This window comes from Melospiza georgiana, chromosome 27, assembly GCF_028018845.1.
Source record: "Melospiza georgiana isolate bMelGeo1 chromosome 27, bMelGeo1.pri, whole genome shotgun sequence".
NCBI classification, from domain to species: Eukaryota; Metazoa; Chordata; class Aves; order Passeriformes; family Passerellidae; genus Melospiza; species Melospiza georgiana.
In genome coordinates, this window is record NC_080456.1 from 5,621,913 (window position 1) to 5,752,099 (window position 130,187).

The 130,187-nt window shown below is 49.6% G+C and overlaps 2 protein-coding genes and 1 long non-coding RNA gene across 22 annotated transcripts; all 3 read left to right on the plus strand.

Moving 5' to 3' along the window:
- The first annotated feature begins 9,455 nt into the window (after positions 1-9,455).
- On the plus strand, positions 9,456-96,984 carry NCAM1 (neural cell adhesion molecule 1). 10 transcript variants are annotated; one of them, XM_058041285.1, is made up of 21 exons: positions 9,456-9,561; positions 50,140-50,214; positions 50,749-50,967; positions 51,747-51,890; positions 52,721-52,858; positions 53,811-53,928; positions 54,474-54,646; positions 55,351-55,493; positions 59,160-59,189; positions 63,333-63,483; positions 64,231-64,415; positions 64,748-64,844; positions 65,967-66,137; positions 66,761-66,892; positions 68,063-68,077; positions 78,974-79,098; positions 81,015-81,195; positions 90,393-90,600; positions 91,318-91,434; positions 92,319-93,062; positions 94,412-96,984. In XM_058041285.1, exons 1-21 carry the CDS (start codon positions 9,507-9,509, stop codon positions 94,524-94,526), a joined length of 3,336 nt encoding a protein of 1,111 aa, XP_057897268.1. In that variant the 5' UTR covers positions 9,456-9,506; the 3' UTR covers positions 94,527-96,984. The 10 variants fall into 10 exon arrangements, with proteins under 10 accessions (XP_057897268.1, XP_057897272.1, XP_057897269.1 ...); XM_058041289.1 differs by lacking the exon at positions 92,319-93,062; XM_058041286.1 differs by lacking the exon at positions 68,063-68,077.
- A 431-nt stretch (positions 96,985-97,415) lies between these two features.
- On the plus strand, positions 97,416-99,079 carry LOC131093900 (uncharacterized). Its single transcript, XR_009115628.1, has 2 exons — positions 97,416-97,601; positions 97,692-99,079. It is a non-coding gene; the product is annotated as an uncharacterized LOC131093900 (long non-coding RNA).
- Positions 99,080-101,518: 2,439 nt separating this feature from the next.
- On the plus strand, positions 101,519-117,310 carry TTC12 (tetratricopeptide repeat domain 12). Of its 11 annotated transcripts, none has more exons than XM_058041239.1 (21): positions 101,519-101,786; positions 102,310-102,470; positions 102,799-102,829; positions 103,307-103,384; positions 103,915-104,036; positions 104,939-104,998; positions 105,349-105,420; positions 106,120-106,180; positions 107,248-107,436; positions 108,140-108,206; positions 108,707-108,795; positions 109,722-109,887; positions 111,006-111,098; positions 111,267-111,330; positions 112,111-112,260; positions 112,636-112,734; positions 113,110-113,178; positions 113,832-113,933; positions 114,296-114,395; positions 115,337-115,562; positions 116,685-117,310. In XM_058041239.1, exons 1-21 carry the CDS (start codon positions 101,723-101,725, stop codon positions 116,701-116,703), a joined length of 2,082 nt encoding a protein of 693 aa, XP_057897222.1. In that variant the 5' UTR covers positions 101,519-101,722; the 3' UTR covers positions 116,704-117,310. The 11 variants fall into 11 exon arrangements, with proteins under 11 accessions (XP_057897222.1, XP_057897221.1, XP_057897224.1 ...); XM_058041238.1 differs by lacking the exons at positions 112,111-112,260; positions 116,685-117,310 and adding exons at positions 111,966-112,058; positions 116,361-116,475; XM_058041241.1 differs by lacking the exons at positions 112,111-112,260; positions 116,685-117,310 and adding exons at positions 111,981-112,058; positions 116,361-116,475.
- Positions 117,311-130,187: the final 12,877 nt, after the last annotated feature.

Sequence of the window (130,187 nt, forward strand, 5' to 3'; positions counted from 1 at the left end):
TGAGAGAACTCCCAGCCCAGGTGGTGCTGTGGGTTTTCCTCAAGTGAGGATTATTTTTTTCTAACCTGCAGGTGCTTCCAGATGATGCACAGGATGGGAAACCTGGCCCAGTCCACCTTAAATCTGAGGCTTTAATGGAATTTCAGTGTTTTGTCAGGCTCAAAGGCTGTAATTACTGACCAGGACATAATCACCACTCCCACTCCAACACTCCAACTTTCACCTGTGCCTTTGGAACATTTCAGACCTACTCTGAGCCAAATATTTTGCCTCCTAATCACAGTTTACACCCTTTATTCCCAAACATCAGGTAGCAGCAGGAAGGGAGAGCCTGTGTGCTGTCAGTGAAAGGTTTCTTTATTTCAGCCTTGTTTTTTAACACTATCAGCTAATCCCCAGCACCAAAACAACGTTGGAACTTTGTCAGGAGTTTGCTGCTGATATCCAGGAGTATAATTGCATTTATTTATCTCCCACCTCCAAATTTTAATGGATTTTTTTTTCCCCTCACAGATAGCAACAAGGACACAATGGGCCATAGATAGGCTGTAAATGTAAAATCTCAGTTTTCTTCTTTCTTTTGAGCTCCTCTTGGGACAGATGCAAGCAGCAAGCAGGACCAGGAGTTTTACTGCCGGGATGCAGCATGCTTGGAACAAATCCTGGACTTTTCCTCTGTCACTTTCTGCTGGGAGAGAGAAACTTGCCATTTTTAATTCCATTCTGGGCTTTTTTTTTGTTGTTTTTTTTTTTTTAATTGGCTTTTCTGGAAAGTAAGACAACTCAGTGAGGGAATGCTCAAATGGAAATTATTCTTGCAGAAAGTCTTGCACATTTGCAGGAGGTTAAACCAAGGAAAATTGGGAGCCATTATCTTCCCAAAGGCAGAAAATGTGTTGCCTGAATTAATGGCTGATTTCAGGAACACACTCAGAACGCCATCCATCAGAAATGAGGTGCGGAATTACCAGCAATAGCCCCGTTCCTTATTAAACACTTTGGTTAATTAGTCTGGGAACGTTTCACAGGCTGGGGCTCTGTGAAGAGCTGCAGAAGGTCAGAGCAGAAGGCAGCAGGCGATGGATTAGTGAGCACCAGGACTCAGCAGCTCTGAAATCCCCCTGCCTGAGCTCCCAGCCCCGCTTCATCCACCTGTAACCACACAAATAAAAGTGAATAATGATTATTGTGGCCAGGAGACCACGACAATTGTTCTTTCTGAAGAGTTGAAAGCTGCCAGTCTGAGCTGAGAGCCACCTGCCCTGAATTTGTGTGAATTCACAGCAGAGCCACGTTCTGTGCAGGTAAATCTGTGCAGGATTTACCCTGCAGTGAGACAGGGAGCCCACACTGCAAACCACAAACCAGGGGGAAGAATAAATGCAGGATAAAGGGAATTCTAAATTTCTAAATGCAGAATGAAGGCAATTCTAAATTTCTAAATGCAGAATAAAGGCAGTTCTACTTCCACACCTGCGGGCTCTCCCAGGTGAAGCTCCCAGCAGAAGGACAGAACGTTTCCCAGCCTGCAGAGCTTTTGGTGGTGCTGGCAGTGTCACCTTTTGCTTCCATCTGTGGCCCTGATGGAGCACAGCCCCCTGCTCCTCCCTCCCTGAGCCTCTGCCATAAATGAATGGCATTAGAGCTCCCCTGATGTCCTGCATGAGCAGGGTGGTGCTGATCCCTTCCCCTGGCAGGTAATTACCCTGTGAGCCCTGAGCACTGTGGGGCTGCTGGCAGCTCTCAGTGCCAAACACAAACCTCACACCCTGAAGGGTTTTCCCCTTTCCTGCTATAAAAACATCCTTGATTTCTTTGGTTTTCTTGCCATCTTTGCTGAAGTATTCCAGTATTCAGTATTCTGGGCAGGGATGTGCTGGAGCCCCCATCTGGGGTTTGTTTACGTCCAGCTCTGCCCTGACAAGGGCACTTTGTGCTGCTGGGGATGCAGGGGGACAGCAGGGAAAATGATGCCTCTATTCATGGGCAAGCACCAATTTCCAACTGGCATTTTGTCCCAAAAAGGCCAGAAATACAAAATTGCTCCTCAGCTAAGAAAGTAGAAACCAGGTCTTGATGTACAAAGGATTGTTATGCAAAAGACCCCAACCCTGGGGCTGCATAATGGAAAAAATAGGGTGAGTTGTACTTTTAGCTTAAATGGAGCAGATAGCAAACTAAAAATCCAGGGACAAATTCCACAATAATTTATTGCTGAAAATGAATTTTTTTTTGCCTTGTGAAGTCAGGAAAGAGTGAGGAAAAAACCCCAAGAGTTCTAGATAACAAAGTTGTCACCTGGCTGATCAGAAATGTGATCCTCCCCCAGTTCTAGAGGGGTGCCCCATGTCAGCCCAGCTCACCTCACCCTGTGTACGCCTTAAATGAGCTGGAAACACAGCACAGAAACATGAAACAGGATCTTCTGCTATTGGATTTTCCTTTGCTTTGCTCCATTTGTGCTGTGATTTATATGGAGAGCACAGTTTGGAGGATTGCATTGTGCCAGCAGTGAGACCACACTCCCTTTATGCCAAGATGAATTATTCTGCAGCTTTCCCATGCTGCTCAATCATAAACAGGGGCAATGGGCAGAAGATGAACCCGTGATTAAGCAGGATTTTCTTTTTCAGGTAGATTTCCCAATTCTGAAATATTTTTTGATTATAACATAGAAAATATTTCTGGGAAAAAACCATTTCTCACATTTCCATCTTCCATGGTGTGAACAACTTCCCAGACATTGCACAGAGCTTTAAGGAGAGTGGGAGGAGGAAGAGCCCCAGAAGAAAAGGAGTTCGTGGAGTTTAAAAATGCAATTTACGTGTTCAACAAGAGTCCTGCAGCAAGATGCACGTTCCACATGCATCTCAAAGCTCCTACAAATAAACAGCTCCGCTCCCTCTGCTGCAGATTTTGATCTTGGGACCAAAAATAGGAAATACCAGCCTGACACTAGGACAGTATCCTTTCCCTGCAGGGCCAGAAGGGTCTTTTGTGGTGGGATTATTTCAGAAGTGAGGCTTGGTCAGACACCCAAGATGGAAATTTGAAATATTGCAAGTGATTTGAAATACTGAAAGTGATTTGAAATATTGCAAGTGATTTGAAATACTGAAAGTGATTTGAAATATTGCAAGTGATTTGAAATACTGAAAGTGATTTGAAATACTGAAAGTGACTTGAAATATTGCAAGTGATTTGAAATACTGAAAGTGATTTGAAATATTGCAAGTGATTTGAAATACTGAAAAAATGTCCTCCAGTGCAGCAGCTCTGTTAAGTGTTTGACTGTTTCCACGATAAAAGCTGCTCCCAGAGTTAAGCCCAGCTCAGAGGGCTGTGTTTAATGGCCTGGTGCTGTGGTGGCTCTGAGTCCCAGCCACGCTGGGAATGGAGTGCAGTTTGGATATTGATTAGCCCTGGAGTTGTGACTCATTTCCCCCGATCCACTGCTGAGTGCTGGCGTGCCCAAGGGGCTGGTTTAGGCTTCAAAAACACAAAGGGAGTGTGGGCTGTGGAATGGCAGCGACTTTCATTCAGGAAAACATCTTTGCAGAACGGCTTGGCTTTGAGAAGGAAAATATTTACATCCCTAATAATCTGGAACTGGAATAACAAGAAACAAAACTTGAAATTGAAAAAAAAAAAGAAAAGGGGGGGGGCGGCAAGATCCCACAGTTCCTGAGGCTTTGTGACATTAAATACACTTGAAAGGACAAATCACAGCTTAGGTGTTAATTACTCATATTGCTGCAATGGAGCTTTGGAGAAGGGCTGGAGGGACAGGGGAAGGGATGTTTTGTTTTTCTTGCATTTATTTCCATCCTGCTGGTTCAGGACTGGCCCTGTGCTTCACGGTTTGAGCTGAGGAGCAGGAGCTCTGATTTCAGCTCCCTTTGGCCACAGGTTTCCTGCAGACACATCACTAAATCAAAGTGTGCTCAGCTAAGGTGACTTTGTTCTGCTTTTTTGGGCTGTGTCCTCTGCAGGGGCTGTGCTGGGAAAATAACATAGAAAATATTGTACACCAAGTTTGGGGTTACAGACCAATGAGGACTTGGGGAAACCAAGATTTGTAAAGAGGGAAATGTGAAATCATGGGGGAATGTGCTGAATTCCAGCATCTTTTCAGGGCTGCTGCTGGGTTGCAGGGGAGCTGCACAGGCTGAGCTGTGTTTGGGGGTGATGATGGTTTTGCCTCCAGATTTATCACAAGTTCCAGCCCTGGGGACCCCTCCAAAGGCACTCTCTGTCCTTGTTGTCCCACCTGACTGGGATCAAAATGGCTCCAAAGAGGCTCCTGAGCCTTAGCAAAGGTTTTTGTGCTGTTTTTTCGCCCTTCCACAACAAGCACAGCCCTTCTCCACGAGAGGCTGGAGCAGCTGTGCAGATGGCAGACAGCTGCCAGAGAAATGCATCATCCTCCATCATCTGGCACCGCTCCTGCCAGCACGGAGCCGCTGCTTTGTCACCCAACAATTCCTCATCAGGGAGGGAACCTGGGTGAGGAGAGCTAAAGCCACACCAAAGATGCTCTCCTGATCCCATCTGGGGGGTTTCAGTGGCGTTCATGCCAACCTGGGCCCTCCTCACCCAGATGTGGAGATGAAAAGCACCACATCTTTTATTGCAGAGTGCTTTGCATGAAGAACCTGCCTGTGGAGCAGCATCTTGTGTTTAAATCATTAAACATCACTTTAATTCAGACTGGAGCACAAGAGCAGCAGCAATAAAAACTGACTCTAAAAACCAAGGATAGATCCATGAGACAGAGCTGTGAAAATCATGGTCAGGACTGGGGACTGGGGTTGATGCTCACCAGTGAATTCAGGCCCCCAAACTGGTGATGGCGAAGATTAAATTCCAAAAGTGGTGCCCAAAGGTTTCATGGCTGAATTTCAGCATCCACATGTGCCTGGGAAGCTGCCTCAAAACAACCTGGATGTTGTAAATCCCATCCAGGCTTTGGTAACAAAGCAAAGGATGTATTCAGCTCCAGAAAAAAATTATTTTTGCCTCAACAGCAAGAATTTTCCAGGATCTTTTTCTTTCTCACTGCATTTCAGCACCATCTTAAGACCATTATGCAAAAATAGAAACACTCCTTTACTCATATTTTTATCCTCTCCACAATATTTTTGGAGAAATGTGAAGCTGAGATAACACAGAGTCAGAGAGTGAGATTCTGTTACAAGTTTTATTCTTCTGTGCCCGAAACCCAGTCACAACCAAAGAATGTTGGGGAAACATTCAGCTCTGCTCCGGGCTGATTTAAAAATGGAATTATTCCTTTTTTTTCTCTTGGAATGACTACCTACCTGCCTGCCTGGTGGGCAATCAGCATAATCCTGTTCAGTTGCCTCTCAGCAAGAGGAAAATTAAAGCACAGTTCTGCTCCAGTGGATTCGTCTTGTGCAGCTCTGACTGGCAAGGAGCTCCCTGTGGTAAGGAAAGAGAGGAGCAAGAAGTTGTAAATTACTCTTTTTTTTGTTGGTTTTTTTGGACAGCTCTTTACTTTTGGGGGATGGGGAGCCTTCATTAAGTTTCCAAGTGAGCGCAGTGGTCATTGATGCTTTGGAGGCAGCTCTGGGGATGGATTGCTGAGCGTGGCTCTGGCAGCGCACCCCATGTGCAGGGAATGCGGCTCCTCAGAGCTTGCACATGTGCCTGAACATTCCTGCCAGGCTTATTTATACTTCTTTTAAATCAAAGCAGGCTGGGGGATGGATTTTTTCAATTAAAACAATCCTTTATTGCTTGCTACCATGAGACACCCTCTTGTTTTAGGCTCTTCTGTGCTAATTTTGCACACGCTGGTTTTACACTTGCACTCATGCACATGATGTGATGGCGAGGCTTGGAATAAATATTATTATAAATAAAAGCAGCAACCAGAACAGCTGTTCTTTTAAAATAGCCAGGTATTAGTGATGCTGGTGTCTGTTATTTAGAGGCACTGGGTGATGGAGGTGCTTTAAATACCTTTAATATTTTAAATTAAAACAGAAACCAGTGACACCATGGGGAGAGTGGAAGAGAGCAGTCAATTAATCCTCATGTACTCTGTACACCCCTTTAATTCCTGTGATTCTGCTCAGCTGGGAATCCTTTTCTCCTCTGAATTGAAGCACCAGAGTTGACCGGGTAGGTTAAAAATATTAAAATGAGACATTAGTGCACACTGGCAATGTGGAATGGTTTTATTCATGAAAGCTTGCATGTTAAATGTAACATTTTATCCTCAAAGATGGAAGATTTCCTGAATTCCCACAAGTGCCAGGTGACTGCCAGGAATGCCATCAGCTGGGTGACATGTGAGCTGTGAGTCAGAGTGACAGAGCATGGCCAGGAAATGGAATATCCTTTCCCTGGGTATTTCCATGACTAACAGCTCACATCCAAATGCTGCCAGCTCTGGGCAGGAACCATCCCTGGCCGTGGGCAGCAGAACTCCAGGAGAAATCCAGGATAAAGCCTGGAGCTCCAGGTATGGACATAAAGTCCATGAATTCCAAGTTTGGAGTGCTCAGATTCTGAATTTCTGGGCTGCAATTTCACCTCTCCAGTTCTCATGACTTCACCCTCATTCCTTGGTTTGTGACATCACCAGAGCACATGAATATCTTTGTGAGCCACCTTGTCTAAAAAGGAAAGGGAGATACTCTTACTTTTCTTCTATATTAAGACTTTTAAAAATAATCCGTGGCAAAGACAGGGATGTTTCAAGGGACTGTCTCAGCTTTTATTGCCTGGCTGTGAAGAATATTGATTTGAGGTCATTTTGCATAGCGTTGTTATCCATCACCATAAACATCTGCAGAGCACAGAACAATCCTCCTCTGGCCAGGAGGAATTCTGAGGTGCATTCCCTCATTCTGCCCCTTTTCCAGAGCCTCCAAATAAGGGAGAGCTCTGCTTTGTGGTTTAAAAATCTGGGTCTAATACTTGTGAAATGCCTGTATAGTTAAAATTCACTTTTATTATATTTGCATAGCAGAAGTGGAATTAATTTGACAGGTTCCACTGCTGCTGCTTTTAAATGTGGCAGAAAACTTCAAATTTCCTGCTCACTTTTATGCCAAGTACCCAGTGAAGTCAGGAACTGAGACTTGCACTTCAGTTATTGATTGATGGGATTTTTCTCCCCTTTTTATTTTATATATTAAATGCACAGGCATGGCCCATAAAGCTGTGTTAATGGCCAAAAAAAGGGGAAATGTGTCAGGTAATGTACTTGAAGCACCTCATTCCATTTGGATATGCCTGGGACTCGTCTCCATTGGATTTTCATCATGAAAGCCGTGATTTTGTTTTTAAATTACTTGGAGGCCTAAATCCAGGCTAGATACTTGATGTCTTTGCTCTGTGAAGGATTTTGAAGAGAAAAGCTCATACTTCAGGAATTCTGCTCCAGGTGAAATGGTGTCCCCAGATTCTCCCTTATTCTGCCCCATCCCTGAGCTGGAGGGGCTTTGGGGTGATTTTTCCTCTGCTGATTTCCATGTGAGTTCTTCCCCTGAAAAAACTCCCACAGCAGGGACTAAAATATTGTTAAATAGGAATAAAGATCTGCCGCTATCTCCAACACAAACAAGCGCTCCCCCACAGCACACAACAATTCATGGTGTTTGTTGTGCGCAATATTCTCTCCTCACAGATCCTTCTGTTCCAATTTTTGGGGATGTCAGCTTGCAGGCAAGAAGAGCTGCCTTAATTGATGTGATGTTCTCTCCAAGCTATTGTTTACCACAGAGGAATATTCCTGCTTTGCAAGGGTTTAACTCTTTTGTTGATTTTTATGGAGAAGAGGACTGGGATTTCATGGAAACCCCTCAGTTTATAAAATTGTGTCAATACCAGCCTGTGAACTTATTCTGGATGCTCTAAAGGTCATTTTCACAAGGTGGCAGGGACACCTCCCACTGTCCCAGGGTGCTCCAGCCTGGCCTTGACATTCCCAGGGATGGGGCAGGAATTCCTCCCCAAAATTCCATTGACACATCCCCTCTGCAGGCCTGAAACCATCGCCCTTGTCCTGTCATCATCTGCCCATGCAAAGAAAAATAAAGATGTTGTGAAACTCTGCTGTGTTCTCTTCTGGGGTTGCTCTTCTCAGGCCAAGCTCACAGAGATTTAATCGCAAAAAAAAAGGGTAATAATTGCTGCAAACTCAGTACCTTTCGTAATAAAAAATAAACCTAATGTGTAGAAATCACTAATTGTTTTCAGGATAGAGGGGTATTTCTTCCTGAGGTTTTGATCCCAAATACTCTCAGGGCAAGGTTGGCTTCCTGCTACAAAAAAGAAAATATAGCACATATAAACATATACATAAACATATATGACATATATAAACATATATAGCATATATATTTATATATAGCATAGATAAATATATATAACACATATAAACATATACACCATGTATAAATATATATACATATATAAACATATATATAACATATAAATATATCTATAACATATATAAATAGATATAGCATATAAAAATATACAATGTGTACAAACCTATATAGCCTATACACAATATGCACTGTTTTTCTAATATATGATAATATAATAATAATTTTTTTGCATAAATATTAACTACCTACTTTCTATAGCACATAATACATATCATATGCACATATTTGCATATCTATTACGTACACATTAGAATAATTTATGTTCTAATGCTATAATATTATTTGATAAGACTAATAATGATGCTATGATAATATAGTATAATATAGTATAATATAGTATAATATAGTATAATATAGTATAATATATAATATAATATAATATAATATAATATAATATAATATAATATAATATAATATAATATAATATAATATAATATAATGTAATGTAATATAACAATATAACTCAATGCAATGCAATATAATATAATGTAATATAACACAATGCAATGCAATGTAATATAATGTAATATAATGCAATGCAATGTTATATTATATTATATTATATTATATTATATTATATTATATTATATTATATTATATTAATATTATATATTATAATAATTATATATATTATATATAATTATATATTATATTATATTATATTATATTATATTATATTATATTATATTATATTATATTATATTATATTATATTATATTATATTATATTAATTTGAAATAAATATATAATATAATAACAATTAGTAACGATGCTACGATAATAAACAACAACACGATAGCAATGAACAATAACCATTTCCCTATTCCTCTGCTTCCTCACTCCCCAGACAAAGCCCTTTCACCCCCCCGGCGCGCAGCAGCGCGGCACTATTTCCCCCGGCGGACGGATCTGCGTGCGGCGGCGCGCAGGGATCGGGGCGCTGCGGTCCGTCAGTCAGCGCCGTCAGGCGGCGCCGGGACGCGGCGGGCGCAGCGCTGAGCGGAGCGGCCACGCCGGGCTCGGCTCCCGCGCCCTCCCCGCGCCCGCAGCCCCGGCCCGCCGCTCCCTCCCGCCGGTGCGATGCTGCTGCCGCTCGCCGTGCTGCCCTGCGCCTTCGTCCTGCTGCGGGCCGCAGGTACGGCGGGCCGGGGGCGCGCCGCGAACAATGGGCTCGGGCGGACCCCGCGCCGCGGGGGCTCGGCGGGGCCGCGGGGTGGCGGAGACGGCAGCAGGAGCAGGAGGAGGAGGAGGAGGAGGAGGAGGGTGCCGAGCCGGGCTGGGCTGCGCTGGGCTGGGCTCCCCCGGGGCCGGGCTCGCTGCGCGGGGGGCGCAGACAATGGGCGCGGAGGGGATGCTGCGTGCGGGGTCGCGGCGGGCTCGGGGATGCTCCCGCGGCCGCCGCCCTCCGCCGCCCGCCGGGGCACGGACGCGGTCAGGGGCGCAGCCAGGGATGCGATCGCCGTGGAGCGGCTGCAATAATAACAGGAGAAGGAGGAGAGGGAGAGGAAAGGAAAAAAAAAAAAAAAAAAGAAAAAGAGAAAAAGGAGGGGCGCGGGCGCTGCCGTTGTGGAGCGGCCCCGGGCGCGAGCCGTGGTGCGGTGGCCCCGCCGTAGCCGCTCGGCAGCCGCCGGTCACCGCCCGGGTCGCCCCCGCCCAGCTCAGGGAGCGGCAGGTGGGCTGGGAGCGGCGGGATGGAGCGGCCACACCTGCGCCGGCCCCGCCCCAGCCAGCATCCCTGCTCCGAGCTGCATCCTTGTGCCATCCATCCATCCATCCATCCCTGCTTGGAGCTGCATCCCTGTGTGCTCCATCCCTGCTCCGAGCTGCAGCCCTGTGTGCTCCATCCCTGCTCCGAGCTGCATCTCTGCTCCGAGCTGCATCCCCGTGCTATCCATCCATCCCTGTTCCGAACTGCATTCCCGTGCTATCCATCCATCGCCGCTCCGAGCCGCATCCCCGTGTGCTCCATCCCCGCTCCGAGCCGCATCTCTATGCTAGCCATCCATCCATCCGTCCGTCCGTCCGTCCGTCCCTCCTCCCCGGCGCTGTCCGTGCCGGCGCTCCCCGGGGAGCGCTCCCGAGCCGCGCTGCGCTCCGGCGGTGTTTGTTCCGTGTCCCTGCTGTCCCGTGCTCCCCAGCCCTTGTCCCCCGTCCCCGGGGAGCATCCCGGGCTGGCGGTGCCATCGCCCCCTCGCAGCTGTCCCCGCGCCTGGCTGCGCTCCGGGATTTCCCCGGTGCCGTGTCCGTGTCCCCGCGCTCCCCGGAGCTGTCGGTGTGTCTGTCCTTGCCGCGTTCCGTCCCTGCCTCCTCCCCGCGCTGGGGATTTTTATCTCCTTAAGCAATTAGCGCCGCTGGGGCTCTGTCTGAGCTGGCGGTGACAGCGGCGGTCGCGGTGGCACTGGTGACAGTGTCTGTCGCGGTGACAGTGCCACCAGCGTCCCCAGGGCTGCTGCCAGACCCGAGCCACCTGTTTAACATCAACAGAGCCCTGCCCGGCTCTCCGTTTGGGCTCTGTTGAATTAAAACAAAACCCGAGAGCGTTTGTGAGGGGTTTGTGAGGGGTCTGTGCGTGGCGCGGGGGTCGCGCTCCCGTTGCAGCCGCTCCTGCCCTGCCCAGCTCCGCATCCTGCCCGGCCACACCCTCGCGTCCCCGGGGCTGCACATCCCCGACACAGCCCCGCCGCCTTCCTCAGCTGGGGGAGCCCACAATAAAGCGCCTCGCTTCGGGGTGGTTTTTTTTTTAGTTCTTTTTTATTTTTTTTTTTCCCCTCAGGGGAAATAAATGGGAGTAAGCAAAAGAAAAATTATCTGCATATCAGCTGTTGCCCCACTCGAATACATGTTTATCCAATAATAATAATTATGAATATGGAGGCTGCCTAGGGAGCTGCACAGCTGGATCTGTTAAATCAGCACAAAATGGAGAACACAAAAACCAAATAAAATATTAAAAAGCTAGAACAAAGCAGCAGCAGTGTTTATGGTGAAAGCAGCACCAAGCACATCCAGCTCTGCTTTCCACCCTAAAGGATGCTCTGCTTGTGTTCCTGCTTTTTTCCCCCACTCTGTCATGGGGGAGAAGGGATTTTGCTTTGAAAGCTGTGGAGATGTCAGTGCAAGAGGGTGTTTTATTTATTTCTATTTATTTTCTGATTGTGCTGGTAAAGAAACCTTAAGCTTAAATGTAAGAGGAGGCAAGAGGGAGATATTCATTAGTGAGGAATCCCTGAGGAAACTGTTGTGTGAGCACAGTTGTGGGGTGGGCTCACAACCAAACCATGTTTTTATGGCTTTTAGGATAATTCCACATTTCATGTGTACCCCCGTGGCCTCTGGTAGTGATGATTTATTTTATTTAGTCTGCTGTAAAATTAAAACATTCCCTGATAATGCAGAAGCTGATTTATAGACAGAGCAGATGGCTCCTCTCCTTTCATGTGCATCCTGAGAACTGTTATTTCCTAAAGAATAGAGAGGATTTGGTACCAACTTTATCCCCTTGACACATGAACTTGAAAATTCCCCGATTGGCTCTTGGGCTGGGTTTGGTATTTTTTTGGGGAGGGAGTTTTTAGTGTGTGTGTTTTGTCAGAGGTTTTTTTAAGGACATTTCAAATGAGTAACTCCACAACCACCCGGTTCTGAAGTGTTAAACATTGTGGCTGCTCTCCAGGCTGAAAGTGCCTTCACTTCTCCTGGCTGGCCTCCAGAAATGTATTTTAAGGATAACTGCTGTGCCTGGGTGCAGGCACTGGGTACACAATGCCGGGGGGGGTTTTGATGGTTTTCCCGTTTGTTTGGGGTGGGAGGGCGATGCCATGGCTTTCCTGCACGGGCTGCCAGGGAAGCAGAACCAATTGCTGGGGGAGGAGGAGGAGGAGGAGGAGGAGGAAGGGATCCTGCATCTGCTGCCATCAGTCTGCGAGGAGCAGAGGGACAGCTCGGGGAGGAGACAAAGCCCAGTTTATTTCCTCATTTCAAAGGCCACCCTGCGGTTTTCCTCGTTGTTTTACACACCTGGTGACAGAAAAAAAGGCACATTTCTGGCGGTCTGGGGTGGGTGTCTGGCGTGGTTTTGGAAGCATCGTCTTTGCAGTGTGTTCAGCGTGAGATGGGCATTACGAACCTGCCCAAATGCCTCTGCAGGCAGCCTGGGAGGAGCTGTTTCCCCTGGAATTGTGTGGTGGCTTTTATGCAGGGGATTCTGAGAAAGCGTCGAGGATCTGATGCTCCCAGGGCAGTGTTTTCCAGGTGCTCTGTGTATATATACACACATATATATATAGAGAGAGGGTGTTGATTTCTTTGTTTATTTCCCAATTCTCTCCTTTCCCACGGATGTGAAACGAGCAAAGCCACTCGCTTGTAAACCCTCACTTTGAAAACGACAAGGAAACAGAATTGTGTTTTCCTTGCTGCTTATAAACGGGGAGAATGGGAATAACTGGGCTGAGGGTGTGTCTGGCAGGGAACTACGGCTCCCAGCAGCTCCTGGATGGTTCCTTCGCGCATGTTTTTTTGAGGAATTAATGTGATTTTTAAAAAAAAAAAAAAAAAAAAAAAAAAAAAAAAGAGCCACCAGGCAAATAGACTTTGAGGCATCCAAATCACAGGAGCAAATGTGAAGGTCAGCTCTGGGCTGGCTGTGGCTCCTTTTGTTTAGGAAAACACATTAGCATGGAGCAAAGGGCTGGCTGTGCACGGGGATGGAAATGAGCAGGGCTTGGCAGCAGGGCCCTTCTGGGTTCCTGGTGGGGAAATGCAGCTGCTCATTAGCAACGATGCCTTTTGAAGTGACCCGGAGCCAAATGGCAGCTCCTGCTCCTGCCTGCCCCTGGGACTGGCTCGGGCAGCCTCTGCAGGGAGCTTTGCGTGGGGGTTTGGGTGTGCAGTGCACGTGGAATGGAGGGAAACGGATCAAAATCAAGGATAAAATTGAGATTAAATAAATGTATGGCTTTAAATCCAGTGCTTTTCACTGCATTGATGGTAAAGCAGATAATCCCTCTCCGTAGGGTTGGTGATGCAGATTCCAGACCTTCCCAGGGTAAATGACACTCACAGGATGGAGTCCCCATCCCTGGAAGTGCCCAGAAATGGCACTTGGGGCAGGGTTTGGTGCTGAACACAGTGCTGCTGCAGGGTTGACAGTGACACTTGATGATCCTAAAGGTCTATCCCAACCTTAACGATTCTCTGGTTGCACAAAAAGCAATTTCAGGAGGAATTTCCTCATGGGAAGGGTTAAACCTGGGCAGGGCTGCCCTGGGAGCTTTGGATTCCCCATCCCTGAGGTGTCCAAGGAATTCATTACTGGGCAGGGTGGGGACTGCTCACAGCTTGCACTCATGGCTTTGGGGGGCTTTTCCAGACCTTGTGCCACAACACCTTGGGCTGTTCCAGGATCTGATGCTACCAGGGCAGAGTTTTCCAGGCGCTCTGTAAGGAGGGCATTGATTTCTTTGTTTATTTCCCAGTTCTGTCATTTCCCACGGAAATGTGAAATGTGATGTGAAACAAGCGATGCCACTCACTTGTAAATACGAGACTTTGAAAGTGACAAGGAAACAGAATTGTGTTTTCCTTGTTGTTTATGAACTGGGAGAATGGGAATTACTGGGCCCCCAAGGGAGGAATGGGAATAACTGAGCCCCCCCAAGGACTCCCCCACCAAGGGAGTTGCTGACATCTTTTAAAATACCCAAAACCACCTGAAAACTTCCCCAGAGCATTTTTTGGACCCTGTTACAGCTTTGCCTTCTGACCCAAGAATTTGTGTACTGGAGGTGCTTCAGCTCAGTTCTGCCTGGGACAAATGTGGGGCATCAGCAGCCTCAGCCCAGCTGCCGGAAAAGCTGATTTTGGGGGAACAGCACACAATGGGAGGTTTATCCTGCACAGCAAGTGCAAATTGCTTTAAGATTCCTCTGAAGAAGCAGCAGCAGCAGCTGTGGGGTAGAGTCACAGAGAGCTGTGCTTAAGAGCAGGGGGAGTTATCTCAATTCTCCAACGTGAATAATAATTGGGATGGAGAGCTGGTGCTTGCAGCAGAAATCACAGAGCGAGAACAGGATGAAAATTGTGCTTGTGCCTGGAGATGAATGTCTGCGCTTGGCTCTGCAGAAGCAGAGCTGGGGGTGGGAAATGGGGGGGATTTTCAGGAATCTCTGTTTGCTCTGGAATGGCTCAGGGTGGGTTCAGTGCTCCTGCCCTGCCCAGGGATGGGGGCACCAAAGGTCCCAGGGGAATTCAGGATTAAATCCAGGTCAGAGAGGGGACAGAGCCCCTGATCCCACAGCCTTTCCTGTTGTTCTGGCCCAGGCAGGGCCGTGTCCCACCTCTGATGCACGAAATCCATTTGGGGCTGCAGGCAGTAATGGGATCTGTGTCAGGGCTGATCCATCCTCTGTTTCATTCCAGATCTTGTGACAGGACAGATGCAGGGGGAGTTGGGAAAATGGGAGTTGGCTGGTTCAGTACAACCTGGGAAGATTAATGTGGAAAAATATTTGGGAAATCCATTGAAATGGTCGATTTCTTAAAATGAGAAGCAGAAATGATTTATTTTGAGTTAAAACAAATGTCCATCACTTCACCAGGGCATCACTGGACAGGACAAAACCCATTTAAAGAAACTCTTGACTGCTTGAATTGTTGCAGAATTGTCAGTCTCATCATGCCTTGAGCAGAAATATTTATGTTTCCTTTCTAGCTGAGTTTTTCAGACTGGTACAGCCATTGGGTAAATCAGGGTAGGTGCTTTCCACAATTTGTTGTTAAAATCAGGCAAGTTGGGTTAATTCTCTGAAAATCCACCTGCTCCTGACTGCTGAGGCCACGTTTGGAGTGTGGGGTCCAACTGTGGAGCACAACCAGTGGATTTACTGCAGAGGGACTGGAGGAGCATCTTGGTGTGAGAAGAGGCTGAGAGAAGGCTCCGGGGGATGTGGATGTGCATAAATCCCTGCAGGGAAGGAGTGAAGACAGCCAGGATCTCCCAGCAACAGAGCAAACTGGAATACAGCACAGCAAATCCTCTCTGCATATATGAAAACACACCAAAATCCCTTTTTTTAAATTATTTTTTTATTTTTCAATTTTTTAATTTTTTTTGTTGGATGAATCCTGGACCAGTTTGAGTGGAGAGACTGTGGCTTCTCCATCCATGGACCTTGAGAACAGACCTGGCCAAACCCCTGGTGACCTCCTGCCTTCCCCTCCTGCACTGGATAACCTCAAGATGTCCCTCCCAATTATTCTGTGATTTTCCTACCTCTACTCTTCTAAAAACAGTTCTAATAGAAGCTTAGTTGAATATTTAATTCACTTTTCCTTCTTTGTTTATGTTCATGACATTTCTCACCCTTGAAACTTTAGGAGGAACAAGAATGTTAATTGTTTGTTGCTGGTTTATGGTTAATTGTAATTTACCACATTGATTAACTTGAAATGTGACTGCAAAGACATGAGTGGGAAAATCTGTGTACAGAAATGGGGATTTGTATGAAATGAAGGGTTAGAGGAAGAAATGAGCCAGGTAACGTCCAGGCCATGTTTTGGGCAGAGTTTGGCCAGAATCAGTGAAATTCAAGGTCCTTTCCAGAGGAGAGCCCTGGCTGAGCCGTGGAATTGAGCAGGTGATAATGATGAAGTAGAGTGATGAAGATTTTAGACAATGGAAATAGAAAATCATCGCCTCCATATTTGAATGGGCTTTCCCAGATGTTTAATATCTCTTGTCCCAAAAGCAACTGTATAAAAAATACTTTAAATGTTACTATAACTGCAATATATTCCTGCAGAATTTAGTTAATTGTCCCTGAAATCAAACTGTAGGATTGTAATTGTCCTTGTTTTATGGAGAAAAACCCCTAAAAATTTATTTACAAAGTGCAGTTCTTTTTACAGTGAAGACTGATGTGCAATAAACATTCAAAAACTGAAATCCCATTTTTTTTTTTCCAGCACCTTCTTATGTGGGATATTCAGGGCTGGGTTGGAATAAAAACAAAGAAGGAGCTGCCAGGTTGGTGGTGTTGGCACAGAATTGGCAAACTGGGCTCTGATTGTGGCATTACTGCATATTTTAAAATAGGAACAACCAGATTGGTGGTGTTGTCACAATGTTGGCAAACTGAGCTCTAATAATGGCATTATTACATATTTTCAAATAGGAGCAGCCAGATTGGAGGTGGTGGCACAATATTGGTAAACTGGGCTCTAATGCATGGAATTATTGCACAATTTAAAATAGGAACAACCAGATTGGTGGTGTTGGCACAAAATTGGCAAACTGGGCTCTGATCTTTGGCATTATTTCATAATCTAAAATAGGAGCAGCCAGATTGGAGGTGTTGGCACAATATTGGCAGAGTGGGCTCTAATCTGTGGCGTTAATTTGAAATGAACACAGCAGGGATTGAGGGCAGCTCGGGCTGGGGATGCTCGTGGTGGTTCCTCAGAGCCCAGGCTGTCCTTGCATGTTAATCAGCCTCTCAAAGGAGCTCCGATGTGCATTGTGCAGGCTCTGGGATTGTGGTGCTCAAAAGGGTTTTTATTCCATTCAAGTGGAGGGGCTGAGAGCAGCAGAGCCGGGCAGTGGCTGGGGAAGGACAGCCCCGAGTGCCCCGGAGCTGTGCCCTGCCAAATGGGCACAAAACACTCAAATACTCACCCCCAGCTCTGCCTGGCTCCTCGGGCAGCTGGGGGGTAAAATTAAATACTGGACAAAAATTAAATACTGGTAAAATTAAATCCTGTGGGTTTTGCCTTTTGGGAGCTCAGCAGGCCAAGCTTGAGGTCATGATCCCCTTGGGAAACTTGGAGGGGGTAAAAGTTGGGGAAATGTCAGATTTTTGAGTTTGGGAATAACAGGATTTCTCCCAGGTAAAGGTGGGGAAATTTCAGTTGTGTGAGTTTGGGATAACAGGATTTCTCCCAGGAAAAGGCTGAGGCAAATGAGTTTGGGAATAACAGGATTTCTCCCAGGTAAATGTTATGGAAATCTCAGATTGTGTGGGTTTGGGAATAGCAGGATTTCTTCCAGGTAAAGGTTGGGAAAATGGCAGATTTGTGAGCTTTGGAATAACAGGATTTCTCCCAGGTAAAGGTTATGGAAATCCCAGATTGTGTGAGTTTGGGAATAACAGGATTTCCCACATTAAGAGTGGGGAAATTCAGATTGTGTGAGTTTGGGAATAACAGGATTTCTCCCAGGTAAAGGGTGGGGAAATGACAGGTTTGTGAGTTTGGGAATAACAGGATTTCTCCCAGGTGAATGTTATGGAAGTCCAGATTGTGTGAGTTTGGGAATAACAGGATTTCTCCCAGGTAAAGGTTATGGAAATCCCAGATTGTGTGGGTTTGGGAATAACAGGGACTAACACAGCATTCCTCTGGTGATGTGGTTTTTTTGTAACTTCAGCCGCTCTGGGGCAGTGTGAGGTGAGGTGTTAATGAGCTTTGTCTGTGAAAAAATCCAGAAAAGGGGAGATTTGGGCTCCTTTTCTTTGTACAAATCTCAAAAAAACCATGGTAGATAATGAAGTCCTTGTTTCATAGATACTGAAACATGGACTTCAGTGAGCAGTAGAGATGTTTCAGTGGGTGATGTTGGTACTCTGAAGGAGAAAATGGGCAGATAAAATATGTATCTATGTCTGGATGGATACAGATGTACATACAGATGTTCTAGTACAGGAATTTTGTACAGTGACTCGAGAATTGGGCTGCAGACTGTGCTTGTGAATTGCCACCACCTCATGTTGTGAAGAGAGGTGAGAACTGATCCTGGTTGTGCTGAAGAAAACCTTTTGTTGGGAGGAAAAATCTGCATTTCAGACAAGCAGTGAGCCTGTCACTGTGCTCCCCAAATCCAACGCTGTCATCCTGGCTTTGTGGTTAATCAATATTATTGAGCTGTTTGCCTAGTCCTTGGTGTCCCTTTGCTGCTGCTTTTCCTCCTTTTATCAACTCTTGGGCACATTTCTTACACCTGGTTATTTTGTTCTGTGAGAACACTGGCAGGGTTCCCTGTTGGTGTGGATTTCTGCAGTGAACTCATGGAAAGCAGCAATTCCAAACAGGGAGCTGAGAAAGCCTTGGGGATGATGCACAGCCTGGGCTCAGGTTGGATTTCAGGTCTTTGTGGAAATGAATCGCTGGAGTGGAGCTTTTGGTGTGGTTGTTGTTGTTTTCCGTGTACAAAATTGTATTTTCTGGGTATTTTTTGTAGGGAACACGAGGGATTTTTGGGTAATTTGGTAACATGGGGAGCATTTTTCTGCTCAATGTTCATTTTTGCTGTATTTGAGTGGGAATTGTTGGGTTTATTTGTGGATGTTTTGGGGTAGGATTGGGTGGATTTTCTGCCTGTGTCACTGCAGTCAGAAGGAACCTCCCAGACCATCCCTGCCAGCCAATTCCCATTTATTTCCCTGATAATCCCTTTTAAAGCCTGTTTCACTTGCAGTGTTTGGAGGTGCAGTGCAGCAGGAAATACTGAGTACAACCAGGGCTGGCATTTCCCTGCACTGAGAGCTGCATAAATGTGGTTTTTATATCATTCAGGTTAATGGTGTGCAGGCTGTGGCTCTGCTCTGATGAAGCGCTCAGAGCCCACCTGGGTGTGCTCTGAAATCCCCAAAATAACCAAAATAAAACTTCTTTCAAATTTGTTAACGTGCATCACAGATCCCATGCAGTCCAGGGATCAAAATGCTCCATCATTATTGGCTAATTATAACATTGGAGGATTTGATTTTGCATTTTTCACTGTGTTAGCAGTGATAGGAGGACACTTTTGGCATTTTAGCCAAAAACAGCCAACAGCTGCTTGGCCGAGGAACTTGAATAATTCTTGAGAGCTGCAGGAGTGAAAAGAGCAGAGCTGGGGAGTGCTGCAGTTGTGTTTGCAGCAGATAATCCCCCAGTGCAGCGTGGAGCAGACACAGGAATTACTGCACACAACCAAATCCTGCTGCACTTTAATCTCCCCGTGATCTCTGCCAAGGCTCGCAGCATTTGTTCCATTTATTCCTTTTATTCCTTTTATTCCCTGCTCCCTCCTGGCTGGGGTTTGTTGGGAATGAAGAGGGGAAGCTGGAACACATGAAGGGAATAAAATTTAATTTTTTTAAAATATTTTTTTCTGTAAGAAGAGCTGCAGATCAGAGATTTAATTTATATTGATTCACGTCTGGCTTTGCCATTGGGTTTTATTTGGGCTTTGGCTATTTTGCTCTCTGATTTTTCTTCATTTCTCTGTAAAATGAATATTTCATGAAATACAAGCAAACTTGGAGTAGTTTGTGCTTCATGGACAAAAATAACTTAGTGCTGCAGTGATTGTTTGTAATTTTAATTTCCCACTGCAGGCTGGCATGGCTGTTAGCTCCAGAGCAGGAAATACTGTGAAATATTTCTGTTTAGAGTAAAAGTTATTCAGTATAAACACTAGGAAATAAAAATTTATTTAGTTATAAATACTTTATATAGAGTAAAAGTTATTTTTGTCTAGCATTGGGTGTTTCTGTTGTAGAATGCTTTAATTCCTGACAAAAAGGTGAAGTTTTTGTGGTGTGCAGTTTGGTTTTGCACAGTATCAGGCACCAGGAGGTAAATCCTGCTTTTATCCAGTCCCAGGGAGGAATTGAGGAATTTTTCTCACCTGCTCACAGGTTCTGATGGATCCCTATGAAAATTCCAAGTGCCTAATTGAGTAAAAATCAATGTAAATCTCCTTAACAACCATTTCTTTTTAAATAAACAACGTATGCTGCTCTTTCTTATACCTGGTGAAAAAACAGGCTTTTCATTGAAAGAGAAAATGTGATTTTTTTATTCCACCCAGGCCCTGCCTTGCTGCTGACACTGCAATTAATGCGACCTGCTCTCATTAATGCCGTGTTAGTGGGGAGGGAAAATACAAAAATTGACGTAAACTCTGCTTTTTTCCTTGCTGGGTGCTCGCAGCTCTGGGAGGGTTTGAACCAATCTGTCAGCATTTTGTGTGTCCCACACTTGGCTTCTGTTGCAAGAACAAAAACCTCAACACCATCAGCAAAGCACTGAGCAAACCCAGCCCTGAGGTATTTTTCACTCAGTCTCTTTTCCAGGAGAAAGCTGCACTTCAAACCCTTTGATTTTTTTAAAAATCTCTTTTTTTTTTTTTTTTTTCTTTAACACTCTTTTTTAAACCCACACAGTTTCTGGAGCAGCTTTCCCCATTATTTTCTTGAATATTCAAAGTGAAAAGGTGCCCTTGGAGCAGTCCCTGGAGTGTGTTTGCTGTGGGTTTTTTGTGTTCTGGGCAAACACACTTCAGGAATTTCTGCTTTTATCAATGGCAGTGCTTGGTGTTTGCTGATAAAACAATTGTAGAAATAAATGGTTTATGCCCAAGCTTGTGGGATTGCATTATTTAAAGTGAAAATAATACCTTAAAGCTTTTTTTGCTTTTTACTGGATGTGCTGCAGTTTCTGATAACCTGTCTCTGTTTTAGTTACATTTTACCTGTTAATCCCCCAAAAATGGCAGAACGTTCCAGAACGTGCAGATGAAATCCCAAGTTTTGAAATCCTGATTATTTTGGTGAAAAGAAGCCATTTTTATATGAAGAATTCTTGCTACATGAGACTGGATCTGGATTTAAATGAAAGCACAAAGCCATTGTGGACCATTTTTGTTGTGTTCATCCCTGAATTCCAGGACCATTTTTCTTGTGTTCATCCCTGGATTTCAGGACCATTTTTGTTGTGTTCATCCCTGAATTTCAGGACCATTTTTGTTGATTTTAGCCCTGAATTCCAGGACCATTTTTCTTGTGTTCATCACTGAATTCCAGGACCATTTTTGTTGTGTTCATCCCTGAATTTCAGGACCATTTTTGTTGATTTTAGCCCTGAATTCCAGGACCATTTTTCTTGTGTTCATCCCTGAATTTCAGGACCATTTTTCTTGTGTTCATCCCTGAATTTCAGGACCATTTTTTCTTGTGTTCATCCCTGAATTTCAGGACCATTTTTGCTGTGTTCATCCCTGGATTTCAGGCTCTGGTTTGTAGCTGCAGGCACTCTGGCAGGTCTGGAGGGTGATCAGTGCCCTGTCCCAAAGCTTCTGTGCATTCCCAGGAGCTGCTTTTTATCAGCCTAAATTGGTCCATCCAAAGCAGCCAGGAAATAAAAATAGAAATCCCCCACTCCTGCTTTGGGCCCTGCATTATTGATGGTTCCTGCAGTGTCCTCTCTGTCCAGGAGATTTATGGAGTGTGATTTATTATTTAGTGGCACATGCAGAAGCACCTCCAAGCATTAAAGAAACAAAAGATAAAGGTATTTTCTTATCAGGTGAAGGGTTCTCTTATCTCGTTTTCCTTGGAGATTGCAGCAGCGGTGGGAGCAGAGGAATTCAGCTGGAGTGGTGAGTGAAAGCAATGCTGCTGATTCCCTTGGAATTTAGCACTTTAAATGGATTAGAACTAAAAATATCCCTGCCTGGCATTGCGTCAGAGCCTTCCAGAGTATCTGCATTTCCATGTTTGATGGCAATTTCAGAAGATTCCCACGTGGGAGCTAAGTGGGAGCCAGGGTTGGGGATTATTGTGAAATTCCTGGGGGTTGCTAAAGTGGGAGCAGCGTTTGGGAAGGAAAAGGTGATTTTTGTCATGGACAAAAAGGTGATTTTTGTTGCAGACAGGTGTGAGATTCTCTCCTTGGACATTGGGACAGGAATGGGTTTGTAACTTTGGGGTGGGATCTTGCAGCTTCTGGTTCACCACGTCTTGTTGGTGAATTCTGTTGCCAGTGAATTCACTCATTGCTCATGGTTTGGGGTTTTTGTTAATGATGGTGTGTGAACCCTGCATTGGGGCTTGAAATCCCACACCCCAGCAATGGTTTTGTACCAGTGGAAAGGGAAATAATCACATTTGTGCTTACCTAAAACCTGGAGTTTTAGGGAAGGGATTTTGATGGAGCTTCTGCTCCTGTTCTGTTTGGACAAATGTGACTTTCCTAAAGCAGTGAAATGATCTTGTGGAGGGGCTGAACCAGAGAAACACAGAATCCCACAGTGCTAATTGGGGTGCTCTTAATGAAATGTGGTGGTAGCACCGTGTTAAACACCCTCATGCATTATTAATTCTGAACTGCTGGAAAATCCCTATAAATCAGTGCAGGATTTCTTCCCCTACACTGAACATTTCTGTTGATTTTTGGCCCATGTTTTGTGTGACTGCAGAGCTGTTGGCTGCACATTCAGGGGCTCCAAAGGTGAGTTTCTGCTGATGCTGGAGGTGTTTTGGGCCCCAGGTGTTGGTCCTGCAGCTTTGTGGAAGGTGAGGGGAGCTGAGCAGGGTTAAACTCCTCTGTTGGGTGGATCAGCTGCCTGCGCTGCAGGGAAGGCTCTCTGAGGGGCTGTGAATTCCACACAGGTGAGATTTGGAAGCTGTGGTCCAGGTTAACATTTTGGACTCCACTAGATGGCACTGATTTGTTGTGCTGTTGATAAAAAAACCATCAAATGCAGTGGGAGACTTTTATGTTTTGAAGAGGAGCCATAAAGGAGGTGATGAGGATGCTCAGTATTTATCTGTTTGTCTGCTGGGTGCGTTGATGGTTCCCTTCATGACCTCCTGCTTCTGATGAGGAGTTTTGGATGGAGTGAGTGTATCTTGTAATATTTAACACTGGGAAGACATCTCTAAATAAACACCTGGTTTTTCTTATCCTATTTGTGTGGAAGGAAGAAGCTGGGTCAGTGTTGGTGCAGGCAGCTGGGTTTGCCATAATTTTGTCTCAAACTATGACAGAATCCAGGATAAATAGAAATTCTTCCCTTTCTGATAAGGAAATAATGTTCCTGGTGGGTTAAAGTCACACAGTGGCAGTTCTGGGCGACACCAAAGTGATTTCAGTGTGTTAGCGCTGAGGGCACTGAGTGGGAGGAAATAAATAATTATTCCAGGGGCAGAAATGGCTATGAGAGTTCTTCTGGTAAATCTGGTGGCCAGATTCTCCCCAGGACCTTCTGTGTGTGCTGCCTAGGGTGGAAGGGCAGAGAATCTGTAATTCCATCTCTCGTGTCCTCTCCCTGCATCCCCTGTGCTGCCCACCCACATCCCACATGGAGCAGGAGCTGTTCTGCTCAGCATTTAGGACACTCCATGAGGATAAACCTGGGGTTGGGCTTGGTTCCACCTGGTTTTCCTGCTGTAATCTCCTTTCCCTGGCAGCTGAGCAGTGCTGCAGGTTGGCCCTGTTTGACTCCATCACTCGTGGGTGTTTGGCTGTGGTGCCTCAGGAGAGTTGTTGTGCAGGGAGTGTGGAGCTCTCCCTCCTTCTCCAAACTAAATCCTGCCTGTTCCTTGCCTTCCTTCCAAAGGATTTGGAATTGAATGGTTGTGTGTGCTGCTGCCCAGGTAGGAAGAGCAGAGTCACCCCAGCAATCTGTAATAACATCATCTATCTTCTCCCTTCATCCCCTACGCTGCCCTTGGGGCATCCCACATGGAGCAGGAGCTGTTCTGCTCAGCATTTAGGACACTCCATGAGGATAAACCTGGGGTTGGGCTTGGTTCCACCTGGTTTTCCTGCTGTAATCTCCTTTCCCTGGCAGCTGAGCAGTGCTGCACGTTGGCCCTGTTTGACTCCATCACTCGTGGGTGTTTGGCTGTGGTGCCTCACCAGAGTTGTTGTGCAGGGAGTGTGCAGCTCTCCCTCCCTCTCCAAACTAAACCCTGCCCGTTCCTTGCCTTCCTTCCAAAGGATTTGGAATTGAATGGTTGTGTGTGCTGCTGCCCAGGTAGGAAGAGCAGAGTTACCCCAGCAATCTGTAATAACATCTTCTATCTTCTCCCTTCATCCCCTACGCTGCCCTTGGGGCATCCCACATGGAGCAGGAGCTGTTCTGCTCAGCATTTAGGACACTCCATGAGGATAAGCCTGGGCTAAGGCTTGGTTCCACCTGGTTTTCCTGCTGTAATCTCCTTTCCCTGGCAGCTGAGCAGTGCTGCAGGTTGGCCCTGTTTGACTCCATCACTCGTGGGTGTTTGGATGTGGTGCCTCACCAGAGTTGTTGTGCAGGGAGTGTGCAGCTCTCCCTCCCTCTCCAAACTAAACCCTGCCCGTTCCCTGCCTTCCTTCCAGGAGATTTGCAATTAAATGGTTTTCAAAGAGATCAGCATCCCATTTCCATTGCAAAGATCTGTTCTGTGCCTGGCCTGTGCTGGGAGGGACGAAGCCTTTCAGGATAAATCCAGCAGTGACTCCCCAGAATTCAGCGTTTTGTGGGTGCTGCTGCCTGCTCCAGCTGCAGGTTTTGGGGCTGTGTGTGGGGTTTTTGTGTGTTTCCCTGGGGAATTTTGTGTTTCCCCTCCCCAAAAGCTGCAGGGCTGAGCAGCCAGGACACTGCAGCACTGCAGGGAGGCACTGAAATCCAGTTTTGTGCAGTTTTATGGTTGCAGTGCCACGGAGCTGGGCTGATGTGCTGATATTCCCTGTCTGCTTTGGGGTTTCCTGGTGCTTTTCCCTCCTCTCCTCTCAGGTTCAGTTGTTACTTGGCCCCAGTTCAGAATTAGTGATGGTTCTCAGCTCACTGCAGTCCCTGTGACATTGGCAGGGTTGGCTTTTTCTAAATATTTCTTTTTTTTTTCCTTTTGCCACTATGAATTTTTACATAAATTTATGAATTTTACCCTTGGTGGGGAAGCATTGGGTGATGTGTCCTGGTTTTGAATTAATTCCTAATGCCATTGTTTCCTAACTCTGTGATTTATATCTATTCCATTTCATTCTGGGCTTTATACATTATTAATTCCTAATTCCATTATTCCCTGACTTTTTCCCACTGCCTTTTTCCTTTTTCTTCTTTTTCACAACGTTTGTCTCTTGTTTGCTGCATACTGAAGCTTTGATGTTCCTGGATAAATGATTATTAATAAATTGATCATGTGCAGTGCCTGGGAAAAGCCTGGCTGTCCCAGGGGTGGGTGGGGACCAGGTGTCTTCTGTACCTTGGATTTCACAGGTCTGGTTTATCCTCAAATAAGTTTATCCTAGTATATAATTATATTATAAATAATTATAACATAAATAAATTTATCCTAATATATTCAATATAAATAAATGAGGGTGAAGGTGAAAATTGTCCTCATTGAAGAGGGGAAAATCCAGCTTAATTCAGAGCAAAGTGTAGTTAAGGGGAAGAGTAAATTGGCCCAGAGAGGGGGGATTGAGTGGAGCAGGGCAGGACTGTGGGGTTTGTGCTGCTGGGAGAATCAGGCAGCGCTGGCTGGGGACTCCAGGCTCCCTTTGCTGCTCTGTTTTCCAGCACAGAAGGTGGAATAGTAATTTATTATCTGACATTCTTGGCAAACAGATGGAAACCACCCTGCCTGTGAATTTGCAAGGGAAAGGATTCTGGGAGCAGGCTTTGCATATGTCCTTCCCCCCTTGGTTTTTGTGCATGCTTAGGAAAACAACAGTGAAGTCATTCCTTGTTGGTGGAAGGGAACTTGTGTGGTGTTCCCACTCCTGCTGTCAGCACGGATAAGAGAGACATCCACTCTGAACGTGGCAGAGGGATGGAAGAAATGGGAATAAAATAAAGCTGAGAAGTGCAGGGAGCTCTGCGAGTTCTGCTCGGTTCTCATCCCACATTTGCATTTTGTAGTGTAGAACAAACCCCTCTGTTTGATGGTGAAGGAAGAGATGCTAAGGCTGAAAACATCTAATTAAGAAGCGAGCAGAAGCGTAGAATAAACCTCTCAGTGTGGTGGTGAAGAAAGAGGAGATGTTAAGGCTAAAAGATCTAATTAAGAAGCGGGCAGGTGAATAGAGGGCTCAGATCAGCGAGCAGCGAACGTGCCCTTTGCAGCACTGACATGTTTGTGTTGTACTCCGCCTTTGTTTGTGCTTTCCTTCGAGAGGGCAATTAATTAACTTGTTTCTTTGTTTTGCTGGGGGGCTTTGCCTTTGGTGAGTTTCACACCAGGGAGTTCTCACCCTGCACGGATGAGAAAGGGGCTCTGGCTTTGGGAGGGCAGATAAGAGCGCTTGGGAACGGGGATTTTGCAGTTTTGGTAATTAACTGCCCTCTGGGTGTGTGCCCTGTGTGTGACCAGGCACTGCAGAGGTTCCTGAAGCACTCGGATTGTTCAGGAGCAGCAGCCAGGGTTTGTGGCTGGGGCTGGAGCTTTGCCCTGCAGAACACAAAGCCTGCAGGAGGCGGTGGAAGGAATCAGCCAGATGGGTGCTTAACCTAAATCCCCTGAACGCCCTGGGGACACCTGGCCCAGGCTGCTCCGCTGGCTCAGGGCTGCTGTGCGAGCTGTGGGAGTGCTTTATTCAATGTCCAGGTACAAGAAATGGCCCTGAGAGCTCCTGGAGGGGGAATCCTGCTCACAGTGTCAGGGAGCCATAGAGGAGATGGCGCCAGGATCTCCTGGGCAATCCCAGCAGGAGCCTGGGAATTCCCACTCACAGCTTTGGGAATGTTTGGCTTTCCCTTCTAACTGAAAAACAGCCATGGCATGAACGTTGACTGTAGATCAGTGGGAATCTCCCATCCATGCATCACCAGTGCATTCCCATTTTGTACATCAACCACTTGGATCTGTCCATCCCATTTACAGTGACTTGGATCTGTCCATCCCATTTATAGTGACTTGGATCTGTCCATCCCATTTATAGTGACTTGGATCTACCCATCCCATTTATAGTGACTTGGATCTGTTATCTCATTTATAGTGACTTGGATCTACCCATCCCATTTATAGTGACTTGGATCTACCCATCCCATTTATAGTGACTAGGATCTACCCATCCCATTTCTAGTGAGATACAGAGACTGAAATGGACACTCAGATGTTTTCACCCTCTCAGAGCTCATTTCAGTCTCTGCAGCTCTGCCTTTATGTTCCCCACCACAGCAGCACCCCTTATCTCTGAATTCCACCCCAAATTTCTCCCTGTGCTGCCTGGAAGAGGCAGAAAATGAGATGCCAGCACACTGATGCCCCATGAAACCAGCAGCTCCTGCCTGACCCAGGGCAGGTTCCTGCTGCAGGAGCAGAAAATCCCCTCCAAACCCTGGTGCCAATTCAGCAGAGCCAGGCAGGACCCCGTTCTTGTTCTGGTGCCCATCAGGGGCAGCTGCAGGCTGGACTTTGATGTCCTGGAGGACAATGGGGTCCCTGTTCCAGCTCCAAATGCCTCTCCTTGCTGTGCTCTTTGTCTGGGGGCTGTGGGACTGGGGAGAACGTGAGGGGCAGCACGAGATGGAAATGCCAGGCAGGAAATGGCTCCCAAATGCCATCGCTGGGATGGCAGGGTTTAGCAGGGATGCGCTGGGAGGCAGCAGAATTTTAATGCTGGCAGATAAATGAGGATGAAGGGGAAAATTGTCCTCGTTGAAGAGGGGAAAATCCAGCTTAATTCAGAGCAAAGTGTAATTAAGGGTGGGGGGGAACTTCTGGCGTAGATGGAGAGAGCTGAGAGATGGCAGGAGGAGTTTCTGTGCACAGATGAGATTTATCTGTTTCTGCCTGGTTTTCCTGGGGAATGTGCCCACCTTTTCCTGGGGTGTTTTGTGCAGTGGGCACCAGAAACTCTGGGTGATCCCCTCCTGATTTGTGCAGCGAAGGAGGTGAATCAATGCAGGAAATCTGAATTTCTGCAAAATGAGGTGCTTTAAAAAGATAAGGAGAAGCAGAGGTGGTGGTGGATCCTTGTGTTTGTGAGGAGCAGGAACTGGGAGGGATGGGGAAGGAATAATGGGGTGACAGAACCCCCATCCAGTGCTTTGGGTTAGGGCTTGCTCTGAAATAACACCAAAAAGATGTTTCTGTCCCTTCTCTCCCTAAAATCTCTCATTATTTGCCTCGAGCCCTGGCTCATTAATCTCAGACCCTTTCTCATTTCTGTTTTCCCAGAGCTGTGGCAGGATCCCAGTGAGTCACCTTCTCCCAGGGTTTTGTTGCTGTTCCCTCAGTGACAGGAGTGACTGAATTCCTGCTTGCAGGCATGTGGGAGATCCCACATCCCTGCTGCCATCTGTTACCAAACTTTGAGGGTGCTGTTTTTCCCAGTTTGCAGCAATTTGAGGGAGAGTAGGGGAAATAGAGCAGGTGATTAAAAGGAGGATTCGAGTGATGCAGAACATTGGTGGAATGACCAGGAAGAGAGGAGTGCCTGTGGTGGGGCTTTGGGAAATTCAGCAGCCTCTGACAGAAGATGGTTTTACTCAGATATTCTGGCTGTATTCCCCCTGTCATGAACCAAATCTCAATTTATTTCTTTATTTTCGGTGGCGTGTGGCTGTAATTGCAGCTCATTATCTCTGCTGTGGTGAGGGCAGGGCTGAGGGTGTCCCCGGAGGTGCAGGCTGATAACAGAAATCACCTTGCACGTGAGCCCTGGGTGCCAGCCCTGCCTCCTGAGCGCAGTTTTTAATGAGCTCACCCCGTGGAGAGATCCATTGTTCCCTGCACAGACAATTGCTGGCTTGTGCTGTTTGCAGTTCTCTGCTTGGCCACAGTTCCTGGCTGCTGTGGGAATTATCCTGTGGGTTTGGCTTTTTCCTCAGCAGATACAAAGAAAAGGAATAAAACCCCCATGCAAAAACATCTTCAATTATTTGTGTTTTAGTGATACAAAGCTCCCTCTTCATTATGTCACTTTTGAGCGTGGATGAGCAAACAGCACTTTGTGTTTTTCCCACAGGGGAAGAAAATGTTTCTTAAAACTGAAATAATCCCCCGTCATTCATGAGTCAGGGCTGATTTTAGGAAGGAGTTGATTGGACATGAATTACGTAGATGCTACTCCAGAGTTGAAATTATCTTGGGTTACTGTGGGTATTTTTATCTGTGCAGCTGCAGGATTGAAGGCAGAACTGTGCCTACAGCTCTGCTTTCTGTAAAGAGGAATTTATAACAGAACATTTTAATCTTTCCCTTCAAATATTCAATTAGCAAGCTTTGATTTTTTATCTTTTTCTGTCGCACAGACAGATCCCACCTGCGCTTTGGGTTCCCTGACCACGCTGACTTAGGCACCAAATCCCTTTTCCCCCTCATTGCCTGAAGTGTGAAATCACTGGGCACATCTGTCCCCAGATGTGGGGTCAGCTTTGGTTCAAGATCCTGCTTTTGGCTGTTGAGTTTGGGGTTATTTTGGGTGTCTCAAAGTGGAATTGTGCTTAACCCTGAGACAGGAGCAGGTTATTTTATGGTATCTCAAAGTGGAATTGTGCTTAACCCTGAGACAGGAGCAGGTTATTTTATGGTATCTCAAAGTGGAATTGTGCTTAAACCTGAGATAGGAGCAGCTGGATCTCAGCTGCTTCCATGTGGGGGCTCCTGGGGCTCCTCAAATTCTGGTTTTCTATACCCTAAACCCTTTTACCCTCTTACAGCATTGATTTTTTTTTATTTATTAATTTATTTTTTTCCCCTAGAAGGCACGATACATTTATTAATTTATTTTTATAAAGAGCATTTATTAAGAGCTGTGAATGATCTCGTTCATGTATTTCTGAACCCTTTGGGGGAAGGCAGCCTGAAGTTGTTCCTGTTTGTTCTGATGTGTCAGTGAGTGCCCAGAACCGTGGGCATGGCAATCACAGATCAGCTTTGGCTGCTCTGCCCCGTGTCAGGTATTATTAGCTGTGCTGAGCATCCAATCCATCCAAATCCAGCAGCTAATCCCCTTGTTTGAAGGAAATTTTAATGCTGCCCAGTGTCAGAAATGTTTGCTGGTGCTTCTGTGCACGTTGTGGGGTTCCTGAGGGTTTGGGATTGACTAGAGTCAAAAGCACCCAACCTGCAGGATGATTTTGTGTGCTGGAATGTCACTGGGGCTGGGCTGGGTGAAGGAATGAAATCAGTGAGACAGGGACAGCTCTGGGGAGAGCAGACCTGGCTGCTGCTGCTGGGCTGGAACTCAGCAAGCTGAGCTTTGGTGAGGGGCAGAGGGTGAGCAGAAAAGCATCAGCCAGGAGGAAATGGTGAACAGGGGGAAATGGTGAACAGGGGGAAATGGTGAACAGGGGAAAACGATGAAATGAGCACCTGTTCTTTACAAAAGCCCTTGTGAAGCTCCCTGGGTGCTCTCAGTGTGGCAGGCACAGTCTGGAGCAGGCAGCGTTGTGTTCTGCAGGAGATGTGTCTGTGCACCTGCCTGATGTGCCTTCACATCCTTCACTTGGCAACGAAAAGATGAGAAAATCCAAATGTCTGTGTGGGTTCAGCCCAGAATGAGCTTTGCTGAGCATCCCCAGGGAGGTTCCAGGATGCTGGGAGTGCTCCTGGCCCTGCTGCATTTCTGCTGAGGGTCCTGCACTGCTGCTGAGCATCCTGCACTGCTGCTGAGCATCCTGCACTGCTGCTGAGGGTCCTGCACTGCTGCTCCTGATGGAACAGTTCCTGATGGAACAGCTCCTGAAGGTGCTTTGTGCTGCATCCAGGGGTCTGTCCTGCATCCAGGGGTCTGTCCTGCATCCCAGGGTCTGTCCTGCATCCCAGGGGTTTTTCCTGCATCCCAGGGGTTTTTCCTGCATCCCAGGGTCTGTCCTGCATCCCAGGGGTTTTTCCTGCATCCCAGGGTCTGTCCTGCATCCCAGGGGTTTGTCCTTCATCCCAGGGTCTGTCCTGCATCCCAGGGGTCTGTCCTGCATCCCAGAGGTTTTTCCTGCATCCAGGGGTCTGTCCTGCATCCAGGGGTCTGTCCTGCATCCCAGGGGTTTTTCCTGCATCCAGGGTCTGTCCTGCATCCCAGGGTCTGTCCTGCATCCCAGGGTCTGTCCTGCATCCCAGGGTCTGTCCTTCATCCCAGGGTCTGTCCTGCATCCCAGGGTCTGTCCTGCATCCCAGGGGTTTTTCCTGCATCCAGGGTCTGTCCTGCATCCCAGGGTCTGTCCTGCATCCCAGGGTCTGTCCTGCATCCCAGGGTCTGTCCTGCATCCCAGAGGTTTTTCCTGCATCCCAGGGTCTGTCCTGCATCCCAGGGGTTTGTCCTTCATCCCAGGGGTCTGTCCTGCATCCCAGAGGTTTTTCCTGCATCCCAGGGTCTGTCCTGCATCCCAGGGTCTGTCCTGCATCCAGGGGTCTGTCCTGCATCCCAGGGGTTTTTCCTGCATCCCAGGGTCTGTCCTGCACCCAGAGCTGCTCCTGGCTCCAGGTGTGTTGTCTTGCCTGATAAGATGGGATATTCCAGGAGGAATTTCCTGCTCTTAAAAACCAAATTTTTCGGAGCATCTTGCAGAGCAGGCCCTGAGTTTCTGGCTGTAAAATCAGTCAGGCTGGGTGTTGTTAGAGCATCCTCCCACAGAGCCTGATGTTAACTAAATGTGCATTAAATCCCTTGTGTTTCCTGGGTATCCTGTTATTCACAGAAACCAGCACCTTTCATAGCCCCATTAGCCCTTTTGGTGACATTTTCTCTCTGGTCTGTGCTGTTCTCTGCTGCTCACGGAAGTTTTTGCCATTGAATTCTTCACCTTCAGGTGCTTCTGGAAAACCCTGAGGAGATGAAACTGAACTTTGATTTAGAATGTTTGTTTTATGGGATCTGGATTTCAAATTGAATTTTTTTCAATACAAATTTCTGATTTTTATTTTTCCCAATAAAAACCCTTCTCCCTGGGGAACCTTAACCGCACAGCTGAGTTCCTGCCTCCCCTTCCACCCACAGGCTTGGCCAAAAATGCCATTTTTAAAAACTGTGCTCAGATGATGTGGGGTGAGCATGAAAGCCCTGCTCAGCACAGATGCCCTTTTCCAGCTCTGGGGTTCCTTGTGCAAGGAGAACCATCCCGTGCAGCCAGAGGAGGAAATGATGGGATGCCAGCAGTGCTGTATAGGAGCCTTTCAGTGCCTGCCCACAGAGCACTTCCAGAAGAACTCAGAGCCAACACTTCCCTTGGCAGCAGCTGCTTCATTTTCATTTTTTTAAAGTTAATTTAAATTATCATCTCCTGCAGACAGTCCTGCCTCAATGTCCTTGGTTTGAGGTTCCTCCAGCCCAGGCACACGAGGCTGTTCCTGTAGGATGTGAGCAGCTCCAATCCCTGTCAGTCCCTGATTGTGGGGAGCATTTTGGCACTGCTGGGAGTTGAGTTATTATTATTTTCCCCTCCCCAATAACGTGATGTTGCTGGAATTTTCCATGAGTGGGGAAAGCTTGTCCTTGTCTAATTTTTTTTTTGGGAGTTTTGTGGTCGAGGGGGTTGGGAGCACAGCCTGGAATAACTGAGAACAGCTGGAATATCTGAGTGGAAGGGGGAGGCTGCTGATCCCTGGGGATGGGGAGATCCCTCCCTTTATCCCTGGGCTTGGCAAGTCCCCCTGCACGTTTTGGGGTCACAGTTGGCTTCCAGGGTTGTTATAACTGGAGATGCAGCTGATTTCACCCATTTTCCCTGCTAAAAAGCCATTTCTGAGCCTTCAGCCAGGCTGGTGTCCCCGGGCAGAGATTTCCCAGTTCTGTGTGCAGGGAGGGAGCTGGGACAGCTGAATCCTGGAGGGAATTTCTTCATTCTCCCAAGGTGTGGGGAGCCCTCAGAGCATCCCTGCATGTCCAAAGTCTGCCAGGGACAGACGTGCAGATTGTGGTTAAAAATTTATAATTGTGCCAACAAAACAGGCACTGAGCTGTGAAGGGAGGCAGGGCTGTGTGCAGGGAACAGAGTGTGCCTGTTCTCAGGGCAAGAATTGCAGTGTTTGGGTTTCTGATGGGCTTTTAATTGCTAAAAGCAGTGCCCTGGGTGTGTGTGTGTGTGTGTGTGCAGGACTCACAGGGGGTTGTGCTGTGTTTGAAATATCTTCCTTATCACGAATTACCATGAATTTCCAGTTGGTTTCTTTTCTCTTGCTGTGCCAAAGGTGTTCTCTTCCTTCTGAAGGAGATTTTGTTGTTAATTCAGGCAGAGGCTGAAGGGGTGCTGCCTTTGGGGTCGCTTCCCTGCCTTTGGGGTCCCTTCCCTGCCTTTTTTAACTTTGGGAAGCGCAGCTTGGATCATTCCTGCAGAGCTGGAATTCTCCACTCGCTCTCAGCCAGCCTCACCATCATCATCCTCACTGGCCAGCAGTGGGATTCTCTGCACATCTGCCCTGGGGGTGCTCGTGGTGGCTGTAATTAGTGCCCGTGACCCTAATGAAGGTGGCAGTGTCCCACAAGGACAGACCCCATTGCCATTTCCCTGTTGTTGCTGTCCAGTGGAGGCTCCCAGAGCTGGGGACAGGATTTGGCTGCACTTTGTGCCTTGTGATGCCCCAGAATGAACAAGAGACCCATTCATGGCTGGAGTTTCCCTACAGGGACAATAGGGAAAATGAGGAAATTGTGTCACTTCTCATCCCAAAACATATTTCAATTTGAATTTTCCTTGTTCTCCCTCTTCCTGGGTTATAAATCAGATTGCCTCTCCCTTTTTTTTGGGCTGCTCCCAAGGGCTGCATAACATTTTTAAAGAACAGAATGGATATTCAGTGCTTTTAAATGATAGAATGCATATTCTGTGCTTTCAAATAATAGAATGTTTATTCAATGCTTTTAAATAATAGAATGTATATTCAGTGTTGCAAAAAGCCCTTGGGATTGTGTCTTTGGAGTCAGTGGCTGTGTGGGATCCTGGGCTGTGACATTTCTCGGTGAGAAATCTGCTTGCTGAAATGGATTATTGAATGGGACCCATTGGAAAACAAGCACAGCTATGTATTATTTACTTTTGAAGGGAAAGAATGGTAAAAAATGGCCTAAAAGCAACCCAAAACTGCTCTAGGCTTTAACAGCTCCACACCCAGATAGGAAATGTTGGTGGGCTCGGGGAAGGTGCATTGATTTTTAATTAATAATCAGGAATTCCAGTTCCATCAGCTGTGCCCCTGCAGGATCCCTTCTGCACAGCCCTTCCCTTCCCTCTTCATTTTCATTGCAGCTCATTTTTTCCTGGTGTTTCATTCTTTATCATCTGTTCCCTTTTCAGAATAATTAAGGAATGAAACATATGATTTATGGCAATTATCTTGCACATTAGAGGGGGGAAATACACAGTTTGTCTGGTTGCTTTGGTGTTGCAGTTTGCAGAGTTGATAAGCAGCCCCAATTTCCTGACACATTCATTTTTCAAGTTGTTTCAAGAGAATCTGATGTGACACAGTGAACAAAAGACTAATCTAATTTATCTTTTGGATCCTTTTTTTCTCATCTCTCTCTCGTCCCTGTAGTGTTTCTGCTTGGCTGGCTGCATATGTGGATGGGTTTGTGGTGGCATTTCAGTTTTGGGGTGGATGCTGAGGCAGGGAACGTGTCCTCCCCTAACTTGTGGTTCCAGAGTGACACCAAAGCATCTCTGGCTGTGAATTCCAGAGTCAGGGATCAGTGTGGGAGCAAAAACTCTTCTTCCTGCAGGGAAACACTCGTGGGGTTTCCTGTGATCATTTCCAGTGAACAGCAGCTGCATTGATCAGGCTCTGATCAGTGAATTATCAGTGAATCGGTGAATTATCAGGTGCTGATCAGTGAATTCTTGAGGTGCTGATCAGTGCATTGACCAGGTTCTGGTCAGTGGATTACCAGATTCTGGTCAGTGCATTGATCAGGTTCTGGTCAGTGCATTGATCAGGTTCTGGTCAGTGAATTACCAGATTCTGGTCAGTGCATTGATCAGGTTCTGGCCAGCAAATTGATGAGGTTCTGGTCGGTGGATTGATCAGGTTCTGGTCAGTGAATTACCAGATTCTGGTCAGTGCATTGATCAGGTTTCAGTCAATGCATTGATCAGGTTATGATCAGTGAATTGATCAGGCTATGATCAATGCATTGACCTGGTTCTGGTCAGTGAATTACCAGGTTCTGATCAGTGAATTACCAGGTACTGATCAGCACATTGATCAGGTTCCCACTGTCAGAGGTCCCTGATAATCCGTTTTACACCACTCCCATCTCCTTCTCCACTGCCTGCTCCTCATGTCCCTTATCCCCCCAACCAAAGCTCAGCTGCCTGAAGAATCAGCTTGGTTGGGTTTTAATTCCTTTCCAAGGGCTGAGGAATGAAATGTGTGTGTGGAAGGAAGCTCTGCAGACAACAAATGCTGTTTATGTGCACCGAGGCTGGGTCCAGCCTTAGGAAGTAGCTGAGCCCTGACAGGAAAGACTGAGGGGTTTTCTCCTAACCCTGTTTTACCTTGGCAGCAGGAATAGATTTTGCAACTTCAATAGTAACAATAGTAACAATAGTAATAGTAATAATAATAGTAGTAATAGTAGTAGTAGTAGTAGTAGTAATAATAATAACAATAACTATTGTTAGTAGTAGTACTAGTAATAATAATATTATTATTATTATTATTACTACTAGTACTACTGCTACTATTACTATAATAGTAATAATAGATTAGTAATCCTGTTTTATCCTGTTGCAAAGTCTGTTCTTAGCAGCAATAGATTTTGTAACTTTAATAATAATAGATTTTGCAACTTTAATAATGACAGTAGTAATAGTAATAATAAGAATGGTAATAACAATAAGAATAGTAATAATAGTGATGATGATGATAATAATAATAGTAAGCAACTTTAATAGTGCTGGCCCCCAGGCCTTAAAGCCAGGGGTTTAGCAATGCCTAGTGACTGTGATGCAGGGAAATCCCATTTTCCTTGCTGAGCTGTCAGGAGTGCAGAGGGGTTTGGTCTGTGTGTGTTCATCTCCACGATCACAGCATGGCAATGGGGATGTGCCGAGGGACAGCATTGCTGGTGGCACTGAGCTCCTGTTCCTGGCCATGATTGCAGTGATTTGGGTGACAGGAGCCTCTAGTGCCCTGGCAGGACTGGTGCCCTATTGGACTTGTCACCAGCATAAAGGAAATATTAAAATAACGAGTCAGGCTGAAGCACCACAGCAGGAACACAAGGCAGGGTTTTGCTCAAGGTAAAGCAGGATGTCAGAGTCCAGAGCAGCTTCATAATTCCAATAATTGAGGCTGGAACAGCTCCTGTTCCACTCTGCTGTCCCCTAAACCCGATCTTCACGCTGCTCTCAGATACTGGGTATTAGATAAGGTTATTTCACCACTCCTCTTGCCTGGCAGAACTTGCCACTTATGAAATGATTCCATTTAGCAGATTAGTTTCTGTAACTGCATATTGCTTTTCATTAAAATTTCATGGGGCTTTTATTTAACATGCACTGGAGCCTTGTTTATGTGGGACCTGTTGAAGGCAAAGTGGATTAGGCCGTTTAAGCCATGTATAATCCATTCCCCATGGGCTGGTGTGTGCTGCTGCCTGCCTGCTCCTCATCCCTGTCCGTCCATCCATCCATCCATCCATCCATCCATCCATCCATCCATCCATCCATCCATCCATCCATCCATCCATCCAGGAGCAGCAGCTCTGCATTTGCTGCACAAGGGATTGGCAGTGCTTTAATTGCGTGATAACCAACTTGTTCCAGGCCTCTCCTCAGCTGACTTCCAAATTTTGCCCGGTTTTGGCCCTGGAATGGTGCCAGTTCTTGTTTGCAGGAGCTGGCTGCTGTTTACATGGAGATTCCTGCCCCGTTTTCATGGATTGAGGGCAGGTGTTTTTGTCTTTATTGTTTAATGCTTTGTCCAATGTGGAATTTTTCTTCACTCGGGGTCACCAGTTGTGGTGGTGTTTGAGGGCTCCCAGGATGAGGGAAAAGATGAGGATCTGACTCCATGGTTCAGAAGGCTGATTTATTCTTTTATGATATATATTATGCTAAAAGAAAATTATCTACTAGAAGAAGAAAGGATTTCATCCGAAGGCCAGCAAGGAATAGAAAGGAATGATAATAAAATCTTGTGACTAACCAGAGTCAGAGACATCCAGACTGTGACTGGCCATTAATTAAAAACAACCACATGAGACCAATCAAAGATGCACCTGTTGCATTGCACAGCAGCAGATAATTATTGTTTTTCTTTTCCCTGCTTTTTCCTGGTTTTTTTTCCTGTTTTTTTCCTGGTTTTTCCCTGCTTTTTTCCAGCTCCTGAGTGCTTGTGGAGCAGCAGAGCCCGTGGAGGGGCCCTGTGCTGCTGAAATAGCGCAGCCCTGGTGCTCCTGGGGGGTGCTAATAGCTTAATTGTCACTTGCAGCTCCTCTTGATTTTCAGCTTCTTTATCCTCTGAAAGGTGATAAAATAAGGCCAAAAAATCCAGAGGCATTTTCCTTTCTAAGCCTCCTTTTTGCAGGCTTCTGAAATGTATTTATGCACTGGGCTGCTCCTAACAAAGGCCTCTTTGAGGGTCCTGTGGTCGTGTAACATTCCCTCCTTTCACATGAAATTAAGGGCTGTGATTTACTGCAGTGACCTGAGTGCCTGAGTGCTCGCATTTACAGCCAGCGCGGCTTTTTCTTTCCCCCTCTTTCTTTTTTCCCCTTTTCCCCCTTTTTTTCTTTCTTTTTTATTTTCTTGTTTTTCCTATTTTTTTTCTATTTTTTCCTATTTTTCCTATTTTTTTCTTCTTTTTTTTCCCCTCTTTTTTCCCCCTCCTTTTTGTCCTTTTTTTCTCCTTTTTCTCTCTTTTTTTTCCCTCTCTTTTTTTCTTCCCTTATATGGGATCTGTAGGATTTTCCCAGGTTTTTTCCTTTTTTCCTCTCCTTCTGTGGGCTCTGTAGTATTTTTCCTGGGTTTTTTTTTTTCCTTTCCTTCTGTAGGATATTTCCCGGGGGTTTTGTTTTTTGTTTTGTTTGTTTATTTTTGGGTTTTCTGTTTGTTTGTGGGGTTTTATAAATTTTTTTAAATTATTATTCTGTAGGATTTTTCCTGTTTTTTCCCCTCCTCCTGCGGGCTCTGCCTTTTCCCTGGCAGGTGCTGGAGGAGGGCTGGGCTGCTCCGGTCCCCTGAGAAGCTGCTGGAGATCCCATTAAAAGCTGGGTTAATTGGGAGCTGTCTGCCCTGCTCAGCTCCACAGCTGCCTCTCCTGGGAGCTGCTTTAGTGCAGGAAATACAAATTCAGGACAAGGACTTGCACAAGGGAAAAAAAGCCAAAGCTGGAATGGGGAAAAGGAATAGATTCCTTTAGTGATAACTGAGTTTAGGTTGGGTGCAGCTCAGACCAGAGTGTGACGTTGCTTTGCTGATATTTTATGCTGCCTTTAGCCTGATTAGCTGTAAAATAAAAGGTGAAAATGCAGGTTTTTTACAGAGCACAGGGGCTGCTGATTGTGTCCCTCTGCCTTGCTGAGTTTATTATTCCTGGCATGCAGCACAAACCCACTGAGGAGTGCTGCAGTCACCCTGGGCAGTGAAATTCCTCTCTTGCCTTTGCTGTAAGAAGTTTTTTTCCACTCCCATTTTCAGCCTGCTGCTCCCTCAGATGTGGCAGTGCAGTTGTGCTGCTCTGTCATCCTCCGTCTCCTTTCCTTCCTCTTGTTTTATCTGTCCTTGTCTGTCTTGTCCTTCACTCCGGCAGGAACAAACCTCCCTTTGTGGCTGCAGAGCCGGTGCCAAATGCTTGGAATAACTGTAGCGGTGCACGAGTGAATGTAAACCATAAAAGGGCCAGTAAATTCCTTTTAATGCCACCCTATAACAACCAGAATTCCCATTTTAATAACTGGGGCAGGGCAAGGCTTGACCTGGTTGTTTGGTGCGAGCATTCACTTGCTTGGCTGGGTTCAGAGATTGTGTGCTCAGCTCTGCAGCCGTTTGCTGTTAATGATGCTGCATTCATTAACATCCTAATGAGAGCCTGGGCTCCCTTCCTGGGCCAGATCCTTCCCTTACCTGAGTCCTTGCTTTGGAGTGCAGCTGATTTATTGTGCCTGGGGAGGGGCACTGGGGACACAGAGATCAGCCATTGCTGATAATTGATTATTTTACTTATTATTAATAATAAATAACGGACAAGAATGTGTTGTTATTATTATTATTATTATTATTATTATTATTGTTACTATTACTATTATTACTATTATTACTATTATTACTATTATTATAATTATTATACTATATGTACATATAATAAAATACATTGTAATAATATATTATAATACATATATACATATTATTTATACATTATATGTACATATATTATAGTACATTATAATAATATGTTATAATACATATATACATATTATTATTTTTACATTATATGTACATATAATAGAATACATTGTAATATCATATTATGATACATATATATAATACATGTATGTATACATATATACATATATAATATATTATAATACATATAATACATTATAATATGTTATATATGTATACATGTATACATACATGTATTATATATGTATATATGTATTATATAGTAATATATTGTAATACATATATACATATATAATACATGTATGTATACATATATAATATGTTATAATACATATCATATAATACATTATAAGAATATAATACATATATATGTACATATATAATACATGTATGTATGCATGTATACATATATAATATGTTATAATACATATCATATAATACATTAGAAGAATATAATACATATATACATATATAATGCATGTATGTATACATATATAATGTATATTTTAAGGTTGCTGTTTGCAGCATTGCACAGGAATCTGCTGTGCCATTTCTGAGGTCCCCATGCCCAAACTGAGGCCATTCATCATTCAGAGAGGATTTGCTCTTAGTGCCAGCTCTGCCTCGTGCTGTGGAACTCCTGGGTTGGGTTTGCATTTTGGGCTGACCCAGGCAGGGCAGAAGGAATTTGGGATGAGTGGACAAGTTTTCCTTTCCCATCAGTGGCTCTGGGGTAAGGAATGTTGGTTGTTTTACCTCTCTTGGTCTGCATTGTGCTCGTGCTTCTTGCAGCCTGTGCCAGCTGCTTTTCTCTCCTGGGGAGGGGCCACGTTCATGGGATTTCATTGTGGGACCCTGGAATACAAAAATAAACCCTCCCAGCCCCACTGTGGCCTTCATTCCAGCAGCAAGCAGTTGTTAGTGGCAGCAGAAATCCATCCTGGAGATGCAGAAATAGCAGTGGCAGAGCTGGAGCAGGCTCTGGGCAGGGGCCCCATCTGCTCCTGGTGAAAATGTGGGGAGAGAAAATGCAGAAAATGCAGAAAATACAGAAAATACAGAAAAGTGGTGGCTGCTCCCACTCCTCCCTTTCTGCATCAGAGTCTCAGGATATCCTGAAGCCACAAGGATCAGCCAAGTCCGGCTCCTGCCCTGCACAGACTCCCCAAAATCCCAGCAGAGAGAGGAGTTTGTGCAGCAGAAAGTGAATTAATGTTGCTTTTCCATTTGCTGAACCAGCTTTGATGCCAGCTCTTTCTCCCTCATAAGGCACCCTGGAAAATGGGAACACCAAGTCCTTTTTGCCCTTCCATGGCCATTCACCTTGTGTTGTCTGTCTGAGTCCAAGTTTTTTCTGAATTAGAGTGGAAAATGCTGCTGTCCTTGGGTGCAGTGCTGGTTCCTGGCTCGGTAATGCAGGGCACAGGTTTGTGCTGGGATTTTGGAGAATTTCATTTGGGTGAAAGAGGGCAGGGTTGGAATGCTGTGCTGTGAGTGCCTGACTTGTAGGCGCAAAGAAATTTGGTTTAATTTCACTGAAATTTGGTATAATTTCACTGAAATTGAGTTTCATTTCACTGAAATAAAGGCAGTTTGGCTGTCCTGAGCTGTCAGAATCCAGATTATCCGCAGTGAATCTTGGGGCTGAACGGAGCCATTCCTGCAGGTTTTGCCTTTATTCCTTTCTGGATCCTCTGAAGGAGCAGATCAGCAGAGTGCTGCTTTCTGACCTTAAAATACATGGTTTAGGAGGGCAGAACCCCATCCATGTGTAATTCAGGAAACTGGCAGCAATCCCAGTTTTCATGGACGCTTACAAAGGATTATTTCATGTGCTTGTTGGGCCGGGGATGAAGGGAGCAGGGCTGAAGATGTTTTCCTTTTATTTTTCTATAAGGAATCCTCAGTTCTCCACTTTTATTGCCACTGAAGAATGTCGGGGACATTGCTCATCCTGTCAGGATTTTCTGCTGCAGCCTAGACCTGTTCTTTATCCTTTCTGGCCTTATTTGCCCCACTTTCCACCAGTATTGTTTTTATTATAAACCAGAAAACCTGCACTTACTTTTTATTGTCAGATAAATTCAGTAGGTTTTGTCTGGGGTTCTTTCCTGATCTGTGTTGATAGGACGGGGTTTTTATATCCAGGTTTTCTCAGGGAAAAGGTGACATCCTGAACTCTGGTTTTTGGGAGATGGTGAGAAAAGGATCTTGCAAATAACCAAGGGAATATGGATAACAAAGAACACAATTTATTATTTAATAGGAATTGTTGGGAAGAAGGTGTTCCAGTTTCATCCCTTCCAGAACCTTCTGCCATGGCTGGTTTTGTGCTGCCTGTCTACAGATTTGATGGGCAATGTTGTGTTGTCCCAAATGAAGTTTTGCACTGATCAGATCCCTTTTTTCAGCCTCAAACAATGGGATGGCAGCATGATATTGGATCTGGGATGGTTGGACAATGTTGTGTTGTCCCAACTGAATTTTTGCACTGATAAAATTCATTTTTTCAGCCTGAAATTATGGGGGGACTTTGCAGTGTGTGATTTCCCCTCGTGTTCCTGGCTCTGGAATCAGGGCTGGGATTTGGGCTGGAAAAGCAGAGATGGGCTCTGGTGGTGGGGATGGCAGCAGGATGTTGGATCTGGGATGGTTGGGCAATGTTGTGTTGTCCCAAATGAATTTTTACACTGATCAAATTCCTTTTTTTCAGCCTGAAACAATGGGCAGAGTTTGCAGTGTTGATTTCCCCTCGTGTTCCTGGTTCTGGAAAAGCAGAGATGGGTTCTGGTGGTGGGGATGGCAGCAGGATTTGGATCTGGGATGGTTGGGCAATGTTGTGTTGTCCCAGATGAATTCATGCACTGATCAGATTCCTTTTTCCAGCCTGAAACAGTGGGGTGGCAGCAGGATGTTGGATCTGGGATGTTCAGCTGTGCCTCTCAGTGCTCCCTGGGGATGCTTTAAAGCAAAGAGCAATTAATGGTGGTGATTGCGGGAGGGTTTTAGTGGGGCAGGAGTGCTGGCCAGGCTCTGGCACTCAGCACATCGATCCCTGCTGCGTCTGGCTCTGCCTTGGTCACTCTGGGGACATTTCCATTCTGCTGCTGCTCTCTGAGGACGTTTCTCTGACTCCTGCTGCCTTCTCTGGCTGTTTTCTGTATTCCAGAGCAGTGCCGCTGTTCTTGCGCTGTCATTTCACACCCGGGGAGTGAGGGAGGGGAGGAATCCAGCAGGAATCCTCAGGTGCTTTAAAGGTCTTTGCCCTCACAGATCACTGAGCATCTCCTTCCATTCTGTTCCCTTGCAGTGAGCAGTTTTACCCTGGAATTCCAATTAAAACATTGCAGGTACCAGGAAAACGTGGCAAAGCTGATGGCACGAGAGCCCTGTTGTTAACATCAGTCAAAGACATCGGGGTTCAAAGTCATCTTGAGATTTTGGGAGTTATCAAAAGTCACCCCTGAACATCCTGAGATGGAAGGGACTCAGAAAGATCACCCAGTCCAACTTCTGGCCCTGCAGGGCTGCCCAGCAATCCCACCCTGTGCCTGGGAGTGGTGTTGCCAGAATTTGGGAAATTCAAGTGCCGAATGAAGGAAATCCATGTGAAGAATTTGGGAAATTCAAGTGCGGAATTTGGGAAATTCAGATGTAGAATTTGGGAAATTCAAGTGTGGAATTCAGGCAATTCAAGTGTAGAATGAAGGAAATTCAAGTGTAGAATGAGGGAAATTCTTACAAGTAGGAATAAGTTATCCAGTTGTGTTTGGAGATCACTGGAGATTTTCCTTTGGTGCTTTCTTGGAGCAAGTTCTTGCAAGTCTTGGAGTAAGTTATTGGAGTTATTTACTTGGAGTAAATTCTTTCAAGCAGGAGTAAGTTATTTCAAGGAGTGCGTTGCTTGTAGAGACCAAGGGAGGTTCAGAGCTGAGCTCCCAACACTTCTCTTAAATTTTGGGGCACAAAAGCTCAGCTGAAGCCTTCTTTGTGAGCCTTGCATAGCTGATGGGTTGCAGTGATTACATTTCTCGTGTTTGTGGATTCTCCCCGGGTTTCCAGGAGCCTCCCCAGAGGCCGGGGATGAGGGATTGAGTTTTTCCTTGGCAATCTGGGCACTGTTTATCCTGTCACTCACAGCTGATGCTCAAGGCCTTTGCACCCCCTGGCTGGGCTCACATTCTTTTTGTTCCTCCCTTGGCATCACCTATTTCTGAGCTTCTGTAAATGATGTCTAAATGTGAACTGTTCCTGTTATTGAGGGCTCTGATTTATTGCCTTCACCTTGGCTGTGTTGTGCCAGCCACAGAGCAGTGAACAAACTCAGTTCTCTCTGCCTGAAGGGATTTTTGGTTCCTATGCTTGCTGAGCAAATAGGGCAGTGGATTATTCTCCCCAGCCTTCTGGTTTGGTTGTAACAATATTCCAGTTTTTATTAATGGTTCTGATAGTCTTGATGATGTTCTGGAGGTTCTTTCTCTTGCAGTTAACACACACTGGAAATGTTCCCACAAATTCCAGTGGCACTGGAGACGAGATCAGAGAAAAGAATGAGAAATAATTCTTATCTTCACTTGTTGTACTTGTTCTGAACTTGTGGGATGTGTTATGGAGATTTGGTTACCAAAGAGTGGTTTCTTAATTTATCAGTGGTGATATTCTACAGATTCTACACATGAGTTTCCTGAATTCTGCACTTGAGTTTCCCAAATTCTACACATGAATTTTCCTACATTCTACACATGAATTTTCCTGCATTCTACACATGAATTTCCCTCATCTCATATTGTCCTAATCCAAATCGTCCAAATTATTATTACTCTAATTATATTGCTATTTTTATAACCATTTTATTACAATTAAACTTTTAGAGTTTTAAAAAGAAGTGATTGGCATTTTTCACTCTGCAGGATGCGGTTTGTGCTGCTCAGCACCCTGCCAGGACAACCTGGAGCAGCCTTGAGTCCTGAGCTTTTACAAATCCTGCTTTCCTCATCTGCTCCAGGTTCTTCCCTGTCACCCACCCAGAATTCTCTTCCAGCACAGGATTGTAACTTGCTTGGGTTTTAATTAAAGTTGTCCATTCTCTGATTTAATGGCTCCATAAAGCATCCTGGCTTACCCTGCCTCAGGTAAATGAAAATATTTGCTGTGGTAAATAGGACTATTAGTTTTATGATCCATAGCAATAAAAAGCTTTTATCAAGAATGTCATCAAAAGAGGCATAAAATTGTGTTCCATGTAAAAAACACTGAGATGTCTGGGAAGTTTTACTGCAATTCATAAATTTCTGTAGGAAGAGGTGTTAATAGGATCATTTTTTGCTGTGCCTTGTGGTAATTTAAAAATTAAAAGCTCTTGTGAGCAGATCCTGTACAAGGAAATGACAGGGTCGCAAGGTGGACATAATTGGGATTATTCCCTTTTTCCTGCACAGATTCCCCACATCAGCCTGGCCGCGTCGGTCTGTGCAGGAGCAGAATAATTCTGACTGAGATGGAGCAGAGGAGAAACCTCCCCGAGTTCCCTGCCTGTGTTTTTGTGCTGCCTGGGCCCCGATTTCAGCTGGGTTTCCAAGCACACCCTGCCCTGGCACTGAAATAATCCCCAGGGATGGGTGGGCTTGGCTAGGAGAGCCCCCCTGTCCCTTGGGGGGTGTGCTGGGTGAGCCCCCAGGGCAGGGGCGTTCCTCAGTGCCCGGGCTGGGCTCTGTGATAGAATAAATTGAATTATGCTGGCTCTGGAAGTGACCAGCAGCTGGTTCCTCAGTGCCTGGGCTGGGCTCTGTGATAGAATAAATTGAATTATGCTGGCTCTGGAAGTGACCAGCAGCTGGTTTTGCTGCAGCAGGGGGTGAATTGCCCTTCTGCCACCCCCAGCATCCGCCAGGTCCTGCTGGAATGGGGAATTGCAGTGGAAATGGGGAATTCCATGGGAAATGGGGAATCCCAGTGGAAACGGACCCCTTTATTTGGCTGTCCCTCCCCTTTGGGCTCACCTTTATTTGGGGGTGTCCCTCGCCTTTGGGCACACCTTTATTTTGGTGTGTCTGTCTCTTGCAGGTGGCTTTAGTGTCTTTATTTTGGGGTATCCCTCCTCTTTGGGCACACCTTTATTTTGGGGCATCCCTCCCCTTTGGGCACACCTTTATTTTGGCTGTCCCTGCCCTTTGGGCTTGCCTTTATTTGGGGTGTCCCTCCCCTTCGGACCCGTTTATTTGGCTGTCCCTCCCCTTTGGGCACATCTTTATTTTGTGGCATCCCTCCCCTTTGGGCACACCTTTATTTTGGGGTATCCCTCCCCTTTGGGCACGCCTTTATTTATTTTGTGATGTGTCTACCCTGGAGGTGGTTTTGGTGGCTTTATTTCGGGCTGTCCCTCCCCTGAAGGTGAATTTTGTTTCTTTATTTTGGGGCGTCCCTCCCCTTTGGGCACACCTTTATTTTGGCTGTCCCTGCCCTTTGGGCTTGCCTTTATTTGGGGTGTCCCTCCCCTTCGGACCCGTTTATTTGGCTGTCCCTCCCCTTTGGGCACATCTTTATTTTGGGGCGTCCCTCCCCTTTGGGCATGCCTTTATTTATTTTGTGATGTCTCTCCCCTGAAGGTGGTTTTGGTGACTTTATTTTGGGGTGTCCCTCCCCTGGAGGTGAATTTGGTTTCTTTATTTTGGGGGTCCCTCCTCTTTGGGCACACCTTTATTTATTTTGTGATGTCTCTCCCCTGAAGGTGGTTTTGGTGGCTTTATTCGGGCTGTCCCTCCCCTCCGTACCCCTTTATCGGGGCTGTTCCGTGCTGCTCCTGCCCTCTCCGGCTCCCCATCCCCTCCTCCCGTCGCTGGCAGATTTAGGGAGCGGTTTCCATGGCGACGGGGCGGGAATGGGATGCTCAGCCCAGCTGGGATCAATCCCAGCTGCCGCCGCCTCCTCCTCCTCCTCCTCCTCCTCCTCCTCCTCCTCCTGCTGCTCCTCCCCAGCGCCCGGCGCATTTTTAATAAAGTGACCGTGCACAGGAGCCTTGTCTTTGTCTTGTTAAGCCTTTGTTGTGCGTTAAACCCCCGGGGCCTGCACCGTAATCTGCTGCAAATCCCGCCCGGGCTGTGCCCGCTGCATCCTGGGGGTGTTTCTGTCCTGATGGATTTTATTGCTGGGATTGGGTTTAATTGGGGAATTGTGGCTAGAAATGAGGGAAATTAAAGGTGCAGCGTGTGAGAATGGAGCCAGGGGTTCGGTGACACCTGAATTCGTCCCCGCTGGGCTTTGTTTGCCCAGATATTCTGGATGTTTTGATTCTGGTTTTGGTTGTTTTTGGTTTTGTTTTTCTTTTTTTTTCATTCGGGGTTTCTTTGGGTTTTTTTTGTGTTTTTTTTTTTTTTTTTTTATTCTGGGATTTTTGTTTCCGTTATTTTTATTATTCTGGGTTTTTTTATTTTTTTTTTTTTTTTTTTTGATTCTATGTCTTTTTGATTCTGTTTTTTTAATTCTGGGTTTTTTTTTACTCTGGGTTTTTTTTTTAAATCTGGATCTTTTTGATTCTGTTGTTTTTTCTTTTTTTTTTTCTTTTTTTTTTGATTCTGAATTTTTTTTGATTTTAAGTTTTCTCTGGGCTTTGTTGCAGTAATGCATCATTACCTGGGTTACCTGTGACAGGAGCACAGGATTCCTGCTCCTGGGGACACCCTCCAAGGCAAACCCCATCCAAATTCCTTCCTGGGCTGAGAGTGAGAGAGAGAGCCCTTGGAACTGAGTTTAGCCCTTGGAACTGAGTTTAGCCCTTGGAACTGAGTGTAGCCCTTGGAACTGAGTGTAGCCCTTGGAACTGAGTGTAGCCCTTGGAACTGAGTTTAGCCCTTGGAACTGAGTGTAGCCCTTGGAACTGAGTGTAGCCCTTGGAACTGAGTTTAGCTCTTAGAACTGAGTTTAGCCCTTGGTGGGAGCTGCAGTGTGGGCACATCCCTGGGGATGTGAGTGTGGGGTGACCCCAGTGCTGGAGTGGGATGAGGATTTCAAGGGTTGAGGGTTTCAGGAGGCGAAGATTCCAGAAGGATTCCAGGTGAGGATTTCAGTCCTTGCTGAGCTCTCGGAGTCAGTGCTGAGCTGATGGAGGCTGGAAAGGAGCAGTGCTTTTGTGGGAGGGGAGGGATGTGAACTCCCATTTATCTGAGGGAATAGAACCCCACAGTAAATCCCTAATTTGGTGTATTTAGTGTTCCAGGATACTCCTTTTGTGGAGCCAGAGCAGTGTGAGCACACACATTCCTGTTCCAGGTGTGTCACCTTTGGAATTTGGGCAGCCACAGACTCAGTTCCCAATAATTCACTTTATTTCCTTTATTTCCAGGTACAGCCTCCTGCCTTAAGCTCAGCCTGAGCCCAGCAGGGACACAGCCTCCCTGCCTATTAAACCACGGCTTAATTTGAGCTCATTTCTTTTGTTGAGATGCAAAACTAATTATATTGAACTACAGATGAACAGGAAGTTGCATTAGCAAATTTGTTGTCCTTTTTTTTTTTTTTTTTTTTTTTTTTTTTAATCAATGGGGAATTATTCAGCATTTTTTGGGGGCTGGGGAACTTTATAACCAGATAAAAGATATGGGGGAGGGCAGAGCTATAAAAAGTGTTATTGTGTGATTATGAAGAGGCCTTTTAATGCAGTTATTATGTGATGCTAAAAAGGCCTTTATTGCTTGAAGTTGGAAGCAGAATACAAATGGGCTCGCAGTGTCTATTAAACGAAGAGTGGAAAAAATAGTCCCCATTTCCCTGGGCTGCAAAGCAAAACTAACGATTAAACAGCGATTAAAATCAGCAGAGCTGGCTTTGTGTGTGAGCTCCCAGCCCGAGCTGAGCGTGGGGATGATGGTGAGATTGCAGGTGTGAGAAACGCCAATCACTTGGAGTTTAAAATTCCAAAAGTGTAATAGTAATAAAGTGGTCATAAAAATAGCAATGTAATTAGAGTAACAAAAATTTGGAGAATCCGAATTAGGACAATACGAGACAATAGAAACAAAGAGTTTGGGACAGTCCAGGTACCTTTTCTGGGCAAAATAAGCCCAAAAAAGGCCCCACGGTAACAGAGGATTAACCCTTAAAAGCAACAGCCTGTTGCATATTCATACAGCTCATCCATGATGCATAAATTCCATCCAAACACAGGATTCTGGCTGGGCAGTGTCAGCTTCTGCCTCTGAATCCTGTTGGCATCTTCAGGGCCGAGCAAGGCAGGAAGAAGTTCATTTCTTCTGATAAGGGAGCAATAAATTCTCTTTCTCTGGAAGATTCAGGTGTCCTGTGGCTGCTATCTCAGTGAGCATACCTCATTCCTGTCTTTAAAAAAGTATCTTACGTAGAATAGTTTCTATTTCAACATTATGTTATAACCTAAAACTATATTTAACACACTACTTAAGAAAATTAACACAGCATAACTTTAACATAACACATCCAATATTCATGTGAATATTTGCCAAAAGCCAATCATAAAGAATGAATTTTTCACAGCAGGCAGAGCCCCTTGTTGTGGGGACCTGTTTGTGCAGATGACAGTGGCTGGGGCTATCCCAGCTCCCATTGTTGCTTCTCCTGGAGAGAAGGGCTGTGCCAGGGGGTTGTTGGCTGAGAGAACGTGCTGAGAAAATGCTGATATTGCTGTGCTTTCCCCCTGAGGGCAGCCAGAGCTCCCCCAGCTCCAGGCTCAGTGCCTGACCCCCAGCCCAAGTGTTTCCCCAGCACTTTAAGCAGTGTTGCCATTGGCACGCACAGCCAGGTTTTAATTTCTGAACCAGTGCTTGTTTCTCACAACCCCAGGTGTGCTTGGCAGCTGGAATAATGCCTCTGTGGTCTGGAGGTAAAATTAGCTGCTCTGGGAGAGGGATTTTCAGCTTTTCGCGCACTACATGAAAGGCACAGAGGGTGTTTTCCAAAGAAAACCGATGTTGGCGTCCTCAAATTCAACTTGACCCGGGCTTGTTAGGCCACAGATCTGCTGTGGAATTAAGCTATAGCTGGAGGAGAGCCAGAATCCAATTACATTTTCTGCCTAATGGGTCATAATTTATGCAATGAGGGAAGGAGGCAGGGATGATGCTGGGGGAAAAGGGCACTGGGCCTGCGTGGGTGTGCCCTGGGAGGGGCTGGTAAATGGGAATGGGCAGAGGTGCTGTCCTTTGGTGTTTAAACCTTTCTGTGGTGTTTCAAACATTCTTCTGGTTTTAAAAAACTTGTTCTGGTGTTTAAAACCTTGTTAGGGTGTTTAAAACCTTGTTGTCGTGTTTAAAACCCTGTTCTGGTGTTTAAAACCCTTCTCTCTTGTTTAAAACCTTCCTCTGGTGTTTCAGACCTTGTTGTGGTGTTGAAAACCTTGTTATGGTGTTTAAAACCTTGCTGTCATGTTTAAAACACCTCTCTCTTGTTTAAAACCGTCTTCTCATGTTTAAAACCTTCCTCTGGTGTTTAAAACCTCGTTCTCCTGTTGAAAACCTTGTTCTGGTGTTTAAAACCCTTCTCTCTTGTTTAAAACCTTCCTCTGGTGTTTAAAACCAGCAGTTCAGATCAGAATACAGGTGTCATCCAGGACTGTAAATGGAATGAGGGATCCCTGGGGACTGTAAGGCTGGCAAAGGTGTTTTGCTGGAGCCCACAGCCCGTGTCTGACCGTGCTCATTCCCTTCCCAGCCTCTCTCCAAGTGGACATTGTTCCAAGCCAGGGGGAGATCAGCGTTGGAGAGTCCAAGTTCTTCTTATGTCAAGGTGGGTGCTGGCCAAAGGCCCCTGGGTTCCTTGATTCAGTTCAGAATGAGACAGACCCTGCTGGGATGGTACTGCTGCTGTGGGGTCACTCAGACCCTGGGGTTTGGGGCATGCTGGGCTGTCCCACTGTTCTGTGGGGTCACTCAGAGCCTCAGCTGTGGGCTTTGGGGCAGACCCTGGGGTTTGGGGGTGTGCAGAGCTGGGCTGTCTCTCTGTACTTACTGTTTGCTGCTGTGGGGTGAGTCAGACTATCGGCAGTGGGGTTTGGGACATTCAGAGCCCTCAGCTATGGGCTTTGGGTCAGACCCTGGGCTTTGGGGGTGTGCAGAGCTGGGCTGTCTCTCACTGGGCTGTTTTCTGCTGTGGGGTCAGTCACACCCTGGGATTTGGGGTGATGAAGGGCTGGGCTGTCCCACTGTCCTGTGGGGTCAGTCAGAGCCTCAGCAGTGGGGTTTGGGGCAGCCCCTCAGCAGAGGGGTTTGGGGGTGATGCAGTCCTGGGCTGTCTCACCCTGCTCTCTCCCCCAACCCTCAGTGGCCGGGGAGGCCAGGTCCAAGGACATCTCGTGGTTCTCCCCGAACGGGGAGCGGCTGAGCCCGGGCCAGCAGCGCATCTCGGTGGTGCGCAACGATGACTCCTCGTCCACGCTCACCATCTACAACGCCAACATCGACGACGCCGGCATCTACAAGTGTGTGGTCAGCAGCCCCGAGGAGGGCGACTCCGAGGCCACCGTCAACGTCAAGATATTCCGTAAGGAGCCCTCACCTGGCTCTTGTCTTGCCCCCTGTTGTGCTCTTGTTGTGCTCTCCCTGACTCTCTCCTTTCCCCCCTGGCTCTTTCCTTTCCCTGCTGGATCTTTCCTTGCCCTCCAGCTCTTTCCTTTCCCCCCTTACTCTTTCCTTATCCCCCTGGCTCTTTCCTTATCCCCCTGGCTCTCTCCTTCCCCCTCTGGATCTTTCCTTGCCCCTTTGCTCTCTCCTTTCCCCCCTGGATCTTTCCTTGACCCCCTGGCTCTCTCCTTGCCCCCCCCTTGTGTTGAATTTGCAGCAACCCCAACGAGGTGAGAGATGAGTGAATCTGACTCCACGTTCTTAGAAGGCTGATTTGTTATTTTATGATGTTCTATTAAATTAAAAGAAATTGTATGCTAAAACTGTACTAAACTGTAGAGAAAGGATGTATCAGGAGGTTAGAAAAGAATGATAGTGAAAACTCGTGACAGATTCAGAGAGTCTGACACAGCCTGGCTGTGATTGGCCATTAAATTAAAACAATTCACGTGCTGGGTAAACAGTTCTCCAAATCACATCCCAAAGTAGCAAAACAGGGAGAAGCTGAAGCTTCCCAGCTTCTTAGGAGAAGAAATCCTGGCAAAGGGATTTTTATAAAATATCAGGGTAACAGGCATGCAGTGATTCACTCAGACCTCAGTCCTCCCCTGGGAACAAGGAGATCTCTGGGGTTTGGGGGTTTCTCTGCTCCAGCTGTGCTGAGGAAGCTGCAGTGACCTCTCCTCTCCCATTTTCCAGAAAAGCTGATGTTCAAGAACGCTCCCACCCCCCAGGAGTTCAAGGAAGGGGACGATGCTGTGATCGTGTGCGACGTGGTCAGCTCGCTGCCCCCCACCATCATCTGGAAGCACAAAGGCAGGGATGTCATCCTGAAAAAGGATGGTAAGGCCTTGTTCCTGTCCACCTCCCTCCCACACACAGTGCTGGTGCTCACAAGGGACAGGAGGAGCAGCTGTGCCTGACCCGAGGTCGTGGGATGTGCATTTAGTCACCCCAGGTGCTGTGGTTTGCCTGTGGCAGGACAATCACATCCCCACTGAAGTGGCCACCAGGCTTTGGCACCAAAATCAGCCAAGGAATGCTGGATAAAAAATACAGATGAAAGAAATGCCATCAGACAGAAGAGCTGGGTGTTGTGACACCCTCCACCTTCCTGAGGAACGGAGCTGGAAGCTTCTTGCAGGAACCTTTCCCTTTATTCCCAACTGCTCCAGAGGGGCTGGCAGGGACCCTGAGCCCAGCTGAGCAGGTGTCCCACACCTGGCACACAGGTGGTGAGGCTGGAGCCCCTGGGCAGGGGGATGAGGCCCAGACTGCTCCCTGGCTGATGTGATGCAGTGCAAACGTGTCTGTGGGACCTCATGGTGGAGCTGAGGTCACCTTCTGCTGTGCTGGGAGCACGGAGCCCACCCAGAGAGGAGAATCTGAGGCTGAAAATCCTGTTGGATAAAAGCAGTTTAATAAAGCAAAGGAAACCAAGGAGCTCCTTCAGTGCTCCCCTTCATTCAGCCAGGTCTGCTGTGTCCCCCTGGATCTGCTCACCTCCCAGAGCACAGCCCCAGAGCAGGGGCAGATCCAGCTCCAGCTCCAGCAGCATCTCCATTTTGGGGTGGGGAGGGAGATTTTAGGGGAAGGGAAGGGAAAGGAAAAAGGAAAAAGGATAGGAAGGAGAGGTTGAGTGATCTTCCCTTGCCTTTCCTTGTGCTTTGCAGTGCGCTTCATCGTCCTGTCCAACAACTACCTGCAGATCCGTGGCATCAAGAAGACGGATGAGGGCACCTACAGGTGTGAGGGGAGGATCCTGGCCCGGGGGGAGATCAACTTCAAGGACATCCAGGTCATCGTCAACGGTGAGGGGCTGGGAGCAGCACCTCAGCCCAGGCACTGCAGGAGCTGCTGCCTCACACTCACACCCTCCTCTTCCTCTGCTGTGTCCAGTAAAATGTCCATGGGACGCAGGGAGTGTTTGCCAGGTGTTTACAGGAGAATAACAGCTCGAGGAGCCTGAGGGTCAGAGTGAGGAGCTGAGCTTGGTGGCACTCACCATTGTGGTTCTGGCCACCACACTGATTCCTTTTGTGTCTCCCACCCACTGCCCTTTTGTGTCTCCCACCCACTGCCCTTTCTGTCCTGTGCTGATGACTTTGGCCATGCCTCAGACTCACTGATCAAACCCTGCAGGTGGTGATGCTGACAGGGTTGTTGGGTGGGCAGAGGTGCACAGGAGCTCCCTGTGGCTCACACCTTTGGCCATGCCTCAGGCTCACTGACCAAACCCTGCAGGTGGTGGTGCTGACAGGGTTGTTGGGTGGGCAGAGGTGCACAGGAGCTCTCTGTGCTGATGACTTTGGCCATGCCTCAGACTCACTGATCAAACCCTGCAGGTGGTGATGCTGACAGGGTTGTTGGGTGGGCAGAGGTGCACAGGAGCTCCCTGTGGCTCACACCTTTGGCCATGCCTCAGGCTCACTGATCAAACCCTGCAGGTGGTGGTGCTGACAGGGTTGTTGGGTGGGCAGAGGTGCACAGGAGCTCTCTGTGCTGATGACTTTGGCCATGCCTCAGACTCACTGATCAAACCCTGCAGGTGGTGGTGCTGACAGGGTTGTTGGGTGGGCAGAGGTGCACAGGAGCTCCCTGTGGCTCACACCTTTGGCCATGCCTCAGACTCACTGATCAAACCCTGCAGGTGGTGATGCTGACAGGGTTATTGGGTGAGTGGTGCCCCCAGAGGTGCCCAGGGGGCTCCCTGTGGCTCACACCTTTGTGCTCCCCACTCACCCTGGCCCTGCTCTCTTGCAGTGCCGCCCTCTGTGCGTGCCAGGCAGAGCACCATGAACGCCACTGCCAACCTGAGCCAGTCTGTCACCCTGGCCTGTGATGCTGATGGCTTCCCCGAGCCCACCGTGTCCTGGACCAAGTAAGGATCGGATCCTGTTGGCTGAGATCAAAACAGTTTAACAAAGCAAAGCAAACCAAGGGGTTCCTTCAGTGCTCCCATTGCTCAGCTGTGTCCCCTCCCAGCTCCCTGCACTGCCCTGCCAGGTGTGATCCCCACTCCAGGGACTCTGTTCTTGGAGTTCTGCAGCCTTTGGTGAAGGTTAGCAGCACAGATTGACCTGGAAGGGCTGATGGCAGCTTGGAGTGGTGCCTTGGTAGGAGAGAAACCACCTCTGGGGGGGTTACAGCTCTGTGGTGTGCCAGGAGGTGGGAGCTGGGGCAGGAAGGGGTGGGAATGGGTACCAGGCTGAGCTCTGCAGCCCATGGGCAGAGGAGAAGGGGTGGGAATGGGTACCAGGCTGAGCTCTGCAGCCCAGGGGCACAGGAGAAGGGGTGGGAATGGGTACCAGGCTGAGCTCTGCAGCCCAGGGGCACAGCAGAAGGGGCTGGTCCCTCTGATGGGCAGGCCTGCAGCAGGCTGGGCTGGCTGCTGCCCCCACAGCCCCGTGTGCTCTGTGCCCCCAGGGATGGAGAGCCCGTGGAGGAGGTGGAGGAGGAGGAGGACAAGTACAGCTTCAACTCGGACGGCTCCGAGCTGGTGATCCACAGGGTGGACAAGAGCGACGAGGCCGAGTACATCTGCATTGCTGAGAACAAGGCTGGGGAAGCCGACGCCACCATCCACCTCAAAGTCTTTGGTAACAGCCCTGGGGGGAGCTGGGGGAGCATTTTGTCCCGGTTAATTCGTGCCAGCTGTGCCCCTCTGCCATCCTGGGGGTGTCGGAGCTCCTGTCTGGAGCCATCCATCCCGTCCTTCCCAGCTCCTTTGTGCTCCAGCACGGGCAGGGCTGCTGGCTCAGACCCACAGCTGCTGGAAATGCCCTCCAGGATATTTCCTGGAGTCCTGATCCACCAGAGCTGCTGTTGGAAGGGTTTTAGTGGGGCTTGCTGCAGCCTGGATGGGGAGGTGAGCTCGCCCCAGCACTGTGGGAGTGATCTCAGGCTTGCAGGGGTGAATCAGGAGCTTCCCTGCCTCCCAGGGCTCTGGAGGTGTTGGGGAATATGGAATTCTCCCTGCCTCCCAGGGCTCTGGAGGTGTTGGGGAAGATGGAATTCTCCCTGCCCTGTGTGCAGCCCAAGCCCTTGGCAGAGGGCTGGTTTGGGCAGGGCGGTGGAAGGGGGAGCTGGTAATCCAGGGGTGAACATTTGTACCCTCCTAACTGGCTCCTCCTTGGGGCCTCAGCTGTGGGAATGAGCACAGGAGGTTTTCCAGGTCCAGCACAGGAGGTTTTCCAGGTCCTTCCCTCCTGCAAGAAGGTGCAAGCCCCCATGCTGGCTGGAGATGGTCCCAGCTCTCCCCACCGAGCCCCCCTGAGCCAAGGCTCCTCTTCCCCCTCCCCAGCCAAACCCAAGATCACCTACGTGGAGAACAAGACAGCCATGGAGCTGGAGGATCAGATCACGCTGACCTGCGAGGCCTCGGGGGACCCCATCCCCTCCATCACCTGGAGGAGCTCCAGCAGGAACATCAGCAGCGAGGAGAAGGTAAAGGTGGCAAGGGGCAGCCCTGCCCGGCCCGGGGGGCTCAGCACGGCCCCTGGCACTGCCTGGCACTGCATGGGGGCACGGGGGGCTCTGCTGCTGCTGGGGCAGCGACACGCCTGGGGCAGCGACACACCTGGGACAGTGACACACCTGGGGCAGTGACAGTGACAGCGACACACCTGGGACAGCGACACACCTGGGGCAGCGACACACCTGGGGCAGTGACAGTGACAGTGACACGCCTGGGACAGTGACACACCTGGGGCAGCGACACACCTGGGGCAGTGACAGTGACACACCTGGGGCAGTGACAGTGACACACCTGGGACAGCGACACGCCTGGGGCAGTGACACACCTGGGGCAGTGAAACACCTGGGACAGTGACACACCTGGGGCGGTGACACACCTGGGACAGTGACACACCTGGGGCAGTGACAGTGACAGTGACACGCCTGGGACAGTGACACGCCTGGGACGGTGACACACCTGGGGCAGTGACACACCTGGGGCAGTGACACACCTGGGACAGTGACACACCTGGGGCAGTGACAGTGACAGTGACACACCTGGGGCAGTGCCACCTGTGCCCTCCTGTGAGAGCCACCTGAGCAGCTGGGGAGTCCTCCTGCAATCCCTGCTGTGTTCACCGGGGGGATTCAATCGGGGGCCCCCAAAGCCTGTTCAGAGCAGCTCCTCCAGCTGCAGGAACATCTGGCAGGGGGGATGAGCCCCCTGGCCCAGTGCAGGTGCAGGTGAGGGCTGCTCCTCCCCAGGAGCACAGTGAGCCTGTCCATCCCTGCTGCCCTGTCACACTGCACATCCCCAGAGCACAAAAGCCTGCCTGCCTTTTGTGCTCACCTGTTCTGTTGATCCCATCAACACCATTTTGTTCTAAAAAGGCAAAAATAATTAGCAGTTTTTTTCCTTCTTGAAAGAGAGTGCTGGTGTTGTTGTTGCTCCTTTAATGAGAGCAGGCTGGGTGTGCTGCTGCTGCTGCTGCACTGGAGATGTTTCACGAGCGATCAGGAGGCAGAATTTGGGGCCAGAGCAGGCCTAGACAGAGGCAGGAGTGAGGAGTTGTTGCTAATTAATAATCTGCTATTAACAGGATGGTGCTTCAGGGCTCAGCTGCCTTGGCCATGCCAGGGGCTCTGGCTCAGTGTGGCACTGCGGTCTGGGAGCAACAGAGCTGTCCACTGTCCCTGCTCCCCACAGCTGCCCTGCAGCTCCTAAATGAGCTTTGTTAATTGCCCCCATGACGTCAGCCCCTCCCTCGTTGTCCATGTGTAAGTTTATTAATCAGGGTGCCAGAGCTGTCCAGCCTCAATTCCTCCCCAGCATCTCTTGGGTCCCAGGGCTGCTGTGAATCCCTGCAGTGTGCAGGGAATGGTTCCAGTCCTGCAGAAGCTGCAGCCTGAGCAGGGCACCTGTTTGGGCAGGATTTGGGTTATTTGTTCATGGGTTTGTCTCTGTTAGCCCTGGGACGTGCCCAGGGCTGCAGAGCTGCTGGCTCTGAGGTTTGGGTCCCAGCCATGACAGACTGGGGCAGGGAGGGGATGGAAAAGCTGAATAAGGGTAGAGAAGCCCCCCTCTGAGCCCAGTTAATCCATCACAGCCCAGTGCAAAACTGCTAACTCATTTTTGCTGGTTTTTGAGACTCTGCTTGCTGCTCTCAGGTGGGTGATCAATAGCAAGGGGAATGTTCATGCTCTGACACCTGGAGATGGGGGAAGAGCCAAGGTTTGAGGTGCTGCCATGTGCTCATGGGCTGGTTCAAACCTTCAGGGCAAACATTATTTTATCATGTCCCCTGCACTTGCTAGGCTGGATTATTGAGTGTGTGTGTGCATTTTGTTTTGGTTTGTCTTGTACTTTCTCATTCTCTCTCTTGTGCTCTGAGTTGAGGGAAACCTTTCAGATGTCCAGAAAACCCTGAGGTCAGAGCAGCTCTATAAATACTCCACTACAAATTCTATTAGAATATTTAATTCTATTAAATATTCTGTTCCAAATGCATCTGTTCAGTTTATTCTCCACTTCCTTTCTCTGGGACAGCACAGGGAAGTGGATGGTCTTTGGTGCAGGACAGACAATGCTATTTTAGGAATTTTCACGCTTACTTTTGAAGGTTTCTGTTATCCAGAATGCTTCTCTCTTGCTTTATGTTGTTTGATCTTGTAGTCATCCCTCAGTGAAGGTTTTTAGAGGTGTAGAGATGCCTCAACTCCCAAAACATTCTGGAAAACCCACCCAAAGCCCCAAAGGAAAAGGAGGATTTAGTTCAGCTGTGTCTCCTGGCAGATTTTGGGCTGTCCCAGCCACCATTCCCTGCAGGGCAGAAAGCAGAGGGAGCATCCTCTCAATAAAGGAGTGAAGAGCAATGGGATCAGCTCTGAATTCTCCTTCTGCATCCCAGACACACAGCCCTGATCCTTCATCCAGGGCTGGATCTCCTGGAGCTGCTGTCCCAGCCACCGTTCCCTGCAGGGCAGAAAACAAGGGAGCATCTTCTCACTAAATGAGTGAGGAGCAGAGGGATCAGCTCTGATTTCTTCCCCCTGCATCCCAAACACACATCCCTGATCCTTTATCCAGGGCTGGATCCCCTGAGAGAGCTGCTCTCCCTGTTCACCGTTCCCTGCAGGGCAGAAAACAAGGGAGCATCCTCTCACTAGAGGCATCAAAGAGCAGAGAGATCAGCTCTGATTTCTCCCTCCTGCATCCCAGACTGAGTTTAACCCCAGGGCTGCCCCTCAGGGCTCCCTGTGCCTCCTGCAGGTTCGGGGTGAGCTCCTGTCCCATCCCCATCCCCACCCAGCCCATGCTGTCCCTGAGCCCTGTCAGAGCTGTGTGTCCCGTCTGTGCCATCTCAGTGTCCCCTGGCAGCAGGGCTCTGTCGCTGCCCCTCATTCCCCGAGCCTCCATCTCCATCCCTGCCACCCGTGTGTGCTGTGACACCCCCACAATGTCACTGTGCCCCTCAGCCAGTGCCGCCACCCTGGCGATTCTTGACTCCTGAGCAAATCACAGAGAGCTGAAATATAAATTACAGAGGGGGGAATGGAACACAGCAGCCTGTGAGCCACGGGGAGCTGGTCCTTGCTGCTGCTGGCTTTCTCTCAGTGGGAAATATTTGCTTTGCAGCGAGCTTTGGGCATGTTTCACTGCTCTGGGGCTGGGTGCTGCCGTCCCTGAGCACAGGGAGCTGGGGCTGGGGCTGCTCCTCCTTCCTGCATGGATCCAGGCCTCCAAATGCATGATGATCACGTTAATCAGCGTTAATTAATCAGTGTGGGGTGGTAAACAGACCAGGGGCACAGCACTGGGGCTGCCCAGAGCAACTCAGTGGGCAGAGGTGTGTAGGAAAGGTGAGATGTTCAAAGGAAACAGTCCCTGATGGGATCAATCAGCCTCGAGGTGCCAGCAGCCGTTTTTAGCCATTTAAAAACCAAAGCAGAGGCTGTGAAATGGTGAATTCCAGTCTGAAGCTGATGGGAGAGGGAAGCTGTGATCCCCCACCCCACACACAGGAGATGCTCGGCTTGGAGCCTGCATGTGCACCCAGCTCAATGTGCTGCAGACACTGGTACCTAAAGCAACCTTTGACAAACTTTTATTGCTTTTTTTCTGTCGTTGTCGTTGTGTTCTATATCTGTTCTCTCCAGGCTTCGTGGACCCGGCCCGAGAAACAAGAGGTATCAGATTGTCAGAGCTTTAGCAAAACTTCTTTAGGTTCTTGGTTGTTGGTTTCTCTTCTAAGCATCACAGATTAACAAATCTCTAGTGCAGTAACCAACTAAACAAAGCATTAATCTGACCCACTTCAATTACCAGTACATACAAGGAGCAGCTTCTAGAGGTAGAAATTGCTTGGCATGTAGTGATGCAATTTTTGGATGAGCAAAGTGGCTGTGTTGGGAGTGAGCAACTCTGCTCGTCACCTAAAAATGAAAGGAAAGGCAATTCAAATGAAAAATGTAAAATGTTCTTTTCACCATTTTTTTTTTCTGTGCTGCCAGTGTGAATCATCCTCTCTTACAGAGAGGGAAGAATTAGCACCAACCTGTATTTTGGGAAAGTCATTTTTGCCCAGGAAAGCCTCCTCTGCTCCAGCCAACTCACCTATTTGCTCATGGCAGTCCTTCAGTTTGACCTTCTGTGTGAAGGAAGCTGCATCATGCTCCATTTCCAAAGCAATGCAGAGAAACCTTGCACCAGGGGCATTTCTGCACAAAATGCTCCAAATTGCTCAATTATTTCCATTTGTCTTTGGTTTTTAAGGGTCAGCGAGGGGGAGGTGGGATAATGCAGGGACTGGGGTTGGTGCAAATGGGGTTTGATTTTATTTCACGTTCAGTGCCGTGCTATAATAATAATAATAATAATAATAATAATAATAATAATAATACAGCTGATTTGTAGCCCTTTTGCTTCAAAATGGACCCAGAAGGAAAGTTCCCAAGCAAATAACAGGGGTCAGGTGGAGAACAGAATGAGCTGTCAGAACTGGGTGACTTGGATTTGTATTTTTAGGATCAACTTTGTGGAGGCTCTGATGTTTTAAATCATTTTGAAGCCATCCTAAATCCCCGAGGCTGAGCAAAGGGGAGCTGTAACTTGAGCACCCCCCAGCTGTGTTTCACGGGGAGATCCTGCCCATTCTCCCTTCACAATAATCTGTGGGGCTGTGGCAGGTGGAGCCATCGGATTCTCAGAGCAGTTTGCGCTGGGGAATTTGGAATTTGAGTCGCTGCATCTCCCCAGGACACACAGGAATTCCTGTCCCAGCTGTCCCCTCCCTGCCCCAGTGTTTTCTCTGGGCTCTCTCTCTCCAGCTTTTGATTAATATGAGCACTAATACCATTAAGTTTGCTGTCTCTAAATTTCTTACTGCCTCTTGTCTCAAAATACCCCAGTGGGGTGCAGGATATCTCTCTAAAATTGCTTTTAAATTGCTTTAAAGTTGCCTGGGGGCTTTCAGCAGTGGATTCCAGCAGCAGGATGGAGGTCAGGGCATGTTTGGCATTAAATATTTCACTTTTTCTGGAGGAATTTCGGGTGAGGAGGTGAAGTCAGTCCTCGCAGCATCTCTGGGTACCCCCAGTCACACGCAGACTGGTAACTGGGAATGGGTGCAGCGTTAGGAGTGTTCAGGGCTGCAGTTAAATACAAATATCAAACACTGCTCTCCAAGAAAAGGACAAGGAGAGATTCCCTCCTCTTCCTCAGTGCAGTTCCTGCCTGGGCTGGGCTTTTCAGGGATTTGTGGGGGCACAAAGGCACAGAACGAGGAGAGATCCCTCCTCTTCCTCAGTGCAGCTCCTGCCTGGGCTGGGGTTTTCAGGGATTTGTGTGGGTTTGGGAAGTGAGGGGCAGGCAGGATTGTGCAGAATTACCCCTGGATGATTTATCCCTGGTTTGGGAAAGCTGAAAGCCCCAGAAGATGAAGGGAAGGAGATAAATGCAGTTTATTTGTCTCTGCTGTCCCCTCTGGCCCTGGGCTGTGCTGTGCCCCAGGGCACGGCCAGAATTGGGGGAAATGCCTGCAACAGGATAAATTGCAATAATTGGCAATAGAGAGAACATCCTGCTCTGTTCTGAGGAGTGATTCACCCAGCTGCTCTCCCCAGCACTAGGACTTTGTTATTTTGATCCTTGCAACTGGGGAATTTGAGTAAAAGGGTTACAGATGTCAACATCTGGCTGCCAAATCCCTGCCTGTCCTGTCTCCAGCACCAGAGCCCTTGGTGGGCTGCAGCAGGGACAGAGAAAACCTCAGTGAGCTTTCTTGGCTGGGCTTGTTCTCTTCCTCAGAGTGTTCTTCCTGATCTCTCTTTTTCTTCCTTTTGCCTTTTTGCATTACAAACCAGAGCTTCATTTCCAGAATGAGTTGCATTGCTCATGGAATCCTCCCTGACCACGATTTCCTGGCTCTCCTTTGGGGTGGATCTTGGAGAAAGGCAGGAGGCATTTGGGTGTAAAAATGCCTTTTCTAGAATCACTTCTTGCGATCCCACACTTGTTTTGTCCTTTCCACTCTTCTGGTGAGGTCCCAGAGACAAATATTGGAAATATTCCCAGGTCTGGAGTGCTGGTGCTGCTGGAATGAGCTGGGGTTGGGAGGGAAATCCAGAGTCAGACAGAGGGGAGCAGGGCAGTGAGGTAAAAGCAGATTTTGCTGGTGTGGCACCACTGTGGTTTCATGTCAGGCTCTGAAATGATGCCCACAGCACCACATGTCCATGGATAACTGCTCCAGGGCAGGGATGGAGTCTGTGGCTCGTGGCACTGGCCAGGGAATTGCAGGAGAGAGGAGAGAAATACACCCAGTTGTTTATGTGCCATCACAAGATGCTATTTTTGTGCATTTGAGATTGGCCTGGTGCCCACGAGCTGGTGCTGGAGCTAACTGAGGTGACAAAAGAGATTTATTTGTAGAGACTTTGTCAGTCTCAGCACAGAGAGAGGCTCAGGCCCAGAGGTCTGAGACACCAGAGATGCTTTTTGTGCACTTGGCTGTTGGAAACCCTCAGGTTTTCCTCATTTATCAGCACTGGTCCTGCACCTTGCAAGGAAACAGATGCTGCTGGAGGTGGCAGGATGCAGCAGCAGGCACAGCCCTGAGAGTGCCAGATTTACTCCCTGGTGTAAAATCAGAAATTACAGGAGGGAGTTGGAGCTCCCAGGCTGAGGCAGGAGCAGCAGGAGGGAGAGAGGAGTCCCTGCTTTGTGTTCTCGTGGATTTGGTGACAGACTGGAGAGGGAAGCCAGCCTGGGGTGCCTGGGTGGGTGCAGCCCTTGGAGTCCCCTGGGATTTTGCACTCCCTGTTCCTCTCTGTCAGTGGCATCCCCGCACTCTCTCGGTGTGGGAAACGGTTCTGGAATTTCCTTGGGGCAGGGCTGTCTCTGGAGGCTTTCTTGCCCTTTCCACTGCCCTTCCCTCTCTTGCTGTGCCACGTTCAGGTGCAAGTTCTGAGCTTCCTTTTGCCTGATTCAGCTCTGGGCTCTGGATCTGTTCTTCCTTCTCCGTTCCAGGGGCACTGAGATAAAACCAGTATTGCTGAGGGGACAGGAAGGGCTGGAAGCTTTTGGGGAGGTTTCCTTTTTGTTTTTTTAATCTCTTTGCATGTTGGATCTCTGCAGTTCCCACCCTGGGGAGAAGCTTTGTGCTCAGTTTGTGTGGTGTTCTCAGCCATGTGGGAGCTGAGGCTTTGCTCCTGCTCCTGATGTTCCCCCTTGGCCCGAGTGCTCTGAGCCCCTGCACACACAGTGACAGAGCTGCCCCTGCTGCTCTCGCCCGGCCTCAGCTGGGGGATCTGCAGTGCTGGGGTTGGCTCAGCCAGGGGGTGTGCCATCCTGGGACAGGGTTTGTGCCATCCTGGGGCAGGCTGTGCACCATTGTGCCATCCTGGGGCTGCCAGGGGCAGGCTGTGTGCCCTGCTGGGGCTTTCGGGGGCAGGCTCTGTGCCATCCTGGGACTGGGTTTGTGCCATGCTGGGGCTGCCATCCTGGGGCAGGCTGTGTGCCATCCTGGGGTGTCCCTGGGTGCCCGGGGCCGCCCCTGACGGGCTGTGCTGTGTGCCCTGCTGGGATGCCCAGGGCTGTGGCAGGCTGTGTGCCCCGTGGGGCGGGCAGTGTGCCCCAGGGCCGCCCCTGACGGGCTGTGTGCCATCCTGGGGCTGCCCCGGGGCTGGCAGGGCAGGCAGTGTGCCCCAGGGCCGCCCCTGACGGGCTGTGCTGTGTGCCCTGCTGGGATGCCCAGGGCTGTGGCAGGCTGTGTGCCCCGTGGGGCGGGCAGTGTGCCCCGGGGCCGCCCCTGACGGGCTGTGCTGTCGCAGACGCTGGACGGGCGGATCGTGGTGCGCAGCCACGCTCGCGTCTCCTCGCTGACGCTCAAGGACATCCAGTACACGGACGCGGGCGAGTACATCTGCACTGCCAGCAACACCATCGGCCAGGACTCGCAGGCCATGTACCTGGAGGTGCAGTGTAAGTGCCTGGGGGGCTGGTTCCTCCCTGTTCCTCCCTGTTCCTGCCCTGTTCCTGCCCTGTTCCTGCCCTGTTCCCTCCCTGTGCTCCCCGTCCCTCCCCTGGGTGCTGCTGAGGGTGAGGGTGTAGACCGTGAGAAGCATTTTTATTTAAACCAAAACCCAATTTATATTACATAAAGGAAAAAAAAGTGAAGTAGATACTCCGTTTATCACTATTACAATCACTGGTACAAAGGGCTGTAACACAGTGATGAAAAGAAAGAGAAATGAATTACAAGTCAGAGGCTGCAGTAACTCTCTCTGTAGTTGGGAAGCAGCTCAGGCTGGGTCTCTGTGCCTGGGTCTTCTTTGCTCCTCACCACAGATCTGCAGCAGTCCCATTTCTTAGGAGCAGAATGAGGAGGGCGAGGCTGTGCAAGTCTCCCTGTGAGACGTTGCAGGGTGTTCTCTGTGCCTGGGTCTTCTCTGCTCCTCACCACAGATCTGCTGCAGTCCCATTTTTTAGGAGTCAGGTTCTGCCCTAGAGCACCTTCCCAGCCCCATCGTGCTGTGTGCTCCTGCCACGCTGCTCCTTTGTGCCTTCAGCAGCAGATGTTCCCCACGCCCTGGAGGAGAGGGCAGTTCCCATTTCCCATATTAGATTCCCCTTCCCGCATTGAGGTGGACTCCAGCCAAGGGTTCCTTACGGAGAGGCTTTTCTGGGAGCTCATCTGGCTCCAATTTTCCTCCCAAATGTCTCTTCCAGATGCCCCCAAGCTGCAGGGCCCTGTGGCCGTGTACACCTGGGAAGGGAACCAGGTGAACATCACCTGTGAGGTGTTTGCCTACCCCAGTGCTGTCATCTCCTGGTTCCGGGATGGGCAGCTGCTCCCCAGCTCCAACTACAGCAACATCAAGATCTACAACACGCCTTCAGCAAGTTACCTGGAGGTGAGGAAAAGCCAGGAGTAACGTCAGATAAATGGTGATGGAGGAATTCAGTCTGGTCCTCTTGGTAGAAGTGAAGTTGGGGTGGAGTTTCTGGCATATAAATCCTGAGAAAATCAGGTTGTGGAAGATAAAGAGGAGCAGGAATTGGAAGATAATCAGGTAGCAGAAGAGACAGCCCCTGCTTGCCTCTGTGCCCACTGCAGCTCTCCTGGACAGCTCTGAGAGCACAAACACCTGGGCTTTATTGTAGCTTCTCCCCAGCTGAACTCGGGGTGCCTTGGCAGAGTGGAAAGGGTTTTGTGATCCCAGCCGAGCCTTCCTTGCCCCCACAGGTGACCCCAGACTCAGAGAATGACTTTGGGAACTACAACTGCACGGCTGTGAACCGCATCGGGCAGGAGTCCTCCGAGTTCATCCTGGTGCAGGCAGGTGAGCAGGGAGGGGGACACAGGGTGGGTGACACAGGATGGGTGACAGGATGGGTGACACAGGGAGGGTGGCATGGGGAGGGGGACACAGGGAGGGTGACACAGGATGGGTGACAACAGGGTGGGTGGCACAGAGACCCTGCTCTGCTGGCCCCTGACAGCAGCTCCAGCCTTCAGAGAGGCTGTTCACACATTCCTGCTGCCTTGGAGCTGCTCAGCATCTCTGGTCCCTCGTTTGCCCAGGGGTTTGTTGTTCCCTGTGCTCCCAGAGCTGTGATTTGGATTTGGGCACCCCTGAGAGCAGCTGGGCTGCACATCTCAGAGCTGGGCCAGCCTGGGAGGGCTCCAGGGTGCCACAGGGGCATGTTTGGGCATTATTAAGCTCCATTATTAAGCTCAGAACTTCCTAATATCTCCCTAGATAAACTTTTCTGCAGCTAGGGAGTCATTCTAGCCAAGCATTAGTACACAAACTATTGTTCTATTTGTTTTTACTTTTCTACTTCTTACATAACTTTTCTGCTGACCAATCTCATGGCTGCTGCTCAGCTCCAGTCACAGTTCTGCTGTCTCTGAGGCCTGTCTTGTGCAGCTTTCCCAAAACCCTCTGGTTTTATGGATTCCCACAATAGAGCTCTGTGGAGGGGACACTGGGGACAGACTGACATCCAGAACTCAGAGCCCTGTGGAAGGGACACTGGGGACAGAGTAGCAGCCAGGACTGCAGTGTCCTGTCAAGGGACAGGGGACAGAATGGCATCAAAGCTCTGTGAAAGGGACACTGGAGACACACTGACATCCAGGACTGCAGAGTCCTGTCAAGGGACAGAGGGGACAGAGTAACATCCAGAACTCAGAGCCCCGTGGAAGGGACACTGGGGACAGAGTGGCATCCAGGATAATTTTGCTGCACTGCTCTGGTTGTTCCCTTTTGGAGAAGGGACTGGCTCCTAGAGAGGAGCCCAAATTAACATCCCTGCACTAACTAACATCTCTAAACCTGCCTAAGCCCTCTGTGAGGCTCAGCCCCTCCCTGTCCCGTGCTGTGTGAGCCCAGGGCTGCGGGCTGGTGCCAGCCCCTTGCCCAGCTCCGTGTCTCACCGCTGCTGTCCCTTGTCCCCAGACACGCCCTCCTCGCCCTCCATCGGCAGGGTGGAGCCCTACTCCAGCAGCGCCCAGGTGGAGTTTGAGGAGCCCGAGGCCACGGGCGGGGTGCCCATCCTCAGGTACAAGGCGGAGTGGAGGGCCCTGGGCGAGGGCGACTGGCACTCGCGGCTCTACGATGCCAAGGAAGGTAGGAGTGACAAGAAACACCTGGTTCCTTCCCCACCAGCGCTGAAAAACATGGACTTTCCTGTCCAGGGAGGGTGGAGGGTTCAGGCTGGAGGCTCCAGACAAGTTTTTACGTTTTTAAATGTTTACGCATTTTAGATATTTGCTGTGAGTGTCTCGTGGAATTTTCAGCTGGAAATGAGGGTTGGGCTTTGCTGAGAGCTCAAGAACCCTGTGCTTGGAATTGCAGTTTTCACTTGCTGCTTCCCACAGGAGGCTTTTGAGCCCTCATCTGTAACCCCTTGGTCCCCCTTGGACAATAAACTCTGCTATTCCAGCAGCAAGCCCATCCTGTTGAAATGATCTATAGCAGTGCTTGTGGCACAAAATCCATCCTGGAGTCAAATAAAGCAAAAGAATTCTGATTTGGGGAGGGTTATAAAAGGGAGAGTTCTGTCCAGAGCTTAATCCTCCACCACCAATCCCATGTGGAGCTGAAATTGTTATTTTATTCCCCACTGCAGTGGTGTGATCCCAGCTAGAGCCAGCTCTGTTTATCCCTTTTCTCCCTGCGCGGGGACAAACAAAATTTGTTCATTTACTTCTTGGAGCCCTGAGCTTTTCTGTGCTTTTTCTGCCCCCCAGCCAACGTGGAGGGCGCAGTGACCATCACGGGGCTGAAGCCTGAGACCACCTATGCAGTGAGGCTGTCAGCAGTCAACGGCAAGGGCGTGGGGGAGCTCAGCCCGCCCGCCGAGTTCAAGACACAGCCAGTTCGTAAGTACAGCCCGGGCCAGCCCTCCCTGCAGCCTCCCCGAGCATGGATCTCGCCTCTCCCCTCTCACAGACCTCGCTGCCCCCTCTGGTTTCTCCGTGGGTTTGGGTTTGCTCGGTAATTCAGAGGTTGCTTTGAAGGGAGGAGTTGTTCCGCGTGCGCTGGTTGGTGTTTGCAGCTCAGCCTTGGTGCTGCCAAGGAGAATTTTAATGAGGAGAAGCAGCTGAGGAGGGGTTTGGTCACAGAGAATGTGATGTCACTGTCACAAGGTTTGTTTTCCACACTGAGGTGTCCAGCACAGGACTGGCCTTGGGCTGTGGAAGGTGAAGGAGGGAGGGTTGCTGTGTTTGAGATGCCCCTGCAGCTCTGGATGGATTCCATGGGTTCCTCAGGCTCTGCTCTGCTCTGCCTGGGCCATTCCCAGGTTCTGCTGTGGCCCAGCACTGTCCTCCTGCTCAGGGAAGAGTTAAACCCCAGGGAGCTGTTCGGGGTGGGAAGGGGAGCAGGAGGAGAGGATGGAAGGTGCAGTGGGCAGGGCAGGTGTGACCAGAGCAGGCAGGGAGAGGATTTGACCTGGTTCTGTCCCTTTGCTCCTGCATCCAGCCCTGGCTGCTGCTCCCAGCCCTGAGCTGGAATTTTCTCTCCAGACCCCTGAGCTGAATTCTCTCTCCAGTCCCCTGAGCTGAATTCTCTCTCCAGTCCCCTGAGCTGAATTCTCTCTCCAGACCCCTGAGCTGAATTCTCAATCCAGCCCCCTGTGCTGAATTCTCTCTCCAGCCCCCTGAGCTGAATTCTCAATCCAGACCCCTGAGCTGAATTCTCTCTCCAAATCCCTGTGCTGAATTCTCTCTCCAGTCCCTTGAGCTGGAATTCTCTCTCCAGTCCCCTGTGCTGAATTCTCTCTCCAGACCCCTGTGCTGAATTAATTCTCTCTCCAGCCCCCTGTTCTGGACCCAGGGCTGTCCCTGCCCACCCCAAGCATGCCTGGAGTCCCCTGAGCTCTGCCCATCCCTGCTCAGCAGGGCACACGTGGGATGCTGATTTTCCAGCTCCATATTCTCTGTCTCCTCACATCCTCTACATTTTTTTTTTTTTTTTGTTTGTTTCTGTGTGTCTATTTCTGTCTTTTTATTTCGTTTTTGGTCTGTGTCCCATCCATGGATAAACTGCAGGCATCCCTCACCCACGTAAGTGCTCTCTGCATTTCTTTCAGTCTCTCTTTTTGTGTTTTTAGAGTGTTCCTCTAACACTTCCAGCTTTTAACTCTTTTAATTTAGTGCCTTTTTTCCTGTCAGAGGCTGTAGGACTGGAGTAGTGTTCATTCCCTAACCACACTGACTCTGGAGTAGCCACTGCTCTCGTCTAGAACAGAATTGGGGTTAACTCTTTGTCTGTGCTCCACAGCATGCAGTTGGAATATTTAATGTAGTGATTATCTAATCATAATAATAATCAAAATAATAATAGTTAGCTTGTTGACTCAGAGTGGAGTAGTGGAAGGCTTCATATTTATGAATCCATTAAAAACAGTTCAATTTTAATGATGCTGAGATCATTCAGGGAAATCAATTCAGCCAAATTGCAGATCTGGTTTAGACCAGAGCCAACCAAAAACTTCAGCATTTTGAATAGCTTCCCAATTTTGAAAGCACAAAATGGAAGGAAAAAAATTCAATTTTTTTTCCCTCTTCTCACTAATGATTTTACCATTGGACAGTCTTCCAGCACTTGTGTAGATTGTGTGATTAAGTAAATAAACCTCATACTAAATTTTAAATAAATGGCATGTTCCCACTTCCAATGCAAAATGAGTCAGAAATGTGATGGATTTGTGTAATTGTGAGTGAAAAGTGGAGATGGCTCCATAGCTTTGTGCCTTTCCAATCAAACCTGATCAATGGAGCTATAAAATCCTCTTTATCCCAGTGAGCATTATGGCATTTATCAGTGCCTCCCTGTGGGGAGCTGCTGCTACTCCCAGCATTACAGGGACAAGCTCAGAGAAGCTTCTTTGAGATTCCTGAAGTGAAAAACAGGAGAGGATTTAAAAATATTTTTATTAATATTATTTATTATTTATTATTTTATTATTTTATTTTTTTAAATTTTTATATTTTTATTTTTAACCCAAATTTTGAATCCTGCTTGTGCCATTTCCCCTCAGAGATTGCATAGGACCAAAGCTTGGATGTAGGGGAGCAGGAAGGGGAAGGATGGATGGACAGACAGACAGACAGGCAAGGCTGCAAACTGCAGCAGTTGGGGAGGCACTGGGAGACATTCCCAGAGCATTTGTGCAGTGTGAGGTTGTTTGGATCCCGTTGATTCCAGGAGCAATAATAAAAAGTAACGCCGTGAGGGTGGTGACGGTCAGGGTTGGAGCCCAGGCTGAGGACTGGGGCAATCCCTTCTGAGCTGGAGATAAACCCAGGGAGGGCAGGGCTGGGATCCCCAGCGGTGCTGCAGGAAAAGGGGAAATGCAGCGGAAAGGAGAGCAAAAAGAGCAGGAAAAGCTCTGCTGCAGCCCCAGCCTCATGGCCAGCACCCGGGGACAGGTGGGTGGCTCTGCACAGCATTCCAGCACTTCTGGGCTGGAGTCTTTTGCTTTTTTATGATTATTTTCATGTGGCAGCAAGCTGCCAGTCCCTCTGTGCTCCCCAGGGCAGGGTGAGCTGCAGTTCTCCCTCCTTTAACTCATTTTTCATTTCAATTCCATCCTGCCCTTGAAGCTCTGCAGCTGGCGTCGCCCTGGGATCATCCCCCAGTTCTCTCTGCTCCCTTCCAGAGCCCATCTCAGACCCTGCCTGGAAATGGCACCACACAAATGCCTTTTCTCCATCTCTGCTGGCATTCCAGTCACCTCTTTGTGGGCAGTCACAAGCAGGAGGAATTTTTGTCCCCTCTGGAGTGATTTGAAGGTCACAGAGATGTCTCAGGAATTTTACAGCTCAGATTAACCAAGGCCACTTGTTTTCCTTGCCCTATTATTTAGAGTCTCTGTCTGAATGTAAAACCTGACACAATTTTTAATGCCTGCTGGGATAAGCCTGAAGTCATTTTGATTTATTTAATTTCCCTCAGTAAGAAAAAGAAGTTTCTGTCTATCTTAGAGAGCCTCTCCATGAGGTAATTAGTGATAATTACGGATTATAGTGGCACAGATGAGAATTCTGGAGATTGGAGGAGTGTCTGAGTTGACCTGGGTTTGTATTTTCATTTTAACCATTTGCTGCTTTTCTTCAGTTCCTTTTCCTTACAAATCTGCAGCCAGACAAAGGCTGGAGGAGGAGTGGGGTGGGGTTTGAACCCAGAGGTGTTCAAAGAGAGCAGAGCATGGTGTGGAGCCAAAATACCTTTGGGTACAAACCAGCTCTGCAATCACCCCAAACCAGCACTGCAACCATCCCAAACCAGCACTGCAACCATCCCAAACCAGCTCTGCAATCACCCCAAACCAGCATTGCAGTCACCCCAAACCAGCACTGCAACCATCCCAAATCTCCTCGTTCCCTGGGTTTGGTGCCAAAATACTTTTATGTACAAATCAGCACTGCAGTCACCCCATGTCCCACATCTCACGTGTCCTCATCTCCTAGGGCTGGTACCAAAATACCTTTGGGTACAAACCAGCACTGCAATCACCCCACATCTCCTCATTCCTTGGGGCTGGTACCAAAATACCTCCAGTGCAAACCAGCACTGCAGTCACCCCAAACCAGCCCTGCACTCATCCCAAATCTCACATCTCATTTCCTGGGGCTGGTACCAAAATACCTTTGTGAACAAACCAGCACTGCAATCACCCCACATCCCACATCCCCTCATTCCCTGGGGCTGGTACTAAAATACTCTTGAGTACAAAGCAGCACTGCAATCACCCCACATCCACATGCCCTCATTCCCTGGGGCTGATACTAAAATACTCTTTGAGTACAAACCAGCTCTGCAATCACCCCACGTCCACATCCCCTCATTCCCTGGGGCTGATTCTAAAATACTCTTGAGTTCAAACCAGCACTGCAATCACCCCACATCCACATCCCCTCATTCCCTGGGGCTGCCAGGACCCCTCTGGGGCTGCCAGGACCCCGCTCCCTGCAGCAGCAGGGCTTGGCAGGATTTCTGCAGCTCCCTGGGTGCCCCAGCCCTGCCTCAGGGCTGGCTGTCCCCCTCAGTGCCCTCCTCCTGAGCCCTGCCCTGTTTCCCTGCTGTCACCCCCTGGTCCCCACGCTGTGCATCCTTGTGTTTCCATAGCAACTCCAGCTGCGGCTGCTGCATCCCTGAGCCCCGTGGCTCTGAGTGAGTACCTGGGGCTGCTGGCCCTGCCCTGGGAGCTGCTGGAGCCCTGGATGCCCAGTGCCAGGGCTCTGGGGCACCCTGGGCTGGCTGCCGGCAGCAGTGTGCAGTGTGAGCATGTTCACAGCCCAGCATGCTGCCCCTCTCCCCCCTTCTGAAAAATGGGAATAAAAGGCTCAGAAAAAGCACAGAGAGGGAGAGAAAGAGGAATAACCTCCCAAATCATCCTTTCCAAAAGGAACGCTTCCTTTAGTGTTCCCCATTTTAGTGTTGCAGCTGCCTTTGCAAAAGGGAAGTGCATGAAATCATTTTCCTGCTGCCCTGCCTTGCTTTGAATATAGGGAGATACAGTTGATATTGAAATGAGGGATATTGGTTGCTGGAAGAAGATGCAAATGAGGAGGTAAAATACCCTGCAGGAGAGATCCCAGGGCCCTGCTTGCCTTACAAGAGGCCTCAGGCTTCCAGAAAATTCCACATCTGAGATGGGAGCTGGGTTCAGGCTGCCTTGGTTGGGTGGCCAGGGAGAGGAGAAGCCCTCAGTGAGGATCTGAGTTGGTGGTGCATGTGTGTGCTTTGAGTCACTAATGGTCTCTGCCGAGCCAGGAGCTGCTTGTGTGCCTTGCAATAACCCAGAGTGTGTCTGTGGTCACTGGGGTGTTTACCTGAGGGGGGTAGGAATGGTTTTCTGAATGGAAAACACTCCAGGCATGAAGTGTGGGGTGATCTGGGGGTTGGGATGGAGGGAGAGGAGAGTGTGGCCAGCCAAATGTATTTATAATTAATAATAATGAGTGCTTTTATGACTGGCATGTTTCGTGGTCTCACAGGTGACTCTAAATCTCCTTTACCTGCCAGTGGCCACAGCAGTGAGCTCCTCATGCAGTAATTTTCATTTCCAAATGCCAAACCCCAATCCCTGCTGCGCCCAGGGGCTGAAGAGACCTTTTCATTGCTGTCAGCCTGGCAGGATGGGCTGGAGAGGGCAGGGGCAGGCTCTGCTGCTCATCCTTCATCCCTGAGCTGGCAGAGACTCCCTCCTGGCTGTCCCTGTGTGGGCTGGGCACAGCTCCCCTCGAGGGAAAACCTGGGGTCGTGTTTTACACAATATGAAAAAAGGAATCTTCGCCCAGAAAAGCTGCTGAGAGCTAATTAATGATAAACATTTCCCAGTTTTGGTGGTGTGGGGGCTGCGTGTGAGGAGGAGGAGGAGGGGGAAGTTTCCTTTCCCTGCCCTGGGGCTCGGGCTGTGAGCAGGAGCAGAGCTGTTGTTGGTGTGCCCACATGGGTGTGCTGGGCTGTGCTGCAGCCTGTGCAAATGGGGGATTCAGCAGCAGGGACAGGGCAGATGCTGCTCCAGCCCTGCTTCATTTCATTGCTGCTGCTGCTGCTGGGAGGGCTCTGTGCCCTCCCCTGGCCCCTCCTGGGGCTCAGAGCAGCAGCAATTGGGGAGTGGGAGCTGCCCTGGGCACCTCAGAGGCAGGGACAGAAACCCAGAGAGGCTGCAGGGCTCTCTCTGCTGCCTTTGGGGTGTGGGATCAGTGGCAGATGTCTGGAGGCATGGAGGAGCTTCAGGAATGGCTCTCCTTGGGTTTAACCCTCTGAGGTTGCTCCAGGAATCAGTTCTGTGCCAGTTTTTACGTTTTTCTTGCAGCTCTCTCCGCTCTGGGACCTGCTTTGCCTTGCAATGGTTCAGTTCATTGAAAAAAGGGATTTTTTTTCAGGTTGGAAGGTGCTTGGAGCAACCCAGTGGAAATTGCCTCTGCCTAGGAGTGGATAATCCTTCCAACCCAAACCATTTTATTCTCTTCATGCTGCTAACTGTGCCCTTGATCTTTACCTGAAGCCCCTCTGCTGAGGACAGGAGCCTCTCTTGCCTGGTGTGAAATCTCAGTTATATTGAATTCACTGCTGCTTGGCAGAGGTTTCTTCCTGACCAGAAAACACGGATTTTCCTTCCAGGCAACCTCACAGCAACTCCTAAACCTCCCTCCTTCACGGTGCCCAGAGCTCTGTGTTTGAAGAGAATGGATTGAGAGCTTGGCTGTAACAAATGGATTTTACATTTTGTGCCATCAGTTCTTTGCCTGTAATGGTCTGTCCTTAATCTTGTCAGAGACAAGCACCCAAAAGATTAAGGGTTTAATTCTCTGTACATCAAATTAGCAGGGAACTACCAGAGCTCTGTGGAGTAGCCTCATTAGGGTGAGACAGAGGTGAGAAATGGAGAGATTTGGGAAGGGAGCTCGGGCTCAGTGCTGAGCTGGCAGCTGAGTTCCTCTCATTCCTGCACTGTCCATCCCTGCCAGCAGCTGCTGCCTCCCCTGAGCCCCACTGGGGATGGATTCCCTGTTCCTGGGCCCCACTGGGGATGGATTCCCTGTCCCTGGGTCTCATTGGGGATGGATTCCCTGTCCCCCATTGGGGATGAATTCCCCATCCCTGAGCCCCACTGGGGATGGATTCCCTCTCCCTGGGTCCCATTGGGGATGGATTCCCTGTCCTGGATCCCATTGGGGATGGATTCCCTGTCCCTGAGCCCCATTGGGGATGGATTCCCTGTCCCTGAGCCCCATTGGGGATGGATTCCCTGTCCTGGGGCAGATCCCCGCCCATCCCCTTGGTGTCCCTGCCTGCACTGACCCCATCCAGCCGCAGCTCCTGGGTGAGAAGTGTCCCTGGCCATGGTCCCTCAGCAGGGTTCTCTCTCCTGCAGTTGTTGTTGTTGTTGTTGTTGTTGATCAGGAGCAGTTGGTGCTGCAGAGGGAGGACACACCACTGTGGGGTGCCAGGGTTTGTGGTTTGTCCTCCTTTTGGGCTGGTTGTGACCCTTTCACCTCCTCTGCCTCGGAATAACAATAATTCCCTTTTTCTTCCCAGCAGTTTTGTGGATTCCTGCAGCAGTCCTGGCACTCACTCCAATGATTTTGTCCCTTTTGTTCCTCGTATTATGACTAAGCAGTGACGCAGCTGTGCCTAACACAAGGCCATAACTCAGTGCTTGCTGTGGTTTAATATTCTTATTTTCCAGGTGGTTTTACTGTCCCCCCCCCTCAGTGTTTCTGATATATGCTGGCTAATTTAATTTTGCTCCTATTTTTATTTACTCTGTAATTCTGTTGTTGATTTTTTTCCCTTGCCCATTGTTTACATCAGTTTTTTAATTTTTTTGTATTTTCCATGTGACCTCCTCCACTTTCCTTTCAACCAAACTCATGTGCGTGCGTATCATGTGAATTTGTCATGTGGCTTGCATGGTGCTGATGATGTCGTCCTCGCTGGTGAACAGAAGGTAAAACACTTTGTTCTGATTGGTTGCCTAGATTTTTGGGGTGAGGATTCCCCTGTGGGATCTCCAAATTCCAAAAAAAACCCCAAAAATACAAAAATCTCACCGAGCCTTTTTGGAGGAGTTGCTCGTCACTGTCTGCATGGGAAGAACTCGACTTCAGTCCTCTGCATTGAGATGGAAAAGACTTGGAGGGAAAACAGGAAAAAAAAAAAAAACCAAAAAATCACCTGGCTCAGTCATTTGCTTCTTCGCTCTCAGAGTCCAGCAAGGAACTGTGCTAGGAAGGTGCTGAAAATCCTCTGGAGTGAGCACCAAAGGCCAAAATCCTTTTGCCACTCTGTGGGACCAACCACAGACTGGAATCTGATGGGAAATTAGGGCTCAGTTCTGGAGCACCCTCTTTCCTGTTGCTGTAGCAGCATTTTGACTCTATAAAATACACATTTCTATAGAGATACAGGCACACATCCACACTGTTTAGTAGCCTTCAAAAATAACCCTAAATTCTCAGAAATCTGGTTATTTGGAGTGTGTCACAATTTGATTTAAGAAATAATTCCCTTTTTATTGTGAGTGAAACTTAAGCCTAGCTAGAATGAGAGCTGTGCTATCAAATACTCTCTCTGTAAAATGCTGTTATAAAATCCTCTCTCTGTATAAAATTCTGCATCCAAATCCTGTGAAACAACACCGAGTCTGTGGTGGGAGCCAGACCTCACACAGATCTCATCAGAGGGAGGATCTGGCTCCTGCCAGAGCCCCTCATTCCTCATTCCACTGAGGCTCTGGGAGCCTGCCAGGGCTTTAAGCTGAGCTCAGCAGATGATTGAGCCTGGCAAGGCTTTAAGCTGAGGAACAAATGATTGAGCCTGGCAGGGCTTTGAGCTGAGCTCAGCTCCCAGGAGCTGATGGTCCCCAGCAGAAGCAGGAGCAGATGGCTGAGCCTGGCAAGGCTTTAAGCTGAGGAGCAGAGGGTTGAGCCTGGCTCTGTGTGAGCTGGACTCAGCCCACAGCAGCTGTGGGGTGCTGCAGAGCAGCTCCTGGCACTGCCACACCTCACCCTGAGCCCAGTCCCAGCAGGGCAGGGAGGGAAGCTCGTGCTCCTGATTCTGGAATTGCCTTTTTGGCCGGGAAAGGATTTAGGCTGGGCTTTGCCAGGAGAGCAGAACTAACACCAGTAACCTCCCCATGCATGCACAGAGAGCCCTGTCCTGTCTCCTCCCTCTGCTGGATCCAGCAGGGTGGGAGATGTTCCTGTCTCGTTCCTGCACCTCTGCTTTTGTTCCTTATTTCTGCTGCTGCTGTTTGCTCCCCTGGCATGCACCCCGAGCCCAGCCTGTTCTTTCTCTGTGGTTTTGACCTCCCTGGTGTTTGTTCCCTGGTTTTGTGGTGCTCAGAGATTGCAGAAATCAGCCCTTCCCTCCTTCCTCTGCTGCAGAATTCCCCAGGTTTGCTCTCTGAGCACAGGGAGGATGCAGGACCTTGCCTTGCTGCCAGCTGGGCAGGGATTTAACCTCAGAGATTTTTCATTTTCTCTTTTCTCCCCACCTCAAGTTTCACCACTCCTGGTGCTCGTGGCGCCCTCTGAAAATAAAACCAAGAATTTCTGCCATCCAGCAGAGCAGTGTTAGGGCAAGGAAGCCCTGAATAGAAACCAAAGGGTTCAGAGGATACCAGGAGACATTCCCTGCTCCCTGCAGCAGCGGATGATCAGAGTGCTGATGGCTTAGCAGGGAGTGGGTGAGAATTAAATTGGCAATGCAATGGCTCAGAGCCCTGCCCTCAGCTCCCCTGCCCCCAGCAGCTTTGGGAGCCTGGAGAAAAGCCCTCATCTCCTTGCTCAGACTGGCCCTGGGTTCCTGTGGAGCTGCCCCTGGCAGGGCTGGGCTCTCCTGCATCCCAGAAAATTCTGCTCCTGTCCCAGCTGCAGCTCCTGCCTGGGGCTCTTCTCCTTCGCTGAGTGTCCTGGGGGAGCTTTGAGCGTCAGCCTCAATCCCGGGGAGCACAGGGTCCTGCACAGAGAGGATTGGATCAGATATTTGGTGATCCAGCAGGAGATCTGGGCTCTGTGGAGCTGCTGCCTCTCCCCAGCCAAGCAGCAGCAGCAGCAGAGGGGGGTCCCTGAGGGGTTCCCCTGTTTGAGAGCTGGGAGGGCTCTGAGGAGGGAGGGACAGGCTGGTTCCTGCCCTGGCTGAGCATGGAGCACCCCTGGATGCTGTTGTGCCTTGCAGCCCCCGTGCATGTGTGAGCATGAATCCTCCTCTGACCACCTTCTCTCTGCAGCTACTCACATCTTCACTCATCGTAGGGCTGCTGATTCTGCTGGACTAAACTTTTCCCACTAAACTTCTTCCTCCTCTGTTTGACACACTAACCCAGTTTTCGTTTTACAGCCCTGTGTCTGGATTGCATCCACCTGCTTGAGATCAATGAAATAAATATTTATTTCTGGAGAGAAAACTATGCCTTAGCAGGGCTTGCACTGCTCCACCTGTTGGTTTTCAGCACTTAGGAGTGTTCTTTTCTTTGAAGAGAAATGTTTCTCAAAGCTGAAATGAATTTAAACTTTTGGGGAGGAAGGGGTGAATCAGGAGCTAGAAATTAGATAATTCAAATGAAGAAAAGGAGGAGAAGTTTCAGCAGAGCAGGTAATTAATCATGGGAATGGCTGTGTGTAAGGTACAGCAGCATCTCTGACCTTTCAAATCAAGAATAAGCATCTTTTCAGAGGATGTTCCTGTTGGTCTCAGTGCTCAGTCACTGGGAACAAAATGCAGGCTGTGTTAGAGGAAAGGTCAGGTTCTGTAAGTGCAGTGTTCCCTCAGCCCTGGGGGATCTCTGTGCTCATTAATGATCAATCAGTGATCAGCTCTGAGATGGGGAGTGGGGAAGGAGCGAGGAGATGCTGCTCTTGCTCTGTCCCTGTTGGTGAATTCTCTCACCAACGCTGGGAGAACTCAGCCCAGCTGCTCCTGAGGGCTCACCCAGAGCAGGGCCAGGGCTGCCCTGGGGGCTGCTTTGGGCTCAGGGTGACAGAACCAGGCTTTGCCTTCTGGTTCCTGTGAGTTTGGGGGCTAACAGGACAATTGGTGACTAACCAGGAGAGTTACTGCAGAGCAGCTCCTGCCGCTCAGCCCCACAGCCAAGAGCAGGGACTTTGTGGTGCTGTTTGTGTTTTGGGATGGAGGAAAAAAAAATCTCTGCTTGTTTAACTGAGGTGTTCCATGTGCCCATGTGAGGATGGAGATTTCCTGTCTGTCTGTGCCTTAAACCACACTTGTGTCACCTTTTCCTGTTCAGTGGGCACTGGGACAGCTGTGCCAGGGTGGGATCCACATCTGGAACATCCAGGGGGTGTGGGAGCCCTGCAGTGGGGTAAAGGCAGAGGAGAGGATTTGGAAAAGCAAAACAGCCTGGAAAAAAAGGAGTGCTGCCTCTTTACACCCATCAGAGGAGTTGTTAAACACAAATGTGTGTCCCACACTCCTGCAGTGGGATTGATTCCCTTCTTGGAGCAGTGCTGCAGCATGGAATTCATCTTAAATCAGCTCCTTGCAGTTTTCCATTGGTGTTTCACCAGAAAACTGTGCTCATATTCCTTTGAAAGGCAGGAGGGAGGGGAAAGGGCTTCAGATTCCTTCTGAAGGATGTTGGGAGATGAACCTTCCTGAGCTGGACACAAATCCAGGGTGCAAATCTGCGCTCAGACCTCCTGTATTTGACTTTTTCAGCAGAGCTGCAGGGTGGGACTGGGATCCTCCGTGGCATGGAGGAATTGAGGAGCTGGGGAGGAAAAGCAGTGTGGGAGCTGTGGGTTGCAGGGCTGGGGTTGTAAATCCCTCCTGTAAATCTCCTGCCCTGCAGGAGGAAGGGACATTTCCATTTTCTGCAGTCTGGGACATGGTGGCCTTTTTCTCCTAGAAGTGAAGAAATTCTAGAGGACAAAGGGAGGAGAAATTATTCTAGAGGAGCCAAGGGGTTTCTCTGAATTCCTCTCCAGCATCCCCTGGAGTTCCACAGTGCAGGCTGGGTGAAGGGACGTGCTCTGGGTTCTGATTTAAATTGTCCAGCAGCTCTAAAACCCCCAAACAAATCCCGAGTGCAGACCTGGGTCTGTGTGAGAGGCACGGGGTCCTTCCCAGTTGTGCTCTGTACATCCCAACCCACAGGAGCAGCCACAGAGCCCCTCCTGGTGTTTGCCAGGTGTTCCACAGCAGCTCTTACAGGAATTGCTCATTGCTGTGGGGTTTTCTTGGGGAGGGGGGATCTCTTTCACTGACTCCGTTCCAGCACATGCAAAAATGGAAATTTGGTGTTTCAAATGCAAGAAACACTTGGGTGTGGGAAGTATTTACCTCAGACACACGGTGTCCTCTGTGTCTGGGTCAGCTCATCCTGAGCTGAGGATGATGAAGTATTCTCATCTTTTACGAGCACTTTTTCCTTGATAATGCCTTTTTTTCCCCCAAATAACCCTGAATGCCCTGAATTGCAGGGGAACCCAGTGCCCCCAAGCTGGAAGGTCACATAGGAGAGGATGGCAACTCCATCAAGGTGAACGTCATCAAGCAGGACGACGGTGGCTCCCCGATCAGGCACTACCTGATCAAGTACAAAGCTGTAAGTGTGGCACAGCCCTGATTCTCTGAGCCTCCCTGGGCCCTGGGAGGGCTGGGTTGAAGGGAGGAATCTCTGTGACTCACCTGGTTTAATCTGACATGCTGAGATGTGAAGGAGCACTTTTAAATGAACAGAACTTGCAGCTTTTGCTGTCTGGAAATAATTTAGTGATGGGACAGAATGAGAGGAGGAGATGAGGGGATTTTGTCTCAGAAAACAGGATTCTGAGCAGGAGAGAGGCTGCTTTGGCATCTCAGCCTCTCCCCCCAACAGCATTGGAGGGTTTCAGTGAATCCTGGTATTGTGAACACGTGGAATGTGCCATAGAGATTTGTTTACCAAAGAGTAGTCTCTTAATTAGCCAGCAGTGATGGTGTTTGAATTAGAGGAGCAATTAAATCTACCTGTCTATAAAAGCAATGGGTTTCTTAATTGTCTTGATTTGAACAGACAGGTGTGTGCTAAGGAAGGCAGGAGCCTCCCCTGAAATGGCAAATGTAAACCCCTTCCCTCCAAATTTGCAATTAAGGGGGGCTCTCAGGCCAACATACGGGAGCAGGAATAACAGTTCTTTATTAGGGAAGAAAATAAAATCAAAATAAACCGTGCAGTGAACTAAACCAACACCGACAGAGTCAGAACCCAGCCTGACACCCTGTGGGTCAGGGTGTTGGCAGCAGTCCCATGGGAATTGTGGCTCAGCCCTCCTGCAGTGTCAGGGGTGGTTCTGCTGGAGCAGGGATCCTGGAGAAAGGGTGTAGATCTTCTTCCTCTGAAGATCCAGTGGAAAAGGCAGCTGCTGTTCCTCTGGGAATCCAGTGGAAAGGCTGTGCTGGTGTCCCAAACCTCAGATTGTATCCAGGTAGGAATGCTTGGCTCCTCCCCCTGGGTGGAGCATCTCCAGTGCTCCACCCATGGGGAGGGGCCAAGCATTTTTATCAGTTGTGCAGGGACACTCAGTGGCCATGGACAGGAGACATCTCCTGGAGGATTGGTTGTGGAGGAGATAAAGAAAACTGCTCAATGAACAGATGATAATTGATAAATTGGTCAAGCAAGGTTTTATAAGCTCTTGGAGATCTATATCACACTTGAGATAGCTCAGTCAGCTAATTATCACAGCCCTGCCCTGTCAAATAAAATATGCATTCTTCACAATCAAGCTTCTGTGGGTCATAGAGTCAACGACAGCAATGGCATGTCAAATAAAATGCACATTTCTTACAAGCAACCTTCCGTAGATCATAGAGTTAATGCTAATTACAACAGCCACACCCTGTCAGATAAATTATGCATTTTTTCAAAATCAGCTTTTTGTGGATCATAGAGTCAATGACAGCAGTGGCCTGTCAAATAAAAGACACATTTTTCCCTTTCTGTGGGTCACAGAAATACACATTTTTCACAATCAACCTTCCATAGATCATAGAGTTAATGCTAATTATGACAGCCACGCCCTGTCAGATAAATTATGCATTTTTTCGCCATCAACTTTCTGTGTATCACAGAGTCAGTGCTCATTATAACAGCCCTGCCCTGTCAAATAAAATATGCATTTTTCACAGTCTGTGGGTCACAGAAATACACATTTTTCACAATCTGTGGGTCACAGAAATACGCATTTTTGACAATCAGCTTTCTGTGGGTCAGAGTCAGTGCTCACTATGGCAGCCACACTCTGTCAAATAAAATACACTTTTTTGACAATCGGCTTTCTGATTGTCAGAATCAGTGGGTCCCAGAGTCAGTGACAACAGTGGCCTGTCAAATTAAATACACATTTCCCACAGTCAGTTTTCTGTGGGTCAGAGTCAGTTCTGACTATGACAACCATGCCCCGTCAGACCAAACACACATTTTTGACAGTCGGCTTTCTGTGGATCACAGAGTTAATGCTCCCTGTGCCCTCCCTGCAGAAGCACTCCTCGGAGTGGAAGCCCGAGATCCGGCTGCCGTCGGGCAGCGACCACGTCATGCTGAAATCCCTGGACTGGAACGCCGACTACGAGGTGTACGTGGTGGCTGAGAACCAGCAGGGCAAGTCCAAGCCTGCCCACTACGCCTTCCGCACCTCGGCGCAGCCCACGGTGATCCCAGGTACTGCTGCTGTGCCCCCCTAATGCCACCGAGCTGCCCCCGTGTGCCCCAGTAACCCCCAGAGCTCGCTTGCTTCCAGCCCATTCTCTCATGGTCGGTGCCCCCGCCCGAGGCTGAGGGTCGTGGCTGCGTGCATACCTGTGGCAGGTGTGTGGGGCTGGAACCCCTGCCTGGCTGCTCCCAGGGAATGGCGGCTCCTTGTGTGGGGTAGGAGAAGTTTTCGGAGAGTGGGAAGTGGAGTTTGTGTTTTGAACGCCAGTAGGGCCTTCAGCTCTGCAGGGTGATGCTCTGCACGAGGCAGATTGCCCCAGTCCATCTCTGGAGGAGTAAAGGCATCAGGAGTTTGCTGGCACTTGGATGGGAAGGCAGTGAAATGTGATGGTGTTCACAGGGGTCTCAGGATGAGGGAAGAGATGAGGATCTGACTCCATGTTTCAGAAGGCTGATTTATTATTTTATGATATATATTATATTAAAACTATACTAAAAGAATAGAAGAAAGGATTTCATCAGAAGGCTGGCTAAGAATAGAAAAGGAAAGAAGAATGATAACAAAGGTTTGTGTCCCAGAGAGTCTGAGCCAACTGACTGTGATTGACCATTAATTACAAACAACCCCACGAGACCAATCCCAGATGCACCTGTTGCATTCCACAGCAGCAGATAACCATTGTTTGCATTTTGTTCCTGAGGTTTCTCAGCTTCTCAGGAGGAAAAATCCCAAGGAAAGGATTTTTCAGAAAATATCATGGCTACAGTGAAAGATCTCTCTCTGAGCAGTTTTCAGTTCAAATTACCAAATGAGGATGAGAAGGCAGTGAAGTCTCTCTCTCTGAGCATTTTTCAGCTCAAATTACCAAATGACAGTGATTTTCAAGCAGCAACGGTTCAGTGTTGAGGAGGACATCAGGATAAAATAACTCAAAGGCTTTAGGGTGCTGCTGGAAGCTCTTAAAACAGAGTGTACTTATTGGTGTGCTCATAAAGTGAGGGATGAGGACAATTACTGCAAAAGCCAAGCAGAGCTCCCAGCTGGGAAACTGGAACTGAGCACTTTGTGGCAATCTGTTGGAAGGACAGTTAGGATTTCTTTTCTACACGTGGACATATAAAAAAAGCAGTGGGGAAACCCACACAAAGCAACCAAAGCCTGAGGATGGGTGGCTGGAGTAGCTGTAAATTGAAGTTGTGGTGGTTAAAGACAGGGGTGCTGAGTCAGGGCTGCCCTGCACAGGCAGGGTTGGTGCTCCAGCCCATCCTGGTGGGATTTCATTAATGTTTTCTCTTGAAAGCAGAGAGTTTCCTTCAGTCTTTCCCTGAGAACTCAGTCCCTGCTCCCCTGAGCCCATTCCCTGGCTGGAGGGAGCAGCTGAGCCCTTGTGGGAATGCTGCAGCCCCCTTGGCTGAGGCAGGTCACATTGTTGAGCACAGAAATGGGTGAAAAAGTGGGGAAAGTGGGGCTGGCAGTGAGGAGGAGGGAGATGGGCCAAAGGAGAGCCTGGGGGTGCTTGGACAGGGCGTAGTTTTGGGTGGAAGGACCCTCAGTAACTCATTAACTCACTCTGTGGTTCTCATTTGCAGCAGCTCTAACCCTTGCTCCCCCTCTGAGCCCTTTAATCCATGTAACATGAGCAGGAACCCTCTAAAAACCAGGGGAAAGCCAGTTTGTGACCAGAGGTGAAAGTTCCCTGGCCTCTCTGCAGTTACTCCTTGCTTGGCTCGGTGTGGAGCCCAGGAGGAGCTGGGAGCTGAGCCTGCCTCTCAGATGTTGCAGGTGGAAAATTCAGATTTTGGGTGTGCAGGATTGCCCCAGGAGCTGGACCTCAGCTGCTCCTCAGAAAGGGCTGTGTCCTTGTGCAGTTCCTGGTTATTGCTGCCTTTGTGACTCTCTCTCCTGGGTTTTTGTCACCTTGGGCTCCCAATGTGTTCCCTGGTGCCCAGACTGAGATTCTGATGAGAATATTTCCAGGGACAGGTTGGTTTTTCCTCTGCTGTGCAGCCCCACAGGTTTCATTGCCAAGGAAGAGGCTCTGTGTGTCCTTTTCCTTTTCTTTCCCTTTCCCTTTTCCCTTTTCCCTTTTCCCTTTTCCCTTTTCCCTTTTCCTTTTCCTTTTCCCTTTCCCTTTTCCCTCTCCCTTTCCCTTTCCCTTTTCCCTCTCCTTTTCCCTTTTCCCTTTCCCTTTCCCTTTCCCTTTCCCTTTCCCTTTCCCTTTCCCTTTCCCTTTCCCTTTCCCTTTCCCTTTCCCTTTCCCTTTCCCTTTCCCTTTCCCTTTCCCTTTCCCTTTCCCTTTCCCTTTCCCCTTCCCTTTCCCTTTCCCCTTCCCTTTCCCTTTCCCTTTCCCTTTCCCTTTCCCTTTCCCTTTCCCTTTCCCTTTCCCTTTCCCTTTCCCTTTCCCTTTCCCTTTCCCTTTCCCTTTCCCTTTCCCTTTCCCCTTCCCTTTCCCTTTCCCATGGCATTTCAATGTTTTTATCTCAGAATGGGCTGTGCAGGAGTCAGAGCCAGAGCCGTAACAGGAATTGTGCTGTGCCTGACAGCAATAATCAGGGATTCCCTGCAGGAAAACGTGCATTTATTGTGTGCAGTCCTTTGTTCCCCTCACCTGTGCAGAGCTCTGAGTGGCTGGAAGGATAAGGGTGTTATTTGCAGTAATAATAACAATAATAACAATAATAACAACGATCATCACATTGGCATTGGAGTGGTTCCCAAGCAGCTGGGAGGCTGAATGGCAGAGTCAGAGATTCCTGAGACCTTGGTGCTCCCTCAGGATAAAGTGGATGTGTTATCCAGGCTTTGGGGCAGGGCTTGGACAGGCAGGTGGATTCTCTGCTGCACCAAAGCTTTTCTTGTTTTCCTTTTTTGCCTGCTGAAGGCAGCGCTGTGCTCTCAGGCTCCAGACACCATCTCCCTGTGTCTCGCTGAGCCCCTTCTGTCCCTTCATTTTAATCTCATTTGAATCTCATTTGCCTGCACTCCCCACCCTCCCCGCCCTGCCTTGGACCCTGCTCTGCAGCTTTGGGCTTTGCTGAGCTTCTGCCCCTTTTGTGCTGAATGTGCTGCTCCTTGAACCCTGAGCCATTTTAATTTACGAGATTAAATTAAACCTTTGATTCTTATGTTTTCTGTATTTATGACCTAATTTTTTTTATCTATTTCTCTCTCTCTTTCTCTCTCTCTCTCTCTCTCTTTTTCTCTCTTTCTTTCTTTTTTTCTTCCTCTCCTCCTTCCTTTCCCTCCCCTCTCCCTTTTCCCCCAACTCCTTTCCTATGTCTGTCATCCATGGTCACCTTGGATCTCACGGGGAACATCCACGCTTGCCACATGCACCAAATTTGTTTTTCAAACAACCATATCCCCCCTCCTGGGAACCATTGTCTGGCACCTGCAGCGACCTTGGGAAGTCCATCAGCGTCGTCCTCCTTTGTCTCATTGCTTCTCTCTGCAGTGACTCTGCTTTTGCTCTGTTAGAAACTTTCAAAAACAAAAAAAAAGAGTCAAATAAAGCAATATTTGCTTGGGAAGGCCTGGGTCCCACCAAGGTGTGGAAGGAGATAACTTTGCTTCAGAGGATCGTGTCAGTTCAGAGAAAAACAAACAAAAAAAGAAACACAGAACTTAAAAAAAATGTTTAATTTGAAAGAGTCAGTATTTTGTAACAAGGAAAAAAGGTTTAAGCCAAGTTTTTTTCTCTTTAACGTTTTTTTTTGTTACTTGTAATGAATTTGCCCTTTTAAATGGATGTAAAGAAAGATTTTTTTTTTGTGCTGTTTGCTTGCTGTTTTCATCAAAGGAAGGTGCAATGTTGAAAGCCTTTAAGATCCTGCTTTTTACTGATTTCTCTGCACATCTGGTGCTGATCTTGTGCAAAAGGAGGCCCCATCCACAAACCCACAGACTGTAAAGAGAAAGAGAAGATTTGTCAGAGACCATCCTGCTGATTGCCCACATGTCTCTGGGGGCTTTTGCATGTGGATCCAAATGTCTGGAAGGTTTTCCTGCCGTGCTGCTCTGACCATAAACATCTGCTGGGGTCCCACTGCTGCTCTTCCTCCTCCTCCTCCTCCTCCTCCTCCTCCTCCTTGTCCTGGTGTGCAGGGTGGGGCTGGGCATACCCAGTGCCAGTGGATTTCCAGAGCTGTGCTATCACAGATCCCTTTCCTTGCTGTCCTGACAGGAAATCTTGGCTGGGATGGAGTGAGCTGAGCAGCAGAGTTGTAATTACTGATCCTTAATCATCTTCCTGGCTAGCTGTGGGTGTGGCAGCATCAGTCCCTGGGCTGAACTGGTGCAGCAGAGCCATCTTTGGTATCAAATACTGGGAATCCCCTTGGACAAAATTCAGATGATTTTTGCATTTCTTCTTTGAAAAAAACCAGAACTCCCCACCCATAAAAAAAAAAAACAACCCTACCCCCCAAAAAAACCCAAAAAACCTGACACAACAACCCCAATGAATTTTTGGGAAATCCGTTGGGATGGGAAATCTATTGGGGTATGATATTCATTGGGATAGGAAATCTTTTTGGGATAGGAAATCCTTTGGAACAGGAAATCCATTAGGATGTGGAATCAATTGGAACAGGAAATCCATTGATATAGGAAATCCATGGATAGGAAATCCATTGGAAAAGGAAATCCATTGGGATAGGAAATCCATTGGGACAGAAAGTTTGGGATATGAAATCCATTGGAACAGGAAATCCGTTGGGATATGGAATCCATTGTGGCAGGAATTCATTGGAACAGAAAATCCATTGGGATAGGAAATTTGGGATATGAACTCCGCTGGGATATGAAGTTCATTGGGATAGGAAATCCATTGGAACAGGAAATCCATTGGGATATGAAGTCCATTGGGATAGGAAATTTGGGATATGAACTCCACTGGGATATGAAGTTCATTGGGATAGGAAATCCATTGGAACAGGAAATCCATTGGGATATGAAGTCCATTGGGATATGAGATCCATCCCATCTGATGCTGTCCTCAAACCAGGGTTCTCCTAAAACCAGAATGTCTCAAAGCCTCTCAGCTGGGTGGGGTTCATCTCCTGACAGAATCCTGCCCTCACTCGTGTCTGGCTCTGCCTTCTCTGCTCTGCTGTGTTGGAACTTCCCTGTCTGGATTGGAAATGCAAACTTGATGCAGGTGTCGCACACAGAAGCCTGTGGGTTTATTTTTTATTCCAAACCCCCTCATTTCCAGTGCTGTAGAGTGTAGACTCTTTGTTAGAGCTTTGGAGTTTGCTGAAGTGCAGCAAAATAATCCTGATACTAAGAACTGGTGTGATTTGCCCTCTAACTGCATTAATTGAGCTCATTGTAGGTCTGAAATCAGCTTTGTGTGGGTTTCCCCCTAATCCACAGAGGCTGAGATGTTTCTCACCAAAATCACAGCTATTAAAATGATCTCTGTAACTTTGTGAGGGTGGTGTGGAGAGAGAGCAGCACCTGTGGGGGGTTCTGTCCCTGGGAAGGGCTCAGGATTCTCTGTGGCACCTTTAGTGTGGCTGGAATGAATCCCAAACGCCGCAGCAGCCAGGAGCCCAGGCAGCGTGGATTACAGACAGAAAGTGCTTCTTTCTTTTCTGTTGGATAAAATGAGGAGCAGAACTGGGCTTTCAGCACTGATCTGTGCAGATTTGGAACATGCCAGGTACCAGAGATCTGTCAGGCCCTTGGTGTGAGTAAAATGAAATTCAAATAGAGATTTTAGAAGAGCCACAGAGGAGGCAGAGGCTCAGATTTGAAAGCAGAGGATGCTCAAGCACTGGGATTTTCCTGCCTGCAGCTCCTGTGTGTGTGAGGGGCTGCAGAGCCCTGCAGGATTCCCAGTTTGCTGCAGCCCCTCCACATTCCCAGAGCTGTTTCTCAGAGCACTGTTTGGCTGTTTTTGTGGGCAGGGAGGTTTGGGAATGTCCTGCTCACCAGGAGCTGCTGCCGGTGCCTGCACCTCCAGGGTTCTGGAGGATAAAAAGAAGGTTTTACCTAAAAGGTTTTAAAAACAGCTTCTCCTGGCTCTGCTGGGATGGGCTGGGCACTTGGGGCAGGGTGTGGTTTACCCAGGAAAGGATTTTGGTGTCACTCTGTGTTTTGGGACAGGGGTGTGGTTTATCCAGGAAAGGATTTTGGTGTCACTCTGTGTTTTGGGGCACGGTGTGATTTACCCAGGAGAGGATTTTGGTGTCACCCCGTGTTTTGGGGCAGGATGTGATTTACCCAGGAAAGGATTTTGGTGTCACCCTGTGTTTTGGGGCACGGTGTGATTTACCCAGGAGAGGATTTTGGTGTCACCCTGTGTTCAGCCTGCAGAGGAGAAGCTCTGGGGTGACCTCAGTGCCCCTTGCAGGAGCTGGAGGAGCTGGAAGAAAAAGGGAGAGGGATTATTTCCATGGGATGGAGGGACAGGAATGGGGGAATGGCTTCAGACTGATGGAGGACAGGGCTAGGTGGCGTTTTGGGAAGGAATTGTTCCTTGTGAAGGTGGAGAGGGGCTGGGATGGGATTCCCAGAGCAGGAAGGAGCAGAGCTCTGATGGAATGCACAGGAATCCAGGGCAGCTCTGGGAAATCCCAAATCCCCATCCCTGCTCCAGGCCAGCCCCCCAGGCTCTGGGAGCTCACTCACAGGGTTTGGAATGTGAATTTCTGTCCCTGGAGAGCAGAATCCTTGTCCCCAGGCTCTGGGAGCTCACTCAGAGGGTTTGGATGTGGATTTCTGTCCCTGGAGAGCAGGGTCCTTGTCCCCAGGGTGGGCTGGGGGAACAGCCCTGAAAATGCCCCTGCAAAGGGAGCAAAGAGCTGTTCTCCTGGGATGTGCTGCTGGCTACAGAGTGGATTTTTGTTTGGTTTGTCCCTCCTCCTTGTTCCTTTTGCCAAATCCTGTAGGGCCTTGGCCGTGCCTGCAGTCCCACCTGCCTGTCCCCACCCTGTTTGTGTCTGACACCAGGGGGACACAGCTGAGCTCTCTCTGTCAGGGCAGGTTCTGGGCAGAAATTGAAACTGCTGCGTGGTTTTCCTGTGCACTGTGAAATGAGGGGGGTTAGAAAAGCCAGTCTCGCAGGAAGCTCATTTTCCATTGGAAAACATAATTTGTAATTAATAAATTCTTCACTTCTTTAGAATGAAGGACTCCAGAAGTTTTTAATGGTTTGTGTTTCCTTATTTAACTGGTGGAAATGTTATTCCTCCATGTCCTGAGAATGGCAAAAGGGGATTAATGGAAGGGCTGGCTGTGGATCAGGTCAGAAATGTCCAACATCAATTTATTACATTTATTTCACACACGCAGTGTGAGCAGCTGCTCCACATTATTTATACATGTCTTTATTTATTTATACATTTATTTCTCCATTTATTTATACATTTCTTTATTTATTTCTCCATTTATTTCTCCATTTATTTATACATGTCTTTATTTATTTATACATTTATTTCTTCATTTACTTAAACATTTATTTTGTACACAGAGTTGTTTTAGGCCCCAGCAAACCCTTTAGGGATGTCTAAATATCAGTTTCATAAATACAACATAAATCCAGCTGCAGGATGGAGGGAATGGCTCCAGGAAGTATTTGGAGATCAATTTAATTTAATCAGATGGGACAGTCTGTGAGAAGAGTAATCTCCTCTATGATTCCTGCATTTTGTAGGAGCAGCAAAATTCCTTTACAAGGAAAATGAAAAGCACCAAGAGCCTCCCAAGTCCATGAGGCTGTGGAGGATTTTTATATTATGTTCCCTTATGCCAGTCCCTGGAAGGTTTGGAATTTCAGTTCATGCCACGAGTTGGGATTTCTGAAACCACAGCTAATGGTAAAGGTTGGAAAGTTCCTGCAAATTGCAGGGCTCCCTTAGCAGCCCAGAAACCCAAATTGCAGGCAATTACCTTGGCCCAGTTTCCTTGGCTCGAGGTGTAAAACCCCAGAATAGCACAAGAACAGGGACATTCCCCTGCAGGCCTGCCCTGCTTCCCCAGCTCCATCCTCCTCTTCCTCCTGGGTGAGGGCAGCAGGGCTGGGGGTTTTGGGGGGTTTTGGGGGGTTTGGTGCCTGCCCAGGGCTCTGGGGGAGCTCAGGGGCTCCTGTCAGGGAAGGAATTTGGGGGTCACAGCTCCTGGGAAAGCTGGGGAGGGGAGAGGAGGCGAGGAGCAGCACTGTGGTGTGAGAGGAATTGTCCACAAGGGGGAAATTGCAGCTCTGGGGCACGCAGGGGAGGCTGATCCTGGATGGTCCCCGTGGCCCACACAGGGCATGGATGGGAGGGTGACACAGCTGAGTTATGGAATCATCCCTGCAGGGATCCTGGGCACCCCCAAAGGGGAAAATCCCCAAATCCCCGCCCTCCTCACTCCCTGCAGGGCGTGGTGGGTCCCTGTCACCACGTCATCCTGCAGCTTGCTGCCTGTGGGACCGTGTTCTGTCACCAGGGGCCGGGCTTGTGATCCCTCAGGTGCCTCACTGTGGCCTTTCTGCACTTTTCCTGCTGGAATCTGCATCCCTCGATCCATCTCGGGGTCACCAAACGAAACAACACCTCTCTGCCTCCTGTCTTGAACCAAAGAAATGCATGGCAGGGGCTGTGGCTCTCTCCAAGCCCTGGGAAGGGTCTTCTCACCTGTGAAATTCAACATAAATGGGGCTAAGGGGACCAAGGGGCTCTGCTGGGGTTCTGCAGAGCAAAGCTTCCAAGGGTTTGGGGCTCCAGGGGCTGGGCTGGTGAGAGGCTGGGGAGCCATGAGCAGGTTCTGGAGAGCTCCTGAGCTCCAGGGAGGGCTTTGATTGAGTTTCACCTTCTCAGGAGCTTACCGGCCCTGAGCATCCCCCAGTGATTTGTGTCCCACCAGGAAAACCCTGCTGCAGAGCCTGGCCTTTGCTTCCCCTGCTCCTTGGGCAGGGCCAGGGCCACTCTGCACCTTCCTCCTGAGGAGGAGGAGGAGGGAAGCAGGAGCCCTGTCTTGTGTGTAGAGCAGGGATTGTGCTCTTTGCTTCCCAGGCTTCATCCCATCAGGGATGGCAGAGGCCCCATCAGTGCCATCCTTTCAGGCACACTCTCTGTGGGATGAAGCCCTGGTTATTACATGGCTGGTACAGGGGGTGCAATTCTAAAAAAGCAGCTTAGTGCAGCCAAGTGTGAGCCCCGAAACCGCAGATTTTAACCCGAACGCCTTCTCTTGTTCTCTCCCTCGGTGTCTGAAGCCAGCACCAGCCCTGCCTCGGGCCTGGGCACCGCTGCCATCATTGGCATCCTCGTGGTGGTGTTTGTGGCGCTGCTGGTGGCCGTGGATGTCACCTGCTACTTCCTGAACAAGTGTGGGCTGCTCATGTGCATCGCCGTCAACATGTGCGGCAAGTCTGGCCCGGGGGCCAAGGGCAAGGACATGGAGGAGGGCAAGGCGGCCTTCTCGTGAGTACTGACCCCAGAACCTCCCTTTGTGTCCCAACACCCTCCCCTGTGTGCCCCCAGGACCCCCTCTGAGCCCCAGGGGCAGCAAAGGAGCTGCCTCAGGGAGGGGACCCTCGGCTCTGTGGGGAAGGGGCTGGCAGGAAGGGGGGTGTGGAGCTGTTCCTCTGGGGTTTTGTCTGGTTCCTGTTGGTAGCCATCAAATAGGTGGCCTCAGTGCTGGACATCCCAGTGCCAGACATCCCAGTCATCCCAGTGCTGGACATTCCAGTCATCCCAGTTCTGGACTCCCAGTTCTGGACACCCCAGTGCTGGACATTCCGGTGCTGGACATCCCAGTTCTGGACATCCTAGTCATTCCAGTCATCCCAGTGCTGATTACACCAGTGTTGGACACCCCAGAGCTGGACATCCCAGTCATCCCAGTGCTGGACATCCCAGACATCCCAGTCATCCCAGTTCTGAACATCCCAGTGCTGGACACCCCAGTTCTGGAGATCCCAGTGCTGGACACCAGTGGAGCTCCATGCTGGGTGCTGAAGGATCAGTGAGCCCAGGAGCATTCCCAGCTTGGTCTGTGGCTGTGTGTGGCCATGGCTGTGCCTGGCTGTGGCCATGGTGGCTGTGGCTGTGTCTGGCTGTGTCTGGCCGTGGCCGTGTCCGTGCGTGGCTGTCCCTGCAGGAGCAGCCATCACTCCCCTTGCCGTTCCCTCGTTGCAGGAAGGACGAGTCCAAGGAGCCCATCGTGGAGGTGCGCACGGAGGAGGAGAGGACCCCCAACCACGACGGGGGGAAGCACACGGAGCCCAACGAGACCACCCCGCTGACAGAGCCAGAGTATGTGGCCTTAGGCAGCCCTAGCACAGGGGCGCTGCACTGCCCCCAGCTGCCCCAGCCCCTCAGCAGCAGCAGTTAGGGCAGCAGGAGAGGAAGAAAGGTAAAATCTCCACACGCCAGTGAAGAAGCGCCTCCTGTCAAGCTGCAGTGGTTGCTGTTCCCAGCACTGCAAGGGAAGGGAAGGAAGCAGTGTTTGCTGGAAGGCTCTGTCCCGTGTGGAGATCCAGCACTGTCCAGGATCTGCAAAGGATCCAGAGCAAAACCTGCCCCAGCAGTGCTGGGTGAGAGCCTGAACCCGAGGGGAGAGATCCTCCCCAGGAGCTGGGCATGGATGTGGAGTCACAGCAGGGCTGAGCATCCTGAGAGAGCTGGGAGCTGAGTCTGCATTCGTGTGTGAGGAAGGAGTTTGGGTTTGTGGGGACTTCAGACAAACCTGCAGCAGCAGGACAGGACGAGGTGTGGGGCTGGACCCAGGGTCCCGTGCAGGGACTGTGTTGTGTTGGTGGCACAGGGCTGCAGGCTCAGGGGGTGGCAGAGCTGCCTGGAGAGCTCAGGACAGGCTGAGAGGAGAGTTTTAGGTGAGGAGAGTCTCTGCAAGCTGACAGGATCCCAAGCACTCCACGAGAACAAACCATCCCTGCAGGTCACGTCCTCCTGGCTTTTTTCTCTTCCTGATGATCCTGAGCCATCCCAGCCTCGCTCCCTTTGCATGTCTGACCTCTGCACGTCTCTGCTCCCGAGTCCCCCTCCTGTCACATGTGTGTGCTGTCCTCTCTCCCTCTCTGCCCCTCTCCCTGCTGTCGTTTCAGGCCTTCATTCTCTCTCTCTCTCTCTCTCTTTCCCTCTCCCTCTCTCTCTCTCTCGTCCCCGTGTCCCCCTCGCAGGCACCCCGCCGACACCGCGGCCACCGTGGAGGACATGCTGCCTTCTGTCACCACGGGCACCACTAACTCTGACACTATCACTGAGACCTTTGCCACTGCCCAGAACAGCCCCACGAGCGAGAGCACCACGCTGACCTCCAGCGCTGCCCCGCCGCCCGCGGGGGCTCCCGACGCCGCCGCGGCTCCCGGCCAGGCCACCCCGGCCAAGGGCACGGCCGCCGCCTCGGCAGCGTCGCCGACGCCCTCCTCCACGCCCAAAGTGGCCCCTCTGGTGGATCTCAGCGACACCCCCAGCTCTGCTCCGGCCGCCAGTAATTTATCCTCAAGTGTCCTGCCGGGGCAGGCCGTGCTCAGCCCCAGCGCCGCCGACGCCGCCCCAGCCGCGAGCAAGGCGGGCACCCCCGGCCTCGCGGGCCCCGCAGCTCCCAACGAGGCCAAGCAGGAGGTGGCCAAGAGCCCCGAGAAGGAGCCCGTGCAGCCCAGCTCGGTGAAGAGCCCGGCGGAGACCCCCAAGAACCCGAGCGGCGCGAAGAGCGAGGCGGCCGCGGGCAGCGCCGCCAACCCCTCGCAGAACGGGGACTTTAAAATGGACGAAGGGACCTTCAAGCCACCAGACATTGACCTTGCCAAGGATGTTTTTGCAGCTCTTGGCACTGCTTCTCCTCCTGCTGCCGGCGGGGCTGGTGGGCAAGCCCCCGAGGCTGCTGCTGCCGCCGCAGACAGCTCTGCCCCCGCAAAGACCGAGTACGGCCGCCTTTACTCTTGTCTTGGTTGTGTGCTGTGTCCCTCGTGCCCTGGTGCTCGTGCTGTGTCCTCTGTTGGGTGTTCTCTTGACTGATCTCACTGTTCCCTTAGCCAACCAACTCACCTGAGAGCCCGCCTTGGCTCGGAAGGTGCCAGAGGAGAGCAGGAGAGGCTGTGCCAGGGAGGCAGGGACAGGGAGCTGGGAATTGATCAGAGATAAATTAATTGTTGTTGTTCCTCAGGCTCTTGGGCTGTCCTGGGTTATCGTTTGGTAAGGAAGAGCAGAAATAGTTGAGTTTGGTGTAAAGAGCTCTCCTCAGAGTGCTGAGGTTCTGCAGGTCAGTGATGCCATCTCCTGCAGGTCAGAGGAGCCTCGGGGCTCGCTCAGGGTCAGGCTGGGCAGCAGCAGTGCCCTGGGCAGGGCTGGCAGCCCTGGGGGCTCTGGAGCTGTCCCCAGGCTGGGCAGTGTGAGCCTGGCTGAGATGGGAGCGCCCTGAGCTGGGCAGGGGAGAGAAAACAGCCCCCGGGGCTGGGGGTGCCAGCTGTGCTGCAGATGTTGGACCTGGCTGGGCTGGCAGTTGTCACCTCTGAGGGTGGAGATGTCTGTGGCAGAATTCCTGTCCTCTGTGTTCCCCTTTCTCCAGCATCACAGGGGTTTCAGGAATGGCTTCCCACAGGAACACAAAAAGTGGGATGGCTGCTGAATTGTCAGCAAATTCCAGATTGTTCCAGCAAATTCCAGTTTTGGAAAACACCAGTTTTTGTAAATACCTACTTCAGAAGGTCTCCATTTCAGAAAATCTCAATTCCAGTGAATGCCAATTTGGGGTGCTAAAGCCAAATCCTTCTGCAGCTGGGGGAGCTTTCCTTGCTGCTGAATTTCGTGGCTATTTTAGTGTGAACCGTGTTTTTTGTCATAGTATTGAAATAACAAAAGCTTCAACATAGTTTGGATGTGGAAGGTGTAGCGCTAGTTCAGATTTGAGAAACGAAAACGAGAAATAAATATTCAGGAGTTAATTTAAAACAAAAAGAGAAAGAGAACAACTCTTAGAAAGAGCAGAAGCCTTTAACTGAGAGGAGCAAGCTGACAATTTGGTTTTAGCTTGGGGTGCTGAAGCCAAATCCTTCTGCAGCTGGGGGAGCTTTCCTTGCCGCTCCTTCTGCACCCCTGCAGCTGAGCAGGGCAAGCCAGAAGAAGTTAATGTAGACCTGAATGAAGCAGGGTGGGGAGCTGAGCTGGGCTGCTCTCCCATTTCCCATGGAGGGATGTGCTCCCCGTGCCGTGGCTAGCTCAGCCAGCTGTGTTTCTGTGCCCTAAAGCCTGTCCTTGTGGTGCTTCTCCCCAGGAAAATGCCAGCAGAGGACAAGGGCGCCGTGCAGGACAGGAAGAGCCCCGCGGCCGAGGCGAAGACGGCGCCCAACGAAGCCACACAAACAAAGGAGAGCGAGAGCAAAGCATGATCAGCACCGGAGGGGACGGCAGAAACCTTCACCCGAGCATTGAAATCACAACCCACACACCCATCTCATTCCTCTAGTGTCTGTTGCCTTTTTTTAAAAAAGAAAGACAAACAAACCAACCAGAAAAATGCATAAATGGGGGGAGGGAGGGAATGTCTCTTTTTTTCCTTTTCTTTTTTTATTTTTTTTCTCTTCTTCTCTTTTTTTTTTTTTTTTTTATATTTTGATTTCTATTTTTTGCTTTCTTTGAGATTTCTAGAAAGGTTCTATTCGTTGTGCACTTGCTTTTAAAAAGTAAAACATGTTAAAAACAGGGTTAAACCCGTCACCAAATCAGGGCTCAGCTGGCCCTGTGTGTATTCAAACAGGCAAACATTGCAATGCTGGTTGCAGTGTGGTTGGGAAGCTAAAAATCAAGTAGTCCTAGACACAAAAAAACACAAAAAAGACAAAAAAAAAGAAAAGAGACCCTGTTGTTTCCTTTGTTAGTATAGCAGAGATAACCACTGTGCTGCTGGGCACAGCTGGTGCTTAAAGAACAAAGTCCACAATTTATTTTTATACTTTTCAGTCGAGTTTGAAATATGTAAAGCCTCATAAATAAGTTATAATTTCTGTTCACCTTGTATCTGGTCAGTATGCAAAGTGTCTCGAGCTCTTTGTGACTGAATCCTGCTCGCCACGTTAGACCTTTATTTGGGGTTTATTATTATTATTATCTATTTTTTAGGAAGAATGCCAAAATTGCAGCTTTGGGGGATGTATTTCAATTTGCAGTATTCAGACTCTACATTTCTTTTCCAATTTTACGTTCAATTTATTATTTTTTTTTGTTTGTTTTGGCCAACTTTGTTTCTTTCCAGTGTTTACAATTGACAGATATTTTTTTAACTTCTGTTGTGTTGAAATGGATGTGTAAAATAGCTGCCTTTTTATTTTTCCTTTTATTTTTTTTTTTTTTTTGGTTTTTCAGTCAATCCAGTCCTGTAGACACTAGGGTAGCAGCATGCTTGCTTTGCAAAGGGAGACATTTTCAACCATGGATGTTTACAGTAGTCGTTTCCCCTTTTTTTTCCTCTTTTCTTAATTATTGTTATTATTATTATTATTGTTATTATTATTATTATTATTTCTTACTGGAGTAAGAAGAAAAGCGATGCTGGGGTTTGGTTTGGGGTTTTTTTGGGGGGTGGGGGTGTTCAAACCTCTTGCCACCAGTCAAGGGCTTTAGCCAGCAATCCCCAGATCTGCGTGGGCTCAGGGAGTTGCTGGGGAAAATCCTTTCTGTGCTTAAATTTAGTTTGAAGTCCCTCGCTGGACCTGGGCCTGACTGCATAAGAGAAATCTCATCTCTGCTTTTTTAGGACATTCTCCCCTTTCCTTCACAGAGCCCTCCCGCAGCCCTGAGGGGCACAAGGGAGGCTGGGCAGTGTGGGCTGGTCTGGGCTCAGGTGTGTGACCAAATCGATCCCTCCTGATCAGGGCAGAAAATTCCAGTTGCAGAAAATCCCAATTTCAGTCAATTCCAGTTTCAGCAAATTCCAGTTTCAGAAAATAGCAATTTCAGAAAATGCCAGTTTTGGTAAATAACAATTTCAGAAGATCTCCATTTCAGAAAATCGCAAAGAAGTAAACAGTAAACACCAATTTCAGAAAATACCAATTTCAGTAAATAACAATTTCAGTAAACACCAATTTCAGTAATTCCCGATTTCAGTAAACACCAATTTCAGAAAATACCAATTTCAGTAAACACCAATTTCAGAAAATACCGATTTCAGTAATTCCCGATTTCAGTAAACACCAATTTCAGAAAATTCCAATTTCAGAAAATCCCCATTCCAGTCAATTCCAGTTTCAGTAAATACCGTGTCCTCTGACCCTAGAACTAGAACCCAAAAGCAAAGATCTTTTCCCCACAGGTGCTGGGCAGACCCCAGACCCCTCTGCAGCTCCAGCTCCAGCAGGACCCGGCTGGAATCAGGAGCAGGGGCTGGAATTCTGTGCCAGGACCATCCCTGGGCAAGGGCTGAGGCAGCACCTGGAAAATCAAATTATGGATGGGGGAGCTGATCAGTGGGGTTTGTTATCAGGAACTGTGGAGCAACGCTGAGATTTGGGGTGGGAGAGCTGATTAATGGGATTTATTACCAGGAATCGTGGAGCAACACTGAGATTTGGGGGTGAAAAGGAGCTTTGAGCAGAAGGAAGGCAGAGGAGTGTAGGGAGAGACCAGCCCATTGTATAGAGATGTTCCTCCTGTTGGGGTTTTGGGTATTATTTCCTTTTTTTTTTTTTAATTTTTATTTTATTTTATTTTCCCTTTTATTTTATTTTCTTTTTTTTTTTTTTTTAATTCTACTTTAGATCTGCAAGCTTGTGCACTGTGGGTGCGTGACTATTTTAGTGTGAACCGTGTTTTTTGTCATAGTATTGAAATAATAAAAGCTTCAACATAGTTTGGATGTGGAAGGTGTAGCGCTAGTTCAGATTTGAGAAACAAAAATGAGAAACGAACATTCAGGAAATTAATTTAAAACAAAAAAAGAGAAAGAGAACAACTCTTAGAAAGAGCAGAAGCCTTTAACTGAGAGGAGCAAGCTGAGGAGGGGTGTGGAGGCTGTGTCTGTGTGTTCCTTGGGAATGTTCCCTCTGTTCCAGTGCATCCAGCATTCCAGATGTGGGGGGCAGTGCTGTGTCCATTCCAGATGTGGGGATCCATTCCAGCTGTGAGGATCCATTCCAGCTGTGGGGCACAGTGCTCTGTCCATTCCAGCTGTGGGGGGCAGTGCTGTGTCCATTCCAGATGTGAGGGGCAGTGCTGTGTCCATTCCAGATGTGAGGATCCATTCCAGCTGTGAGGATCTGTTCCAGCTGTGAGGATCCATTCCAGCTGTGAGGATCCATTCCAGCTGTGAGGATCAGTGCTCTGTCCTGTGCTCACTGTGGGGTTTTTGGTTTTGTTTTGCTCAGCTCCTGGGACCCCAGGGAGGGCTCGGGGGGTGCAGCTGAGGCTGCCCTGCCCGTCCTGGCAGATTTTGGGCAGGACGGAGCCTCGTCCCCAAAGCCAGCCCAGTGACACCCACAGCAGTGTCCCTGACCCCCAGGATTCCTTTCCTGGCACATTTTGGGCAGGATGGAGCCTTGTCCCCAAAGCCAGCCCAGTGACACCCCACAGCAGCGTCCCTGACCCCCAGGATTCCTTTCTTTTCCCCAAAGAAACGAGTCCATAACCCAGCTGGGCAGCAGCAGTGCCTCCATCCCCGTGGGTTTGTCCCTTTTTGTGCCCAGTTCTGGCTGCTCTGTCACCTGTGTGTGCTGTGACCCCCAGAGCTGAGCAGCTTTGGTAGGAACCACACCCCAAACCTGCCCAGGCACCTCCAGCAGCCCCTGCCAGGTGGGCACGGGGGCACCTGCCCCACCTGGGCTGGTGTTTGTCCCAAAAGGGGACAGCTCAGAGCCCACCCCAACACCCAGTGACAGCCTGGGGGTGGCACTGGCTGGGCTTTAATGTCCCCTCCATCCCAAAGCTCTGGTTTGGGGTGGATGGAGCGAACTCAGGAGGGAGCAGCTCCTTCAGGGACCCCTCCCCACTGCCACGGCTGCTCTGGGGCTGGTGGCACTGCTGTGGCTCTGTGTATCCATCCCCAATGTTGGTGGCACTGCTGTGGTTCCAAATGTCCATCCCAGAGTTGGTGGCATTGCCATAGCTGCTCCAGGGTTGGTGGCACTGCTGTGGCTGCTCCATGTCTCCATCCCAGGGTTGGTGGCACTGCTGTGGTTCCATGTGTCCATCCCTGGGGTTGGTGGCACTGCTGTGGTTCCAAATGTCCATCCCTGGAGTTGGTGGCATTGCCATAGCTGCTCCAGGGTTGGTGGCACTGCTGTGGTTCCATGTCTCCATCCCAGGGTTGGTGGCACTGCTGTGGCTCTGTGTATCCATCCCCAGGGTTGGTGGCACTGCTGTGGTTCCATGTGTCCATCCCTGGGGTTGGTGGCACTGCCATAGCTGTTCCAGGGTAGGTGGCACTGCTATGGTTCCATATGTCCATCCCAGGGTTGGTGGCACTGCTGTGGCTGCTCCAGGGTTGGTGGCACTGCCGTGGCAGCTCCATGCGTCCATCCCAGGGTTGGTGGCCCTGCCCCCTGGCTGTCCCCAGTGTCACAGGAGCTGTCCCATCTCTCTCGTGCTGCACCATTCGTACAGGTGACAATAGTGCATCCCGCCCGTCAGCTTCCCGAGTGGCGTTTTCTTTTCACACTTTTCTATGGAGCCTTCGAACCCCACGTCCTTCACCACCAGGCTGTTTTGATAGTTGTTCTCAGCCCCTCCATGGCCATCCTTCCCCAGCATTCCCTACTTTTGGGGGCCTTCTATCTTGTTAAAAAAAGAAAAAAACAAAAAATCTTTTTACCGAGTGAAACATCGACTCCACCTTTATCCCCATTCTCACTGGTGTAAATACTGATACTAACTGAGGATTTTGACTTTGCATTCTGTCAGAATACTGTGTTCAAATAAAAACTACAAAAAAAAAAAAAAAAAAAAAAAAGCTGATGCCTGCAGTCTGCCCTTCTTTGGTCCTGCTCCTCTTCCCACCACAGTGGCACCAAAACCACTTGCAAGTTTATTTCTTTGTGCCTCCACATTTATTTACATCTTTCCTGGAGACAGCAAACACAGAAATGCAGTTTCACAGCTACTGGGAAGATTTTCCCCCCAAAAAGGCACTTTTGTGTTGCCTGGCTGTGGAAAGGGTGATTGAGTGTTGGATGTGAGAGGTGACCTCTGCCCAGCCTGGATTGGGTGCCTGAACTTAAAGAGGTTTGAATGTAATTCATTCATTCAATTAATTAATTTTAAAGTCTTGATTTTTTTTTCCTAAATCCTAGATAAAAATTGCCCAAATGCCCAACTTTAATTTTTTTACTCTGGGGGTTTTGGGGAGGGGAGGGGAGGGTTGTCTCACCTTCATCAATTTGGGCAAACCAGAGCTGATTCTCACACAGAAGTTCCCATTCAGCTGAAAAGGAGCTTTTTAAGTCCCCAACCATTTGATGTAAAAACCACCAATTCTTCTAAGTGGGGAAGCACCAATTCCCTGGTTGGGGTTGGAGGGGGGTTTGGGGTTGCCCCTGGGGATTTGGGGTTTCCCTTTCTGGGTCCAGAGCCCCTCAATGCCCCAGTCCCTGTGGGAGCTGTGCCCTCCCTGCCTTTCCTGGCCCCCTCTGCCCCCTTTGGGCCTGGAGGAGCTCTGGGGTTCCTCCCTCGTCTCCCCGAGAAATGAAAAGGGATTTTCTCAGTGGCAAAACCACTGACAGATCCTTTGTTTTAGATCTTTGTGTTTCTTCAGCCGTTTTCTCAACCCTCAGACCTTTTAATTTCCATTTAATTGTAATTTTCCCTCGTCTCTCCCTCTGTTAAGGCCATGGCACCTGGCTGGCAGTGTCACCTTGGCTGAGTGTGGCTCCTTTTCCCCTGGGCTGAATTTGGGGTAAGTCTGAGTGGGGCTGGGGGCTGGAGGGAGATTTTTGTGCTCTTTCTCTCATCCCTTCTAGAAATCACCATTATCTGGCCTTTTATCAGATAGCAGTATCTGAATATCGTGCATGAGCTTCAGAGCATCATTTTAAGGGCTTTTTGAAGTATTCAGAGGCTAAAGGTGCCTCTCCCCGTTCACATTCACTGCTCTGTGTGGCTTTGTTCCCCAGGTTTTGTGGGGTAACAAATAAACCCCAAATTCCCTAGCATCCCAGCTATGGCCTCATGGGTGTTTTTAACTGGACACTGGGCTGGGAAAAGCTTCATTAGAGGGGAAAAATCATTTTGGGATGGAGGGTGGTGTGGGCAGAGCTGATGGCAGTGAGGGGAGGGACAGGAACTGTTTGGTTTGGGGCATGAGGGGGAAAAGGGATATGGTGGCTGTTCCTACAGGGAAAAGGGATATGCTGGCTGTTCCTACAGGGAAAAGGGATGTGCTGGCTGTTCCTACAGGGAAAAGGGATGTCGTGGCTGTTCCTACAGGGAAAAGGGATATCCTGACTGTTCCTACAGGGAAAAGGGATGTGCTGGCTGTTCCTACAAAGAGAAAGGGTATCCCGGCTGTTCCTACAAGGAAAAGGGATGTCCTGGCTGTTCCTACAAGGAAAAGGGGTATCCCGGCTGTTCCTACAGCCAGGGGGTGGAAGGGATGGGGGTCTCTGGCTGCCTGCGGAGCTCAGCACCTCTCTGGCACTCAGGATTCCGTCTCCGGCTTATGAGGATGGATGGGGGAACGGGGCAGTGGATGCGGCTGGGCTGGCGGCTCCCGGAGCCGCAGCAGCCTCAGGTTGAGCTGTCCCTGTGCGGAATGTGCCATCCCGGGATTGCTGTGTACCGGGAATGGCCATCCCGGGATGAGCGGGTACAGGGAATGGGGATAATCCTGTGTCGGGAACGTACCGGGAATGGCCATCCCGGGCAGTTTTTACCGGGAATGGCCATCCCGGGCATCGCAGCTCCGCGGTGCTCGGGCTCCCTGCCGTGGCCGATTCCTTCCATCGCAGAGAGCCGGGAAGCCTTTCAGGGACATCGCGACAGGGAAATAACCCGAGTCTGGCATAAAAATCGGGAAGAGCTTCAGGCTGGGCATGGGCAGGAATTCCTCCATGGAAAGGTTGAACCATGGGCAGGGGCTGCCCGGGGGGGTGTGAGGTGCCCATCCCTGAAGGTGCCCGGGAAGGCCCGGACGGGGCACCAGAGCTCTGGGCTGGGCACAAGGCGGGCACGGGCACGGGGAGCGCTCGGTGCCGCCGGAGCCCCTTCCCAGCCGGGATAACCCCGGGATTCTTTCCCGCCAAATCACCGCCTCATTTACATAACCACGCCCGTTAATTTGAATAACACCGGGCGTTCTTATTTGCGTAACCACGCCCGTCATTTGCATCGCCACGCCCACCCGCGGGCACCGCGTCGGGCGCGTTCCCCTGGCAACGGCGCCGCGGGTTCGAGCCCGGCCCCGGCGGCTCCCGCTGCCCCTCGGTGTCCTCTGGTGTCCTGTTTGTGTCCCATCTGTGTCCCCTCGGTGTCCTCTCTGTGTCCCATCTGTGTCTCATTGTGTCCTCTCTGTGTCCCCTCGGTCACCCCTCTTGTCCCGTCTGTGTCCCTTCTGTGTCCCCTCTCTGTGCCCCCGGTGTCCCCCCGGTGTCCCCCGGCCATGCTGCGTGACAAGGACACCGAGGCGGATTTCCAGCGCTTCCTGCGCCGCGTGGACGATGTCAGTGAGTGACCGGAGGGGCGCGGGGACAGCGCGGGGACAGCGCGGGGACAGCCAGGGAAGGGGAGGAGCGGGGCCAAGGAAGGCAGAACATCGGTGGGAAAGGGGCAAATCCCTCTGTGCCCCGGTCGGTTCGGTTTGTTCGGTGTTTGCCGGAGGCTCGGAGCGGCTCCCGCCTTTATTCGGGATGCTGAGAGCCTCTTGCTTCTGTGGATTTCATTACTGTTTGCGGAAACTGCAGGTGGATCCTGAAAGTGACACAAAATCCGCCCGGGGAAAGTTTTTGTTCATTCAGAGTGCCCAAGGCCACGCTGGAGCGTCCCGGTCTATGGGAGAGGTCCCTGTCCATGGGACTGGGTGGGTTTTGGGGTCTTTTCCACCCCAAACCACTCAGGGATTCTTTGGGTTTATGGTAAAAGTCATCCTGGTCAGCGCTGCCTTCAAAGCCACCTGAACTCCTGGTCCTTCCACGTTTGAAGTCCTGTGTGTATCTATATTTTATTTGGGGTTTTTCTGTGATTTTTTAGCCAATTTGCTGCAAGGGCTGAAGTCCCCGGACTCGGCAGAGCAGGAAAAAGCCATCGCTGAGACAGAGAAAAGGCTCCGAGAGCAAGGGGCCGGCAGGGAGGAGGAGGAGGAGGAGGAGGAGTGCAGGACCACGGTGAACAGAACCCTCATCAACCCTTCTGTAAGGGCTTTTCCCTCTGAAATTAAAGCTGGGCTCAGTCCAGGTTAAACACACAGATGGGAACTTCCCAGAAATGCCAGAATTTATCGAATCTTTACCATTTTTTGATTAAATATCAAATTGGTGCTCCTGCTGTGTGTCAGGCTGGGGATTTCAGGTGCACACAGACATTCCTGATGCTGCTGTGGCTCTGTGCAGCCCAGCCAAGTGTCCCTGTGCTGCTGTGGCTTTTCCCAAACCATTTCTGGCTTTCCCAAACGATTTCTGGCTTTCCCAAACCATTTGTGGCTTTTCCCAAACCATTTAATTCCTGTTTCTGTTCTTCCAGGGCACGCCGAGGGTGCAGGCAGCAGATGCAGGTAGGACACTGCTCCTCTCTAAATAAAACCAAGCTCTAAAACCAGTTTTAGCAGGGATGGAGCTCATGCAAGAGCTGATTCCAGCCCTTTTCCTGCGTCTGTAGCCAAAATTCAGTCAGCTCCAGGAGCACACTCAAGGTCTCAGCACCGTGGCTGTGTTTTCCACAGGTGGGAGCCTTGTTCTCTTCTGGCTCCTCATCTCTTTACACTTTTTATTGTGAATTTCGAAGCAAACCTGTTTGTTTGGCCCTGGGGAGGAGCAAGGCAGGTGCGCAGCTCCTCAGGGCTGGCGTCATCCTCGTCTGTGACAGCTCGTCAGCCACTTCCACTTTAATTGCTGGAACGGCCCCTTGGTGTTGGCTTTTATTAAGAAATTACTCACAAGCACCCTGGGAATTATTGTTTTTATGCCGTTTTAATGAAGTTTGCTCTTTTTTTCCCCCCCTCTAAAATGTCACCAACCCTGCTGTTTGGAAGATGGCTTCCTGGCAGCTTTGGAGAAGGATGCCAAGGAACGAGCCCAGAGGAGGAGGAGGAATGAGAAGCTGGCAAACGGTGACTGCTGAGAGCAGCCCCAGAAATGCCCGCCAGGGGCTGGGGGAGGCACGGCTGGGCCTGTCTGAGCCCTGGGACAGGCTCAGGACTCCTCAGAGCTGCTGCTCCTGGTGCTCTGCACGGTGTCAGGTGGTGGAGGCGGTTTGGGATGGAGGGAGGGGAGGGGAACGCTCAGTTCTCCCTCTGGAAGGGGAATGGTTGTAGGGAAATAATGGAAAGAATGGAAATAATCATGGAAATAATGGAAATAATGGCTGGGCTGGAACCCTGGGGCACGATCTCCTGGTGATGGTGATGGTGCTGGTTAGAGATGGAGGGAGGGGAACACTCAGGTTTCCTCTGGAAGGGGAATGGTTGCAGGGAAATAATGGAAATAATCATGGAAATACTGGAAATAATGGCTGGGCTGGAACCCTGGGGCTGTCCCAGCAGGAGAGCCTGGCTCTGCCTGCTCAGTCCCACTGGGGGATGAAGTAAATGAAATATTGGTGGACATTGCTGCTGTTCTCAATGCACTGTGCTGCCCTCAGCCCTGAAGGAGCAGGGCAACGAAGCCTTCAGGGCAGGAGACTTTGCCCTGGCCATCCAGAGGTACTCAGAGGGGCTGGAGAAGCTGAGGGACAAGCAGGAGCTCTACACTAACAGGGCCCAGGTCAGTGCCAGGGCAGGAGCCACTTGTGGCTGGGTTTTGTGGGGCTGTGCCAGGGTAAAAACCCAAAACATTGTTCTGCTACACCCCTTGGAGGTGGTGAACCCCTGCTCCTGCACAGCAGGTGGGGAAAATCATCCCAATTCCCAGTTTGATTCAAATACTCTGAATTTTTATTATTATAAAAAATAAAATAAAATAAATATTATTTATATTCTATATAATAGCAGTATATATTACCATTATACTATATATAATATATAATATATAATATATAATATATAATATATAATATATAATATATAATATATAATATATAATATCATATATGTTATATATTATATATTACATATTATATAATATATATTATATAGTATATAGTATATATTATGTATTATGTATTATGTATTATATATTATATGTAATATATTAGCTATTACACATTATATATAGTATATATTATATATTATATATTATATTAATTATATATATTGTATTATATTATATTATATTATATTATATTATATTATATTATATTATATTATATTATATTATATTATATTATATTATATTATATTATATTATATTATATTATATACAATAATGCTTTTCCAGGAATCCCTTCTATAACTGCAGAGTGAAATATTTGCCTTGCAGTCTCTGTTTGCCTTGCACACTCTGTGTGTTTGTGTGTAATTTAGAATTCCATTCAATTGATTCTAAATTAGAACATCCAGGGAGATAGCAGGCAAGTTAAGAATGGAAATTACCCTGCAAATCAATGGCCAGGCCAATCAGCAGCCTCGTTTTATTCTTTTCAATCAGCCAGTGTTTGTGCAACAGCGAGCAGAAATTGTTTGAAGGATTCCAGTTCTTCTGCCTGGACTTTTTTTTATTTATTTCAGGCCTACCTGAAGCTCCATGAGTATGAGAAAGCCATCAGTGACTGTGAGTGGGCATTAAAGGTAATTCCACAATTGCCAAGTGGAAAAGACCCCTAAAACCAGCATTATTTACAGAAATCCATATTTTTTACTCAAATGAACAGGAAAATATTCACAGTTTGGAAACCCTGCTTTCCACCCTCACCTCAAGTCTGTATTTTTGGGTCCCTGGGGGCATTAATTCAGCATTAAAACATTAGCCACCACTAATAAATGGTACAAACACCCTAATCTTTGCTTTGGCGCAGCTCTACTAATAATCATAATCTTAATAATTAATAAATAATAATTAATCAGAATGCTGGAATAAAATATTGAAAGTCTGAAATGTTGAAAAGACATAACTCATAATGATTTCTGGTTTACCCCAGTGCAATAAGAACTGCCTTAAAGCCTATTTCCTCATGGGGAAGGCTCACCTGGCCCTGCAGCACTTCTCTGAGGTAAGCTGGGTGAATTTTGGGGTCATGGTTTGCTCTGATTTGGGGGATGAGAGGGAAAGTTTCATGCCTCAGTTTCTGTTTTCTACTGGAACTCTGATTTTTTTTCTCCTTGGGATTTACTGGAAAATTCCCTCTGAGTTTGCAACAGCAGGCAGAGGTAGGGACTGAGAATATCTGACTTTTTTGAGTTTTGACGTCTGTGTCCCCATAAATTTTATTTTCCACATTTATTAAGGACTGTGGCCCTGGAAACCTTTGGGATGTGACTGGGAAATCATTGATATCACTGATTCCTTTGGGATGTGACTGGGAAATCATTGATATCACTGATTCCTGTGGGATGTGACTGGGAAATCATTGATATCACTGATTCCTTTGGGATGTGACTGGGATATCACTGATTCCTTTGGGATGTGACTGGGATATCATTGATATCACTGATTCCTTTGGGATGTGACTGGGATATCACTGATTCCTGTGGGATGTGACTGGGATATCACTGATATCACTGATTCCTTTGGGATGTGACTGGGATATCATTGATATCACTGATTCCTGTGGGATGTGACTGGGATATCAATGACTCCTGTGGGATGTGACTGGGAAATCATTGATATCACTGATTCCTTTGGGATGTGACTGGGAAATTATTGCTTCCTGTTTCAAGCTGGAACTGAGAACACTTTTTTCTCCCTGCAGTGCAGGCAGTGCTATGAGAAGATGCTGCAGATTGATCCCCAGAAGGAAAACCTCTTTAAAGGTGAGAAATATTCTTTTCACCATTGTTTTCTGCTGAAGAGGGAGCAGGATTTCCCTGCACACTTGGTTTCCCTGTGACCTCCTGCCGCTGTGATATTTTATGAAAAATCCCTTGGCCAGGATTTCTTCTCCTGGGAAGCTTCAGCTTCTCCCTGTTTTGCTCCTCTGAAATGGGATGTGGGGAATTGTTTACAAAACATTTGAATTGTTTTTAATTAATGACCAATCCCAGCCCAGCTGTGTCAGACTCTCTGGTCAGTCATGGGTTTTTATTATAATTCCTGCCTGGCTTTCTGATGTCTCCTTTCTTTTTCTTTAGTGTAGTTTTAGTATGTCATTGTAATGTAATATAATGTAATGTAATGTAATGTAATATAATATAATGTAATGTAATGTAACGTAATGTAATATAATATAACATTATATCATATTATATATTATATAATATATAATTATATATAATATATACTATATATTATATAATATAATATAATATAATATAATATAATATAATATAATATAATATAATATAATATAATATAATATAATATAATATAATATAATGTAACGTAACGTAATGTAATATAAGGTAATGTAATGTAATGTAATATAATATAACATATCATATTATATATTATATATTATATAATTATATATAATATATACTATATATATTTATATATAAAAATATAATATAATATAATATAATATAATATAATATAATATAATATAATATAACATTACATTAAAATGTAATGTATTTATATTATATTATATTATATTATATTATATTATATTATATTATATTATATTATATTATATTATATTATATTATATTATATTATATATTTCTATATAGAAATACATATTGTATGTAATTATATAATATTTAATTTATAACACGACAGAATGTAATATAATATAATATTATCAAATGTGATATGATATGATATATTATATGATATTATATGATATATGATATGATATGATATGATATGATATGACATGACATGACATGACATGACATGACATGACATGACATGACATGACATGACATGACACTGGCAGAGTGCGTGGAGGAGGCCAGGCTGGAGGAGCAGAGGCTGAGGGAGGAGCAGAGGGCACAGAGGGAGCTCCAGGCTGGCAGTGTGGCTGCTCTGTCCATCCAGGAGCTGCTGCAGAGCATCAGCAGCCCTGGCCACGACCTGCCCTACTACACAGGGGCCATCAGCCTGCTGGCAGGAGCCGTCACCACCTGTGAGTTTGCTGAAAAATGTTCATTTTGTTAATCGTTAATTTTGGGAGGTGTGACCCAGGCAGAGGAGAGCAGGGCAGCATGTTTTAAAGGATCCCAGTGACTGTTCCTGCATTTCAAACACAAAACTGGCGTGGGTACTTCAGTGTGGCCAGTAGGTGTTCACAGCATCTTTTAGCATCAGACTGATGCTGTAGCTGAGCTGATGAGAGTCCTTGGGGACCGGGGCCTCATTTGTTTATAAATATTTGTAATTCAGAAACATTTGTAATATTTTTCATTTGTAATATTTGTAATTTGTAGATATTTGTAATTCTCTGTTAAAGCCCATTGAGTTACAAAGCCAATTTTGTGTTTCAGCCTCCCAATAAAATATAATATAATGTAATATAATGTAATATAATATAATATAATATAATATAATATAATATAATATAATATAATATAATATAATATAATATAATATAATATAATATAATATAATATAATATTTCTTTCACTTGACCCCAACAGCACCAGGCATGAAGCAGAGCAATTTCCAGCTTCAGAACCACTCCTCCTTCACTCCCTGCTGAATTTTCCCCCATTCCCCAGGATGTTTTTCCCCAGAGCCTCTCCTGCAGTGACCTTTTCTTTTAGCACTGCCCAGGAAGAGCAGGAGCCTGCCTGGCTGTGGCCCAGCTGAGCTTGTCTGTGCTCTTGCAGGCTCTGGGCAGACGTTCTTCAGGACAAACAATGGCTTCAGTATCCTGAGCAGCGAGGCTGTCAGAGGGTGAGAGCTCTCCCAGGGCTGCTCCAGCCTGGGGAAATGCAATATTGTTTTCAAGAAAGAGAATCAGCCCTTGGGATGCAGATGGACTGATCAGAGGAGGGTGGAATGCCAGATTTCAGTGGGTGAATGGAGGCACTTGTACCTGACCGTGGCACAGACAGGGCTGCCTCAGATGCAGGAGGAGAATCCCTGGGTTGCTGTTTGTGTCTGTTTGTCTGGGCAGTTATCCTATCCCTGGTGCTGAGAGCAGCTCTGTAGGAAAATCTGAGTGGGCAAGAGCAGCTGAAGGCTCTGCTGCAGCCCCTGGAGCTGGGCCTGGGCACCAGGATCCCCTGGCCCTTTTTAGGTTCCATATTTTGGGTTTTTTAGTCCATCCGTATTTTGGGTGGCGGCTGTAGACAGACCTGAGGGGTGCAGCACATCCAAATTCCCATTCCCTGGATATTCCACATGGTTTGAGCCACCCTTTGCTCTGTTCAAAGCTGACTTTTCTCATCCAGGGCCTTCTGTGCAGAGAGCAAAAGCCCTGCTGAGGAGGAGCTCTGCGTTTCCCTTCTGCTCCTCTGGCAAGCTGCCTGTGCTGGCAATGGTAAGGCCCTGGCATCCCCCTGATCCCTGTTAATTAATGAGAGATTCATTTGGCATTTCTGGGCTGGGGCTGGGCATGGCCACCCCTCTCCCACAGCACCTGCATCCATCCAGGAGCGGTTGGAACCCAAATTTTGCAGGTCAGAGGAGGTGTTTGGTGCAGGATGGAATTTCCACTGTGAACATTTCCAATCCACACAAGGGGTGGGAAGTAAATCCCCTGTGATTTTTGCTGCTCCTGAGATAATACCCCTTGCACAGTTTTCTCTGTTTTAAGCAGTTACACCTGCAAAAAGCAGAGTTTTACAGGAGAGGAGCTGAATTTATTTAGAATTATCAATCAATAGAGCTTGGGCAGGTACCTGCCTCTGTTTCTAGGGTGAGAAATGGGCTGGGGTGGGTGGTAAAGTGTGACTGTGGTCACAGGGGGCTTAGGATGAGGGAAGGACGTAGATCTGACTCCATGTTTCAGAAGGCTTGATTTATTATTTAATGATATATATTACATTAAAACTATACTAAAAGAATAGAAGAAAAGGTTCTCAGAAGCTTAGCTAAGCTAAGAATAGAAAAGAAAGAATGATAACAAAAGGCAGCTGTCTCGGAGACAGCTGGGCCTTGATTGGCCATTAATTAGAAACATCTGAGATGGGCTAATCAAAAATCTACCTGTTGCATTCCACAGCAGCAGACAATCATTGCTTACATTTTGTCCCTGAGGCCTCTCAGCTTCTCAGGAAGAAAAAATCCTAAGGGAAGGATTTTACATGAAAAGATGTCTGCAACAGTAAAGGGGAAATGCAGAATATTGTGTTGACTTGGGGGGTTCAGCTGTTAAAATAAAATATTCATGCTGAAAAAAAAAATAAATAAATGAAATAAGGAAGCCAATGAGTGACATTGAAGAGATTTTCTGTCCCTTTCCAGAGGAGAACCAGCGTGTGCTGCTGGCCCAGCCCGAGGTGGGTGCCCAGCTGCCAGAGCTGCTCTCCTGTGGCACTGCCCAGATCCAGAGGGAGACCCTGGCCCTGATCTCCCTCTACTGTGAGCACGAGGGCGGCCGCAGGCTGCTGGGCAGGCAGGACCTGAGCAGGTGAGGCAGCAGGGAAAGGTCCTGGCAGGGGAAGGGGAAGGGGGACTCGGGGTGCCCTCAGCGCTCCGCAGCCCCTCAGAGGCTGGGCTCTGTCTGCAGGCACTGACAGAGCCAGAGCACACAGCCTCGAGCTGTGCCAAGGGAAATACAGGCTGGATAGCAAGGAAAAGTTTTTTACAGAAAGGTGATAAAAGTTCTGGAATGTTCTGCCCGGGGAGGTGGTGGAGTCACCATCCCTGATGTGTTTAACAAAGCCTGGATGTGGCACTGGGTGCCAGGGTTTAGCTGAGGTGCTAGGCATGGGTTGGACTTGATGGTCTTGAAGGTCTCTTCCAACCTGGTCATTTTGTGAATTCTGTGACTTGTGTGAATTTCAGGGAATTTGGGGAACGCCCAGGAACTGGGAGTGGTGGAGTCACCATCCCTGATGTGTTTAACAAAGCCTGGATGTGGCACTGGGTGCCAGAGTTGAGTTGAAGTTTTGTTGGGGCTGGGTTGGACTTGATGCTCTTTGAGGTCTCTCCCAACCTGGTCATTCTGTGAATTCTGGGAATTCTGGTCATTCTGTGAATTCCTGAGGGGACGCAGTGGCACTGAGGCTTCTGCCCTTTGAGGCCAGGAATGGCAGAAGTGGGAGTTGGATGTGTGGGGTGGAGCTGCAGGAAGTTCTGATGGCTGAAATAAAGGATTTTAAATGAATTCCTGTAATTTGGAGTCCCCTCCTCCAAACCCCTGTGGCACTCAGGCAGAGCTCACCCTGTGCCTGTAAAATCTCCTGGGTTGCAGCTGAGAATCTCTCCTCATTTAATAATTGGGGTTATTTAGTGTTGCCCTGGCTCAGTGGGTGGGGAGGAAACCCCATTGCCTTTGTCCCTTGTCCTGCTGCTTCCTCCCCCTGGGAAATGTCCATTTACTGCTTTGGACTAATAATGGATGGTTATTCTCCATTTTCCTGGGGGGGAAGGTGAAAGGAATGAGCCACATCTCAGAGGGAGCTCAAAGAAGGCAGATTTAACTGTGGCTCCAAATACCACCAACCTAAAAAATAGAATTTTGATCTTTAATGATTAAACCAAGGCTGACACCAATTTTTGGTTATTTTTTTATACTAACACCAGATGGCTGCAGATTTTGATGGCATTTGTCAAGTGCACTGATGCAAGGGTTGAGAGTGCCATGAACATCCTGTCTGACTTAAGTGGGGAGGAAAGGTAATTTATTTCAATTCCTCCTTCATTTCTCTGAAGCTGTGCTGTGAGCTGTGTGAAATGAGCCAGGGACAGCCCGTTGGCCACCTCTGCTGTGAGGTTTCCATTGCTCTTCTCTTGCTTTTAGCCGTGATTTGTGACTAAAACTTTGGTTTTTTTATCCCCCAACAGGTTCCAAGCCCAGTGTCGGGCCACGTTCTCCACGGCTGTTTCACCTTTATTCACCCAGCTGCTGGTAGGGAAGATCTGGGTTTGGATTTCCAGTTTATTTTTGTGTATCCTGGGCAAAGGGAATTTTCCAGAAAATACGACTGTGGCACCTTGGGCAGCTGGGGTTTATCAGGGAGCACCTGGAGTGCCAGGGGGGTGGCACACCCAGATGTGTTGTTTGGGGCTGATTCTGCCTTGAAAATAAAGTGAAAATGAGGAGAATCTGCAAACTTTGGGAAGCTGGGGTTTACCAGAGAGCGCCTGGAGTGCCTCAGGGGTGGCACACACACACCCAGTGCTGTTTGCTGGTGCTTTGTGTTTATTTTGCCTTGAAGACAAAGTGAAAATGAGGGAAATCTGCAAACTTTGGGCACCTGGGGTTGAGCAGAGAACTCCTGGAGTGCCATTCCCCGTGACCAGAGAGGTGGCACACGCACAGTGCTTTTTGGGGCTCATTCTGCCTTGAAGACAAAGTGAAAATGAGGGAAATGCTCAAACTTTGGCCAGCTGGGGTTGAGCAGAAAGCTCCTGGAGTGCCATGGGGGTGGCACACCCAGATGTGCTGTTTGCTGGTTTGTTGATTGATTTGTTGTTGTTGTTGATTTTCCTGTAATTGCTGTGATTCCTGAATTGCTGTGTTCACAGCTGTGTGCCAGGCAGGTGTGTGCCAGGCAGGTGTGTGCCAGGCAGGTGTGTGCCAGGCAGGTGCCCTGGGCAGCCCTGGAGTGCCAGGGGGGTGGTGCACACACCCAGGTGTGCTGTTTGCTGGTTTGTGCTGATTTCCCTTGCCTTGCTGTGTTCACAGGTGTGTGCCAGGCAGGTGGGTGCCAGGCAGGTGCCCTGGGCAGCCCTGGCCCGTGCCCTGGCCGTGCTGGGCAGGCTCTGTGCAGATGTTGGGCTGCGGGCACAGCTGGCTCAGAGCAGGGAGTGCTGGCAGGCTGGCCTGGAGCTGCTGGTAAGGGAAGTCCCCAGCCCTCCCCTGTCTGTCTGTCTGTCTGTCTGTCTGTCTGCTCCCCTCCCAGCCCTCTAAATGGGATTTGGGGGGGTCTCAGAGCTGCCCCCCTCAGCTGTGCCCCCTCACATGGTCCCGTCCTGCTGGGGGCTTTGTCTGCAGCCTCAGGTCAGATCAAGGCTTTACTTGTGGCTCTGTGCTCTCCAACACAGAGAGTTTCAAATTCTAAATTAAAATTCTTCAGCACAGAGAGTTTCAAATTCTAGTTTAAAGTTCTACAGCACAGAGAGTTTCAAATTCTTCAGCACACGAAGTTTGAAATTCTAGTTTCAAATTCTTCAGCTCAGACAGTTTACTGATTTTGCTGCTCTGTGCCAGGCTGGGTGCCCCGATGCCAGCCCTGGGTACCAGCGCTGCGTGTTTGCACTGCTGGGGCTGATGATGAACCTGCTGCTGGAATCCAATGGCACCATCCAGGTAAGCAACACCTGGGAATTAAAAACAAATAAAGAAATTACAGTGTTGCAGGTTGTTTTTAAGGGTGGGTGATAATTTAAGTAGGCTGAGAAGTGAAAAAGGGATTTTCTCTTCTGCCACCACCTCCAATATATAAACAGCCATGAGGAAAAAACAATGAGAAGTGCACAGATTATCTTTCCATGCGTTTTCCCTGTGTTGTTTCCCCTGAGTTTTCCCTGTGTTGTTTCCCCATTTTCCCCTGAGTTTTCCCCATTTTCCCCCTGATTTTCCCCTGAGTTTCCCCTGAGTTTTCCCCATTTTCCCCCTGATTTTCCCCTGTGTTTCCCCTGAGTTTTCCCCATTTTCCCCCTGATTTTCCCCTGCGTTTCCCAGGACTTTGCTGTGCCCATCAGTAGCAGGTGCCTGGCTCTGCTCAGCCACCAGGACGGAAGGATTGTCACAGTAAGTCACCCACAAAATCTGGGTTTGGGGCTCTCCTGAGCTCCTCAGAGCCAACTTCTGCCCTGCGCAGGAGGCTTTGAATCCTAAAACACTCCCAATAGCAATAAAGAAACAATAGACCACTTATATATTCATTTTTATATGGTTTGATGCAAGAGGTTTTCAAGGCTCCCTTGAAATTTGCTTAATAGAAGTTCTTAGAAAGCACTTGAGTGTGGAACCGTTAAAAATGAGCGGAGAGGCGAAGCAGGCAGAGCAGTTTGGGTGTTCAGCTGTTCCCTTTGCAGTTCTTGTGTGGGATGGGGTGGGACTCCAGGAGAGCAGCTCCTGCAGCAGGGGCAGATGGGGGCTCTCAGTCCCTTCTGAGCTGTTTTACCTCTCTCGGTGCCTCTGCTCTCTGCCAGGAGTTTGTATTTTTATTTTTTATTGAACGAACACTCAGTTTGGGTTCCTCTCTGCTGCGCTCAGTGTCTAAAAAAGCCACATCCTAAAGCTGTTCTTTGTTAGATCCCGCAACTCTGGGATTTCCTTAATTCCTGTGAATTTCTCCTTCCAGCACTTTAATTATTTCAGTTTTACCATGCAGGAACAAGCCAATTAAGCTGCCTGGAGCAATAAGAGTTTGGTTTTGCTTCTCTTTCCCCCTGGTTCAGAGAGCCACAGGAGTGCTGAGCCGTGTCCTGCCTGCGTCTCCCTCGGCGGTGCAGGAGGTGGTGAGAGCAGGAGTGGTGAAGAAAATGCTCAAATTCTTGAAAGTAAATCCAACTTCCTTTATTCCTGCCTGCAGTGTCCCCTGAGCAAATCTACCTCCCCCTGGCCTTATCCTCCTTTTTCTGGAGGCTGTGTCTGCATCCTTGGCCGTTGTCACAGTGCTCCCAGGCTTCATTTTCATTTTTTAAAAATTCTTAATTCTAATTCTTCTTTAATGTTTTTGTTTAATTTTTATTTTAATTTTTTCTTTAATTGTTCTTAATTTTTTTTTTAGTTCTTAATTCTAATTATTCTTCAATTTTTTTCTTTAATTTTTTTTTCATTTATTTTTTCCTTTCTTCTTAAATTTTTAAAAATTCTTAATTCTAATTCTTCTTTAATTTTCTCATTGTGTTTGCCCCCTCAGGCCGGGGGACAGCTCACATCCAGCTACGCCATAAAGACCCTTTCTGTCTGCACCAAGAGCAGCAGGAGAGCTCAGGAAGAGCTGCTGAAGGGGGATAAAAGTAAGTGAAACTTGTGATTTCCTATTAATATAACCCCTGATTATCCCATTAAAATTTCCAGGGCTTGGGGCTGTTTTTCCTCTCGTGGCTGGGTCTATCCAGCCCATGTTCAGTGATCCCGAATCTCAGCATTCTGGTTGAGATGTTGCTGCTGCTCCCAGGTGTCGGAGCCAAAACTCTGCCATCCTTAGGGGCAGTTCCTAGGTGAGCTTTGGTAGCTCTGGATGCACAGGAAGCTTTTTGTGTGTTCCTTTTTCCAGCTGTTCTCTCCACAACAGCATCTCAGCTTTAGGGCGGTTAATAATAAAGTACTGGGATGCTCTTCCCAGGGAGGTGGTGGAATCACCATCTCTGCATGTGTTTAACAAACACTGCACATGGCACTGGGTGCTATGGTTGAGGTGCTCGGGCATGGGTTGGACTTGATGATCTTAGAGGTCTCTTCCAACCTCATTATTCTGTGATTCTGTGATTCTGTGATTCTGTGATTCTGTGATGTGGCACCTTCAGCTCTCTGTGAGAGAGATCTCTGGAAAGTGGAGATGAGGCAGCTCCTGGCTGCTGAAATTGCCAGGAAATGCCCTCATTCCCCAGCTTTTCCAGACAAACAGCACCAGAGTCAGTCCCTGCAGCCAGCAGGGAACAACTGGAGAACTCTGGCTGTGTCTAACCCAGATTTCCCTCCTGCAGGGTTCCAGGTGCAGCTGGGGCTGTGTCTAACCCAGATTTCCCCTCCTGCAGGGTTCCAGGTGCTGCTGGGGCTGTGTCTAACCCAGATTTGCCCCTTTCAGGGTTCCAGGTGCAGCTCTGGCTGTGTCTAACCCAGATTTCCCCCTTTCAGGGTTCCAGGTGCTGCTGGGGCTGTGTCTAACCCAGATTTCCCTCCTGCAGGGTTCCAGGTGCTGCTGGGGCTGTGTCTAACCCAGATTTCCCCCTGTCAGGGTTCCAGGTGCTGCTGGGGCTGCTGCACTCCCCGGATGAGCTGACTGTGGGCAATGCAGCTTTCTGCCTCAGCCAGTGCCTGCTGCTGCCCGGGGCTGCCTCGTCCCTGCTGGGCTCTGGGGTGGTGCAGCTGCTGCTCGGGCACGCTGGGGGTGACGCTGCCAGGAGCTCTGTGCAGCAGAACTCGGCCATCGCCCTGGGCAGGCTCTGCGTGGCTGAGCCAAGGTAAGCCCCAGAACCCCCTTTTTTTATTTCCCTTTTCTGTTATTTCAATTTTCTGTTATTCTGTTGTTATTATTATTCTGTTATATTTTTCATTTCCCTATTCTGTTATCCCTGAGAAAGCAACCAGGGTAAGCCAAATCAAGGGTTGTTAGGTTATTTTTTATAATTACTCCATTCCGTTTCCTTCCTCCAGCCAGATTCCCTCCCTGTGATCCGTCCCCAAATCCCTTTAGGGCTCCTGTGGTGCCAGTTCTGTCCCCACATCTCTCAGGGAATTCATTGACCTGTGCTGGAAGAAATGCTGCTCGTTTGGGGTCTATAGAGCTGTTACAAGTCTGCAGATCCCAAATGAGAAGCAGAGAAAATATCAGCACTGACATTTGTCTGAAACAGCAGAGATAGAAGGGAAACTCTTTCTTTTCTTAGTTTTGTTAATCTGAAATTAACCTGTTTGAAGAATGTCATTTATGTGCCATTCTGAGGGCAATAATAACCTAGAAACTTTATTAAGAGTATCTGCATTAATTCGGATGTTAATGTGTTAACATTAAATTAATAATGTGTTATTATTATTATTATTACTATTATTATTACTATTACTAAGAAACTCTGTCTTATCTTGAATAAATTATATAAATATATAAATTATATTTTATATAGTATATAAAATGTTGACTATTTTATATTGAATATATTGAACTATTTCTAGCATTAAGCACCCCTGCAAGCTTGGGCAGAGCAGTGAGAGTTTCAAACTTTGGTTTTTAGTCACCAGCTGTCCCCCTGTTGTCTCTGCAGGCACATGCAGCAGCTGAGGAAGCTCAATGGCCTGGCCATCCTGAACTCCTGCATGAAATACGTGCAGAGCAGCTGAGCTCCTCAGAGCCCTCCCCAGTGCCCTCCCTTCACTGCTCCTGAGTTTTCTTTGCTTTAATAAAATTAATTCAAAGCACATCAGCTTTTCAGCGGCTTTTTGGAGTGGTGGTGTTAATTTATTATCTCAGCTACCAACCAAAATATCCCCTTGCATTAGGCTGCCTTTGCTTTAATAATTGGCATAAATTTAATAAATGGCCATTAACACAGTGTAGCTTTTTTTTTTGTTGTTGGTTTTGAACACAGAAAACAGAAGAATTTATGACATTTCTGTGTAGAATAAGCACAGGCCAGCCCAGTTTGAGTTTAAAATGGCTCTTCAGGTCTCCTCCTTGGCACCTGGGGGTGTCAGTTGTGGGGGGAACCTTTGTCCCCCCAAATTATCCAGCAGCTTTTTCCAGAGAGAGAGAGAGCAGCTGGATCAGCTTCCCCTTGTGAGAAACACTGGGCTGGCACTGGGGTCAGGGAGCTCCTGCTGGACCCCTGGCACAGCCTGGACAGTGGGGAAAATATTGTTCAATAACAAGAATGTTGTTAAATAATGGTAAATGTTGTTGAATAATGGAGAATATTGCAAAATAATGGAGAATATTGTTCAATAATGGAGAATATTGTTCAATAATGGGGAATAGTGCTGAATAATTGGGAATATTGTTCAATAATGAAGAATATTGTTAAATAATGGGGAATATTGCTGAGTAAAGGAGAATATTGTTGAATAATGGAGAATGTTGTTGGATAATGGTGAATACTGTTGAATAATGGAGAATATTGGTGACTAATGGAGAATGTTGTTGGATAATGGTGAATACTGTTGAATAATGGAGAATATTGGTGACTAATGGAGAATGTTGGTAAATAATGGAGAATATTGTTAAATAATGGGGAATATTGTTGAACAATGGAGAGTGTTGTTGAATGATGGGGAATATTGTTGTTCCCAGCTGTCATTAGGGCCCTTATCTGCCCCTGCTCAGGTGTTCGGTGCCCTCACACAGGCAGGGCAGTGTCAGGATCCTCTCTCAGCCTGGCTGCAGCTTTGTGTGCCTGGCACTGATTCCTGCTGGGGGCTGCTCGCTGCCTGCAGGGAGTGTTTACAGTTATTTGGGGGCTTTATGGCTAAAAAAAACAAAGGGATATAACTGTGATTGTGCCCAGGAAGCCTCTGGGCTCTTCCTGGGCTCTCAAGGAGGGTTTGAGTTCTGTGCTGGTTTCACTGTGGTTTCTGTTCCTCCCTGGGATCCAGCCTGATCCCTGTGGATGTTTTTATTGCCACAAACTGGCAAAAAAAAAAATCGTAATTCTAGAATAGTTCAGTTAAAAAGGACCCACAGCTTCACCCAGTGCAGCTGCCTGAGCGCTCCAGGGCTGAGCAGAAGTCAGAGTGTGTTCAGGGCATTGTACAAAATCCCCTCTCCAGAGAACCCTTGCAGTGTTTTACCCCCTTTTTGGCTAAAAAATGCCTCTTAATACCCAGCTTGAACTCAGCACCTCCCCTCCACGTCCTCCTGGGGAGCTGCAGAGAGCCAGGAGGTCTCTCCTGAGCCTGCTCTTCTCCAAAGTGGGCACCCCCAGCCCCTGAGCCTGGCAGGGGCACTGCCAGCTCTGTCCCCTGCTCTGGCTGCGCCCAAACCCCTCCGCATCCTCCCCCAGGGCTGCTCTGCTGTTCACAGTCCCATTTCCCACCTTTTGGATGCAAACCTGCCCAGCTCTGTTCTTTTGTTCAAACCCATTGATTCCAATTGGTGCAGGGTTTTTTTTCCTGGACCAGGTTATTGGTCGGTGTGTGGCCTAAGCGCTTATAAAGTGAGCCAGCCCTCTGCTGCCCTGCAGAGCAGCACCTGCCCACTGCTGGTGGGCACGAGCCCAGGGAGTGCTGCCAGCTGGGACATTCCCCACTGGGATGGCTCAGGGCATGCAGGAAAAATTCCCCCTCTTGGTCCTGCTGGCAGCTGCACTGCTGGAACTGTCTGGTGAGTGCTGGGCTTTGTTCTGCTCTTCAGAACTGCTGCTTGTCTGCTTTCCTGCCTCTGCTATTGCTGCTTTGCTGCTTTCCTGCCTCTGCTCTTGCTGCTTGTCTGCTTTCCTGCCTCTGCTATTGCTGCTTTGCTGCTTTCCTGCCTCTGCTCTTGCTGCTTTTCTGCTTTCCTGCCTCTGCTCTCGCTGCTTTCCTGCCTGTCCTGGGCCAGCCTTAGGGGGTCCTCTCTGGACATCAAGGGCTCCTCTCTGGCTGCTTCAAGCCTTGGGTGCTTCAGGTGGTGCTGAATGGCAGCAGCAGAGGAGGAGGGTGCTACAGCTGGGAATGGGACTGGGAATTGGAATGGGAATGGGATTGGGAATGGGAATGGAACTGGGATTGGGAATGGGAATAGCAATGGGACTGGGAATGGGAATGGAACTGGGATTGGGAACGGGAATAGCAATGGGAATGGGAATGGGAATGGAACTGGGATTGGGAATGGGAATAGCAATGGGACTGGGAATGGGATGGGGCTGGAAATTTGAATGGGATTGGGAATGGGGCTGGGAATGGAAATCGGAATGGAACTGGGTTTGGGAATGGGAATATGGGACTGGGAATGGGAGCAGGAATGGGAATGGGATTGGGGCTGGAAATTTGAATGGAATTGGGAATGGGAATGGGATTGGGAATGGGAATGAAAATGGGACTGGGGCTGGGAATGGGACCAAGAATGGCAATGGAACTGGGACTAGGACTGGCGCTGGGATGGGACTGGCAGTGCCTGCCCAGTTCAGCTGTGCTGAGCAGCTGCTGGAGCCGCTCAGGGCTGACTCCAGCTGATCCCAAGGGCTGTCCTGTGTCCCCAGGTGCCTCCAGGAGTGGCCGTGCTGGCGGTGGGGCGCTGGCCCTGAGCGCTGCTGGAGCAGCCCAGCCCAGCCCTGAGCCCATCACTGAGGGGGACTGGGCTGGGGGCACGTCCCAGAGCCCAGGAGCTGCTCCCAGCCCTGGAACAAGCCCTGAGCCCGTGTCCCAGCCAGGGAAAGCTGCGAACAGAACAGCCCCACTGCCCGGGAGCCTGGCAGGGGCTGAGCTGCTGCATGCAGCAGCCCCCAAAGCCCAGCATGGACTCTCATCTTCTGGAAGCTTCTGGAGCTCCACACAGGGCTCACAGCCCCCCACAGCCCTGCAGGGAGAACCAGGAGCTGCTCCTGGGGCTGGTCCCAGCCATCCCGGTGCCAGCTCAGGGCTGCCCCAGCCCTTTGACACACAGGACTCTCCCCAGCCCACGGCTCTCCCTTCCCCTGCTGCCATGGAGCACAGCGAGCTGCCGAGCCCTAAAGCTTCTCCTCTGAGCCTGGCGCTCGAGTTTCACCCGCCAAGGACACAAATGGCAGCGTCTGCATTTCCCCCAGGAGCTGGGATCGCCCTGGCAAGGGCAGGGGAGGGAACGCTGCCCACGGGGGAAGGGAACACGGGGAAAGGGCCCACAGGAAAAGGGCCCACGGGAATGGTGCCCACAGGAATGGTGCCCACAGGGAAAGGGCCCACGGGGAAAGGGAACACAGGAATGCTGCCCGTGGAAATGCTGCCCACAGAGATGCTGCCCACAGGGAAAGGGCCCATGGCCACCAACCCTCCATCCCAACCCAACCCCACAGCAGGGGGGGCACCTGCTGGCCTGAGGAGCTCTCAGAGCTCAGATACTGGAACCACAACTTCTGCCAGCCCAGCCCAGCCAGCCCCAGGGCAGCTGGGCTCAGACTACTCCAGAACCAGCCAGCTCTCCCCTCTGCAGCAGGAAACCACGGGCAGCGCAGGCAGGAACTCGAGCTCGGCTGTCACAGATGGCTCAGAACACCCAGCCCAGCTGCCTGCTCCTCACACCCTCCCTTCTTCATTGTGGATGGCAGCCCCAGCTCCTGAGGGATCCCTTCCATCTCCATCCCAAGCTGGCACCGGCGATGGACAGCAGCCCCTCTCTTTGCCTCTCAACTGCACCGAGCACCTTCCAGAGAGCGGCAGGAGCTCCCAGGAAATGGCACTCCGAGGAGATGCTGCTCCCTGGGCAGTGCCAGAGAAACCTGGGGAACCTCCCTCACCTGGGACCCCACAGCCTCCTCCGAGCTCATCCTCATTAACCCAGCTGTGGATCTCCACATCCAAACCTTCTCCAACTCCCAAAGCAGCAACTCCTGCCCTCTCTGCAGCCATGCCCACCTTTGGGAACGGTGACCTCCTGCCCTGGGATCCTGTCCCAGCAGGGCTCCAGCCTCCTGCTGCCTCTGCTGCTGCTGGGATGCAGCCCATGGGCCCTAACACCCCGGGGACCTCACCCTCACCTCCTGGCTCTGGCTCCCAGCTCCAGGGAGCTTCTGCCCCTCCAGTGCCCCACGGAGCCTTGGCTGGGATGCTGCAGGTGAGCACAGGGAGAAGGAGCAAACCTGGTTCTGCAGCCCTGACCCCAGCAGCCAGCCCTGTCCCAAAAATGGATTATCCAGCCCTGACCCCAGCAGCCAGCCCTGTCCCCAAAACTGATTCTCCTCAAGTGTCCCCAGCAGCCAGCCCTGCTCCCAGAATTGATTTTCCAGCTGTGTCCCCACCAGCCAGCCCTATCTCCAAAACTGATCCTCCTCAAATGTCCCCAGCAGCCAGCGCTGTCCCCACAGCTCCAGCCCTGTCCCCAGCAGCCAGCGCTGTCCCCAGAATTGATTCTCCAGCCCTGTCCCCGGCAGCCAGCGCTGTCCCCAGCCCCTCTGGAGCCCCCAGCCACAGGCCCCAGGCAGTTCCCAGCCTTGTCCCCTCCGAGCTGGCAGCTCCTGCCCTGCCCTCCTCTCATGCCCAGCGAGGCCATCCCGGCTCCCCCCCAGCGCAGCCTGGCCCAGAGGTGCCCAGGGAGGTGCCAGCAGCCCTGGCACAGGCTCTGGGGCACCACTTCAGCGCAGCCCCCGGTGCAGCCAGAGGGGAGCCCCCGGCCCTGCTGCCCTCGGCCCCGCTGCTGTCCTTCGTGCTGCAGAGCGCTGAGGGCAGGGTGTGCCTGCAGCCCGTGCAGGATTCCCCCCTGCCCCCAGGATTCCCCAGTTCCAGCCTTGGGGGGCTGCTCTCCATCCAGCAGGCCCTGGCAGCACCCAACTCTTCAGTGCTGGGCCTGGCACACTCCCACCTGAGCCCCTCCAGCCTGGTGCTGGTCAGGCCTGTGTTTGTCCTGCTGCCCAGGGACGGGGCACAGGGACCGTCCCCTCCTCAGGGTGACCTCAGAATGGCCCCCCTGGCCACCAGCGTGGGGACAACTGCGAGCAGCCAGGGCACCCCAGTGAAAACCACTGGGAAATCTGTGGGACCCAGACCTGCCCTGCCCACTGTGCCCAGGCAGCAAGGAGGGAGGGCAGGAGTCAGTTCGGAGCCAGTGCCAGCTACTCCTGTTCCTACAGCCCTGTCCCCAGCTGTGCCCCCAGCCCCGGGCCTGTCCCCCCTGTCCCCAGCTGTGCCCCCAGCCCCAGGCCTGTCCCCCCTGTCCCCAGCTGTGCCCTCAGCCCCAGGCCATGTCCTGGAGCCAAGGGTGAGCCCCACGCTGCAGCCCCTGCCCAGGCTGCCCCAGGAGATGCAGATTGCTGCTCCCCATCCCCAGCAGGCCACGGGCACTGCTCTGCTTTCCCTGGCAGCAGAGCCTGGCACCTCCCCTGTGCCCACTCAGAGCCTCCAGTCTTCCCCCAGAGGGTATTTCACCACTGAAAGGCCACAACCTTCCCCTGGAGCCGCTTTCCTGGCAGCAAAGGGACCCCAGGGCTCCCCAGAGCCTGGGGGCAGCACAGGGGCTGCAGGGCAGGGGGGCTCAGTGCCCACCCCCAGCCCAGCCCATGCCCCCTGCCCGGGCTGTTTGCCCTCCAAAGCCCCTCCCAGGGCCCTCCCCAGCACCAAAGCCCTGCAGCCCCCCCCTCAGAGGGTGCCAGGCACCGAGCTGCTGCCTTCTCCAGCAGCTCCCAGCACGTCCTCAGCCTCCTCGGTGCTCCCAGCTGGGCACGGGCACAGGGAACCCACAGTGGGCAGCACAGCCTGGGCTGCAGTCCCTGTGTCTGCCACAGAGGCCCCGGTGCCCATCAGGGAACCCACAGTGGGCAGCACAGCCCGGGCTGCACTCCCTGCTCCTGCCACGGCAGCTCCAACACCCATCTCCGCTGGGACACCTGGTCCCACCCCAGGTTTGGAGCTGGGATTGAGCCCTGCTGTGCCTCAGCCCTTGACACCCACCCAGAGCCCAACAGAAGCACCAGGGCAGGCTCCATTCCCCACAGGGCAGAGTCTGATCCCCACAGAGCGGGGTCTGATCCCCATAGAGCGGGGTCTGATCCCCACAGAGCGGGGTCTGATCCCCACAGAGCGGGGTCTGATCCCCATAGAGCGGGGTCTGATCCCCATAGAGCGGGGTCTGATCCCCATAGAGCAGACTCCATTCCCCACACAGCAAGCTCTGCACCCCATAGAGCAGCCTCTGCACCCCATAGAGGAGCAGCCTCTGCTCCCCACAGGGCAGCCTCTGCTCCCCACAGAACAAGCTGTGCTCCCCACAGGGCAGGCTCTGCTCCCCACAGAACAAGCTCTGCACCCCATAGAGGAGCAGCCTCTGCACCCCACAGGGCAGGCTCTGCTGCCCACAGAACAAGCTCTGCACCCTACAGGGCAGCCTCTGCTCCCCACAGAACAAGATCTGCACCCCATAGAGCAGCCTCTGCTCCCCACAGAACAAGCTCTGCTCCCCACAGAACAAGCTCTGCACCCCATAGAGGAGCAGCCTCTGCTCCCCACAGGGCAGGCTCCCTTCCCCACAGGGCAGGCTCTGCTCCCCACAGAACAAGCTCTGCTCCCCACAGAGACCCAAACCAGAGCAGCCGTTTCTGGGGAGGCTCTGGCCGTGCTCAGCCCTGCAGGGGTGGCTGCCAGCCCTCCTGCCCCAGCTCCTGAGCTGTCCCCCCTGCCCAGCTCAGGCCCAGCTGCAGCCAGCAGCGGGGCAGGAGTGGCAGGAGCTGCAGCCTCCCTGGGCACCAGCGTGTCCCCATCGGCTGTGGCCAGCCCCAGCACGGCTCAGCCACCCCCAGCAGCCCTGGGACAGCAGCTGGGTTTAACTGCGGCCCAGCCAGGCCCTGTGCCTGTCCCTGCCCTGGGGGCACGCCCCAGAGCCACACAGGCAGCGGGCACGGCTGTCCCTGCAGCCAAGCTGGCACTGTCCCAGCCCACAGGCACAGAGCTGCTCCTGCTGCCAGCCCCAGCTGGGCAGCCCGAGCCCAGGGTGGGGCTGGAGCCCTCAGGGCAGCTCTCTGTGGCACTGGGGAGCACAGAGGGGGCAGCAGGAGGAGCTGCAGCCCCCAGCAGGCAGCTGCCCACCCAGGCACCCGTGCCATCTGCACAGCCAGCATCAACCAGGCTCCTGCTGGAGAAGGTGTCCCACCCTCTGGAGGTGTCCCACCCTCTGGAGAACGTATCCCACCCTCTGGAGAAGGTGTCCCATCCTCTGGACAAGGTGTCCCACCCTCTGGAGGCGTCCCACCCTCAGGAGAATGCATCCCAGCCTCTGGAGAAGGTGTCCCACTCTCTGGAGAACATATCTCACCCCCTGGAGGAGATGTTCCACCCTCAGGAGAACCTATCTTACCCTGTGGACAAGGTGTCCCACCCTCAGGAGAATGTATCCCACCCTTTGGAGGAGATGTCCCACCCTCTGGAGGAGATGTTCCAGCCTCGGGAGAATGCATCCCAGCCTCTGGAGAAGGTCTTCCACTCTCTGGAAGAGATGCTCCACACTCTGGAGGTGTCCCACCCTCTGGAGAACGTATCTCACCCTCTGGAGCTGTCCCACCCTGTGGAGAAGGTATCCCATCCTCAGGAGAATGTATCCCACTCTCTGGAAGAGATGTTCCACCCCCTGGAAGAGGTATCCCACCCTGTGGAGAACATATCCCACCCTCTGGAGATGTTCCACCCTAAGAATGTATCCCAGCCTCTGGAGGAGTTGTTCCACGCTCTGGAGGTGTCCCACCCTCTGGAGAATGTATCCCACCCCCTGGGCAAGGTGTCCCCCGCTCTGGAGCAGGGTGCCCTGGAACCTGTCACTGGTCCCTCCATCCCTGGCAGTGCTGCCCGGGCAGTGCCACCCCCAGCAGTCCCTGCAGACAGGCTGGTTACCGAGGGCCCTGCCAGGGACAGGGACAGGGACAGGGACCCGGAGCCCGTCCCGGTGTCCCCGGGCCCGCAGAGCCCCCGGGCCGGGAGCGGCGCTCGCACCGTGCCGGGGCAGCCCGGGCTGGGGGCTGCGGGCACGGCCCCGGGGCTGCTGCTGGGCACGGAACAGGCCGAGGAGGAGGAGGAGGGCAGGACCAGGGAGGTGACAGACGGAGCAGCTGGAGCCCTGGGGACAGCGGTGAGCCTGGAGCCCGGAGCGCTGCGGAGCGGCTGGCACCAGAACAGGGGGCTGCGCTCGGATGTGACCGCGCAGGACGGGCAAGTACCCGGGCTGGCTCCCTGTGGCTGCTGCTGCCAGGCTGCCTTTCATCCTATTCCCTTTTCCATCCTATTCCCTTTTCCATCCCATTCCCTTTTCCATCCTATTCCCTTTTCCATCCTATTCCCTTCCATCCCATTCCCTTCCATCCCATTCCCTTTTCCATCCCATTCCCTCCCATCCCATTCCCTTCCATCCCATTCCCTTCCATCCTATTCCCTTTTCCATCCCATTCCCTTCCATCCCATTCCCTTTTCCATCCCATTCCCTTCCATCCTATTCCCTTCCATCCTATTCCCTTTTCCATCCTATTCCCTTTTCCATCCCATTCCCTTCCATCCCATTCCCTTCCATCCCATTCCCTTCCATCCCATTCCCTTCCATCCTATTCCCTTTTCCATCCTATTCCCTTTTCCATCCTATTCCCTTTTCCATCCTATTCCCTTTTCCATCCTATTCCCTTCCATCCCATTCCCTTCCATCCTATTCCCTTTTCCATCCCATTCCCTTTTCCATCCCATTCCCTTCCATCCTATTCCCTTTTCCATCCTATTCCCTTTTCCATCCTATTCCCTTCCATCCTATTCCCTTTTCCATCCTATTCCCTTTTCCATCCTATTCCCTTCCATCCCATTCCCTTTCCCATCCTATTCCCTTTTCCATCCCATTCCCTTCCATCCTATTCCCTTTTCCATCCCATTCCCTTCCATCCCATTCCCTCCCATCCCATTCCCTTCTCCCCTCTGTCCCCAGGCTCGCCATCGTGAGCGATTCCTGCGGCATCGGGAACCACTCGGTGCGGCTGAGCCTGAGCCCCGCAGCCGCCGCGGAGCCGCGCTCGGAGCAGCCCCACGACACCTTCGTGGCTCTGGTGGCCCTGCAGAGCGACAGCAGCCGGGCCCTGCTGCAGCTGCACTCGTGCTGCGTGACCCCCTCGGCCAGCCCCGGGGCTGCGGGGGCTCAGTGCTGCCTCTTCCGCAGGTGGGAATGGGGAACTCCTCCCTTGGTGTAGGGTTTGTGAAAATAACCCATCCTGCTTCCCCCAGGGGCTGCGGGGGCTCAGTGCTGCCTGTTCCACAGGTGGGAATGGATAACTCTTCCCTTAGTTTAGGATTTATGGATATAACCCGTCCTGTTCCCCACGGGGGCTCAGTGCTGCCTGTTCCGCAGGTGGGAAAGAGGAATTCCTCCCTTTGTGTAGGGTTTGTGGAAATCACCCCTCCCTTTGTTTAGGGTTTGTGGAAATAACCCATCCTGCTCCCCCCGGGGGCTCAGTGCTGCCTGTTCCGCAGGTGGGAATGGAGAACACCTCCCTTAGTTTAGGATTTGTGGAAATAACCTGTCCTGCTCCCCCCAGGGACTGTCACAGGGGTGCAGCATCCCCTTCCTGCTGGGGAGGCACACCCAGGGGTGCCAGCCATTTGGAACCCCACACTCCATTTATTTCAGCCCCCCCAGGACATGGGAGGGTCACTGCTCAAGGTTTGTAAACCCACAGGGGGGTGAAATGTGGGATCCCCCAGCTCAGGGAGTGATGGGCACACTACTACTAAACCGATCTCTGGAAACATCTCTGCTGCTCTGGCTCTGAGCAGGGAGCTCCAGCAGGGAGTGCTGCTGTTGCTGGATTTTGCTGCCCCTCAGACAGGGCTGCAGGGCTGGGCTGTGCAGTTTGTGCTGGCATCTGGAGCTGTCTGCTGTTTGCCCCTGCCAGGCTGCCCCTGGAGTGCAGCCACATCCAGCTGCTGGAGGGCGGCAGCTCCAGGGCCACCAGCTTCTCCATCCAGCTGTTCCAGATGCTGAACCACTCCGTGGCCTACCTGCACTGCGAGCTGAGGGTCTGCCTGCCCGGCCAGCCAGGATGTGAGCAGGTACTGAGGGGGGATCCCACCAAACCAGGAGGGATTTGGTGCTTCCAGAGCCTCCACACCAAGGTCACCCCATGGCCAATCCCTGGCTGAAGTCTGGGAGAGGAGGCAAAGGTGTGGAAGGGTGGCAATAGTTGGTAATCCCTAAGAAAAGGAAATCAGGGAATAAAGATTTACACGTGCTGGTCCAAGGATTGGAAATTCAGGAACGACAGCAGAGGTGGAAAAGACTGAGGAGGGGCAGAATCTGGGGTTCTGTTCAGGACACTGCCAGGTGTTTCCATCTCTTTCCCAGGACTGCTTGGAAAGCGTGGAGCCCCTTGCCCAGCCCAGTGACAGGACCAGCCATGGAACCCTGCACAGGCTGGTCTCCCTCGGGCCCGTCTGGAGGATGGACAACAGGTTTCTGTACAAGGCAGAGGAAGGTGGGGCTCTCCTGGCTTCATTTCTCTCACAGAGGTTTTTGCTCAGCTTTCCCTGCTGCAGGAAAACCAGCACATTTTTAATAACTTTATTGGTTAGGTTATATCCAACAACTCCTGACCTTTGCTTTGGCCTCCCTGGATCCCACAGCTTGGGGTTAATCGGTGTCACATCCAACAGAGTTCCAAAGGCACCCTGAGAGGGAACTCCAGCTTTAGGAGGAGGGAAGGGGAGAAAATGAGGCAGAATGTTCTGTCTGTAAAGAACTGCAGCATTTTGGAGCAGAATGAGGCTGCCCATGGGTCAGGAGTGTTCATAGGTGAAACACAGAAATGTTTGATGTTAATTAGATGCTTGTACCTATTAGAAAAGAGCTGGTAAAACATGAGAGACTTGTCAAAACCTGCTGGCACCATCCCTGACTCCTTGTGGCTGTGCTTGTTTGTGCAAAGAACATTTCTCACTCTCCATTCCCTCTCTGTGTGCCCAGGTGCTGCTCCTGCCGTGCTGCTGCCCGTCCTGCTCGGGGCCCTGGCGGGCTGTGCTGTCCTGGGCGCCGCTTTCATGGGGCTGTGGCTGCACCAGCGGCACAGAGCCAAGCCCAGCCGCCATCCCCTGCCTGGAGAGGTCCCCGGGCTGTGATCCCAGCAGCTGAACTGCTCCTGCAGCTCCCCCGGCCACCGGAGAAGCAGCTGGGTTTGCTTTGCTTCTGTAGAGCTCCTGCTGAGCAGGGAGCAGGAGATGCCACCCCTGCCCCGAGCCTGCCTCTCCTCCCTCCCTTCCCTTGAGCACCAGAGCCCACAGACTGCAGGGAGAGCAGGAAGGGCTGCAGTGCCCCGGCTGCCAGGGCCGGGCTGGCACAGCAAGGGCAGCAGAGGGGAGGGCAGGGGGCAGGAGAGCCGGGGAAATGCAGCACTGTGCCCTGGGATGGAAATACAGCAGTGTGCCCTGGAGCTGCCACCAGGGAAACACAGCACTGTGCTCTGACAGCCACCAGGGAGGGATGGAAACACGGCACCGTGCTCTGGGATGGAAACACGGCACTGTGCTCTGGGATGGAAATACAGCCCTGTGCTCTGGGATGGAAACACGGCACTGTGCTCTGGGATGGAAATGCAGCACTGTGCTCTGACAGCCACCAGGGAGGGATGGAAACACGGCACCGTGCTCTGGGATGGAAACACGGCACCGTGCTCTGGGATGGAAACACGGCACTGTGCTCTCGCTGCCACCAGGGAGAGGTGGTGAGGAAAAGGATGGAATTGGGTGTTAGGACAGGATCCACTGCCCCAGAGATGTGTCCCTTGGGATTTACAGCTTCTCTCACCTCCCAGGAGCCCAGTGCCTTCCTCCTTGCCCCTTTGTCGGGTTGCTGTTTTCTCCGAGTCCCCAGTGATGGTCAGAGAACTCCAGTACCAGAATGTGCTGGAATGCACTGGGGAAAGGCATCCATGGGGTAGGGGACACAAACTGGGCTCTCCTGGGGCCTCAGGGGGTGGCTGTGGGAGGGCAGCTGTGCAGAGCCCCCTCCAGGCTCCAGCCCCACATCCTCCTGCCCCAGAGGAGCTGGGGCTGCCCCATCCTGCCCTGGACCTGCAACAGTGGGAGAATGAGCAGGGAAAGCACCTCTGGGGATGTGCCTGTGCTGGGGATGACAGCAGGACCTCGGCTCCTGCTCCTCCTGCCCCCAGAGCTGCAATTCCTGCACTGTTGGCCCAGAATTGCCCCTGGGAGGTGTGGGGAGGGAGAGAAGCAGCAGCTGCTGCCCCTCTGCAGTGTGGGCTGAGTGATCCCCTCCTCCTGAGCTCTGCAATAAACCTGAGCCTGCAGTGTTGGTCTGGTCTGTGCCTGCAGGGGAGGGAATGGGGCCCCTGGCCTTGTCCCCAGCTCCAGAACTGTGCTGGCAGCTGGGAGTGGAGGGGATCAGGGCATCACTCCGGGTGGGCAGTGCCAGGGGATTGGCAGCAATCACCTTCCAATTGGGGTTTTACTCCCTAAAAAGCTCCAGAGCCTTTTTCCCCTCTTTTCCTCAAAGAAGGAACTGCCAGAACCCCTCAGTGTAACACCACTCACTCACATTTCCACCTGGGCCAGCCTTCCTCCAAGAATTTCCTCAAGATTCTACCACAGAACTAAAAACCCCAGGTCAAGGCTTGCTGGCAGTGAGACAATTACCCTGCAGCAGTGCTAATTATTATTTGTACTGCAGTAGCTCTGAGGGAATCAGCAGCACCTTCTATTTGACACTGAGCTTCCTCCAGAGAGAGCTGAGGCATTAAAGACACAAATGCACAGAGAGTTTTTAACCCCTTTTCAGCTGAAGGTGTGTGTGCTGCTCCTGTGCCCACATGGTGAGGTTAAACTGCTCTGACCAGTCTGTGCTCCTCCCAACATCCACTTCCAGGGAGATTTGGTTTTATTTTAGCCCCGAGGGAACTGCTCTGCTTTGCCACATTTCTGGTATTTCTGCTGAGGTTTTTTCCCAGCCTCATGCACTCATGTGCCAGTTCTGGTTGTTTGGGGTTTTTCCTGTTCTTTATCTATCTAGAGTGGTTTTTTCTACCTCTCCATCCAGCTACTTCTGGGGAGTTTTTTAACTCAGTTTTTCATCTTTCTAGAGTGTCTTCCATGTCTCCATCTAGCTGCTTCTGGGGGTTTTCCCTCTGTTCTTTGTGGAATGTTTCCCACCTCTCCTCTTGCTGGTTCTAGGGTTTTTTAAACTCAGTTTTTCATCCTTTTGGAGTCTTTTCCACCTCTCCATCCAGCTATTTCTGGGGGTTTTTTTATCCCCTCTGTTCTCTCTGGATTGTTCTCCACGTCTCTCAGGTACAATGCTACCTGGTAGAATTCTCTGTTCCCTCCAAGCCTCACCCTGCCCCAGTCCCACCTCATTTCCCCCAGGCTGTGCTGATGTCCCAGATGAGGAATCCCACGCTCAGCACAGAGCAATCACTGCAGGCTTGTCCTTGGCACCCGGAATTCTTGGAGGATTTGCCCACCCGGTG

Coding starts and splice junctions, on each gene's coding strand:
- NCAM1 (XM_058041285.1), top strand. CDS start 9,507: ATGCTGCTGCCGCTCGCCGTGCTGCCCTGCGCCTTCGTCCTGCTGCGG. Junction 50,968..51,746: donor CGTCAACGTCAAGATATTCC/GTAAGGAGCCCT, acceptor CCCATTTTCCAG/AAAAGCTGATGTTCAAGAAC. Junction 51,891..52,720: donor TGTCATCCTGAAAAAGGATG/GTAAGGCCTTGT, acceptor TGTGCTTTGCAG/TGCGCTTCATCGTCCTGTCC.
- TTC12 (XM_058041237.1), top strand. CDS start 101,723: ATGCTGCGTGACAAGGACACCGAGGCGGATTTCCAGCGCTTCCTGCGC. Junction 101,787..102,309: donor GCGCCGCGTGGACGATGTCA/GTGAGTGACCGG, acceptor GTGATTTTTTAG/CCAATTTGCTGCAAGGGCTG. Junction 105,421..106,119: donor CCCTGCAGCACTTCTCTGAG/GTAAGCTGGGTG, acceptor TTCTCCCTGCAG/TGCAGGCAGTGCTATGAGAA.